At 35.8% G+C, this 144179-nt stretch overlaps 10 protein-coding genes and 1 pseudogene across 18 annotated transcripts in view; 6 read left to right on the top strand and 5 right to left on the bottom strand.

Annotated features, from left to right (window-relative positions):
- The window catches only part of uex (metal transporter uex), a 13885-nt gene extending 7948 nt beyond the window's left edge, over nt 1-5937 (top strand). The window contains exons 9-14 of one of the 2 annotated variants that reach the window (XM_043419628.1): nt 627-773; nt 917-1057; nt 1147-1416; nt 1772-2001; nt 2233-2457; nt 2604-5937. In XM_043419628.1, the coding sequence (XP_043275563.1) occupies nt 627-773; nt 917-1057; nt 1147-1416; nt 1772-2001; nt 2233-2457; nt 2604-2762 (1172 nt within the window). In that variant the 3' untranslated portion in view covers nt 2763-5937. The remainder of the gene's footprint in view (nt 1-626; nt 774-916; nt 1058-1146; nt 1417-1771; nt 2002-2232; nt 2458-2603) is intronic. The other variant, XM_043419636.1, reaches the window with a different exon arrangement.
- A 2851-nt stretch (nt 5938-8788) lies between these two features.
- On the top strand, nt 8789-52221 carry LOC122415274 (free fatty acid receptor 4-like). Its single transcript, XM_043427289.1, has 6 exons — nt 8789-9920; nt 28543-29524; nt 42350-42577; nt 48046-48228; nt 48354-48551; nt 48777-52221. The coding sequence occupies exons 2-6, from the start codon at nt 29420-29422 to the stop codon at nt 49413-49415; spliced, it is 1353 nt and encodes a 450-aa protein (XP_043283224.1). The 5' UTR covers nt 8789-9920; nt 28543-29419; the 3' UTR covers nt 49416-52221.
- LOC122415188 (uncharacterized) lies at nt 50525-55571 on the bottom strand. The gene is made up of 2 exons (XM_043427196.1): nt 54462-55571; nt 50525-53981 (listed from the first exon to the last, which is right to left on the bottom strand). The coding sequence occupies exons 1-2, from the start codon at nt 55134-55136 to the stop codon at nt 53121-53123; spliced, it is 1536 nt and encodes a 511-aa protein (XP_043283131.1). The 5' UTR covers nt 55137-55571; the 3' UTR covers nt 50525-53120.
- LOC122415052 (uncharacterized) lies at nt 52836-66931 on the top strand. Of its 3 annotated transcripts, none has more exons than XM_043426891.1 (12): nt 52836-52998; nt 62049-62258; nt 62535-62720; nt 62794-62967; nt 63072-63196; nt 63362-63864; nt 63977-64179; nt 64331-64532; nt 64652-64858; nt 64967-65050; nt 65435-65722; nt 65895-66931. In XM_043426891.1, the coding sequence occupies exons 1-12, from the start codon at nt 52861-52863 to the stop codon at nt 66206-66208; spliced, it is 2634 nt and encodes an 877-aa protein (XP_043282826.1). In that variant the 5' UTR covers nt 52836-52860; the 3' UTR covers nt 66209-66931. The 3 variants fall into 3 exon arrangements, with proteins under 3 accessions (XP_043282826.1, XP_043282991.1, XP_043282915.1); XM_043426980.1 differs by lacking the exon at nt 52836-52998 and adding an exon at nt 61409-61930; XM_043427056.1 differs by lacking the exon at nt 64967-65050.
- prel (preli-like) lies at nt 56833-61277 on the bottom strand. 3 transcript variants are annotated; one of them, XM_043427426.1, is made up of 6 exons: nt 61006-61277; nt 59137-59417; nt 58564-58777; nt 58185-58433; nt 58048-58074; nt 56833-57953 (listed from the first exon to the last, which is right to left on the bottom strand). In XM_043427426.1, the coding sequence occupies exons 2-6, from the start codon at nt 59226-59228 to the stop codon at nt 57792-57794; spliced, it is 744 nt and encodes a 247-aa protein (XP_043283361.1). In that variant the 5' UTR covers nt 59229-59417; nt 61006-61277; the 3' UTR covers nt 56833-57791. The 3 variants fall into 3 exon arrangements, with proteins under 3 accessions (XP_043283361.1, XP_043283443.1, XP_043283523.1); XM_043427508.1 differs by lacking the exon at nt 61006-61277 and adding an exon at nt 59967-60901; XM_043427588.1 differs by lacking the exons at nt 58048-58074; nt 61006-61277 and having other exon boundaries at nt 59137-59407.
- A 227-nt stretch (nt 66932-67158) lies between the features above and the next one.
- On the top strand, nt 67159-68716 carry LOC122415539 (V-type proton ATPase subunit e 2-like). Of its 2 annotated transcripts, XM_043427737.1 has the most exons (4): nt 67164-67437; nt 67769-67816; nt 67902-67989; nt 68230-68716. In XM_043427737.1, exons 1-4 carry the CDS (start codon nt 67340-67342, stop codon nt 68248-68250), a joined length of 255 nt encoding a protein of 84 aa, XP_043283672.1. In that variant the 5' UTR covers nt 67164-67339; the 3' UTR covers nt 68251-68716. The 2 variants fall into 2 exon arrangements, with proteins under 2 accessions (XP_043283663.1, XP_043283672.1); XM_043427728.1 differs by lacking the exon at nt 68230-68716 and having other exon boundaries at nt 67159-67437; nt 67902-68028.
- A 5852-nt stretch (nt 68717-74568) lies between these two features.
- On the top strand, nt 74569-78826 carry Sou (required for meiotic nuclear division 5 protein souji). Of its 2 annotated transcripts, none has more exons than XM_043417873.1 (7): nt 74569-74820; nt 75774-76057; nt 76138-76275; nt 76634-76932; nt 77012-77114; nt 77253-77407; nt 77469-78826. In XM_043417873.1, the coding sequence occupies exons 1-7, from the start codon at nt 74685-74687 to the stop codon at nt 77548-77550; spliced, it is 1197 nt and encodes a 398-aa protein (XP_043273808.1). In that variant the 5' UTR covers nt 74569-74684; the 3' UTR covers nt 77551-78826. The 2 variants fall into 2 exon arrangements, with proteins under 2 accessions (XP_043273808.1, XP_043273816.1); XM_043417881.1 differs by having other exon boundaries at nt 74571-74820; nt 77487-78826.
- A 17574-nt stretch (nt 78827-96400) lies between these two features.
- LOC122411728 (uncharacterized) lies at nt 96401-99011 on the bottom strand (annotated as a pseudogene).
- A 22559-nt stretch (nt 99012-121570) lies between these two features.
- On the bottom strand, nt 121571-122914 carry LOC122411810 (uncharacterized protein F54H12.2-like). The gene has a single exon (XM_043420889.1). The coding sequence runs from the start codon at nt 122912-122914 to the stop codon at nt 121571-121573; it is 1344 nt and encodes a 447-aa protein (XP_043276824.1).
- A 5008-nt stretch (nt 122915-127922) lies between these two features.
- Nucleotides 127923-133200, bottom strand: LOC122411886 (uncharacterized). The gene is made up of 3 exons (XM_043421003.1): nt 133069-133200; nt 132281-132836; nt 127923-131939 (listed from the first exon to the last, which is right to left on the bottom strand). The coding sequence occupies exons 1-3, from the start codon at nt 133198-133200 to the stop codon at nt 127972-127974; spliced, it is 4656 nt and encodes a 1551-aa protein (XP_043276938.1). The 3' UTR covers nt 127923-127971.
- On the top strand, nt 132821-135990 carry LOC122415390 (uncharacterized). Of its 2 annotated transcripts, XM_043427494.1 has the most exons (4): nt 132821-135031; nt 135132-135459; nt 135685-135828; nt 135909-135990. In XM_043427494.1, the coding sequence occupies exons 1-4, from the start codon at nt 135028-135030 to the stop codon at nt 135931-135933; spliced, it is 501 nt and encodes a 166-aa protein (XP_043283429.1). In that variant the 5' UTR covers nt 132821-135027; the 3' UTR covers nt 135934-135990. The 2 variants fall into 2 exon arrangements, with proteins under 2 accessions (XP_043283429.1, XP_043283421.1); XM_043427486.1 differs by having other exon boundaries at nt 132821-135459.
- The last annotated feature ends 8189 nt before the right edge of the window (nt 135991-144179 follow it).

Here is a 144179-nt window from a genome sequence, read left to right on the forward strand (position 1 = left end):
ATCTTACGGGGCTTTTAAGAAAGAAAACATAAAAAAAAACTTTAGTTTTTGACGTGTCGAAAGCGGATGTCAGTCATTACGTTGGACAGCTGGTAACGGCTGATTGAACTTTGGGCAAAGTCGAGAATCGTGGGAATTTCGCCAAATTTATTTTTGAGAAAGCTTAAACTTTCTTTCATTGACTGGTCAAGTTGGAGTATAAATTTTATCTTTTATGATATTTGTAAAGCATTTTATTACATTCTTGTGATAAAAATATTCTTAATGTAAGTGTTAATTAATTCAATGAATAATTGAGACTTCAATTTAATCTACATGAAGTAGTTGCTTACTTGACTAGTCATAGAACGGTCAAACTGTGTCAAAGAATTTTGTTTTCGAAAATTTCAAGTGAGGTGAGTCGATCCGTACTCTTAAAATTAAGCTCTATTTCCTCGTCGTATAATAATTTTTTTTGTTCCACAAAATCTATAAATAACAATTTCCAAAACTTGAGCTCCGTTCAAAGTATCGGAGATAAATTTTGAATGAATTAAAAAAAAAATCCTCATTTTTAAATTTTATTATTTTGCATAAAACTTTTAACTCGCTCATTTTTTCACGTGATTTTATCTAACGTTTCTCAGGCCATAAGGGACACATGGCCTTTGTGCAGCGAGTCAACAACGAGGGTGAGGGTGATCCGTTTTACGAAGTTATTGGACTGGTTACCCTCGAAGATGTTATCGAAGAATTGATTCAAGCCGAAATCATGGACGAGACTGATGTCTTCAGTAAGCTTTTTCCTGTAGATTGAAACAGTTGAAATATGCATTGAAAAAAAATAAAAAGAAATTCTATTGAAATATAATTCAAGAAATAGATTCCACTCTACTATACTTGGCAAATAACATTCTGTTTTTTTTTTTCCAAACAGCGGACAATAGGAGCAAACGGAAGAGGTTAGCGCGTCCAAGACCAGTCCAGGATTTCACTGTGTTTGCGGAAAAGAAAGAGAACCAACGTATCCACATATCACCACAATTAACGCTGGCAATGTTCCAATATTTGTCGACGAGTTAGTGTGAAAACTGTTTGAATCATGAATTAATAATTTTGAAAATCGACGTTTTGGCTCTAATGAAAATATTCCGTTTATTCCAACAGTCGATCCTTTCAAACCGAACACGATATCGGAAACTATACTACGCCGCTTATTGAAACAAGACATAATATATCATATCAAAGTAAAGAACCGAGAAAAGGCGCGAAACGATCCTGCTGCTGTCATATACCAACAAGGCAAACCAGTCGATTATTTCGTGCTCATACTCGAGGGAAGGGTCGAAGTTACAGTCGGAAAAGAAAATCTCATGTTCGAAAGTGGTCCGTTCACGTATTTTGGACAACAGGCGCTCAGTACTAACGTAGTAATTGGTAAGATTTCCTTTTTTTTGGCATTATCATTGTTTTTTCCTTCTCAAATGAAAATAACGAAATTAATCTTGGAAATCATTGGATCAATTGGGATTGCCTTGACGTACATCTTCAGTTAAATCTGCTCCGATTTCATTACAGTCACGAGGTATCAATTTTGAATCGATAAAAATCGATTTTTAAATGAACAAAAATGATTTATTTTTCCAAAAAATTGGGATAAAAATGAATGAGTACTGAAAATTAAATGGAAATTTCAAATCGAGCAGATTTACTAGAGGAATTGCTGTGAAGTATTGAAAGAAAGAAAAGTTCGCTTCGTCTCTCTATTTTCAACGTTTACCATTGTTTACAGCGGAGTCTCCAACGAACGCGAATCCTCAAACATTGGGAAGTATCCAATCGGTAAACTTGGATGCAATATTGCGTCACACATTCGTCCCGGATTATACGGTACGAGCGATCACAGAAGTTTTCTACGTTAAAGTCAAAAGATCTTTGTATCTTGCGGCTAAACGTGCCACACTTTTGGACAAGAGCCAGAAAGATTCTAGTCAAGATCAGTTTGACGATGAAGTTGAGAAAGTAAGGGGACAAAAAATGTATATTTTTTCAACGATTATTTCTGCGTGGAAGATTATACAAACGAATTTTTTTAAGAATATCGAAAACGAGGCTAAAAGCGTGATTTGCCTTGTCTCGTTAATTATTGCGTCTAAAAGCCCAGAAAAAATCGTGACTAACGAAAGTCTCGTTTTTCTGTTTTCATCTTCCCTTCGGTGAAACTTTTCTATTTTTTTTTTTTTTTTTTTTTAGCTACTCCATTCTCTGGACGAGGATGATCGCAGTGTCCTCGAGTCTCCAACGTTATCAAGGAAAGATTATAAAGATAAGGATGCCTCCGAAACGCAGAATTCGCCTAGGAAAAGTGTCACAGCGCCAACTTCGCCTGTACCAGTGAGCGCCAGCCCAGTGACGAACTCGAAATTCATATCAACGCGTACCGGGCACAACGGAAAATTGAAAACATCACCGGTAAACGTGCGTTAAAAGAAAACAATTACTCGAGACTCCATTTTATTACGCTTCCAATTACAAGCTTTTTTTTCTCAAGATTTTTTTTTTACAAGATTTTCTTACAAAAATATTATCCAAATAATCAATGAATTTTTTCTTACTTTACAAAGGCTGAGAAAATTCCAAGTCCACCAGGAGAAAACACGAAAAGCAACGAGGATAGCGAAGTAACCAACAGACAAATAGAAGCCTCGAGGTTATCGGGGTCAAACAATCATCAGGAAATCGAGGAAACGACGAATCTACTGCCGAAGCAAGAGCGTTCATAACGCTTGGAGAACGGCCGTAAGTGCGAAAAAGCAAAAACGGCGTCAGATATGACAGCAGCAGCGACAACGAAAGAACGCTACAGCAAGGCTCGAGATGTGCCAGCGTGACACGAACTGCAACGTTAGCACTAGGTACTTAAACAAGTTGATTAGTCACATGACAGAACAAACAAACAAAAATCGTATCCACGGATAGACAAAGTGTTTATGATATTATATATAAAATATTCAATGCACACATGAGTGTACATAAATGGATATATATTATATATATATCGAGCCCCGAAGGGTGTACCCGATCTTACGAAACATTGACGTTGTTAATTTCGCTCAGGGAATTAATGCCAAATGAACGTGGCTCGACGACGGACCGTTTGAGCACTTCCAAAATAATATTTAAAAACAAAATGACAATTTTCCACTCAAATTATTGAAATTAAGAGGATTTAAGAGCCAAATAGTATTTCGAATTGCCAGTTAAAGAGAGCTAATCATTACCGTTTTATAACGGTCTTAAAATATGACAGAGAAAAAGAGAGAGAAAGAGAGAGAGAGAGAGAGAGAGAGAGAGAGAGAGAACAGTTACTACACGAATGTTTGGGTCGAAAAGATACAAAGAAAATTTCATTTTATGAAACTATCACAAAGTATTACTCATAAAAAGGAATCTTCAAAGTTAATGAGACATTATTGTTATAATTGTTCTTTCACAAATATTTATTTATACAAAATAATTATTTGTCATGAAAATCACATGATTTTTTCGTAATTATCAACATGAGGAACAAAGAACTGTTAAACTGTGCAAAGTTCGCTCGTTTCAGTCAGCAACCATTTGTCATCTGTATATATCATTCCAAATCGTCCTTAACATCACACGACTATATACACACACATGCATATTTACCATTTCCCTCGAGTTTTTAATATTTGTAATTTTTTTGGTTTTTCTTTTTTCAAAGAACTTGTACTACTCTCGGATCGTAAGGATGTCAAAAGTCTTTTGACGTCTCGCAATAATAGCATCATTCAAATTCCCCCCCCCCCCCCCCCCCGCAACATCTACGGTTAATGAATCATCGATAGACATTTTTTTATACTATTGTAACGACAGGACCCATCGACTATAGTTCGCGTTGTACCTTTACGAGATTATAAGAAAAAAAAGATTTTAAACATAAATGAAAGATGATTCTCTATCGATTAGAGTTTAAACGTTTGAGATTACGGGTACGCCTTTTTGGGTAATTTGTGTGGACGAGAAAAAAAAACAAATCAATTAGATCGTGATACAAGAATTGATGTAGCGAATCCCATCCGTAATTAATACACGGGTATTATACTGAAAAAAAAGAAAAAATTAAAAGAGAAATGGGATGAACGGATATTTATCGAGATGAGAATTGAGCGTGAATTTTCTATGATGCCGTTAAATAATGTTCGGAATAGTAGTTCACTTAAGCAACCAAAGCCGAAAGGTTGATACAATTCCAATTTAAATATCTCGCGATGCGACTAAAAAAGAAAAAAAAAACAACAACAATAGCGACAAAACATCATTTATTTATCAAATTCCATTTTCTGACTGGAAATTTATGCGCAAAGCATTCTTAATTGTATTGAAAAATTGTAAAAGAGGTTAAGCGTTGTCTTTGATATTTACCATTGTTTTTCGTCTCTCTTTTCTTTTTTTTTTATCATTCGTTTATTTTTTTTGTCTTTTTTTTCTTTCGTTACGTAAAGTGTGAATTTTTAGAGAACCCTCGGGTTTATGTACGAATTTAGGCGACATAGGTCGACTGCCTTTTACTTAATGCCTTAAACGTTGATACTTTATTTTTTTATACGCAAGTTTCGCGAAGAGAAAAACTTAGTGGTAGAACGAAAAAAAAAGAAATTACGAAACGCATGTTATTGTTCGCCCATCGAGGATCGTCGATTTTTTCAACCGCGGAATTTTTCTTTTCTCTTTGTACAATCGGAATAAAACGCTTGAATATTGACCCGAAGTGTGTGAATCGGTAATGGGGAAAATCAAGAAAAATTTGTTCGAGGATGACCTTTTTCACAATTCCGTCAAAAACAATAGTACTTTGAAAATAGCAAAAAAATCTCCTGTTAGAATGATTCTTTTTCTCGTATTCGAAAATCCCTTGGAAAAGCGGCGTGAAAAATTATTTTTATTCGCATAAAAACAAACCTCAAAAATGCAGTTTCGATTCCGATCAATATCGATTTATAATATTTAAGCTGTTACAATGTTTACTGCCATATTATTTAGTACATGTTAAAAATCGTTATAGTTCTGTAATTTTAAATGCATTTCTCGAAGAAACGTCGTCAAAATAAAAACACAATTTTACACTTTTTCGCGATGTTCGACAAAATTATTGACTACGAGTCAAAAACATTAAAAAAAACGCATGAAAAATAGAATCACAAGATCGTACGTCATTGTTATATTTATTCAGTTTACGTGTCGCCGAGTTTCTTTTCGGAACGGAATTTAACAGGCATCCGTTTGCATCGTATACCAGAAAAAAAAACACAAAGAATTATCCTCGATATAAAAATGGGGACGAACGAAGAGGAAAAACTGAAGCCGGTGCTCGAACTCGTATCCCTTTTTGTATTTTTTATTTCATATTTTTTCCGTTCAGTTCCCGTGCAAAACGAAATGGGAATCGTATTATACGTACTTATAATTGTGTAATCATTCAAGTGTAGCGTAAAATTACAATGTTGTTGGTTTTTCTTCACTCTTGTTATTATTATTATTTTTTTTTTAGAAATATTCACGATATCTTTGTATGTCTCTGTACATGAACATCATCTCCGAAAAGATCAGATAACAGTCGTCAAAGAATTGTTGAATTTTCTTCAGACATAGAAAAAACCCAGTGAGACGCGCCGCAAATAAACGATAAACGAAAAAAAGTGAATTTTGCGAATTTGAGAATAAAAAAAGAGAAATAAAAGTTTTATTGGTGCGCTACTTACTACGTTTTTTCGCAGAAAACATCTATTAAAAATACTCTAATGTAAGTCAAATTTGCATTTGTTTAGATACGTCGTATCACGACGACCTGTATACAAACATCCTACGTATCGTTACGACAAAGAGTTAACGATAAACGAAAAATGTATTTACAAAATAAAATTCTCAACACATAAATCCTGACGTGGATCTTTTTCATTCGTAACACAAGTATCTGAAGGACGAAAGTCGATTGTAAATTTCACGTGTGAAAATCGAGCACGACGAAATGTCGCTTTCGTCGTGGGGCAATTGCAGCTACGATCAGATGCTCTCGTATTACCTTATCGAGCTCATTCCAAATTCAATTACAACTAATTCCCTTCGACATCTGCAGAATCCCTCATGGAAAAAATGTACATATTTTCGAATGTTTTTTATAAACGGGTACACGAAACAGGCACTTTGAATGTTTCATGCTGTCACAATATTCGCTGCTGTTTTAGAAAACGCCAAATTATTATTTCTCGTAAATTGTACGACAAAATTACCAAAAATGAATGTTCAATGTTTACAAAATGTACTTGGAACATAGTCGTAGTAATAGCATATTACTTTTAAAAAACACGTTCAATACAACGAAATTGACATTCACAAGAATCTATGAATTGTACATTTGCATATAAAAAGTTTACTGCTGGAAATGTTATTTTTAGTTCTCCGCGATTTCCGAGGCCTTCCGATTTCGTGAAAGAATAAAGTCACCACGGATCTCATGGACCAGTCAAAATGCTACTTCAGTCAAATAAATCACAGTTACGTACAAAATTGGAATAAAATATCTCCGAGAATAAGGGAGCACATATCCGGGGGTGAGAACGCGATCTTTTGATTCTGATTGAATTGATTTTGATTATTCCACTTTAGTGTTTTTATTCATTTCGAATGTATCGCCAAAAAGTTTTTTTCTTCGAAATACGATTAACTGATAAAAATAAATGGGAAAGACTGTGAGCCTAAAAGGGAAGAAAATAAACTCTGCTATTTTTGTCTCATACAACGACCTGAAATTATTACAAGTAACGAGTGGTTTGTGCAAAGGGTGAGATTTCAAGGCGTCACTTATTTTACTCGAACGTAAACTCACATTGTTTTTAACTTCCAAAAATGCAACGGTTTCTCTCGCTCGGTATCTCTCAGGTTCGATGTACAACGGTCGAGAGTTTAGCGACTCCCAATACTCGTGTCACGTACTCAGAATCTACACGTATGGACAAATATCAACAACTTCATGAGCTTGAAGAGCATGCAAGAAGGCCTCAGGACCCCGGTGACCGAGCCAATTATCTGTAAAAGAAAAAAAAAGCGTGGAGCACGTGATTGGATACAGAAGTTCCTCCCACAATTGTACGATCTTCGGCTTTTCCTTTGCAAAGACAGATCCAGACTTAAGGAAGTTGAGGCTGTACAGTCATTTTTTTTACCCAAAAGTGATGGCCTGTACCTTTCAAAAGTTAGGCCAGTTTACAGTTTGGCAATGTTGTGTATACACTTTAAAGAAAAGTTGGAGAAAAAAACTGCAGGGAAAACAGATTATTATTAATATAATCTCAGCAAATCTCCTAATAAATCTGAAAAAAATTGACATTATTCGGCAAGCCTTGCTTATGTTGCCCAAAAAATTTCATATTTTTAGCATCATTTTTAACGGAGATATCACTGAATGTGTCTTGACTTCCATAAGATTACATGCTATTTGGCCCAAATTGTTATTGATTTTTCTCAGCAACGACGCTCCTAAACTGTCTGAAAATTTAACTGATTTTTTTTTACACTTCACTTTATAAAATGCAATCGGTTTAAAGGCGGTGACATCATTTTCATTCTAATGCCTCAACTTCCTTAACGAGTGTAACTGCGTCTGAGGTGGAATCGACATTTACGCTCCGATTGAAACTGAGAGCTCGCGAATACTGCTTTCGAAAACAAATTCCACGTTGATTTATTCGCATGGAATTCAACACGAATATATAAATGATCATTTGCGGTGCTGGTTGGAATAAAATTCCTTAAATTTGAATGAAAAATTAAGGTGAATTATTTTTGGCAACTCTTACGTCCATGTTTCATTTAAAAATGTTATTCTTACGCGAGTGAAATGTCAGTCACGTGGTGGCGTTCATGAAACTATTCATTCTACATTCGCATACGCGCGGATGAACGTTTTTACATAGAAATACACGTTCGTATATGAAATAGTGAAACTACGCCATCGCTGTTTTCCCGACGCGAAAAAATTACGTATGCCCCAGCTCATTTGTCTCCGTTCATATCTCTGTTGTATCCCATCCTCATTTTCGCTTCCCGTTGTATTCAGCGAAACGTTACAGTTCTATTAATCTCGGCTGTCGTGGTTCGTACTCTTTTTTTTTTTCCAGCGTCTCGATCCGTTCTCGAAGCAAATATTTGAACGATTCTTTCCTGGCTTCTCCAAGACCAATTTCATTGAGAAAACCATTCGATTCACAGCTGCTACGGTACGGTTCATTTGGAAGAAAAAACCTTAATTAAAAATGATTTCTGCTATGGTATCCGAGGTACAAACACATTTTAAAGCATCGAGTCCAATATGAAGCAGCTGCAGAAAAGGTTAAAAAGAATAATAATAATTGAAAGAAAAATTGGAAGGGGGAAGGTAAAAAAAACGGAAAAATTGAAGAAGAGAAAATAAAAATGAAGGGAAAAATGTAAAAGCCCTTGAGGGCACGTTGAAAAACAATGAATAACTCTCACCAACCAATTTCCCACCAAACTTTCGAACGAAGATTCATTTAGCCGCTCCCACACGAGGGAATGAATTAATTCATTTGAGAGATAAGATTTTACGATGATTATTATAATTATGAAAATTTGTCATTATTATCACCTCGGATGAATGGGATACTGAGAGGAGTCTATAGTTGGGGGTAGACGCGCGCTCTATCGCTGGCGGGTGGTGGTCCAATGCTTGATGGACGTTAGAGTGCATCAGTCGAGTGTGAGCGTTCAAACCAGACGAGCGTGTCCCCCGAGCTCGCAGCTGTTCCGAGCGCACGTTTCACGCGTATATTTCTCCCCTCGGTCCTTCCCAACGACCGTTACACGCTGGTTCAACCAAAATCGACGATCATTCTTAGTTCAACAGGCGCGGGGGCAATCGATGTAATATAAGTGAAACGAAAACTTGAGTAAGGTTTATGGAAAAATCGTTATTTGAAAGGCGATTAAACCCGAATCCATTCACCCCCAAAAACTGTCAAAATTTCAATTCGCATAATCGGAATCATTAGCTGTGCTAGTGGAATGAGTTTTGTTTCAAAAAAATTCATCAAAACCCTCCCAACATCGAGAGAATCGAAGCAAACTATTGTTGCTGCTTAAATTATACGTAATCGAAAAATAACGGTTAAAGCGATCACAAAAATGACAAACATAACGGATTCTAACAATAGTGAAAACGTTCGATCATGATAAACGAACGTCGTTTGTCAAAAGGTCCAAATGGACCGTGAGAAAATATTTCCTCCCAACGTGCGATGAAATCCCGAAAAAATTTTCGACGCGAACAAACCAATTTTATTCAGACAAAGCAATAAAAAATCTAGCCTGAGCGCGTGGGTGGTAAGCTGCGAGGGTTAAATTCCAATAAAGGCATTTATCAAATCGCTAGAATACCGGAACTTTTTCAACCGCTCAAACGAAGTTAAAAAAACGTCAATAAATAATGTATTAAACTGTTGCGGATGATGGACTACGTCAGAAAAAATGATGGATCTCGACGCGATAAAGAAAAAACGATCGTGTCGACAACAGTAAAAAAAATGTACTTTCAATGCAAAAATTAAACGAAAAGTCAAAATATCTAAATAACTTAAATTAAAAAAAAATGTGAATGAACTTCGAGAGTGAGTGAAAGTTTGAGGAAAGTATTGATAAACAATTTCGATCAGCCAGCACGAAAACTTTATCCATTCGCGTGGCTCTATGTGGGTGTACGCACTTCTGTGCTGCTGGTTCCATCGACTCTGACCCTTTTGTCGGATAACAGAGAACAATATATTTGTAGCAAACTCGAAAATCCAATTACGAAGCTCGACTTGGCGTCTATAACAATTATCTATACGCGCCGGAGGTTGCGGGTCGTAAGTAACCTTGATTATCTTCTCTACACATGCTGTCTACATATCTTATACGATAAAGATTGAACGACAGGATGCTTACTCCGTCTAATGAAATATCCTTGACCTCACCTGACCGGTATTAAGCAAAGTGCCTACTTTCTTTATTCGCACGATCATGTACTTCTTCCCGATCCCTCATTTCATTTATTTAAGTGACTCTACTTTGTTATCGCACGACTAAATCCAACAGGTGCCTCATACGTGTGCGCGAAAACAAGATTTCGGGCCATTGAACCGCTCGTTTGAAATTTTTAAGACTTTATTTAAAGCTTTTTTTAAGATTTTTCATAGAAATTTTTAAGGATTTAAGAAAAATAGTTTATTCACGGAAATATCTACTATTTTTGTAGTGTCAATCGACAGACGGTATTTACGTGATTTTGGTATATCGGAAATGCGCAAGTAAGTGAAAACCCTTTCGATCTTCCGCAGGATATACGGCCCTTTAAATTATTCACAGTAACAATCCTCTTCGTTCTCAGACCTATAAATCTTTTCGTCCTGAAAATAAACTATGTCAGCAGGGGAAAAAAATAGCTGAAGAGTTTTACGGTGCACTCCGAGGTGCACTCGTCCGATTTTCAACGGGGTAATTGGGTAATCTATCAAAAAGTTTCTACCGAGGCCCATCAATTTTTAACTCCATAAAAAAACTCTTTTTTGCTGATGAAAATTTTCGTACGTTCTGAAAGCTTCGTCTCATCATCGTGCAGCAGATTAATTCGCATAACAATTTACTGGCAAATATACAGGTGGGCCCGTTTACCGATCACGCCATCGGGAAAGTATGGATCGATTTTGATCACTGTGCGAACGTTTTATGAACGATTCTTAGGCAAAAAGTCCATTAGATTTTACTATCCATCATACTTTTATTAAAAATTTATAGCTTTAAAGGTAAATCTAACAATTTTTTTATTTTTCATATACGTCAAAAACATCATCCTTCTTATGTCCTTCGTATGTCTGAATACGCACACTTGACGCTCTTGTTGTGTTCATTCGCATGGACAATTGGGTATTACGACAGAAAAGCAAAGTCTCGTGGATTCCTTCATGTAAATTACATATAAACGAAGTTAAATGCTCACCGTGTACCTCACCTCTTTGTGCCTTTGATCTATCATAATATGTACTTTAATGCACAATTGACAAATTTACATATATATTAAACCATCGAAATGCAACGCATTATCGGGTTGCGTTGAAACTCTATTATTCTCAAATAAATATTAAACACGAGCCTAACGCGTTCTCTTGTAGAAAAATATTCGTGGGTTAATGAATAATTAGCGAATTTGATCAATGAAAAAAATGTAAATTGCAGCAAATCAGTCTGAAATTTAAAATAAAGAATGCACTAATTTCTAACGATTAAGGTAGTTCATACACGAAACGATTCTCTTAAGAAAGTCTTGAAATTTACACAGAGTTTGAATGACCAGTCGACTGACACCACATCAAATTTTAAAGGTTTCATCTTATTGGTTATTGAGATAAACGTGCTTAAATATGAAAAAAAATACGCAGGGTTATAGGGACTAGCGTAAAAAATCGTTTATCTTTGAATGAAAAAGTGCACAATCACAATGAAGGTCTGGGAAAAAAATCGAGACGATTGTGTTACTACTAATAAAGATATATTATGTTAAAGATTGAGCGAAATTGGTAATGAGCACTCGTATAACCTCACAATTGCTTACTTCAGCATTTTGTTTTTATCTGGCTTGACCCATTCCTGTCATAGCCTTCTGTTTTTTTATTAATATTTTTTTCTTGACTCTCTTTGCGCTCTCTAATACAATTTTTTACATGAAAAACTATAGTATTTTCATCAGGGACAAATGAAATTTTGGGTTCAGTCAGTGATGGATCCCCGATTAATTAATGGCTTGTAATTTCATTCGCCAAAAGATAAGTTGAAAAAACTTATTTACAATTTTGAATTAAGAATTCTGACATTAATTTATAGTGATTATATCTTTAATTAGGAAGTAAATATCGACCCAATTTAGACGCCCTTGAAATACGATCCTTCGGGCATAATCTACCTTAAATAAAAATCTTCCCACGAAAAAAAGCGGTGTGCACACCGTCGAATTACGAGATTTCGTTTGTTTTCATTCTCGTCTGATAATCAGCCTTCCATGCAGCTATTCTAAACACAATTCCTGATGGCTTACTCAGATGACAGCCAAGTCTGTCACTTGACAGATATGATTGAATAATTCTGAAAACAGTGATACAAGAGCGCACCTGAACTAATTTTCCTATAAATCTGATTTGCTTTCCAATCAGTATAGAATCAAATTTATCGCTGCGCGAGACCACAAAAATATTCAACTAATTACATTGACCATTTTATCATCGTCAAGTTTCTGACAGTTTCCGTCTGCCTCAAGCATTATTATAAAACGAGTAGGAGTTGGTAAACTATCCAGTGTGGAGGATCGCGAGGTCAAGTGTCAAGGTTGTAGGAAGAATAATGGGCGCAGTAGTACCCGAGACGAGTAGCCTCCGGTGCAAAAAGGAAGATGAATAATCATTTTAAAAAATTTTTTGGCTTAATAATGAATCTTTTTTGCTTGCTCCTCGAGATTATACATTGATATAAAAAGTAGACTGTGAATAAAGTTGAGCGTTGAAATCTGCGCGTTAATACAATGTTTTTTTTTTTTCGCAAACGTTCCGCTATATCCCTGTCTTCTCGGGTGAGCGATGAAACGAACCATCAACCCTCACCGCGAGGGAATAATAGAGATTTTGATAATGTCGAAGTGGTTTTCTTCAAGGGACCACAACCTCGTACGCATCATAATCGTCAGTGCGTGGGTCTCGACATGAGCGCGCGCGCGCTCGTCTTGCGAAAAAATCTGTAGATATATTATCCTCTCACGAATCACGAGACATCGTTTCACTTTTCCAACCTCTTTTTCCCCGCCAATGTTCTCCGAGTTTGCTTACTCTCGTTTGTTTTTATATGGCAAACTCGTATTATCTCAAGGAAACGAAAGCAGCTGCCGGTGATATTATCCGCTTTTGTACAGCCGAGACTACATTATTGGATTTCGTGGCTGAAAATACTCGATTAATGAAAAATGCAATTTCTATATTTTTTCTGCAATCATCCATGATGAGCTTCATTTCGTTCTGACATTTCTCATTGCATCACACATTTTCGAACGTCTGCGGTGCTCCATTTTCCAAAATTTCATGGCAAATCGTTCGAAGGAGTAAAAATGCGATTTTTCTGAAATATAAAAATTAAAAAAATGAGTTTACCCGAGTGCTTTGTAACCAGGAGCATGAAAACAAAATTTGAAAAAATTCATCAAAATCGACTTGATCATTTGTCGCGCTGCTCGATGACAGTCATCATCAACCATCGTTGCAGAGAAAATTTGGCTACAGCATTGTACCGTTGAGTCGAAACCACATTGCACAGTTTTGAGACAGCTGACTGAATTCTCTTCACGTACGAACCGTACAGATTTCACCGAAACTTCAATTAAGCGTATCGAAAGCGGTCTCTAAATTTGCAAAAATTTTTAGAATCGCAGTAACGAAAAATATCGATCGAAATGCTTAACGTAAACACCAGCCGAATCGCTAATAACTTTGACCAATCGTCCATTAACGTGAAATATTTATCATGGATCGTTCTCATAATTGAGATATTTTTTTCCTGATGATGAAAAAAGAAATAATAAAAAAAAAATAAATAAAAAAAAAAATAAAAAAAAAAATAACGAGATCAATACGTGATGTGCCGGCGTTTTCAACGGTCGCCCGCACATTGAGAAAGAAAATACGATAATCGTCGGAGGCGATGATGTCGACGATGTGGACCACGAAAACGATAACGACAGAGATCGTCTCCAACAGCTCGTTCGTCAAGTGATTAATTGCCCGACGAGTGTGCGAGAAAAACCGTTCAAGACCTACGCATCGTGACCAGATGTTGGCTATATATGTTCGATTCTTCTTATGACTGAGAGAAGTATTTAGTCGGTAGACGTTTTCCAATTTCGAACTTTCAGATATCCTCGTGGCCGATCACATCAACACTTTACCTTCCAAGTTAATTTTCAACTTCATTTCTGTGGACTTCGACATAAAATTCTTCTTCATTTTAAACTTGGCTGTGGTAACTTTATGTCGTAGTATTTTGTTCGTTTTTAAGAAAATGCATTCGATTAATCGCATTTTAAAAGATAAAGTAGACGTCGATTGAGATTCTTCACCATAATAAATGCACAATGAAATTTTGCATCCTTGAACAATAGGGTGGCCCTTAATATGGGTAAAAAAAAAAAAATTGATCGCGCCGCCCCCCAAAACGGTTCCAAATGATAAAAAAAAAATCTACGCAAAGCCGTAGCTATGTCCGGTAAGAGGAAGACGTGCCTGTGTAAGCATGAATTTGGATTCAAATATCAATTTTTCTGCATGATTTAGTAATTTTTAAAAATGTTGTATTTCAGTGAAAAATGGTCGTATCGAGGTCTAAAAAAACGCATTTTGAAGCTTCAAGTTTCTATTTTCAAGATCTTATGACGAAAAAAATGCAGAGCTACATGTTCTGCGCAATTTTGAGAAAAAGTGCGAGAAAAAAATTTGCAAATTTTTATGCTTTTTTATCAATTCCACAAGCGTAGATTTATTTTTTCCAACTAAGCCATGGTATGGACCGGATAGCTGGTTTATTAAGCTTCAATTTGCTTTTTTAAAAACTTCGGTAGGACCATTTTTTGCTGAGATGTTGAACTTTGAATTGAGAAGAACTCTTTTGTCTTTGATCGACGATATCTCGGCAACCAATGGTCGCACAGGAAATTCAAGGGCAGTTCTGAAAACTAGAATAAATGTCCTACAAGATTCAGTTGCGATCTTGAAGATGAAATTTTTCTTTCATCCTTGTCGTGAATAAAAAAAAATAGAATAAAAAAGTAATTTATGGTTTTTCAGAAAGTCAATAGCCAAATTTCAAATAATCATGAAATGACTGATGTTGAGTATGCCATTTACAGCTGAATGTACCCCCAAAAACCCTGCGAAGTTACATTTCGATCTAACCAATCGTTACTTCGTTGCAACCGATCAAACATTAATCAAATTTGAGGGTCACGTTTTTTACGTTAAACGAGTCATGATCATGACAAAAATGAAAAAAAAAATTTCTAAGTTTTTTCTACATTTTTCCCATAAATAAGGTTGAAATATACAAAAAAAAAATTCCGAAAGTTTTTGATGAAAATTGATTTTTTTTCTTAAGGCTTCCACATTGAGGGCTTCTGAAAAACCATAAATTACCTGTTTTTTTCTATTTTTTTAAATTCACGACAAGGATGGAATGAAAAATTCATCTTCAAGATTGCAACGGAACCTCGTAGGGCATTCATTCCAGTTTTCAGAACTGCCCTTGAATTTTCTGTGCGACCATTGGTTGCCGAGATATCGTCGATCAAAGACAAAAGAGTTCTTCATTCAAAGTTCAACGTTTCAGCAAAAAATGGTCCTATACCCAAGTTTTAAAAAAAGCAAATTAAAGCTTAATAAACCAGTTATCCGGTTCATACCATGGCTTAGTTGAAAAAAATTAATCTTCGCTTATGGAATTGATAAAAAAGCATAAAAATATGCTGTTTTTTTCTCGCACTTTTTCTCAAAATTGCGCAGAACATGTAGTTCTGCATTTTTTTCGTCATAAGATCTTGAAATTAGAAACTTGAAGCTTCAAAATGCGTTTTTTTTAGACCTCGATACGACCATTTTTCACTGAAATACAACATTTAAAAAAATTACTAAATCATGCAGAAAAATTGATATTTAAAATCCAAGTTCATGCTTACAGGCACGTCTTCCTTTTACCGGACATAGCTACGGCTTTGCGTAGATTTTTTTTTTTTATCATTTGGAACCGTTTTGGGGGGCGGCGCGATCAATTTTTTTTCTTACCCATATTAAGGGCCACCCTATTGAACAATTTTTCAACGCCTTGTCAAGTGTATTTGATTCGATGGATCTTTCAAAATAAAACTAGCACACAAAGTTCTCACTGCATAGGTCTCGAATCGTTTATCAATTCGACATGTTTTGTAACTTTGTTCGAGAATGCAGGGAGAAAAGTAAATAAATCATTATTCTGGACGTGCCCAACTCATTGCAGTTTGCTGATGAGCTGGACTTTTGAAACGAGGATAAATGCTTTACAAGGTCGTCGTGACGACGAAATGACAATGTTATCTGGGACGCACGGTGCACCGGTCGCCTCCTCTGCTCCAGAAATTTAAAGACCACCAACTACATAGCAGGCACTATGTATTCATCTTATTTTCCGCGAGTAACATAGCAAGAATACAAATAGAATAAAAAGACAAAATTCAATCGACTGATAATGAAGTGCAATAAATTGTGTGAAGTGACTGCATTCACTACAATGCCTTTTAAGGAAGTTCACGCGAATCTAATGGAAATCGAAAATTCCAACTTTAAGATGATGGATCAGTCGGTAATCACACCTCGAATTTTTGAAATTGAAACTCTTTGACATCGTTCGTCCGATTAAAATAATAAAAATGTTATCGTACGCAGCAAGATCGCAAAAATCCGATGACATTTTTATTTTTTCGATCAGACGAACGATATGTGGAAAAATTTCCTTTTTTCAAAATTTGCAGCTATCTCTCTCGGACTCACGGTTGTGATTACCGACTGATCCATCATCTTAAGAGTTGAAAATCACATTTTTTAAAGGGTTGTACATAGACTCTTGTGGCAGGCACACTTCCTGGGGGACCATTTGGATTTCATGAAATAGGATTCTCCCAACTTTAAAAAGCCAAAAACGAGAATAAGAAAATAAAATGGGGTTTTAGATATCAATGATGTCTCGAGAAAGCCTTGTTACCGCTGAAAATAACTTGGGAATGGAAAAAGAAAAACACTTATTTGAGGATAGCGAGTAATAACGACACAAACGGTGGAAGGTTTGATAACACCATGAGCCAGCTGGTTTAAAATAGAGATATGCATATACGCATATAAATAAAAAATGGCTGTTGTCAACATTTGTTTGACGATTTTAGTACGAAAGTATTTTAACCGTTATCATTATATTAAAAATTGATCAATTTCAACAAATAAGTTACACATAATTTTAATAATTGCGAGAATAGATTTTATTCGTTTCTTTGATCAGCAAAAGAGGAAAAAGTTTAGATGCTTTTTTGAATCACAAGTAACGCATGATCTCCCTTAAGGACGTTGGAAATAAAAAGAAAAATTTTCAATTTTGAACATGTTTTGCAGTGTTGAACCTAAACGAACGCTAAATATTTTATTAGAAGAATATTCGATTGTTTTGTTAGCTAGCAATCCTTCAACTGTCAAAAAAAAAAAAAATAACCGGAGCTGCCCAAGTCTAATTGTTAATACAAATGAAAATGTCCGTTAAACGAGATAAAAAGTGTTCGACTATCTTTTATTCAATTAGAAATTATCCTTTGATGTAAGATCCGTTTTGCCTCTGATCCCAATTGAGCCGGATGAAATATTTTTTAATATTTTTTAAATCCGCATCCTTTGCTGTTAGTTCACCGCAATCGAATCTTCAACAATGAGATTTTTGCTGCTGAGAATCGACGTTAAAGTTTTCCGTATGCATATCTGCAACCTACATAAATAGTGCAAAAGTTTGTTCGTACTTGATGATGATTCAAACTTCCTTCGCAACGTGATTATAATACTCTGTCTCCAGTGAACTGAGGCAATCTCCACGCACAAACGCAAAAATATGGCCGACACGAGCGAAACATATGACGGCCTCGCGGTATCACAGTCCATAAACTTTTCCAGACGAAAAGCTGTGGAACAACTATCCAGACATTTGTTGATGTGTCTTTTATCTCGCTTAAACTTTTTTCCCTTCATTTTCTTCAACTTTTTTCCCAGAGTTTTCGTGAGAATGATTTCTCCTTTATTCAGGTTTCTGAATGTACGCACGATTTTTCATGCCACATTTTGTCATCGTGTAAGTGATTCTCCACAGAGAGAGAAAGAAAAAATCGCTTCGATGTTTGAATGAATCGAGATTTTTTGGAATTTGGCTTTTTCGTTATTGAAAAAACAAAAGTCGAAGGAAACAGCAGTGCGATGGGTGGGCGATAAGAACGAATGTTTCGGTGATTGTTTGGCCTTTGTGTTCGAACTCCGTCTTTTACGAAGCGACTGAGAGATTTCCTAGGACTAATCCGTATAAGAGCCGGATTATACGAGGACTGAAATGCTGCGTGGGCGGAGCACATAATTTCAGCTCAGAACACTCTTACTGCTCATGAAACACTTGTAGCCATTATTCATTCAATTATATTGATACACCACCTAATATGAATGCTTATTGAACGTTTTGAGATCACTTCAATACTGATCGGAAGTATAAAACAAATGATTCAATATCGAATTATGGAATATTATTTATTAATTTTCCATGCATCAGCACTTTCTCGCTAGATGTTTCCACCTCCATGTTCCCAAGAGACTCCGAAGAGTCTTTTAGACCGTCACTTTTTCCTAATCCACTACACAGCATACCAGTAAAGGCTCTTTTTATTATTTGAATCAATTTTTTATTTTACGTACTTCGCTTTCCACGAAATTTCCAATTAAATAACAATAATGAGAATAAAAATAATTATATTTATGATCTGTCAAGGACGAGGAAGCTGATTCATCTTTTTTTTCAATCTCCGTAATGATTTAGTTCAAATTTGGTTCAATTTCGAGTGAATTTCGATAAATTAAATCCTAATTATCGAATATCGCAATGAGAATAAAAACAATTATTATCAAGAACGAAGAAGCTGATTCATTTTCTTTTTTTTTTTTTAATCTCCATAATTTAGAAATGCAAATGAGATTTTTTCCAGCTTGAATAATATCAGAAACCTTAAAAATTCCAGTAATTTTTGTTCAATTTCGAGTGAATTTCGATAAATTGAATCCTAATTATCGAATATCACAATGAAGTCCGATTTTGGAACTCCGAAGTATGGGAATGTCCTGAGGTACATCCGAGGACATGCTGATATGAACTCATGTATAATTTTCGATTGATATTCCGAGAGTTTGCATTCGGCAAACAGAACTGTGAATCAGTAAAGAAACTTTGTACTACTATCCGTCAGTGTTGACGAATCACGTAGAACATAGTATTCGTATGTACAATTTCCGGGATAGTTAGCAGAGACTTGCGGTGACCTGGAAGTTTATGACGATCATAAAAATGTTCACGAATAAATAGCCTGTCAGAATACGGTATTCGCATATCCAGTCTTCCGTTCGATCTTCCCGAGTTATTTAGTTTTCTACGTGAATTGTGTAGTCTACGAAAATGAGCATTGACAGAGCAGTCTGAAAACATTTTTATCACCAGTTTTTTTTTCAACCCTGACGCGATGGGAAGCTATTTTTTTCAAAAGAGTTTCCGACCTGTGAAAGCCTGCAGACTCCATTAAGAATTCATTTTCATCAATTTTCAATTCTTACTCAAAACCGACAACGTTTTTTAATAGCTTTAGCGACTCTACGATCGGTATATCGATTATAAACGGCTAAAAATCATGAGGGGACTCTCAAGGATGAAAACGCTTTTTCAATTGTGAAAAAGTGGAACCTTTTATTTGGGATAAAAATACTCTAGTCCACTTACGAATGCGTGGGTGGTGTCCAGAAAAAACCGGAGAGAGAGAGAGAGAGAGAGAGAGAGAGAATCATCCATTTGGAATATTAACGCCAGGGGACTTTCTATCAGCCATTTAAAATTGTTTGGTCATTCATTAATTAGTTCTACAGCAATAATTTTTCACAAAGTTTCGCGAAATTTCTCCCCATCCTCTCTTGAAAGTCAAGAAAGAACATGAACGAGATGGAGGATTAATTAAATAATAAGTTGGCTAATGAACAGGATGCAGAATAACCTTTAATCATTCGTTGAAGGTATACACTAATTGATAAATCTGTTCGAGTTATTATTAATCAATCGTTACATAATTATTTCCATTCAAAATCTCATTCGAATCTATCGAAGTTTCAGAGCCATGTTCAATTCGTACTGATGTCGAAATGATGGAATTTTCATTTATCGTGATTAAGGTAGTTCATGCACGAAACGATTCTCTTAAGAAAGTCTTGAAATTTACACAGAGTTTAAATGGCCAGTCGACTGACACCATATCAAATTTTAAAGGGTTCATCTTATTGGTTATTGAGATAAACGTGCTTAAATATGAAAAAAAATACACAGGGTTATAGGGACTAGCGTAAAAAATCGTTTATCTTTGAATGAAAAAGTGTACAATTACAATATGAAGGTCTGGGAAAAAAATCGAGACGATTGTGTTACTACTAATAAAGATATATTATGTTAAAGATTGAACGAAATTGGTAATGAGCACTCGTGTAACCTCACAATTGCTTATTTCAGCATTTTGTGTTTTTCTGGCTTGGCCAATTCCTGTCATAGCCTTCTGTTTTTTTATTAATATTTTTTTCTTGACTCTCTTTGCGCTCTCCAATACAATTTTTTATATGAAAAACTATAGTATTTTCATCAGGGACAAATGAAATTTTGGGTTCAGTCAGTGATGGATCCCCGATTAATTAATAGCTTGTAATTTCATTCGCCAAAAGATAAGTTGAAAAAATTTATTTACAATTTTGAATTAAGAATTCTGACATTAATTTATAGTGGTTATATCTTTAATTAGGAAGTAAAAATCGACCTAATTTAGACACCTATAAAATACATTCCTTTCGGCATAATCTACCTTAAATACTGTTTTCTTCAAAACTCTCATGATCTCATAACTGCGAACTCGAAATATCCCTAGAAAGATATATTTCGCATAAAACGCAAATTAAGGTATTATAGTGCTGGTTTGCACAGCAGTTAAGAGGCAGGCAATGCTTATCCGGAAGGAAAAAAGTACGGTTGAGTTGAGACCGTTGTATTTACAAAACATGAAGAGATTTAAATGCACGCGAGAGTCTCGCGGATCTCTATTCTTGAATTGGGTTGTACACACAATATGACAAAAATTTCTTCTCTTCTTACGTTACGCGAGCGTGACAGCCGAGCAGCGGATGACAACCTTTTGGAACAAGAGGATGAGAAAAATACCGAGGGAAATGCGATGCTCCCACGTTATGTATACATAAATATAAAGGAATTCTTTTATATTGTAGTTAAAGTATGAAACAATTACGCACTCACAAATTGTATGCTCAATATTATGTAAAATGATTTCCTTAAGTTTGAAAACTACAGGAAACCCTTAAATACGACCATTGTATATTTCAGTGTTTTATACGATCTCAAAAGTGAACTGCTTCATCATTTTTTCATGTATTTTCGAGGCAGATCGCCCTAAACGTTTTCAATTGTCCAGGAAAAATTAATCCTTAATTGTCAACTCGAAAACATTTCTGAAAACGGAGCAGCAATTTCCACCGTGCCACAGAAGTAATCGTAATCATGAAAATTTTACTGTTTTTTTCAGGCAGGGTTATTGATCGAGGAAAATTTGACTCTATTATAGAGAGAGTTTTTATCAAAAAATATTAAAAATTCCTTTTCCGACTGAGAAAGAGTCCATTTTAAATGATGTTTTTTGTCTCTTCAAAAATGTTGAGCTTTCAAATACGTAACACACGAGCGGAAGTAAAAGTTTCTTGGCCGAAAGATCACCTCTTCAACCCGACGAGTATAACATGCTCGCGACCCAAAGTCTCGTTAAACATTGAAACGGCCTTTTCGGAGGGTGAATAGATCGAGGCAGGGGCGACAGTTTTATATACGTATACAAGAAAACGAGAGCATTGGCCTAACTGCACATTCTGAACTTCAGGTGTGTGGTGTGTCGTACGCTACTGATCCCCTTGAGATTGTTCGCCCATGCTCCGCGTCGTCAACAGAAACCCTTAAGCCTGACTGCTTGCGTGTCTGTTGTTACTTTACGTGATAAAACATTTAAAAAAAAAAATAAATAAAAAAAACCAAGAGAGGTGACGCCTTTCAGCTCCTTTTTTTATTCTTGATTTTCCTCGAACGACGTAAATCACTTATTTTCTTAGCGATGAAAAACATTAACAATATTTGCTGTGGAATTCAAGTTTCAGGCAGAGCCCAACTAATTTTCGAATCGGTAGCTTAAGGAAGTTGAGGCATTAGAATGAAAATGATGTCATCGCTTTTAAACCGATTGCATTTTATAAAGTGAAAAGAAATGAGTTAAATTTTCAGACAGTTTAGGAGCGGCGTTGCTGAGAAAAATCAATAACAATTTGGGCCAAATAACGTGTAACCTTATAGAAGTCAAGACAGATTCAGTGATATCTCCGTTAAAAATGATGCTAAAAATTTTTGGGCAACATGAGCAAGGCTTGCTGAGTAATGTCAATTTTTTCAGATTTATTAGGAGATTTGCTGAGATTATATTAATAATAATCTCTTTCCCGTGCAGTTATTTGAGGCCAGAATCGTCACCGTCCGTGTTTTCGACTGAGCTTTCACCAGTTTTTCGTCTTTTTTTCCCAACTCTTCTTTAAAGTGTATTGCCAAATTGTAAACTGGCCTAACTTTTGAAAGGTACAGGTCATAACTTTTGGGTAAAAAAAATGACTGTACGGCCTCATCTTTCTTAATTCCGGGCGGTTCATTCAGCGATGTTAAGAGAATGGATCAGTCGCTACACCCAACCGCGAGGCCGAGAGAGATAGCTGCAAATTTCGAAATCGAAATTCTCTGACACAGTTTGACCAATGAAAAAAAGGCTCTGTCAGCCTTCGCAGGACGATGGCAAAAATTGGCTGACAGAGCCTTTTTTTCATCGGTCGAACAGTCTCAAAGAATTTCGATTTCGAAAATTCCAAGCGAGGTTAGTCGCTGATCCATATTCTTAAGTCGATTGTTCGTGCCTCTGCACATTAAAAAAAAATGTTCATTGAGTTAAGCACTAATATCGTGGATCAAACTAATTTTTTTTTTTCGAAAAGGCCACTGATTTAGTTTACCCAAAAAAAAGAATAGTCGAATACTACATTTTCGTCCGACTGAATGAATTTTGTTCGATCAAAAAAGTTTTTTTTCTCAATGTAACGCCATTCTGCTAACATCACTCGACGCCCTTTTTCTCACACAGACAGACGCAGGTATAAAACATTGATTTTCTGTCAATCCTCGCACAAAAATGAGGTCTTCCTGTTATTTTTTTTATTAACCCCTACATGCATCGATATCTAGCTTGCATGACAATGATTCTACTCGAGGGATCGTTGCTCCTTCAACTTTGAGAAGTCGGGGTAGAGAAGGGCATCATGCTCCAATGGCAATAGTAATTATCATTCGCGAAACTCCACATAGAACCGCGTGTGTACCAGAAGACGTATTGTTACACTGCTGCTCGTTTATCCCTCCGTATTTACTCAAACGTGTATTTATATACGAACAATATGTAGGTATATCCACGAGCTGAGCTTGAGTGGACGACAAAGGATCTTGAATACATACTCCCATTAATTAAATATTGCATGATCAAAGCGCTGTTCGAGCCACTGGATCATTCCAATCAAAGCAAGAGTATAAAAACCAATTGTAGCGAAACAGGTGAAATTTCGAAGCGAATCATAATACATGAAATTGAGATTTCAATAAACAGAATTGAGTACGTTGTTTGGAGCGTTTAATTCGAACGCATATTCATGAACCTAAAAAAACGGGATATTTTCCATCAAAATGTTTCAAAGACTATGTTTTTTATAACAATCATCAAATTATGTGTGGTGATGGGAACGGAAAATCGTCGCTCAATCGTAAATAAACCGTTTAAACGAAAATAGCGTATTCGAATCTCTAATAAATTGTTGAAAAAGGCCCAATTTGGTATTATCTTTTAAACCTTTAAGATAAAAAGGTCGATTTCAACGTAAAAATCCCCGTCCTCAAGGTGGAACGGTACGATATATCAAAAGGAGAGATTTTGATGCAAATTGGTAGATACGTTCGAAAGTGTATAAACTATTTGCTCTCGAAATTTTAACGGGTTCGACCATACCGTTTCTGAGAAAATTGAATTAGTTTTTTACATTGGATCTTATGGAAAAGCGTAAAAACAATGAGAATAAACATTGAAAAACTATTGTTTAAAAAGCCACTTTTTGATGAAACGAGCACTAATATATAAATCAACTGTCAAGTTAACTCTCGCGAAATTTGCAGTGATTTTACCGTACCGTTTATCTGCAATGTGCAAAAGAAAATTGAAAACGAAACTTGTCTCTCTCTTCTGGCGGACATAGCTTCAATCGCGGCAACGTCGCATCGATCAACCCACTCTCGTATAGCTATATATAAACAGTGCCCTCTCGTGCTTGAGCAGAGCAGCCAACAGTCAAAAACTGAAACCACAACCCTGCATTGCTGCTGTCAAAGCAAATGTTTGGTATTTTGAAATATAAAACAAGAAGCTTTTCTTCGCCAAAATAAGGAACAGTATGGTTGGAATAGTCATTTTTTCGTCTAAAAGTACACTATTATCATTTTTTCATGTAAATTGAAAAGCAGAAACTAAAATCACGTGCAGTTGGTAAGAAGAGAGGCTTTCCACGTTAAAGCATAGGACTCACCGCCTGCCCTGCAAAAGAGTTACCATTCTACCTTAAAGACTGCTTCGTTGATTTTTATCGAGAAAATATCTCTCACATCCCCAGCTAAAGTTTTTTATATCTCGAAAAAACTTCTTTCCGAATTCATTTCTCGAATACTTTTCAAAGAACTGGAGAAGTCGATCGTCACGTCTTATAATTTTGGCACGATTTTAAATTGACGCAAAAAATTGAAAAAAAGCGAGAAATTCAAACGATTTTGATGCAGGGAATAATTGATTCGAGAGACTGAAAAAAATGGAATTTTCTACAAATGTTATTGGTTGTAATGAATCAGCAATTCCCATAACGTTGAACACGAGAAAAGTTCCAATGCATCCTGAAAACTATAGAACAACTGTAAGAACAAATGACAGTAATTTTGCTGAGAGAATCGTTGCAAATCATAGAACATGTAATTTAGCTGCCATTGTGAATGAACCAGAATATACTAAATTTCATTCCTCTGCAAATCCCCTTCAAACGTAACTTCATGCACGTGTGCGAGTGGCTCTGTGAGCGAGAAGGGCTCGTAAAAATTCAAACGACGTGACTAACGTTAACCACCCACAATCCGTGTGTAATCACTCGAATCGAGATGTAGGGATCTAAGAACGTAAACGTTCATGAGCGTTCCATCGAAGAAAATTGTATGTTGCTTTCATACATACAGATATGTAAGGATAAAGTTAAATGACCTTATACATATGGTTTCATAATGGGACACGAGAAGAATTGAGCCATTACGCGAAGTAATCGGAGTAGCGACGCAAGTGCGAACAAGCCACTGAGAAGTAACGAACTACAATTTGTCTCTTCGTCGTACCGTGAAACTTGACGTACAGAAGAATTGCGCCACCATATCAAATACAAAGACATTCCTTACCACGAATCGTACATATATTTTTATCTCAATTCGACAGATAATATATGATCATTCGTCAAAGTAGAAAATATCGTAAATTATTATAAAATCAAAATAAAAGCTGAACTCTCGTGTAAAAGTCAGAACAATTTTTTATTTTTAAAAATTACTTTTTCACGATTTTCCAAGGTTTCTCAGCGATTTATGCTGCGATACGCCAAAAAATCGTCGTTTTCGAAATTATTTGATGAACAAATTTTAAAAAATTTCTAAGTTATGAGCGTTCGAGTTATGACTGGGACAATTAACCAATGAAGTGTGTTCAGTTTCTTTATATTCTGGTTGATGTTGGTGATGAACTAGTTGGGCGATTGTAGAAAGGAACTCACAGAGACCCGTTTTTTGGATGAATTCAGCACGGAAACCATGGTAAATTCGTATTGAAAAAGTTCGAAGACAAGATAATTGGGGTTTCTCATTGATATGCATCCCCCTGCTATCTCTTTTTCTTTAGTTCATAATTGATCCGATGACAAATTCATGACTAATTTAAACTTTGGGAAACTCAGTTTCCATACCAGATTTGAATTCGTTATCTCATTTTTCAACTCAATCGTGCTCGAGAAATAGATCCTGCTCTTATGAATCGTGCAGATAAGCCTTCAAGTATTTTTTCGAGTGTAAAGCAGAATGGGTCGGAATTTTATCAAGCATTTTTCATATTTTCTACTGCTATGAATATTTTTTAGCTGAAACTTTAAAAACTCGCGTTCCCTTCCTGAAAACTTTTTTCCCCATTGCGAAGAGAGAATAAACTGGAGGAATTAAATTTGTTTTTTTTTTTTTTTCATTTTTCAATGACAAGAGGCTTTTGAAAAATATCGATATATTGCTTTTAACGAAAATGTAGAAGCGAAGTTTGGGTATTCTATTCAATTATTTAACTTAATAATTCATGAGTTATCAAAAAGAAAAGGAATCACCAATTCAAGGACAATTCGCAAGCGAAGAAAATGAACGTTGGCTGTGGACCCATAGGAAATAAAGTTACAACAATTTTCCCGGAATGATGAAAAAGTTGAAAAAAATGTTGGCCACTCTCTTGAGTATTCCATTGAAAGAATAATTGGGAATTTTATTTGTAATGGGAAAAAGGTTCGCAACGAGTGAAGCCCGAAGGCAAAGCTAATTATATAAAATAGTGGAAATTCACTGCTATTATTTTTTGAACACAATGAACTTTTCAACAGTTCATGTTCACGTGTAACCTAAATTATTCAAGCGCAAAAAAATAAAAAGTAATGACGTCAATTCGTCAGGATCGTTGGCCGTTCAAACGAAATTTTTCACCCACAAAAATCAAGCCAAAGTCCTGTTTGCAAGAAGGGAACTCAAGAATTCCGATACTTGGAGAAGAAACTTTCTCAAATGAGGAGACCCCGCTATCAGCCAAAGCACAGCTAATCCACTTGAGAATCCTCGACAAGAAGGGTAGAGTAGAGAAGCAAAAGGAAGGGAGAAAGAAAGAGAGACCAAGGATCTGAGCTTCGCTACAGGAAATCCAAGGAAGACAGTAACAAAAAGGCATTCAGAATAAAAACTCTGACGTTGGAAAAGTTATTCAGACAAAAGTTAGCGAACTGTTCGTAAATTCATAGTGACAATACTAAGAGGGATTAGAAAATTAGAACACACGTGCGCAGAGAACAAACGATCCTTACACAGGGTGTTTTCATGCAAATGATCAATGCCTTCTCGATCAAGAGGGATAATGAAACCTCGACTATTGTTCCGGTATGGATAATATCGTTCCATGTTGTACACGCGTATTCGTGAGAGGTAAACTGGTTCTATTCATGAAGGATCATGCTGATACACGTTGGCTTAATTTCCGATGCGTATATAGACTGAAGCGAAGTGGAGTGTCTTGAAAGAAACCATCGAGGATTGGCCCATTGAAAAAACGCGTTTTTATCAACATTTTATTTTCAAATTCGAGTCGATAAATACCTGGCACACGCTGAGTAGTTTTGTGATTAAAACAAGGAGTTTCGATGGCTTTTAATATCATTTTTATGGACGTCGAATATCGAGCAAAAACATCGATGAACCATTTTGACCATCTTTAGTTTTCGGCTAGGCATTTGTCTTGGATTTGTCACTTGGCTTCTCTCGTATGATTAGCTGTAATCACGGTGTAATGGGATCATTGACCACCACAGATCTGGCCCCCTGTCCTATGTACATTGTCCTCGATCGGTGGCGAGATGGTTGCTACCGAAATGAAAATTCTCTCTGGAAAAAATCTGGCGAGATTTCGTAGTTGTTTGGCCAGAAAAAGTACGCAATATCATATCAGAAGAGAATTACCAAGTAAATTGAAGTGGAGAAGGTAATAAAACTTGAAGGATGAAAGAAATGAAAGTAAAATTACAATTATAGCTCAATTTAATTAATACATCGAGGATATTCACCTCTTCGAGTTCACGTTGAACATATACACGAAGCCAAAAAAGAGACCTCTGGTTCGTGAACCCTTGTATAATCAGCGAAGTCAACGAAAGCAAAGCAAACAAAAAGTTCCTCCACGTGGGCGTATAACGAGAAAATAACGAGATATGATTCACGTTTTATGAGTTCAGACACAACAAATGTTACTTTTGTACCGGAAAAAAAAAAAAAAAAAAAAAACAGTGGATTGCATTGCAATGGACAATTACTTAATTAATCGAAAATTTAAGGAGTGTCCACACCGAGTTTTTTTTCTCCATAATCCATAGAAATTGGGGGTCGAGTTATTCTTCCATGATCATGAAAATGAGGATCCTCTAAGTAATTAGTATTCTCTGTATGTTCAACGGTTTTTTGGCCTCTCGAACAAGCCTCGGTCAAACAAGGACCGCTGTTGTCCCTGATTATCCTGATTATCATTCCAATATCGTATCTTTTATATATTTTTCCATTTTGGTGTAACATGGAATATGTAAGTCCAATAATATGTGATCATATTTGTTCCAGGATACTTATCCGTTGTATCCTCAAGATTCAAAGCGTGGCATATACAATGAAATTGGGTTCCTCGAGCCGGTATTTCTCATCGGTTGTTTGCTGGTGTCTCTAACATTGTTAACATCGATCTCGGGAGGCGAGGACGTTGTTGAACGTGGTTGAATCGTTTGCTCTTGGCTCTCAACGGGGATGAAACTTTAACGAGGATAACCAGCTGGGGCAGAACTTTGCCACAAGGATACAATTGAAATCGTTATCATCGAGCAACAAGAAATCTTCGAGGCCTGGGTTTCCTCTTGGTTGCAGAAATGCGCGGTGTGGCAACATAGAAAAACTTGCCTCCTTCGATAAAAACCGGTGGACAAGTTCCTCATCCAATTTATTTTTTATTCTATCATCGTATTTTTCTTTTTGCCTTTGCTCTCTGTTTACTCGGTCACATTAATTCGTCAGTAATTACTTCTCCGGTTACTTTATAACGAGTTTGAGAAAAGTTGCCGATTATACGGGAGGTTAAGAAAAAGAAAGTGACCGAGGGAGGCTGTGGAACGAGAAGAACTTACGTGCAAGGCAAATCCTCATCGTACTTGTCAACGTTGGCAAATATTTTCTCTGCAAACGTAGTAAATCTGGTGCATCGTGATAATTTCAAGATGACCTGACCCGATGTAGGAACGCAGATAGCAGCGAGGCGACGATCCCAAGATTCCGAGATCCGAAGGACGAGAAATAGATATTCATCGAAAGAACGATAGACGGAGAAGGGAAGAGATAGAAAAAGGATCGATAACGGCCTACACAGAGATAAAGCAAAAGAGCAGCAGAGAGAGGCGAGTGTGCAAAAGTGGGAGGAGGAGGGAAGGCCATCGAAAGTAATTCCGTCAAAATGAATTCGTCGTATCTTCTTGGCGAGGACGAAGAATGGGGACCTCGTTATTACTTCACTTACTACAGCCAGTTTGGTGATCGAAAAGGAGCTAGCGGGGTCGAGGTAAGCGGTTTTTTTATCGCTTTATACTTCAACCGTACTTTACGATGCTATTTTATTTTTTATCAACTCAACTTCACTAACCCTGGTTGTGATCAACCACGACTATTGAAAGGGGGACAGGGAAAAAATTTAATAATGCAGCTAGAAAATGGAAGAACTAGGAGAGGGAGGGATGAAAATATTTCACGTGCATAGAGAGTCTTCGAAGAGAGAAATTTTTGAATGGTCGACCGTTCATTTCACTGCACCCCAATGCCAGGTTCATAGAATGTATCCCAAGGTTTAAAGAGCTCACGCAAACGCTCATTCGAACTCCCCTGTTATTGCCACGTATCAAAAAGTGTATAGGTATGTATTCACACATACTTAGAGAGAAGCGTCCGATTTTAATTTGTCCACCCATGTGTGCTTCGTAATAATGGCAGTCCAAAAAATTGCTTCAATGTTGAATCGTCTGACGGGAACGTCGAATGTGTCTAAAATGAAAAAATACTTGAACCACCCCACTGGTTCTCTGCCCAACAGAGCATGAATCCCTTCAGCAGCAGGAAGCTTTTCAACTTAGCACTTTAGAGTTTGAGGAACAAAATGAAATTTTACTCCATCCCTTCGTGGTAAAATAATGCAATAAATCGCAAAACTAACAGAACCAAACGAATTTAAAAGCGTTTTCACAATATTGTGAAACACCTTGTGGATTTACTAACAAACGATCTCGGACAAACGCACAATTGTGACAGTACTCGAGGCAACTCATACCAAAAACTAAATTCTAAACAATTTTTATGCTCCATGCTAATTATGAGACGACCAACAAACAGAAAATAATAATATATTCGTCTATGACTGCGTGGTAGTTCTCGTGGTGCACGTCCTTGGCATATGCACAGGTACCGAATTACCACCCCTTCCTAATTACACACAAATGTACAGATAGGGTAAACACCAGAATTGCAGAACCTGTGACAAGAGTCTAGACATTTCGTCCCTAATTGCGCGATTCCGTAACAGTCGAACGCGCAGTCATATGCTCCCTCTCTTGCCCTAAACCCTTAATGACACTGGGTTCATCTGCCCGATGCATATAGAACAAGAGCAAACAGAATATCAGCTCAAATACAGAAGGCCTGCACTCTTCGAATCGTGTTTGTATGTGTGTGGATGTTTGCACCACAGAAAGATCGAACCTAACGTGCCTTTTCCTCGCCAGGCTGCTCCACTCTTTGAACCGTACGTTTTATTGAAAAAAAAAAATACGATATTAGACTATTTATCACTATGCGGCAGTTGTCCAAGTAACGAGTAATGACTGATCACATTTCTTTGCGTTCATGAATATTCTAGAGACCACCGAAGATCTAAAAGCAGTTTCGTAATAAAAAAAAAACTTTTAATTTACTTATGAAATTTAAAATAAGTTAAAATTCGTGTTACACCGTGATTCGGAAGTTGAATTCGAATATTGACTTCACAAAAAGTTCGGAACAAAAATAAAGGGTTTTCAAAACCTAATTTGAACGGGTGGGAATATGAAATTTTAGAATGACTAAATTCTGAACAGCTGAAATCTCGAGTTTAGAAACTTGGAATGATAACATGGAGATGTATAAATTCGACTAGAGCTTTGAATGTCGAAAATAAATAAAGTAGAAACTCCAAAGTTCGAAGCACCTTTTCATGCAAAATGTAATGTAACAATCGCCCATAGAACGAGGACTAAAATATCGATTTTTCGAAAATTCGACTGATATTACAACTTTTAAAATTTCGAAATAACGACCGTTCTACTATTCGGTTATTTGACATATTGAACCTCACCCATTTGAGCTGATGAAAAAGTAGGACTACACTTTTAAACACGGAGAAAACGAGGCCGAAAATGCTAGAGGAAACTACTAAGAATATAGTATCTTCGGGACGGTTTATACGAACTGGATTGCAGCATTAATTTGAAGAGCAGTATTAAGAATTCTTCTATCCACCATAATAAAAATACCAATACCCATACCTTTTATTCAAAAGACTCAAGAGTCTTTTTCTCCTATAAGCATAGTAAAAAATGTTTTCAGTCACTGAAATGTTTAAATTGTAAAGTATGCTTTTGGACAACTCTGACAAAAAACTATATGTATGGTAAAATGTCACACGTATCCGGTGTATATTCGTGTATTTATCATGGAAATTGCTATGCTGACAGTGAGAATTTGTGATTTACAATACATTTCCACTTATCAGTAAGTTTTAGTCTGACACGATGAATAACACTCGAAAACAAAACGAAAATAGTTCTCACGTGCATCACTTTTTGGTATTCACATATAAAGCTGTTTAGAATTGAAGGGACGAAAAAAAGGAAAATTCAAAAAATACTATGCTGTTTGTAATCGGTGGCTAAATATTTTGAAAATTTTTGAAAAATAATATATTCCTCGCTATATACAAAACGAATCCGTTTTCTCTGTGAAAATGGTTGGTCGCTTTGAAAAGATCGAAATTTTATTGCCGGACGATTTTTATTAAAAGCACATTTTCTCATGAGACCAGGAAGATACCGAAGGCGCGTCGATTTTTCAAAAATTTGGTTATACATTCAGCCGTATTCGGCATTCGACTGTCACAGGGCATTCATCGACTTCCGCGAGCGCGAGCTGTATTGATATTGCAGTAAATAGAGTTAGTCACACTTCCACCGATGGCTATGCATTCAGATTCCGGGTCAAACATCGAGGTTAAAATACACGAGTGGAAACACGAGTGCATGGAAGTCTGAAAAATGGATGAGCCGATCGAACAGAGAGTTTCAAATGACATATATTAAAAAAATGAAGGCGCGTTGAAAAAAATGATTTTCCCTCTCGACGGGTATGTACTCTCGTTCATCAAACTCGCAACTGACTTTCCCCCTTCCGGGGAAAATTGATCGGTACGCTCATGCGAGTGATTTATGACGAAATCTTGATGATCCTTTTGACTTATCATTTTCCTCCGAGGAACATCGAGAACCGTTCCATCGAAGGAACGAAGGTGGGGAAATTTAGAATTCGATAAGGGTGACAGTAATCTGGCGGATTCGGTACCGTTTCCTGGAAAACTGAGCACAGAAGCTGCCCAGACCCATGGAGACCATTGAGGATTTTTCAACGGCAATTAAATTTTCGTTAATTGATGTGATTTCGTTGGAAACTGAATCACAAAACAATTTTTAAAAAACTTTGTTTCATTTTTTTTTAATATAAAAATTGAAAAATTTCAAGCGATCTAGTCTAATTAGACGGGCAAAAAAATACTATTTTCACGAATTTTTTGACTTGTATAAATTATAAATATGGATATAAAAAATGTTGGACCTAAAAATACACTCTTAAAACACACAAAAAAAAATTTTATATTTATTTCACTCAGTTTTTGTATAGAAAAATGGGGGAGAAGACAGGTCCAAAAAAAAGATGGGTGCGTGAGCTATTGATAAAATATCTGGAATGGATGGTCGGAGAAAAAAAAATAAAAATCGTTTTAGATTCAATAGGTAAATGGCTATAGAGCATATCATACGATTTTTTATTTTTACAAAAATGACGAAATGCCCCTCATTTTTTCAAACACTACTTAAAAGCTCGTTTGTTCACCATTTTTTGCAAAAAAAAAATAGTTCCTCTCAAAATTTCAAAATTCGCACGATATGCGCTATAGCTATAGTCATAAAAAGAACATGTGGTAAGGATCGGTTCAATAGTTTTGGAGATTTTATCAATGAGCCGTCGAAAAACGTAATTTTGAGAAAAACGCGTTTGAACAAAGGCATGTACGCGGTACCGCGCTGGGCGGTGCGTATCAGCGGGCTCAGACAACCAAGTAAACGTCGTTCAAAAGTACACTTAGACTGCTCAGATCTTTATGCTACTTTCAAATGTGTATAATTTCGAAAAATGCAATTGAAAAAATAAATTTTTCGAAAATTCTACGTAGGGTAGACCCCTTAATTGTAGAAAAAACTCAGAAAAACAAAATTTTTAACACCATTAGTCGAATCTGACTCGACAACGATCCATTTTTTGGAAAATTCATGAGAAATTGAACGTTGAATTGCAAATTTCATTTTCTCCATTTTATCAATCCTAAAATATTAGCTATTTGATCTCAAATAACTTGACGGTGAACTGTCATATTCCACGACAGTTAACCGTCGGAGGAAAATCGAATGTGACAGATATCCGAATTTTCCGCCAGTTGTATCAAGCTTCCGTCTCTATTATATCTCACCGTTTCATTCATGATGTGATTGCTCAGTTGCACTGAGGACGGCAGTGATAACATCGAAATTCAATGCTTACGGACGAGCGTCTTTTCCAAAATATATACATTCATACATATAGAAATATTCTAGTTCAACAAATATCTCGTTTATCAAGTTTCCTCCAGAGCCTTAAATGACAAGATAACGAAACAGAAAGCGCTGTCGACGAATTTTTTTTTTCTCGCAAATAAAAAGAGAAATGAAGAAAATGTAGCCTAGATTCGATGAGAGCGTTGTTCGTCGCGCTACGATATTGTCGATGTACCAAAAACGTTAACCGGTAAAGTAATGTGTTTTATCTACTTCATTTTACTTTTTTTATACTTTTCTTCTACCTACTTTTTACTTCCTTTTCTGTCTCAATTCTTTTCGTCGGATATGTCGCTTAGAATTTCAGAATCGATATGTCTCCCGCACTTCTCGGTTCATCTGGTAGTGCAGATGTTCCTTGAGAGTGTCACGAATACTGTCGAATCAGAAGATAGTGCTGGGGAGAACGACAGGAAAAGGGATTTGTAAGACCATCGCATTTATATATGTCGGCTCTAGTGAAATCCTATCCCACCTCTTATGGTTGCTCTCTAAAGTTGAAAACTTCTATAACGGAAGATCAAGATCTCACATACGCGAAGAAATAAAGATATCTCATCTCATAGAACACTCATCATTGAGTTTTTCAAGCCAAGTGGATGAAATTCTGTTACGATCAATTTCTTTTTTCTCCTGACCACATTTCGTATTTTATCTTTCTCTTTCTCTCGGGATTTTATAATTGGTATTCTCTGCCTCGAGTGTAGATCTGTTTAAGGAGTTTCGCTACAGGCGATACAATGTTGCCATGCTAAACCATACTAAAAACATAAAAAATTTCAAAAAGTTCAGAATTTAATAAAATTTGATCAACATATTCTTTAGTGCCAAATTTGACAATACAAATTTTAAAAGATTTTTCTTCTACATGCACAGTTATCGAGTAATCGATCACTAAAGTTCACGTGTATAAGCATAGTGCATAGCGTTTCCATATATATAGGTATACATTCCGGGCATAAGAAATCTGCTTTAATGCGTAATTACTCGATAACTAGGTAGAAGAAAATTTTGAAAAAATTTGTGTTTTCGCACTTGATGTTGAAGAACATTATCACCAAATTTGATCAATTTCTTAATATTTAGACTTCTGTACCGAAACTCCTTAAATGTAGATTACATAACATTTTATTGGGGGTTGAGAATACCGAACAAGTGACTCACCAATAGCACTGGTAGTTATTTGTTCTATGCATTTCACTATATTTTAAGGAGCAGTTACACTTGGGGGTGTGTTATTACGTTATTATACGTTGCTGGTTCCATGAGCACGGTTGCGGTATCAAGTGTATGGAACATAAACTCGATTTTATTATTACATTTATTATTTTATGATATTATTTAACCCTTATTTGTATTTCGATAGTTGCTAAGAGTTTGGTTGATTTTGTGAGGACTGTATGATTGTACGATTTTCGATTTTGTATGATTTCGTACGACTCATTACCTGCTTCTGTTTCGCTTATTGTATTTCTACTTATGTTGGTTCATTTTCATTTTATGTTACCTTTATTTTCTTATGATTTATGGTATTATTTCTCATTTTTTTAAGTTTACATTGCAAATGGCTTAGTTGCCTAAAAATTGATACTGAGGCAAATACATCTTATCAAATAAAAAATCAAAATCTCTCTCTCTCTTTCTCTCTCTTTTTCTCTTCATAGCCGAGGGGAATTCTTCCTTCTATTCAGCACACTTTCTAGTTTGAGTTTTTCCCCCATTTACTGTTATCCCCATAAGAGTTCAGATCCAAAGTTGCTTTGATTAATTGATTTTCTCATAGCAGCAGCTTGCTCACAACTTTGCAGCGAGCGTCAAAAGATAGCAAAGAAAGTAGATAGTAATAAAAGAAGTTGGCCGCAGCGTTTTTTCAACATATTCCACTTGAGTATCTCGAGTGCAGAGGAATAAAGACGATATTCGTTCTCTCGCGTCCTTCACCCTCCTCCGCTGCTCTGTAGCTTTTGCTGTTCATCTTTATCCGGTTACGTCGAATGCGAATTGTCTGAAGCGACTAACGAGTTTTCACCAAAAGCTTTCTTTCTACTGTCTCGCTCTCTTCCTTTACTCTCCTTACATTATATTAACGAGCTTCATGGAGCTTCTAAGGATGTGCAAGCCTTGAAGACAGTTTCAGCCTCGAGATTGTCCCTTTTTGTACTTTATTAGAGTCACTTATAATTTCACCTAAATTAAGCACTCAGGACGCTTAGTCTCGATTCACGCCAGTGGCTATTTCGAAGGATTTTTAAGCATCGATGTGTCGCTTTCCCAAAAATGGATTTGCGAAATGTCCAATTTCGGAGTTCCCATTCTCAGAATTAATATCTCATTAAAATATGCGAGCTGATCGATTCAAAATGTTCCAATTTCCTTGATATAAAAGAAAAATCCTTTTATCGTCCGGTACTAAAAAAAATTGTTGAAAAGATTCGTTTTTTTTCTTCCGTACACTTACTCGTAGACGTATGTTTAAGTAAGCACGGTGCTCATCTTTGACACGTAAATGATCGAACGACGCATGTAGTATGGTAACTTGTAAGAACGAAAATGTTCTCAAGTTTGCCCCATTGACAAGATGTACGCAATTTATCTTGAGAGGGATGAAAACAAAAAAAAAGCTGCCTCACGCCCACGCAACAAACTCAACGTGAATTCGACCAATATGGATCTTAAGACCTTCCAAACGAAACCTTTTTGTGAAAACAGATCGACACGATTTTGCGAAGGCGTCTCTTCTCATTCGTTCACAGTTTTTTCTCACACAGAGGCTTTGTGGACATCCAAGGGAGAACTAGATTAACGTTGACTCAGCTCTTTCGGCAAAATTTAGCAAGGAATTTTGGTATTGTGTAAACTTACATGGAGTGGCACCAAAATGGCTCACATCGTTGATCCACGCTCTAACAAATTTTTCCTCTTCGAGGTCAAGACAATCTCCCTTCTATCTACTTTCTCTCTCTCTCTTCTTTTTTGGTCACGAATTCGAGAAAGTTTTTTCTGACGTAAAAACATGACAAATAACTTCGACATGGAATCGTTGTGACGAATTAGTGGTAAAACAAACGAAAAGTTTGCTTCCTAACTTCAGTAATTATAATCTCGTATGAATATTAAACTCGCATGTGAAGTACGCAATTATAGACAAAAAAAAACTGTATACCAACCGATTGGAGTTCTGTAAATATTTATAGATTTCAAAGATTTTTTTTTCTATCATAACGAATATAATATTCATTACTTTGTAAGAGAACCAAAGTCTCCAATAGGCAAAAATGAGAGAAACAGTGAAGCAAGCATTAACAAGCACAAATGGGAAGAAAAGTTGTACAACATCGAACGGAATTTAGCTTACGTACGTGACTTGACTCGACGAAGTTATCGACATACCAGACTCGTCGCTTTTTTGTTTCTCTCTCTTTTCCCCTTTATCTTTCACCCTCTCTTTGTTTCTTTCTACTGGCTTTTATGGCCTATAGAAATGGTCGTCTGTACATCTGACAACGACGACCTACCGGAAAGAGCCATATGAAACGAAACGGAAGATCGTATATCCATGGAATGAGATGAATCTCGAGTACCTACGCGTTCGTAATAATGGGAACACAGAAACGACAAACTTTGACTGGTCATATTCGATTCTGCTGTGTACACATACTCCGAGGCACGCTGGAGCAAAAACAAAAGTAGAAAATTCGAGAAGGAAGGAGCAACAGAAATAAACAAGAATTAAAAATTTCATTGAGAAATTAAAAAGAAATCGGAGTGCTTTACGAGAGAAAAAGAACAAATTTTTAGTATTCAGAAAGCTCGTAAGTTTCTCGCAAACATCAATATTCACGAAGATCTTTGGAGAGAGTCGAAAATATGCTTTCTCAATGAGCGAGCACACAACATCTAGATAACTAAATAAAAGCCAACTAAATAAAAATTTTGCACACATTTTCAGCCCAAAGTTTTTCAGCAATAGTATATCAGCACTTAGTCTCAATTATTGTCACTTTTTTTGTATAACAGCCATGGAAGGAGAAAAATGACATGGAAAATATCGATAACCAGATTCAAGCGTGCCACAATTTTGTGAAAGAACGTGTTTTCTGCCTGGTTTCAGGATCGTAGCCCACAACACTGACTAAGATATTAAGAGTGCGTTTAGTTTTAATATTTCGAATGCATAGAATGTTCGGCATACACGACGTCATCATGTTTCATGGATTTTTTGATTTTTTTTTTACCAAAAAAATTCCAATTTTTACCGTAAAAAATGAAAGAAAAAAAAATCTTTCTGTCCTAAAATTCACCTCTGACAACAGCGAGAAGAAGATGGCCTTGAACTCCTTCAAGATTGAATTGCGAATCTTAAATATATATTTCATCGCGATGTCTGTCGCCAGTCATTATTCGGACTGGCAACACTTATTATTTCGATAAAATAATAACGATTGTTGTAGTTATGAAGCGTGAGAAAGTTTCGTGCGATGATAAAGAGAAAAAAGGAAAATGTTCAACTGGCAGAGAATGCTGAAACGCTATTGGACAACCTGTCGAATGATATTTTGCATGAGGAACGTTGAAAAATGGTGAGTTATTTGATACGGAGAGAAGGTAAAGTGAAAAAGAACGAGAAACTTTGACTCTCGTTATTCAATTTAACCGCGTCGTCGAGGACAATCCCTCGAGTTTATTGAAACGAAAGACGAAGCGTAATATCGACGAGGAGAACAACGAGGACAACCGTGAATTCTATTTATAACTCACCGATAGCTATTTGTAGAGAACTGTCGATAGTAGCACTTTGGAGTACCTGTTCGTGAGGATGAGAGACGTACGGGCCTGGGAGAGAGAATCTGTTAAATTTTTTCATGAATCACAAGGTCGCAAGGGATGCTGCTGTGTATCTTGTCAATGAATGGAAAATGGAAATGACGTGCAAGTGGACGCTGCACATAACCATGCGATAAAAAAAAAATCAATATTTTACGAATTTCGAATTTATCCTACTGCGAATATTTTTTCAAGTCTTATTTAAGTCTCGACATCGAGGGAGAAAGTCGAATAGCAGTTCGTACTCATAACAAAATCTGATCGAATAGACACACGCAACAACTCGTTGTAGTTATATTCGGTATTTGATGACGTAAAAGATTGAGAATTGACAAACGACTCATGTGACTTACCAACCAGTCTTACGATCAATTTACTCAACTTTTCTCAATAAAAAAAAAAAAAAAAACCAGCAACGATGACTGAGGATTACGATTTAGTCATTTCGAAGAGTTTCGTGTTTGACTATAAGAAGTCAAATCTTCCTCTCACTGGATGTTCGGCAAGCCTGTCAACATGTTACAAAACGAACGAGGCTTTCGAGAGAATTTGATCTAAAACTCCGAAAAAGCATGTTTGCGGTTCAAATAGTTGCGTATCCAGATACGCAAGGGAATTTACTTCTGTAACAACGGAGAAAAAAAAATTTCGAGATTCTACTGTGCCATTAGCCTCAGCAAATATAACTTGGCCCTACTGATTTTTTTCTCATTGTGTGAAAAAAATCCCCACGGAGCAGGATAAGTGCAAAGTTATATCCGAGTTTTCGAATGAAGTTATACCATTTTGCCTCCGGGTTTACGGTCCCCTGCTCTTAACGAATTGAACTAACTCTATACGGATACTATGAGTTCTGTAGACACAGAAACGCGTTTTGCATGTTGACGAACAGCGTCTACAAGATAACGTGGAACACCAGTAGAGCTATTTCCGATATCTTAGAGTACGAACTACTTTCCAAGTTTGCCTTGTTTGGTAAAATAAGTGGATTTTGGTACGCGTAGAACATACAGGGAACCGGAGATGTTCCTACCTGAGTTTGAATCTTTAAAACATTTACAAAAACATTCAATCACAGGTTGTATTTTGGCTCGATAATTATTCAAATTTTACAATTTTTCAATCCCATTTCTCTTTCGAAAAAAGATCATTGCAACCTCAATTTTTTCGACGATTTAAGGTAGACCGTGCCCGAAGGATCGTACTTTAAGGGCGTCTAAATAGGATCAATTTTTACTCCCTAATTAAAAATATAATCACTTTAAATTAGTGTCAAAGTTATTCATTCGAATTTGTGAATACATTTTTTCAACTTATCTTTTGGCGAATGAAATTACAAGCCATTAATTAATCGAGAATCCATCACTGATCGAACCCAAAATTTTATTCGTCTCTGGCAAAATTACTGTAGTTTTTTATGAAAAAAATCGCATTAGAAAGCGCAAAGAGATAACACAAAGGGAAATGGATCAAGAAAAAAGTATAAATAAAAAGGCAGAAGGCCATGACAGGAATGGGCCAAGCCAAGAAGAAACAAAATACCGAAATAAGCAAATGTACTTAATTTCGTTCGATCTTTAACGTAATATATCTTTATTAATAGTAAAACAATCGTCTCGAATTTTTTCCCTGACCTTCATTATTTACTTCATTGTTATTGTGTACTTTTTCATAAAATTCGTGAGAAGCGCTCATTCGTTACATGAAAAGATAAACGATTTTTTACTCTAGTCCCTATAACCCTGTGTATTTTTCATCATATTTAAACACATTTATCTCAATAACCAATGAAACGAACCCTTTAAAATTTGATACCCGTGTCAGTCGACTACACCTTTAAACTTTCTTCAAATGACTACACAATTTAAACTCTGTTTAAGAAAATTGTTTCGTGCATGAACTACGTTCAAATTGTCAAGATTTCACGAATTAAAAAAAAAAAAAATTGAAAATCGTACACAAAAATACTCTTCGTATGAGTTTGGAAAGCTCCATACTCTCGCTAACAATCGATTAAACAAACTCGTTGAATGTACCCAGAACAGAAATTTGCTGATGCAACGAAATTTTTGTCCGATCAACGAATAGTGAACAGTATAGAAATGGTTAACCGAAACGAAAATTTAGTTTATTCACGCACACTCGACTCGTTGGCTCGAATAATAATTTTTTTCCCGTACGGATACTGAAACATTGTTGTATCAACAGAATTTTTGTTGAACTAACAAATTTCATTTATTTTTATCTATTCGTAGAATTACAGACCAAATTTCTCGTTGAATCAACGAATTTCTTTCGCAGTGTGAATTAATGAACTTCAACTGGAACTCATTGTACTCTAATGATGTCAATTCTATTTTGAGCTCGGTTATAACAGCTCTTGCGAACGTTACGTATGTGATCCTTTCATCTGACATATTGTTGATTAAGTTCGGGGAAGATCGAAGTCTGATAATAATACCTGCTGTTCTCACTTTTAATTATAATTTTCATGACAATCTCTATTTATAGAGCAGGTATATCATCGATAATCCAAACCTCCGCAGTCTAGTTCTACACAACACAGTGTCACAGGAAGGGTATTAGGGTCGAGTGCGAGTAGAGAGGGTAGAAAAGAAGAAGAGAAAAAGAGCAGTTCGACATTTCTCTGGCGAAAGAACCCTCGACGATCCTTCAAACTCTGTCGACCGATTGATTTTAAATTTAATGAAATATAACGCGGATGCCGAACAATAGAATAGTTGATTTGATCAATTTCATCAAACCTCTATCCATATTTAAACAATAAAAATTTTCAAACAAATTCGACTTCAATGCAACTTAAGGTAACTACTGCACTGCATGCTAGTCAAATAAGTACTAAATCTTCAAAACGCTTTTAGACCAAATTTACCGTAGCGATTAAATGTATTGTTAGTGGATTTTTATTAAGATGTAAAAATTTAAAAAACGCTAGTTTTGCAAACCATCAACTGATAAATGCAAATTTCCACGCTGACACATTTTCACTGGTATTTTTCAAAGAATTATCTGCGTTTATTCATCGATTTTATTGCAACAAGTCTCATTTTGTTTGTCAACCGGTCCTCTATGAATCCACCAAGTAGTTGTTTTTTTAACTTGATCGTTTCACTGTTGCAGCTAATTGTTCAGTACGTGAAAAAACTTTTTCATTCATAATTTCTTATTTTCTTTGAAAAATACCTGTAAAAATGTGTCATCGTGGAAATTTGCATCTATCAGTTGATAGTTTTGCAAAACTATCATTTTTAATATTTTTTCACGTTAATAAAATATGCTTGAATACATATCTATTAACAATAAGTTTATAATCGGTACGTTGAACTTGGTCTAAAAACGTTTTGAAAATTTAGCACTCATTTGACTAGCATGCAGTACAGGAGTTACCTTAATTGTTTCGGCACTCGAACTGTGTGCCTACCGAAATGTTTCATAACAATTAGTTCATTGATTGCAAAGTTATACAGTTACAAACAAATATAAAAAATTTCGATTTCACCCATTCTAATATTATAAAAATCGAAATTTCGTTTAAACGAATGAAATATTATGAAAAATTACGAATGGAACTAAAAAACGATTTTACAATTTTTCAGGTCGTTGTCCTAGCTGTGACGTTCGTTGTAGCTGTTGGTACGAATCTTGGTATTGCAGCTTGCGTTTTACGCTACAAGGAAATGAGAACGCCCACGAATCTGTGCTTAGTTAATTTGGCTGCTGCAGATTTGCTCTTTTCGTTTGGTGTACCTGCGGTCGCCTACACCAGGCTGACCCAGTCTTGGCGTCTTGGTGAAACCGTATGCAGATTGCTACCATACTCACAGGTAACGTCTCTCAAATTGTTCGAAACCCTTTTTCTCGGAACATTAAAACTAATTTTGCACCAAGCATATTCAAAATTTTCATTATTTTCAATCTATTGATGTTACAATAGTATAATTGAATCATAAATAAACTCGAATACCACAATTACCAAAATGGACGCAGTTTTCAAAAATGTCACTTGTAAAAAAATCACATTTTTGTTTCGTTTATAAAAATTTTCGTTATAAAAAGCCCCAATATTAATTTAATTCAGGGAATTAGATTTCAGAAAAGCAAGGCGATTCATTCACCGAAGCAGTTTTTGATAAACGAATTAAAAACAACAATTTTTCAAGTATATTTTCTCACCGCGGACACTCTATAAAACCGTGCAAGAAAAAAAGCACAAAAATAATTAAACAAATTGTTTGAACGTAAAGTGCTTTTTACCTTGAAAACTTGAACTCGATTCAAAATTGATTGCCAAGCAAAACGAGAGATTGACATGAACTCGATGAGAGCTCGAAACGGTGCAGTATACTTATAAAGTAATAAGAAACTATCACGTGCTTCTGGCATGCAAGAAATGATGGGAAAATTAACTCAAGAAATTTGACAGTTGTTAACGGAGTTGTAGAGTATTTACAAAGCATATGGAAATCGAAGCAAAGTATTTTGATGAACTATGTTTAAGGGAATTTGTAAAATTCTTATTTGTGTGGAATTGTATTAAAATTTTCATGAGTGTCCTGTTTCTTCGAATTCGCGAATCGATTGAGCGCATCTTCACGACCTAGTCTCGCGGTCCCCGGAGAAAACGGCGACAACTATACTCCATAAATTCATTCTCTCTCCTCTCTTTCACCCTCTTTCTTTGTGTACTCGGTTTTTTGCTCTCTCCCACTTAGCCTGCTCAACTAAAAATATATATTTTTATCCTCGTGTGTTTCCCGGATATGAGAAAAGCGTGGTATTAAAATAAATTCCGTAGGCTCGCACGCGCTCGCACGCTCTCTGGACTCTCGTCAATCCATGCCTCGATTCGTGCATTGTCCACACTCGCATGAACGTTGAGCAGCCGTTAAGCACGAAGTGAGGAGAAAAATCTTGAATGGAGATTACTCCGGATGCTGGACTCTGTAAAGAAACTTTTTTTTTTTTTATTTGTAACAAGAAAAAAATGACGCCAAAAGAGGGAGCATTTCCGGAGGGATGCGAGAAAAACAAAAAACAAAAAACAAAATTTGACTCATCCCAAAGTTATTTATTCCAACGGTGATAAAAAAATCTTTCGGAAAATCACAATTTGCCTCAAGTTTTATTTTCAGTCGCCCAAAATTTATTTCCAATGTTGACATTCAAGCTGGTTCAAGCTTATTTAACTCGGCCCTCGAACGATGATTCGTAAACTATTTTTTGCTCATACAGAATAGAAAATATCGAATGAAAATGTTTTTTCAGTGAAAAACGAGAGATCTCGTGGAAAACAATGTCTACAATCGTATAACGACTGTCGCAGAATATTATCATTTTGAAATTGATATATTCTTCTGAATGGAGAAACGCAAGTAGAACCGAGAGATCGAAGAGTTTTGTCATGTTCGAGAGTTGAAAAAATGCATCGCATTCCCGATGAATCATTCATACGGTTGTTCGAACGTTTAGCCACGTGACGTTAAGAGTTTTTTCCGATATTTCTCGAGTTTTGTGAAAGGGGAAAATCGTATGAACGTGGATGCAACTTTCCTCAAGGGCAAAACTCCACGAGTGCACTCCATGTTTTTTTTTGTCATTCTCAGCGATTCATCATATTCCATAAAAGTCCTCCGAACATATTTCGATTTATAAAAAATATGACAAGCAGCATCGAGCCTCTTTTGCATAACTTTTACGGCTCGATGGAGGCAATTTTGCCATCTTTACGTCAACATGCATACTTGGAAGACGTGATATCGCTATTTTGTGAGCTTTCCTTTGAATCCTGGCGAGCACATTGCCTGCCCGTGAATGCATTCTATTTAACGTTTTTTCAATTCTGTGAAAACGCACGTTTGATGCTCGAGAGAAAAACGATGCACATGAAAGCTTGAGAGCACGACCAGGTGTATTTACCTGAAGAAAAATTGTTCTTTATTCAATCTCATTCGCGTATCTTACCGAAAGTATTATGCTTATTGGTTCAAGAATCCTTCCAAGGCAATATTTTACTTTATTGAATTCTAAACAACCTTAAAAATAATGAGCATAGACATTATAAATGAAACGCAGTAAAATCTGCTCTCTGGAAAAACGATGCTGAGATTATTTTGAAGCCATTGAAATCTCTCGTACAATTCCGCATCGAACAATTGAGTCCATCAATATTTAAGCAATTTCCTGGAGAACATGTAATCCGAGATGATTAACGAGCTTGTGATTTGTAATCCGTATAATGCCTGTTGTCAGATTATTATATTCACTTCGTTGATCCCCAAACCGAGAATTATATTATGACGATCAGAAAATAATTACATGTCGATCAAATAATCCATATTGCTACAAACGAATGAGTCAAGTAAATTCTATCATATTAGAATTGACCGCCGTGAATCAATACGAGAATTATGACCGAAAAATATAAAGTCTATGGGTTCCAACGCAGTTTTACGCAACCAATTTCGCCAATTATACTAATGAGACTGTCATCGCAATAAAGCTCGTTATTACATCATAATACTAGTGATTAACAAGCTCGACGAGCTGTAAATATAAACGAGTAATGACATAAAATGAATTCGATCTTATCAATCCGCCTTCCACGTGACGATCAACTTCGTAAAGTATAAAGAATCCATTGCAAATCAATAATATTGCAGGAACACGTAAGGCATGTGCGAACTGTTTTAAGATTAAAGTGGGAGATGATGTGTAAGAACACACAAAAAATGGATTTATTGGTCAAAGATGCATTGAATATTGCATACGATTTTTTTTTCCTTTCTGTCGATGAATTTTCCGGAAATTAGCAAAAAGAAACGACATACCCGAAATCCCAAAGACCGAAGACTTTACTCATTGAAAGAATACTGTCTACACAGTGAACGAACACTCATATTCAACATCACAGCTTTCACTGATGCCTATTGGTTTTGTTTATTTATTGTTCATTCAATGGAAAGAGTTGGGAAACTTGACCTTACATATGAACACTCGCGAATTTGATGCATTTTTAATTATTACATGATAAAATAGTGGTTAAACTTGAAGATTGAACAATTTTATTCTTATATTAATTGAAACTTTTCTTTAATTTTTTGATTGATAACAAGCCACCTGATCGGAAACACTCGAGACCGGGTCTATTATTGCGATTTACTGAAAAACGAACTCGTTGAATGTTTTATTTTTTTTACGCGCAGTGTCATGTGCACTCTACCAGGGTACAACACAAAGCTGTTGTGACCATTGTAGAAACTTCATAAAAAAATAAATATTGTACTTTAGCTTGCTATTAATTATTCGTTTATAATCATTTTGTTCATTCAATGGCGGGTGTTCTGCAAATGGACGATTCACCCTGTGCTCACACGAGCTTTGTTATTTTTGTCTTTAACCACAATTTTCTATTGTCCGTAATTTTCGAAGCCTGCTATACGAATCCAACTGACTCATCGGTTGATTCGACGATTCGAGTACATTAAACGTCCATAAAAAATGGATTCTGCTAGTATGAATCGTCATTTTTGTTCGCCCACCGAAGCTGCATGGATTTTCTCAGGATATAAATAGATCTGCGGTCATTTTAATTTCGATGCGTAATCAGAAATCAGGATAAGAATGAAGAGCAAAAGTCCATTCATACGTTAGCTCGTTAAATCGATCATTCTGAAATCTAAATGCAATTGGTGACTGGAATATTTTTGTTCTCGTTTATTTCTCGACAGAATGAAGAAGTGTTTTTCCAGGATTAAATTGACCCAAATAGAGTGTTCGTAAGCCAATAAAATCGCCCGGAGTTTTTTCGATCCTAAAATACATCGAAGACATAAAAGTTTGCGAGGAAATTTCACCAAATACAATTTTTCACCCACCCAAGCCGCGCCGTTCAAACAAACTTTCATTATTCGTATGAAACACTATTTCAGGGAAAAGATGAATTAAAACATCGATGAAAATAAATTCATGGAAATTTCAATGCAAATTTATGATTCCGAATAGAGAGAATATATTTCGTAATTATTCTCACTTCCGCGGCACCGCGACTCCCACAATCCCAAACGAATGATCGATCCTATCCGTCACGCGAACCAAATTGATTTCGAATATCCCTCCGCAGTTACTAATATAAAATCGACTCGTCAAGGCGAAGAATAATTAATTACTCAAATTACACCAAAAAAATACGACCTTTGCATCTCCCTGCTAAAGTCTCAAGCTCGTGTATTCCTATATGCATACTCAAATCGAATGGTGAATTACGAGATCAAAGAGATATATACGGTTTGCCATAACTTTTTCTCCTTCTCTTTGAAATATTTCGTTCGTCCACCCTTTGACTTTGAAGTACGCAGGAATCAATTAACCCGATGCTTCATCGAGTTTAATTCCAAATGCTACATATATACACACTTACCCACGTTTGTACATACAAGATCGGAGAGGATTGTTCAATGAATCAGTAGAAGAGTTGCATCTATTTGCATTTGTACTCTTCCCCTGTACAACGGAGTTAGTCAATTTGTACACAAAAGCCCGAATCTCGTAAAGCAGCATTCGTTGCGTTATAATAAATTACGTTGATGCGCCATCGGCCGCGTCTCGAATCCATGAAAAACATGGACCGTTTTTCCGCAATCACAAATCTCCATAAACTCTATTATTTTTGGCTCACAATGACGTATGAAATATTTCTTGCTCTCTCTATTTTCTCTCTTTTGGCCTATCTATCCGCATGCATTCTTAGGTATATCGAACGGTCTACGTCCATCACGAAAGAGAAATGCTGCTGTGAGCTCCATTCCATCTTCATAGTTGCTTTTTGATGTCGGTCAAAATACGAGAACGTAAATGATGGGCGCATATCCGCGCTGCTCGGGCAAAAAACCCTCCCACGAGTACACGCTGCTTTGACTCTCCTTTGTGGATGAACGAAGCATGAAAATATTCGTAGAAAAAAAAAAAATATGAGCCTCTCCTCCACTGTTTTTAATCTTATCCGACAAACGTAATGTTTCAAATTGCATTATATTAATAACGCTATTAATATTAATAACGATAAGCATGCCAGAAAATTACATGAAATTGTCATTGACATGAAATTTCATTCATTTCGAATCATTCCTCATCAACCTTCATATTTTGGATCTCATTCGAGGAGAAGCTGCTCAATCGTTTCATAACTGGATGATATTTAGCCAATGTGAAATTATTGTGTAATTATGGCGTACGAGAATAAATTGTTTAATTATACTGAGTAATGATTATTGATTTTTCTTCAAATTTTGTCTAGTTTGTGTGCGGTTTCGTGCTGCTATGGACACTGACACTGATATCAATGGACAGGCATCGATGTCTTGCAGTCGCTCCTTATAGAAGCGCTTTAACGGGCTCACGTGTACTCGCAGCGAGTTTGCTCACTTGGATCATTGGCAGCTTGATATTTCTACCAGCTGCTTTCTGGTTCAGGCCAAAGGTAAGAGTGATAGAAAAATCGTTGTCGATGGATGAAAATACGAGAATGATCCAGGATAAATATTTTATTTGAAAATATATTTGAAAAAGTAAAGTGTAATTGCGAAAAATTTATTCTCGTTACAGGAAGTTATGGGCGATGTGACGATTTGCACATTGGTTTTTCCGAGGAGCGACGTCGTCAACATATCACTTTGCTTCACAATTCCGATAATCATAGTCGCCTGCCTATTGCCAATGGTTCTTCTTGTTTATCATTATCAGAGAATCTTTCAGCGCATCCTCGACACGAGGAGCCGGTGGGCCGTTTCTTGTGTCACTCAAGTAAGAATTTTTCGGTTCGAGAAATTAAGACTGTCAGAAAAATCGTGAAAATAACGTCAGCGAACTTCTGGAAATTAAAAACTTTTGAGTAACACGAAAAAAATTAAATTCTATCAATCAATTATAAACAGTTTGAGATCTCTTGGTGACAGTAAATAGGGAATTGGTTGAAAGCCTCCGAATTCAAATTTTATTGCACAATTAAAGTTGGAAATTATTTTTTAGGCTCAAGAGTCCGGATCAGGCGGGCGAAGAGATTCCGAGCTTTCGGTGGTAGGTACATTGGTACCGTGGGCCGGAAGAAAATTATCATCGGCTTCGGTGACGGGTCGCCAAGGTAGAGCGGGGAGTTTGTCTCAACACGAAGAAGTTCGGCTGCACAAACACTTGCGAGTCGTTAGAATATTACTATTGAACGTGGTTGCTGTGCTCGTAATGTGGTTACCGATAACAACGGTGATGTTACTGATTTACATAGACGGTCGTAGGCCCAACGAGGATACCGATTTTTTCTTGAAATCTCATCACTTCATTTGGGCCCTGATAACTGCTCAGCTCAACACCGTTATTAATCCGTTGCTTTACGGAGTTTTTTCCGAAAATTTTCGCGCCTGTTTCGCCAAACTTTGGGGCCGCAACATTACGAATGGCGCGACAGGAAGTGGCGAACGAGGAAGTGGCGGCGGTGGAACAGGCGGCGCCACTGGCACGAGAAAAAGCGCGAGATCGTTCGAGGCACTGCAGGACCGATTGGCCGCTTCGAGGAGCGGCGGGAATGTTAAAAATGCATCGAGACCCAGTAAAAAGAGCTCGAGTTGCAGCATCGGTAGTATAATCGAAGTACCAGCCTCGGAAAAACTTTAAACCATCGATGAAACTCAACGTGAATCGAAAGTGTGATTCGAAATATTTTCGAGTTCTAGAAGATACTGAGACTGAGGATCGGAGGTGTGATTCGCAATTTTATTCTCTCTTAACATATGCGTTTCATGTACCAACGATTCGATTTTAGATCGATCGAACTCAAATATAAAGCTTGTGATTAGTGATATTGTATGAGACACGTTCGCAGTGATCGTGAGAACAATTGTTCTATTCAAATGTTTAGTTTCTTTTTCTACATTACGATTGTACATTGTACATGATTTTTCTTAATTTATTTGTAAATTTGAATGCAAAATTGTGCGTGAAATGATGGAAGCATTCGTATCGGATGAAGGATTATAGAAAATGTAAAAATATTCTTGATAATGATGAAACTACGATTGTCTCCATTTTTATCTCGGCAACAATTCAAAAGAATAATTTTTTTCGTTTTAATTATTTCTTCTTCGAGATGTGACTTCAAAATATCGCTGGTTATCGCAAACTGAAAAACTCTACCGAAACATATTTGAAGAAATCATTTACAGAAGTTCCCGTTGGCGAGACGTCAGATAAACAACCAAAAAAAAAAGTTAGTGAACCAATAAACGTAAGAGAGTCGAAAGATACGATCAACTCGTAAATATTGCAGGTAACGAAAATACGAATTATTTCCGAATTAATTGCATTTTAGTTAGTTGAAATACACCGATACATCGTAAAAACTGTTCGTAAAAAAAATACCGAATTTAATACATTCTTGGAAAAGGCACTAAACGCCTCTTTTTCAGCTTTGAGGATGAATTATAGGGGAGACCGAGGCGGGTTGGGTAACTTTTCAAAGTATTGCTTGTAAACAAAGAACTAAAGACGATTTCAAAAACCAAATGGTTTTCTCTAATAGAAACAACCTTCCTCTATCTCTGATAAAAATTTCAATTTTTTAATTTAAAACGAAATGAGTTATTGAATCGCTTTTTTGACGAACCGTTTTTGTGTCAACCGATCCCACGGTCGGGGCAAGTTGATACAAGCATCGGGGCAAGGTGACTATGGTACTATTTTTATCCCATAATCAACTACGTATTAGCGAAATTAATAAAAATGGATAGTTATCAATATTATTTATTTGATGATTCGAACAATGAATACAAAATGTTGACATAAGTGAATGTAAAGATAATTTTTGTCTGTAAGTGTGAGAAAAAGGAATATTGATCCTCATCCTCGTCATCAAAATCAGAATTGCAGTTTTTACACACATAAAATATATTTTTACTGGCACACCTTGAGTGGGCCCATTTAGAGCACTCATGTGTGTCGACACATGTATTAGCCAACACCATACCACTGTTGACCTACTTACCTCATACTGCTTTTTTTAATAACAAAAAGTTCTACCAGCAAATTATAGCGATAATTGAGAAAAATACTATGCACAATTATAGTTCAATATATGAAAATTGATGTAGAGGATTATTCTAATAATTGGAAGAAAAATTAAGGCAGCAAGAGATATATAAAATTGATGTAAAAGTTTGGTTTTGTATCTAGATTTATGAAAATTCTTCCCACAGGAGTGAGAAAGAGGTTACAATGAACAATTATATCAACCAGGCGTATGTTTACATTACGTAGTTTAGATTTTATTGTTTATTAGTTAACTTGCCCCGTTGCTTAACTAGCTCCAGTCTCCTCCACATCTAAATATGCCAATAATTTTATTCTACTAAAATTTCACATCTTAACAGTTGTAGAGAAAAAATTGGAAGAATTCTACTATCTCCGAGACTAAAATGCATGAACGAGATCAATTTTTTTCACAAATAACTGAAACAAAATAACAAATAACTAGATGATCACATTATCTGATGGCATGAAATAAATTTGTCAAATTCATCGAAAAAATTAATATTTTTTTAGACTATCCTTTTTGTGAGCAGCTTTTTCTTACGCCTTAGAAATTTTAAGTTGATAATGCTGCACAATTTTTTGACGAATACCTTAGCAAATCTCGCGATTCGTGTATTCAGACGACCTTAAAAGGAAATGATAGTTTTGAAAAATACAGCTGGACTCAAAAAGAACACAAAAATCATTGTATGCGACGACAACGAAAACAATTGTGTATGAATATGCAAAGAATATTTTCTCCAATATCCTACATTTTTTCTGAGGAAAACTAAACACTCCGATCTACTACTGAAAATTGATATTCGTGAAGTTTCAGACAGTGGCAATTTTTTTCCAGATTTTCCTACAATTCCGGATCGTTGGTATCTTGATCCAATATAAAATTTTTGGCATAATTAATACTATACGCACCCTTAAGAAATACATTGTACAATGTCATATTCAGCTATGAAAAAAATCATACGCGACTTCGTCAGCTCGGCCACGAAAAAAATTAATGAACCATATAATTTCTGTCTGCAAAATATATTGTGGGCGAATATCAAGTTGTACGAAAGAAATATATATTTTTTATATTTTTACGACTTACAAAAAATAAAGTTATTTTTATTTAAAACTTATACAGTATTTATAAAAAATACAAATAATTGATATATAAAAAATATAAATAATATATATTTCATTGTAAAATTTCTTTTTCGCGTATAACTGATTCAAGGTGTGTGAATTTTTTTCGTGAAAACGATCAGATCGATGTCGATTTAAGATTGTGTAAATATAGTATAACATATGCATACTGGATAAACATAAATTCCCATTTTCCCTCTCCCAAAATGTACAATTTTGTAAATTCGAACTATTATACAAGAATAAATGTATTTTCTAGAAACAATTCACGTAGAGTGGTTGAGTATCCCGTGTTATTAACAATGCCATTACGAATTCTGCAAATATTTTGAATATTCATAAAATATTTTTCTTTATTTGCAAGACTTTTATGATATGATTTACAATACTCAATAAAAAAAAAAAATACAAATTTCAGAGACAGTTTATGCAGAGAACCGTGTAGCGAAAAAAGGAATTTCAAATCTGAAATCACAGAATTTGCACTTTGAAAATCACATTCATGTGTTTAGTGAAATTTGACACTCTATTTTTTGGTGTAGCCATGACAATGAATTTTCCTCTCTTAAATTGAGGCACAGATAAACAGGGTCTCCGTTCAATATCAATAGGAAGCTACTAATCCAAAATTAGAATGTGATTTTTGTAGCCACAAGTGACGCAATCCTCGCGTCTGTCTCAAATTGCGCGTAAATACTATTCTTCACGGTTTGTAGCGTTTGAATTGATTAATCATACGATACAATTTAAGACAAAAAATATCTTTTCAAAATATTGTGTACAAAATAATAATACAAAACAGACTTGAATTTTATGTTAGTAAAATTGTCTGTGTCCATTTTTTTATCCATCATTATTAGTCAGTCTTTTTCTTGTCATTGAAGTAGATTCAAAGTTTCTACCAATGATTAAAATAAGAAGTTATACCGTACAATTTTTCAATTTTCCTCAAGTTGTAACAGTTGATTTTTTTTGGCTGGGAAAATTATTCATAACTCAATTCAGTTCCAATGCAGTGATGAACATCGAAATGAAGTGCGAGGTAAGTTTCCATTTAAAGGCTCACATTCAATCTTCAGTTCTGTTTCTCATTAACATGAATATAATTCACTATACCCACTTAAATAATAAGTTAAAAACGAACAAGTGAACTCACGTAACTTTTCAGAAGTGACTGAGCTCTTTGCGAATTGTTTTTTTAAAAGCACAAAGTTTTTTCATTGTGATACCGTTTTTATTAGTCAAATTGCGCAGAGCTGCGAGTTTCGCGTTTATAAATTTAATTTTGTTGTTAGGCACTTGTGCATGGTTGGGAGTTTTTGGACTTTTAATGTAGTCTCTGATTACGTACCAGACTTTCGATTCTTCGACGAGAGTAACAAAATCAATTTGAATCGTTGTACTCTCATCGAATTTTTCATTGTTCAAACTCAAATCAAGAGTAGTTTCTGTGTCTTTAACCAATTTTATGCAATAGATAACTCGTTTGTCAGTGACAAGAGCCACAGCTACGTAACTATTTAAAGGCATTGCAACGTCAAATTTTATTCTGACGAATTCTCGTCCAGCGATTCGTTCGACACGAATATCTGGCAAACACGCGATTTTTTGTTTGTGCGAATAAATATTGATCTTTTTGAGTTTTTCTTGTTCTTGAAGCAACGTCTCGTTCCAATTTTGCAACTCTTTTGCTCTAGCACATATTGCATTCATTATCTCTTCTGTACCTTTCAGCATTTCTGACTTCAGACCAACGAATTCTTCCTGTTCCGCTGCTTTTAATGTGTCCACACTGAATTCCACAAGTTGGCCCGAGACAGTAAGACATATCACCAACTTGCATTTGTAATTTCGGATTGCTACAAATCTCCGGTATTCCATTTTTATCTTGCGGAATGTGTTCTCATTTATCGACTTGAGCCAGTAGTGAATCCCTGTGTCATCTATGTGCACCAGCCATATAGAATTCTCTAAGCCGTTGTTCATTCCGGCACATAAGTCCTGGACGTTGCCTCCTAGATATACCTTTTCGAAAGTTTAAAAATATAATATCTTCTTTTAGGTACTGAATAAGAAAATTTCACTCTATCTTGCTCCGTGAAACAAAAAAAAATATTGTTTCAATGAACCAAAACTTTTTCGTTTTATAATTTTTCTAAATTGGAATATACTTTTCACATTCTAGACTAATGTGAATCTTAACCCTAATCACTCACTTGGGGTCTGAACAACCCCATTTGTCATGAGATTCGACCCTGTTTTCCAGCAAACGACACTGGGGAACACTGTGCAACAGTGTTGTGTGGCAGCTATTATTTTGCTCTTGTTGGAATGCATTATGTAACACAGTGTCGCTCTGTATCGCTTGCTGGAGAGCTCCCCTAGAAAAGTATGAGTGATTAGGGTTAAAAAAATCTTTTATGGTGAGTGCAAGAAATTTTAAATTAAAGATAAAGCTTTGATAAGTTTCAACGATAGGAACTTTAGTACAGATTTTATAAGAACCTTGTCAAACACTAGTTTTCCTCCCTTCACGTAAGCTAAGACAGCAGATTCGTGCATAACGAGTATAAAACCGGCGATGACTTCACATCTGAAAATTCCTACAATTTGAAGAATTTCGTGTTCGCTTTGATGTATGAGTAGTGTTTCACTGCTGGTTACACTGAAGACTCTTTTGTTATTAACAACAATGCTAATATTCTCGATACAATTTTCATCAGAGTAGATAGCTTGCCGAAGACTCAATTCGGAATTTTTAGCATTGAGTATTAGGTCTTGTAAATTATAAGTTCCATTCGGTAGCGGCTGGAGTTTGAACAATTTCCTGTTCATTTTGGTTAATTTGTTAGAGGAAAGTAGCCATTTGTTTTCAGGTACAAAAACCTCATAATAATGTGGACCATGCGATAAGCCATCAGAACTTAACGTGATGAGCTTGAAAATTTTACGGAATTTGTAAATTCCGTAGGGGTTGCAGATCACAAAGACTCTGCCACTGAAACATCTGAAACCTTTAATTTCACGCGGTGCACGATGAGTCGGAAGCGGTGAAGTTGGTAATGGCTTGCCATACGGAAATATTACGAATTCATCCTTCGTCCAAGCGAAACACATTTCCTCGGCATAAAAATCGAGAATCTCAAAATTAGTGGGCACAAACTCTGCAGTAATTGACATTGTTGATTTTCCTTCGAGCAAATTTTTTTGTTGTCAAAGCAAACGTAGCTGTTTACACTACATCATTTTCGAATATTCAGACAGTATATTTCTGTCACAAAATTTCAACGAAGTCGACACGATAACTCGATTGCAAATTGCAAATGATTTAGAATAGAATTCTTAAACTTGGCAAAAAATAGGTTATTGTTTTGAATGTATGAAACGAAGTTCGAATTCACAATCAGAGATCATAAAATCTATGTTCTGTCACACAATTCAGTACTTTTTTACATAACCTTACTTTTTTTTTATTTACTGTTCCCGCGTAAATGTAAGGACCACGTGACCACGTGAAACGTGAAACGGTATACTACTGCTTGTTTCGCCGAGTAATTGAAAAAGAACAAATCACTTGTTGGTTCTGCCATTTTGTAATCGCATCAAGTCGAACATGACGTGAACGCAACAAGCGTCACCGCGTTCACTTCAAATCGAACACGTTTTATGGCTGTTTTCTCCGACGCAGTTCAAATTCAGTTCAATTTTTTTAATATAGTTTCGAGATAGAATGAACCGAGTTTGAACTCGAATTAACGTTGGAGAAAACGGGCATTAGCGTTATTAACGCTATTAACGCTGTCAGCGTCCAAGTAGAATGTACCCCAAAAATAACTCCCGTCTTTATACTCTACGAATTCAAGCAAAAAACAGGCCGGCAGATTTCGGACTTCTGACTTTTTAGCATGAAATTTTTTATATCTAATAAGAAATATTTTTTTAAAGATATATTTTATATGAAGCCGATATTTTTTGGATTGTCAAACAATTCCGTATTCCTGAAACGCTAATTCGTTTACGAAGTTCCTTGTAAAGAAAGCGTTTGCACAAGAATTAGTATAATGGAAAAATCCTGACAAAGAAAACGATTTCACAGAAAATATTTAGATGTTATGTTGCGGAAGAGAGACTTTGATTTCAATACCCACCTTTTGCATGTGTAAAGGGACTAACTCATCATTTCTACCTCGACATATATGGATTTTAATCGAATTGTGAAATCATCCTCAAAACTTTCGTAGGTAAAATTCTAAAACGTTTGGTTGGTTTAGTGGTTTTCTCGAAATATTGTCAAGAGCATAGATTTCTCAATTTGTTTTTTATTTTTGATATTTTAAAATATTTAAGTTTTCATATATATTTACTCGATTTTCGTGAACTTTGGACTCAGTTTTACACTATTTGGAACTCTTTTTTAGAGAAAGTAAATGATCTAATCTTGCTTTTTACGGCATATCTATACTGTTTTTCCATGGCTCATTCAACAACTTTTCGTAATCATTGATACTGATCATTCTACAAGAATTGAATTATCAATTCAATAGTTTTGACTTTTTATTAACCATATAAGAATATTTTTCACAACATTTGAAATTTCAATAAATTATAATGTACTTGCTTTTATTCAATTTTCAAACAAAATTGTGTTCTTGTTTCCGATGAATAAAAATTTCACAAATTTTTTTATCGTAATGTGCTCAGATCAGACGTCTGAAAATATATAATTAAACTGTACAATTGGGAACAAATAGGTTTGACCCCACATAATGAAAAAGTGAAAATGAAAAAAATGATATTTATATATTTTTCCAATGTACGGACATCCGACAATCAAATATTTTTTTCCACTCCATGCATGAAGAATGAAGACAAATCATTGACTTTTTAACAGTCATTTATTATCTAAAGATTTTTACAGTTCATAAAGTTATCATATTTCTATGACTAATAAAAGCTGGTTTCACATTTCGAGATTAAAACCAGGCATCAACTTCACGGGTAGTGTTACTTCAACCTGGTTTACCGATTCAAATTTGAATTGCAGAATCAGGCTTTAAATACAACATGGAACTATATCCATTAAGAACTCGTGTACTATTTTTTTCAATGATGATCTACAGAGTTCCGCACGCGCGTGCATATAAGGTTGTGTGTATGTGCACGCGTGGGCATGTGTAAAATCAACTTCATTAGAGTTATGCATCTTGAACAATATACAATTAGCGCTTGAATTCTCCAACGAAAGCAAAATTTGAGAAAAAAATACGATAATAACTCGAAATTTGCTATCCTCGAATTCGACTACTCAGGATGAATTGAATGAAATTATTCACTTCACGAGAGGAAAAGCAAAAACCATGCTCGTCTAAATTTTTCGACTTTGTTTGATTGACGGAAAGTAAGTGTGGCAGTTGGAAGGAATGCTATTTGAAGAGATCCCTATTTAATCTCTTTTTAAATAGATTGCAAAATATTGAATGTCATAATGCAGTATATGTAAATATGTTCCCTAGAAAAAATCAATTTATACTTTCACACATACACATATTGACGAAAATGAGATTTTTACATAAAAATCTAAATTCAATTGAGAAGTCTCAGACCAAAACTCTTTCATCTAAATATTTCTTGATCCTATTATATCTGCACACGATTTCTTCCCACACTCAACCGATAATCAGGCAACTTGCTTTTCTTCAAATATTTATATTTTACGCCGCAACAATGTTCATTTAAACTTACTTTTTTGTCTCTTCTTTCGTTTCTCACATTCAGTAGGATCATTTAATTGCGCAACTCTCATTCGGAGAGTTTAAAACAGCGCTACAGTACAATTTACGATTGATTCGGCTGACATGCCGCGTACATAGGTCCAGCTTTCTTCTTCGCCAAGTCCGTCGCTTTCTTAGCTGCGTCTTTCATTTTCTCAGCCTTGTCGTGCAACGAATGTTGCAAATCTTCTGCTGCATGACTCAATTTAACCATGGATAGTTCGTCCTGATGGTGAATATGAAAAAAGTATTTTTTTGTTTTATAATTCTTCATGATTTAGGTGGAAATTGTAGGTTTAATCAAATTATTCTCAAGGTACTTGGAGTTTGCCGCTTAATGACGAGTTCTGCCAATTTGAAATAAATTTTAACAATCATTCACACTTCTTTCATGATTATTGTGTCTTGGAAAAAGAATAAATTTCTTTTGTTTCTTTTTTTTGCATTGTTAACTCACCTGATCGAAGAAACCCATTTGTGATAATGTTGGATTCATGTAGGCTGCTGTCGAAGGAAACATATGAGCTAATACATAGTTAAAGCCACCGGTCATCTTTGCACAATTTTTCTTAAACCTATCCAGACCAAAAGCTTGTATCGCTCGGCTAAAACCAAACACTGAACTATCAATCCATGCCGATCTATGTGCTACCGTCCATTCTGAATTTTCCTCGGATACTCGATACACCACTTTCTCAATTACACTCTGTTAAAAAAAATCATTGGTTATTACACAGCATTTTTAAATCACGTTTTCATATCGCACTGAGTTTTGCTCTGACTTCCAGTCTTCTCTTAAGCCAACAAATATTTTCAATAAATTTTATTAGACTTACCATAACTTTGGTGTAGCCAAGATTTCTAGTATAAGACGTCAACATCTTAGCTTTGGGATCAACTACAGTCTCCTCAACGATTTTAACAACGTTTTTGCTTATAAATCTTTCACCCCATTTTGGTACTCTATTAGTTTTTAATAGCAGCCGTTTTGAGTACAGTTTTCCATCTCTCACCTCTCTAGATATCGTGTCCTCCGAAAGAACATGTGAACTGCCAAAAAGTTTGTATTAATGTCTATCAAATTTTCTAATGCAAAAGGTATTAAAAAAATGATGCAGAGACATGAATCTCAGCAAAAATTATAATCATATTGTTTTAAGAATTTGCAATGGAAGAAATTGAAAAAATATAGCTATCTGCGAATCTTTCTAACCAAATTAGCACGGAATTTCTGCCAAATTTCTAAAAAAATTTGATAAATATCGATAACAAAGTCACAAATGTTGGCTATGTTGATTATGTAGACCATAACCTTTATCATGTTATCTAAAATTTTAACATATATTTAAAAAAATTGAAACAATAAACGTTTACGAATAATACTGACTTCTTCTGACTTTTTTACTTACCTGTGCGGATTAGGATATCGCTGCCAAAATCCTTGAGCAACTTGACTCCAATTGAATTGGAATACGGTTGTGTTCTCATAATACTTTACCATATTGACTTTCTATTCTTTGTTGTAAAGTGAAGAGCAAAGATGAAAAGTTGTACAATTAAATTTTGATGAAACCAGCTCAGTTATACTCAAAGTACTTCTTTCGCCAAACTCAAATCAATTTTTAAAGACATTGAATATTTTTTGTGTTGGGCCAAGGAAATCCAGATTTCCTAACCCTATTTTTTGTGTCTGAAATGAGAAGAGAAAAAAAATTATTGATGTAGAAAGGAATATTCATGTGGAATTCGCAGGTATTCAAGGTTATTGGAGAATGTTGTTTTCAAAGAGAAAAATGGTTGGCGGGTCATTGAAAAAATGTACATCGGGAAAACTACGAGATTTATAATTTATGACGACGCTGAAGTTTGCAACGTTGGAGTTCAACGAAATGAACGAAAAAAAGATTTATAATTCATTATTTTTTTATTTCACGAATTATTGATGTGGTTTGAAAAATGATGAATTGGAAATTCGGCAGGGAACAAAATTGGAGATTTACTGGAATTATTTGAGAGTTTTTTTAGACCATTTCGTTGGAAACTTCACTGTCATTAATTTATGGAATTTTACTGTTTAATACGCAGTTTGCCCAAACGGTAATGTAATTTAATTTTCTAAATAATCAAATTCATCGATCTATACGGGAACCATTGGGAAACATTCCAAAAGTCTGAAACAAATTGTAATGGTGATAAACATGTTTCGACAATTTTTAATGACAGCAGGAAGAGAACTTACGAACTCGTACTTTATATGCGTATCGAGTAGATGATTCCATTTTTTCCTCCGTTTAAAACATTATAAAAAATACATACCAGTAAGTGAATTAAAAATTAAATGAAAATCAATTCATACAAGGCTTTACAACAGATTTGCACGCGCGCCCACGTGGGCAAGTTCACAAGCAAGATAAACAAGTTCATGTTACACGCTTCAACGTACGCTCGCGCGGGTCGTGCCATTGATCACGTATACCTTACGTAGTCTACTGCAAAAAAAAACTCCAGTTTTGATTTTATAATTATGAAAGAGTATAAAAAAGGGCATATTTCAATTATCAAACCGATCTTTGCGTATCAACACGAAATATTTTTAGAACGATAGTTGGTCGAATTGAGGAGTGACAAAGGTCAGGTATATTCAAATTAGGTGATCGTATTGGGTAATACGCTTATTATATACGTTGATTCGCTTATTCAATCTCAGAGATGACCACGTTTTATTTGATCGATTCGGGGATCAAGGGTATAGAAAAAAATGATATTTCACTATTTTTATAATTATAATTGGAATTCGATACAGTTTGAAAGAGATAAATAAATTGAAAATGCCTGTTAATGGGAAAAATACGCAATATAATAAAACCCAATCATATAATTACAATTTCGATTAACAATGATGGCGGGGATAACGTTTATCAACAAAATACTTGTTCCATAACAGAACTAGAGGTTTACATACATTCTTCGCTACAATAATAAATAAAAAAATGTGCAAAATAAACGAGAAATGGAGAAATATGGAGAAAAGTTAAAAAAAAATTTATTTCAACAATTTTTATTCAATTGGATCAATAACACTATCCCAAATTCTTCGAGGAAGGATTTTAAAAAATTACATAACCCACAATATCCACAAGATCTGAATTTCGTGCATAATGAGAATATTAAACAAAATCGGAAAAACGGTTTCAATCGACGATACACACCTCGTTAATTCATCATGATATTATAATTACTGGAGGGATCTAGTTTTAATAAGATCGTAACCTACGTACGGGAGAATCGTGATCGTGCGAAACTGCCGACAGTAGTAAAAGTTGCTACGCACTGGCGAAATGCCCAACTAGATGCATGAGCTCCCCGGTATCACAAAGACCGCGAGAATCATACACTTCGACAACTAATCACCTTATCAATAACGATGTTATGACTAGAATGCTTTCGAAGCGTGAACTCTTTTCAATTTTCCTGACTAATTACACCTTGAAACATATTTTGCTCTTTATAAATAATACGCAAACTTGCACGAGTTGAAGGAAAGTCCAGGGAGCTTGTTTTCTTGTCCGATGGCGTGAAACGTTCTCACTAGCGCCCTCTCATTCTCGTTATCTTGTTTTTCTTTTATCTAGATGGCGATTCGGAGTTTTCGAAAAGCCAAGGCTTTTTATTTCTCTATATTGATATCACAATAAGATGAGTTGATTTTTGTTTAATAGTTTTACTTCATTACCACAAAAAAAATGGTGCAGATTTTAAAAAAATCTTTTGCTCGTGAAAAGAACGAGAACTGTAAATAATTTTTTTTCCTAAACAGTTGGAGTGATTCAAAAAAATTAGCTTTTGAAGATTGCATGATATTCTCTTCGCACCCGTGGTAACTGGCTATACTCAGTTTTGACAACACATTTTCTATAAAAAAAAAGATATACTTGTGGAGTAAACAGCTGACTCCATAGACATTATCTTTTATCTCAGTTGCTATTCATTGGAAATCATCTTAAAATTGGATCGACGTTCATCTACACAAATTATCTCGTAACTCCGCATTTTGTTTACAAACGGTCATTTCGAAAAAGTTACGCTCGTCTAGCACGAGGGAAATAATTTTTTACATCCAAAGATAACAAAACCCCATGTAAAAAGAAAATGGGGTTGAAAACGAAGAGTATGAGAAAAATTTTAGAGCCCATCGAAGTTCAAGTAATTATAGACATTTTTCTATTATACCTTAATTCACGTTACCATTTTTCTACAATTTTTACTCATTGGTGTTCATATTTGTCACTGAGCATCGAGTTATTATTTATCCATGTTTTAGATGCACCAGTTGAGATTGTTGTCGACAAATGATTTTATAAAAGCTGCGGACATAACTCAGATCCAATCCATAGTGTTCGAGCAACTCAACAACTTGGCTGAAAAATTTTCTAAACTTCCAAAAGAAGACGCCAGCAATTATCAAGAGATGAAATCAAAGATTACCAGTCTCATTGAGGAATTTTGTTTAATGAAGAACATCAAACAACTGGTTTGTTAAGACCTAAATTTTTGTACATCTGTACCTAAATATTTTTTTTAACTCATCTGCAGGGTTTCCGATTACTGCTGATACTTCACTTTTATGACATTTTCGTTATTCATTCAATTCGATATTCTCATATTTGTAAATAAACTAAAACTTTTTTTATTAGTTTAGTTTATAGTCCAAACTATAAAAATAGTAGATAATTTTATATGCCGTTGGATCAACAATTATTTGAATTTTAGGTCCAATTCTCAAACAGTTAATCATTTTTTCATTCAGGTACCAAGCCCAAAAACTCAAAGTAGCAAAGATGTTATCAGTGTGGTACTGGAAAAATTCAGGAGTTCTCTCGAGACGCTAGAAAGACTAGAGTGTGAACCCCTTAAACAACAGCTGCAAGATTGTTGGGATTATGTCAAAGAAATGGGTGCTGTTGAACAAATTGAAGATTTCCAAAATATTAAAGTAAAGCATGTTTGATAAATGATTAAAATGATTCATCCTATAGCAGAATTTTTATTTTTCATGCTTTTTGCAGGAATTGGGCATGTTTATTATAGAGATTTTTGAGCCACTTCAACGCTACAGAAAAAATTTGATTTCTCCATTATTTAGAGAAAAAATGGCTCTTTATACGGGCCAATTGTGCACAAGCTTTGCCGTATTGGTGGAAGTTATCCAGGAACAACATCAGTTGCGAGCACCCATTTATGTAACATGTTTTTTTGTCTCTGAACCATTTCAACATATCGCAGAAATTACTAGAAAGGTGTCTCTTGAGTTACTAACATTTTTAAAAAATACGTTTTTCATTAGAGCGCCAAGAAGTATGTTTGCGACAGACTTTGCTGGTGTTTCAAGATGATAATAGAGCTCTTGGACGCTTCCAGTCCTACTGAGGAAGAAGAAAATTTTGAGAAAGAAAATCACTTTGTATACAGGTAACTCAAAAATTATGTAAAAATGAAAAATAGAATCTTATTCCCTAAGTGCATTCATTGTAGTTAACAAGAAAAAAATTTACATCGAAAATAAAAAATGAAAGAATCGATCTAGCCTCTGAAACGTGGTAATTCAAATACCTCGCAAATACACATGTTTTTCAGAATGGATCTCGTACTCGATATAATATCAAGCATGCCAGGCAAAACGAACGAGCAACAATTGGAAATATGTAAAGATTTGTGGGCTGGAATTGAGGATGTGTTTTCCCACGCATTGGGGATAGCTCAAGTTTGTCAACCATACAATTTCAAAGCGATCACTGGTGCAAGTCAGTCGATAATGTCTGAATACGAGAATCTAAAGGTTCAACTTGAATCAGACAAATCGGATCCAACCTTGAACAATCTTTTCATGAATACATTGAACGATGCCTTATACCGCCTTGAACGTAAGGTCAACATTTCTGTTCTCACTCTGGTAATGGAAGTTTTTAGTGATCCATTCAGTGCATTGAGAAAACTCGTCAAAAGTTGTGGGAATCCTTTAACCGTTAAAAAACGATCACGAAACGATCTCAGCAAAGGTATCGAGGATTTTGACCAACTAACCGATAAAGCGATGCAAATTGGAATGTTTGCTATTGCTTGCTGTAATGACGTGGACAGTGAGTATCGAAAAATTCATCACAATGAACATTTTTTTTAAGTTTTTTTCTCAATGATTTTTAAATTCAAAGCCATTTTACTCGTCAGGAGGATAATCATCTATTTTCGCAGGAATCACAAAAATTCGTCATTGCATGGCAAGCTTGGAGTCTTTGGAATCAGAATTTGTTCCAGCTACAGTGGCATTTTATCTTCATCCCGATAACAAGGAAATGCGGGCTTGCATCAAAATTTTAATCACCAGGTGGCAAGCCGAAATGAATAAATTGCACAATGTCGTGGATTTGATAATTGATTCAGCAGCTTATTGTCAGGTTTCGATTGTTTCACTAAAAAACATAAGATACATTCTGACGATTGTTGAAAATTGTATCCAAAATCAAACAAATGTCCAAGTATAAATATTTTAGCAAGAAAATAGATTTTATATGATATAGCTATTTTTAAACTATTTTTGGAATTTAGGTGATTCTGGACGATCTGCAGGATCGCATTTCGAAGATGTCAGATTGTCTCGACAACCGTGAAGGAGTAACTCGAATTCACGTCCAGGTAGTTGTCCAACGTGCCATAGCACTTGCGACTCAAGTTACGGCAGCGGTGAACGACATCGGTCGTGAAAAAATCGATCGACAGACGATCATGATGATTCTTGAGTTAAAAATTGGTAAGATTCTGGTAAAATTGGTAAGAAAATTGGTAACAGCCTGCTTCGTTCTGTTTCAAAAAGAATCATACGATTGAACCGAAAAGAAATCGGGTTCAATTTTTTTCAAATGCTTTCAGCTATTTACGAAGCTGATGGAGCCTCGAAAACGTTGCTAGTTGAAAACGCGACGGATTCGCAGCAATTAAGGGTCATAAAACGTTGCGAATTGATACTGAACGTCGTCAAGAGATTGCAGCCTGCACTGGTGACTGTTATGAATAGTACTATAACGACTAGTAGCGGTTATGGGAAAGCTGGAATGGGACAAGGCGATTCTCTTCATGGTAATGGGAGGATTTTATTGAATTTCATCATTCATCAATTTAATTCGATAAATAATGGAATACAAAAAAAACTTTTATCTTTTATTTTAATTGTCGATTTTCTCGCAGCCTCGAGTGCTCATTTTCCATCGTCAATGTCCGGTCCTCTCCATAATGGAAAATTTCTCACGTACATTAGAACTCCTTACACGGGTAATTTTGTCTTTTTCCTTTTGCTCATTAAAAGCTCATGCGTCATCGGAGTAGAAAAAAGTTTTGAGCCATTTCTGCAATTTATTTTGCGTGGGCTTGAACTTTTTAAATCCATTCGGTCGAAGAGCGATAAAAATTTTCTCTTAAAAAAATTGAAAAGTCAATTAGAAAATTTAAAAAAAACAAACAAATTTTTCATTCAATTTTGTTAATTTATAACAAGTCTATCCGAACGACATTAGTTAAATTTCGCATGAGAACAAAATCCTAACGGATCCCAATAACAATGATTTTTTTTTGCAATTTCAGGTACATATAATTTCCTTAAAGAAATAAAACTCGCGACTTTTCGATTTAATGAGTTTTTTTGAATTATCCTTTCAGTACAAAACTATAAACCACCGTTGTCGATACAACCGGCTAACAGTGCGCCAAGAACACCCACGGATTTGTCATCGTTGATACCGTACATACAACGTGGTCGCACAATGCGTACGGATCGTTCAATAATGTACAAAACGCCAAAAAACAGTGAAATTCGTAATGTCACGACTCATGAAAATCGACTTAAAATGCGTAATCTATCTTGCATTAGACAACATTTATTCAGCCGGGATAGTTTTATTTCACAAAATGAGATTGACCTGTCCAATGAGAGTCTCGAATTAACTGGTGAGTTGGAAAGAATAAGATTCATAATTCAATTTATTTCATTCGTTGGATAGTCATTCCAATTTATCTTTCATCAATTTTAGAGGTTTCTTGCTTCACTCATTGTTCATATGGAATGAAAAAAACATGCCTTGCATCTATTTATCTGCTAATGAAAATGGTGAATTTTCAGCGATACTGGACAAACTAACTTGTCTCTCGGACACTCTAAGTTCAATAGCTCAGAGTTCCATGGAACCTGATGAAAAACCACCAAAATCAAAACATTCGAGAGACCCGATCGGTGATTCGATGGAAAATATATCAGTTGCATCGAGCGTTTGTTTGGGTCGTTTGAACGAAAGAAAAAGCGACGAATGTTCTGTTATCGGTGGTGGCGATGCACCGTCGAGTATCGCAACCCCTGAGAAGGTCGAGGACATTCAAAGAATCGACAAAGAAATCGAAATTCTCCAGAAACAGTTTAAGACACTGATCATCAATTGAAATCCGTTTCATTTAATAACATTCCATTCGTATCGGATTACATTATATTAATGATACGGTAGGAAAAACTGTCGAAAGGCTACGATCCGTCCAATTTAGATATGTGCAAAGATGAAAAATGAAGAAGCTGGCCACAATCTAGTGAAGCTCATTCGCATTATCTTTTGTATCCTTTATTTCTTTATAGTTCTCGAGCACCTTTGTTCGTCATTGACTGTCATTTAACTCTTCTGATTATTAGTATTAAATACCGAAGATCTGACTTCACTGGAACAATCAGAGTATAATAAAGCTTGAGTCGTAATATTAAAATTTGATATTTTTGAAATTCTTATCGTAATTCCAAGATTCTGATATTACAATATAGTTATAAGGGAATACAATAACTAACAGTAAATAGTGAAAGTTTCGAAATTTCTTCTTTCCGATGCAGATATATATTATTCTTAATTTGAAATTTATTGCTATATTATTATAAAGCTTATTTATCAAGATTTTGGAAATAGCGAAAGAAATTCCATTTTCTTTTACGTGTAGTAAATAGTAAGAAATTATTTGAAAAATTCTTATTTCAATGGATTCATTGACTACTTTCCAAAAATTGAGCCCAATGCACTTTCAGCTATTGGAAAATTTAATATGATGTTTGCTAAATTATGAATAATTTACGGTTTTGTATTTTTAAACTGATTGAATAAAGTTGAAAATAATGATGTATTGTTATTACGTGAATCATTGAATATTAATCGGTCTTTGCGAACCAAACAATTTCGTAAGTTGATACATTTTTTAAGATTATATTCAGTTGCAGTCGAAGTGCAAAAACAAAGTTCACTGCACTTGAATTGAACGCAATGCTCATTTAAAAATCTGCACGATTTGATTTTCCCGGGTGAAAGGCGCTACTATCGAGCGTTCACGTGACAGCAGACCGTTCCCGAGCGCTCGATCATCTGATTTGTGCTGCCTTCTTGCGCTCTCATGTGACTTTTGGGATTCGACTCGGTTTCTCTGTGAGATTTATCAGAATTTCCTTTCCCGTGTGATAGTGATAAAAAGAGCGCAACAACGAAATCGTGTCGTGAATAACAAGTAGAAAAAAATAGTAGAATAAACAAATTCATAATAAAAATGGGGGCTTCCGCAATTCCAGTCATTATATTCACCCTTCTTTGGGGCGTCGTGGGTATTGTTTTGCCATTTCTACTTCCAAAAGGACCCAATCGAGGGTAAGTTTTGCAATTTCGCACAGCCCATCCCATTATTTGACGTTCCTATTATCAATAGCAAATCTCCCGGGTTTTTATGTCATTCGGGTTAAAACAACATTTGGAACTTTCGTTCAGAATGGAACCTCCACAGGGACGTGGAAAAGTTGGAAACATATTTGACACAAGACAATTATTGATTTGTAATTGTTGATTCTCGTTGCTAGTTCGATTAATGAATTTCAAACGTCGTATTAGTTATTGAATATGATGATCTTTAAAAAAACGTTTCGTTAATTTCAAACTGCCTTTCCCCGAATTTTGTATTTTACACAGATTTATTTGGTTTTAGGATCCTCCAGGTTGTGTTGATACTGACAGCTCTAACCTGTTGGCTCTTGTGAGTATCATATGGAATCTACTATAAAAATCATTACTATTGTGTCGTGGAAAAATATTAATTGAATCTGATTCCCCATTTCAAGTTGGTTATGTTGCTACATGACGCAAATGAATCCCCTTATAGGACCTCAACTAGCCAACTCAACTTTATTAATGATATCTCGAGAATGGGTAAGATTATCTATGAAAAACTGATAATATATTTGCTGATCTGTCATTGTTATTTTTTATATACTAAAGAATTTCGTGATTGGTTACATCTTTTTTGCTCCAAGTTAAAACAGACAATGACTTAAGTATTTCTAATCTCCAGAATTATAATTATATTTGTTTCATATGTTTTGAAAAAGTATACACATATACTGGTAATTGTGTTTTTGAATATGAGTAAAAAATATTCATATTTTTCAGGACGGGAATACCATTCAGTAACAAAATGATAATTCAACGAGCTATGCGTCTGCCTCGCGAAATTTTGTGTAAATATTTTACTCATTGTGAAATTTTATTTGAGCAATGAAAAAATAGAAGAAAACTAATTCCAGATCAGATTGGGTAGAGCATCAAGTATTTCAATATTCAAAAAACCAAGAAATGTGTACTATGAATAAGTTATTGGATGAAAAGCGAACAAAACAAAATATTAGTTTTAGTGCACGTATTTTTTCGTGTCATTGAACACGTACATTGTATATAAGTATATCATAATGGCATAAACAATGAGTTATATAATATAATGAAATAAACAATGAGAACATATGTAAACGATTTGTAGGAATGCGATTACCACAAACATGTTGGTTCAGTCATGTTTCCATATCTTCTAGTAAATTTGATGTTCAATGTTTTGTCTGAAAAAATATGAAAATCTCTAAATAAACACAATGTTACGGTCACATTTATGGGGTCAGTGTCTACTACTTTAATTAAGCGACTATGCCGAAGACTTTTTCTGTTTACACTTGAAGTTAATTCACTTGAAGTTAATAATGTACTAAAAATATCTTTCCACCAATGGCCATACCTGTGCACATAAATTTGAGATCAGGTTCCGAGATGAAATATAGAAAACCTCCATTTACCAAGAAATGAAAAAATTTTTTAAAAATTGATAAGACTAACATTTTTCTTATTTGGTTACAATTGATAAGCTTTTCTGTATGTTGCTATTTGATTTTTATTTTTTTGGACATATTTCTGTAGTGAGCTACGGAATAATAGCTCAATTATTCTGATTTTGTAAGTATTTCAAATTGAATACAAAAAGAGTTGCTCCTATGATTTTTGCTGTATAAAGGAAAAATTGAAAAATGTACTATCCAAGTTACATGCAGTATAAAAATGTATTATATCAATTCGAGGTCAAGTATTTATCAGTTATTCGAAATATAATCTCCGGCGACAAATGAGCGTTGAGAATCCTTGTCGGGCTCACAACGTTTTATCAAAATTACTAAAAAATTAATGGAAATGAAATCATTAAAAATTCACATGAAAGTCATTCGTTACTTCAACAAGGTACACACTTTAAAGAATCAATTCCCCTCCGATTTTCAGGATCCCCTGGTATTATTCACAACATTCAACTTTGATTGGATCGGTACAAAGTTCAAATACGTCTTAAACATACTTGTCCGGCCCATCACTTTTTATTCAAATTGCTCATTCGAAAACAAATCAGGGCTGCTCTAAAATGACAAATATAATAAAATCGATAGAAATAAAAATAATATCTCCAAGTAATTTGAACTTGATTGTTCGCAAGTTCGTATAGTAATATCCACTTCTCATTTTCTTCAGTGAATACATACCATTCGGTAAGAACCAATGAAAATGAGAAATAATCAGGCACATTACAAGAAATTTTCGAACCTACTCAGCCATGGAATGTTTTTTTTTCTATAGTCACGTACACATTTTGATAAATACTACTAGTCGAGTACGACACGTGGATTCCTGGAATTTGGAGAAAAATTATTTTGTTGTGAATTCTGACTTCATATGATATAAATAGATTAATCAACTTTATCTTTCATTTTCGTTTCATTTTGACAAGAGCGATTCGAAGGAAAATTATTTTCTCGGGAATTACTGTTCCTTGATATTAACACATGCATTAACTTTGTTTTTGATTTGTTTTCGAATGAGCAATTTGAATAAAAAGTGATGGGCCGGACAAGTACGTTTAAGACGTATTTGAACATAATTTGTACCGATCCAATCGAAGTTGAATGTTGTGAATAATACCAGGGGATCCTGAAAGTCGGAGGGGAATCGATTCTTTAAAGTCTGTACCTTGTTGAAGTAACGAATGACTTTCATGTGAATTTTTAACGATTTTTATATGGTCTGGTTAAAAAGAAATGGTTTGACATCGTTCTTGTTATTCGAAAGAAAGATTCTGCAATTTTTTATTTCCATTAATTTTTTAGTAATTTTGATAAAACGTTCTGAGCCCGACGAGGATTCTCAACGCTCATTTGTCGCCGGAGATTATATTTCGAATAACTGATAAATACTTGACCTCGAATTGATATAATACATTTTAGTACTCCACGTAACTTCCGTTATGACTTTTTTTTCATTAACTTTTTTCTTGAAAATAATTATCATGAGTTTCAATTAAAGTTTCCGATTTGTTCAATAAATATTTCAAATTATCAATAAAAACTTGGCCTCTAATTGATATCATACATTTTTATACTGCATGTAACTTGGATAGTACATTTTTCAATTTGTTCAATATTTATGAATTTTTTTGAAAATTTTTATTTTTCTTTACAGAATTTTTTTCGATTGTTTTTTATTGTTGAATTTTTTTGAACTTTTCAATTTTTCGTTTATTATTTCTATAGAATTTTTTTCCTGGTTCTGAATCTTTTTTCTATGTCATCCAGAAACAAGGGACCATCAATGTACTTGTCCCAACCTTTTTTTCCCAAGGGGAAGTTTATGGTTTGATATCACGCCTTTTTTCTCAAAAGTTCCTCATTTATGTTATGACGGTTATAGGATTTTAGTTTAAATTTCTATGAATTATTTGCTTAGTACATTTTTATAGATTCCATTCTCATACGAACATTTTTTTATGGGATAATCTTTTTCATGAAATTATCAGCAAATAAGGGACCATCAATATACTTTTCACAACCTTATTTTCCCTAGGTATGATGTTCGGCTTATAAAGTTGGTTTCCACCATAGAAAACCAATTTTTCGTAAAAATTGTAGTGAAAATATTTCGTCACAAGTCTGCCCTTGAACTTTGGCGATTTTTTCTCTTATACTCTAATATGTTATGCCTATTAGGAACTCAACAGCATAGAGGAATCCGGGATGAGGCCCGAGAAATTAATTTCGGTTTATAATGTTGGTTTCCACGTAAAAGACCAATTTTTCTTCAAAATTGTACTGAAAATATTTAGGCACTGGTTTGGTCTTGGACTTTGGTGATTTTTCTCCTTGTCTTCTAATATGTTTTGTCTATTGGGAACCCAAGAGCATGAAGAAATGCGTGTTGTGGGCCGTAATATGATTTTCGGCCTATAACGTTGGTTTCCACGAAAAACAACAAATTTCTCGTCAACATTGTACAGAAAATATTCCGTCACAGGTCTGTCCATGGACTTGGGCTATTTTTTTTCTTCTACTCTAATATGCTATGCTTATTGGGAACCCAAGAGAATGGTAGAAAGCGGGTTGGGGGCCGAGATATGATTTTCGGCTTATAACGTTGGTTTCCACAAAAAAGGACCTATTTTTCGTCAAAATTGTACTGGAAATATTTCGGCACTGGTTTTTTCTTCCACGTTGGTGATTTTCCCCCTTATCTTCTCATATGTTTTGTGTAATAGGAACCCAAAAGAGTGAAGAAATGCGTCTCCGTGGGCTGTAATATGATTTTCGGCTCATAACGTTGGTTTCCGCGACAAAGATCTATTTTTCGTCAAAATTGTACTGGAAATATTTCGTCACCGGTCTGTCCTTGGCCTTTGGCAATTTTTTCCAAGTCTTTGAACGAAGAACGAACTGACGTAAAGATTTCCTTAATAGAACAGATTTTATTTATCCCTTTTCTTCAAAATTCAAATGAAAGAACACGAAAAATCCAACAGATTTGCCCACTTTAAATGTCGCTTTTGCATTCTGAATCTAGAGATTTCATTTCATCCAAAACGTGCCCCCAATGAAATATATTTCCAAAGTTTGTAAGTGGCCGCTGAGGTCTAATTATCCACAGCTTGATAGTTGCTGAAAAAAAGTACCCGAAAACTTCTAACATTTATTATGCCAGAACTCAAAGCAGCAAAAAAACTAAGCGAACTTAATTCAACGGAGCAACAGAATTCAAAGACGTTTAAGGTACCTGCATTGGTTTTGGAGGAAAACCATTTCAGGACAATTCAGAAATGAATTTAGAAATTCAAAAACTCATAATAGAGTAGAAAAAGGAAAATTGAAGTATTTAGGAAAGCGGCAGACTTTTGTGATGAATTTTCTAGATTACATGATACGGTTGGAGTAAATGATTTGAATGATTAGCACACATGCTGCAACACAGAAATATCAAAGTTTGGAAGTATTCGCTGTATATCAGTCATATAAACTTCAATACTATTTGAAAAGGAACACTTAAAAGCTTGCCGAACCAAGTTCCATTATATATTACTATAATCAAAGATAAGGGGTGATCCGTCGCATATATATTTATCCACAAAAATTTCAGAGTTCGCAGGTATCTGCTGTGGTTCAATGTATCTGCGCAATGAGCTTCGAAGACAGCAATTTCAAATCTATCCATAAATGAGCAACTGAAGACTTTTATAATCAATTTTTTAATTAGAATAACTACACACTATACCAAGACCAGATTTTTTTTTGAAAATCTGATTTATAAAATATGCAATTCAAGATCATGGTTAGAAACCTCTCGAATCATGTTACCACAATCATATATCATGAAGGAGTAGAAAATCATAGGACACATATTAGGGAACGAATTAATAATATGAATCGATCCGCTGCAAACTGATGGGGTGAAAACAAGGATCGGAGAGGGCAGAGCCAAACTGAATATCAAGCAAAATATGGGGATGTTTAAAAATAATGACAACACAAGATATAAATTAGAAAACATTTATTCAATTAAAGTTACTAATATCATTCTAACAGTTGCGTGTATTTGAGTTCTATTTATTCGTATATATAACCTTGACATACAACCACGCCACTGACGATATATTCGCACTGGACAATATTTCTCGTACTCTGGTTTAATTGAAGGATTTTATCAGTTAACACTTATTTCCAATATGGAACGAAATAATGAAATCTTGAAAAGTTTCGTTGACATATGCATCGCGCATTTTTTATATTCTTTTTCACACACACATCACAGACTACATTTACGCGGCCGCTTTGATACCGATTTAATATATCACAAATAACAACATAAATAGTAATCTGCACTTCTTAAGATGATGAAAATTATTTTTTTTATTTATCCCGCACGCACTTCGTAATGTCGAAACTCTATTCTTACGATCAAAAACTGACACATGGTTTGTACCCATATATAAATGTATATCGATTGATTTATGACTGCTCTGTTACCAGCTGTGCTGCGCCGTGTGCTACGTTCTGAAGTTGACGTCATATATATTGTACATTCATAGTCAGGACTGAAATGCACATGCTATATATGCTTGCGCATGCCATTTCAAACTTTGATGTATGGCCTAGGATTTTTTTCATTGCTCATTGGTTGGAACAAGAATATTCTCACCGGGGATTGGTGATCATGGGGGCCAAGGAGCCTATGCTTGTAGCGGTCAGAGTACGCGTATACAGATACGTCAAATCCCGAATGCGTTAGTAACTTTAGCATAACTTAAGCCCGTGCAAAGTTTTTTCTCAGCAATTACGACACCGATCATGCTGATTTTGGGCTCATTCGACAGAGAACTTCTTAATTAGCTGAAAGTTCAATTTTCAAAGCCGAACAGAACTCATGAGTTTCGTAATTAAAGAAAATCGCATGCCAATTTTACCCCCACCACGGCGATCGTTTTATTCAGAGAAAATATAGTCTCGGCGAGAGCCTCAGGCCAGCAGACGACAGAGCTGTCAATGTACTTGTCCCGAGACTCTACCGAGTCTCTTGATTTATAGAATATGTCGATAAGGCAATTCGCAAAAATGAAGTAAATCATGGAAAAATTTTGTTTTTCAATTTGCACTTTTATTTTTATGGAAGTAGCATCGTTTTGAATTTCGTATATACTAGACTTTCAAACGTTTCGATCTAAAAATTTGTTCTTGAAAATTAAAATTGAATAGCTTCCAGATGAGCAAATTCGAATTGAACTGCAAGGTTCCGTCTGAAAAAAAGTAAAAGATAAAATTTTGATTGAAATGATTGAAATCAATTGGAATATTGGAAATTTGCATTGATATAAGGTCTGCTACTCACGGTCAATAATATTGCACAATATTATTGAACGTGTAGATGCAGTATTGAAACATTGCGCAATCATTGAACAGAAGTTTGAGCATCTTAAATTTATGGCGCACTACACACCATACAAACTTATTGTGCAATATTACTGTGCAATATTATTGACCGTGTGTAGTGGGCCTAAGTTTGTTCACTCATGGCAAGATTTATCAGCGCCATCGTCCTTTTCGTAAAAACGAAAACGGCAGATGGCGTTGTAAGATGGAAGAGTGTTTTGCATTCGGTTTCTCGGTCTGAGCGTCTGTATCGTCTGTATGGTGATAGGGTGATAGTTGTGAGGGTTGTGAGGTTGTGAGTTGTGACGCGTATACGAGAGAAAAGTTACTTTAAAACAGTGAGAAAAAACAATAATGGAGGCGTGCAATATCGTCGAGCGCGAACTCGACAAAGTTTTATCAAAACTAACGGATATAAATAATCAAGCTAGTATCGTGCTTACGGATTTGATAAATCACATCGAGAATCTCAAAAAAGAATTAGAAGAAGGTAAGAATGACAGTCGGATAAAGTCCCACTCGAGAAAAATTTAAGGGGAACAAAGAGCCTCGCGCATATTTACAAAACATTGGTCCGCTGTTATGACGAGTCATATTTTTTTCGAAGATGTGTTTACTTATGGCTTCATAATTCGAAAATAGAATTTCACTTCTGTCCTATATTGTTTACATACTTTTTTAAATGCCCTCCCCGCTTATCATACGCAGCGAGAAGAATTTTAAGTCAATGTTTTTCATCACTGGGCAAGAAAGTTATATTGAGGACAAATCCAATTGACAATCTCGATTGAATATCTGTTTCAAGTTCATTAATTTCATTGATATATTTGGTTCACAATAATTGATTCCTCCTGTCTGCGATGCATATTTCTTTAATTGTTTAAAATGCATGGTACTTTAACTATACATTTATATTATCGGATTAAAATCTATTATAAATATTTTTCAAAAACGATTAATCCCAAAAGTTATGGAAGTTTTTTTTCCTTTCATGACTGCGTTTAACAATAATGCTAAAGCATCTACAAATTAATTAATACTTCAGCTTTGGTTCTTGTTTTCTGATATGTTGAAATTTATAAATAAATACAAAAAAATTAGACCAAATTACCTGGTTTTCTAATACAGATATATAGTGCGGTTTTCTTGGCCATTTGAAACTTATCTTACTAATACTGGGTGACAAAATCTTAGAGTTTTAGATATACAAAGTAACCACAACGTAACCTCTGCTACTGTGAACATTACACAATGCTTTTGTAATTGCTGAGGTCAAGCTTAATTGCCTTTTAAGGTCATTATTACAAAACATTAATTTTCTACGAAAAGCTGAAACCTCATTACAATCTCAGATTTAGAAAGTTTTTTTATTCGTATATGTGTTCCGATCTTCTTTTCAAAAGTGAGATAAAATCATTGGAGCGATATACTATTTTCTGATAGCGCCCCCGGATCATGAGCTGGCAGCTGCTCAGATACAGGTGTTAGAACATGCGATGATAAAAGTTCGTGATACGGTCCAAAGACTAGCCACAGATCACAGAGAGTCGCACAGCACAGTGTCCAAAGTTGGCAAAGCCATAGACAGAAATTTCATCTCAGATTTTGCTAGCACGAGCCGTGAAGATGTATTTGCTGGTCCGGAGAAAACACAGCTGCTCAATCAAGTTATATTCCAACATTTTTATCGACAAGGAATGCTGGATATTGCTGATGAGTTAGCTGCGGTAAGGAAATATGAGACGACAGTAAATCGTGTCCCTTACCTTGTATTCAAAGTAAAATTGATATGTGACACTGCTTTTAGGAAGTGGGAATGAAGACTGATGAAACGAAAAAAGAGCCCTTCACTGAATTGAATTACATATTAGACTGTCTGAAGCAAAGAAATTTGGAGCCTGCTCTGGAATGGGCAAAAAAGCATAAACCTGCTCTGGAAGAAAGAGTATGACATTGAAATCATTTTAAATCTTCAATCACGCTTTCTCTTATCTTTTCAGTTTTTTTCCTGACAGAGCATGTTATCCAAATCTGGTTTACCATTTTTTTTCTATTTGTTTCATGAACTTTGCGATTCTTTTTGCAAAACAGAACAGAATGTCTTTGACTATGAAAATCGTACATGTTTTCAGTGCTCTTGGCGATGAATATTATTCACAGCCCTTTAGAATTTTGTTCTTATGATTTGGTCAATGATTTATAAGGATATTATGGAATCAAATGCTTTTGTTGTGATTGTCAATGACTTACTATGGTGGGAAATAGCTGTTATTTGAAATATTATCCTAACTGAAATTTCGTAGAACTCGTCGCTGGAATTCAAATTACACAGGTTACATTTCATACGGTTAGTACAACAAGGACCGAGTCGGCAAGCTGAGGCTGTAATGTACGCAAGAAAATACTTGAGACAATATGTCAGACGCAATGAGAAAGAAGTTCGTTCGCTAATGGGGACACTTCTTTACTTGCCAAACGGTATTCAATCCTCACCCTATAGTCATTTGTTGGATCCAACATTGTGGCTCGATATACACGATGTTTTCACCAAAGAAGCCTGTACACTTCTAGGACTGAGTGTTGATAGTCCACTTTCAGTTTGGTGAGACAATTCGTTCGACAATTTCTCATTTCTCATGACGCGTGTGAAAAGGGTATTTGATGTTAATTTTTCAATGTAGCGTCAATGCTGGATGCACAGCGCTGCCTGCTCTCCTCAATATAAAGCACATTATGCAACAGAGACAAGTAACTGGTATCTGGAATGGAAAAGACGAGCTTCCAGTAAGTTTGCAAAGATAAATTTGATCTTTTTTCTAAATAATGCTAGCGAAGTAGATTAAACTATTTTAGCAACGTAAAAGAATTTGAAAAATAAAGTTGAAATTCTGATTGTGGATGAAATTGTTTAAATATTTGCAGATCGAGATTGATTTAGGCAAGCAAAGTCAATACCACTCGGTCTTCGCTTGTCCAATACTTCGTCAACAAAGCACTGAGAATAATCCACCGATGAAATTGGTATGCGGCCACGTTATTTCTCGTGATGCACTCAACAAACTCACAACTGCCAACAAGTACGTTTATCGAATAAAGTATAATTATCTTGGATCGATATCGAAATCACTTTTTCATTAGAAATCAATTTATTTACAGACTCAAATGTCCATACTGTCCGGTCGAGCAAAATCCTGAGGACGCCAGGCTTATTTATTTCTAGAGATTCTATGTGATATATTTTTTTTACTCCCAAACCTCGAAAATGTCAACAAAGTTCATTTCTCTTTCGACTCTTCTTCATGCTTCATCGTATTCTAACGTTTGAGCCATGTTTATATATTTTGTTTATCGAACTTTTCACAGTATCGCAAAATCAATTTTTACGATATATAGAGATATAATCAATTCATTAGATAGCGCTCATTTTCGATTTACATTGAAAATGAATCTTCAGGAATTCGATTGAGTATGAAATGGTTTTGTCTCCTTTTTGTTATTGCGAAAAAATTACAATATTGAATATTGCTTTTCGAGTTAATTATATTTTCAAACAAATCTCGTTTCGCTGCATAAAAAACAATTTCGAGACGAGTGAGGTGATTAAACTTGAAATAAATTCGAAATTCATACATGTCGAGTTTCACGATGATTAAGGTTAATCATAATGATTAAAGGCAAACCACGATGAATTTGATTTTTTTCTTAACTCGCTCAAATTTTTCATGAATTCTGTGTTTTTTTTTCTAATTCTGCAATGAATTTCATGCTAATCAAACCAGAGTTACTCATAATTCTTTTTAACAAAAATGAACATCAAAACTGATATTCTTTTTGGCTGTACATTCATTGACGTTAATATCCGAGTAGATTTTGTATCTAAACTTGTAAATTAACCGATGAAAAAAAATCGAAAAACCTTTGCGCTCATTTGATTCTCTTGTATCGCAAAAGTTTTTTCTGTAATCAAGTTGTTTCCGAATTATTTCCTTTTTTTTTAACTGAACAACCAAGAAGTTTCGGTTGTTCCGTCGTATTCTCCGAGAAACACTATTTTTCCTGCCTCCGCAGTCCCAAAAATGTAATATTCTTCAATTCTCAAATTGAGCCAATGTCGAAATAAAACTGCTTGGAAATATTTGTTTGAACTACCAAGATGACTCGAACTAACAATTGGAAATCATTTTATCGAATGATCCGTAGATTATTAAGAATGAATGTTGTCTTTTGACAAAGAGTACTGCGTAAAAGAGGAAATTTAGTTAGAGGGAATTTTATATAGTTTTTAGAAAAGTGGTAGGTTTAGTAATGGAAAAAAAATCATTTTTATTTATTAACCGAGGGTTCTTGATGCTGTAGGCTCTAAGATTCGTTGTATTCGATAACGCGAAGTCATCGTAAGTAGTACAGTGTTTGATTACAATGATTGAATATTATAGAAAAATGTTTTATATGCAGTGGCAAATGTGTGCTAAAATAAATGTTACTTATAAAAATGATTTGTTTTAAAGAATCTTACGACGAAAATAATTATCGTTCCCCGTTTATTCCTTTTTTCCTCCTAGATTAGACATAGCGATATACGATGTATAATCGCATCAACAGTTTCTGAAACATAAACGAGGCTGTTCGCTTAGATTCGTCGTGCAAATTCACGTTTTGATATTTTATAAAATTTAAAATGAATGAAAAGATCAATAATTTATTAATAATTTTATTTTATATTTATATCCACATTGATCATCGTGTGATTAAAAATTAATTAGTTCACATTAAAATGATGGATAACTGAGGAATATACTTGAGCATGGGCACCATCTCTTCTAATGAAAATCATATATTCTGGCGTTTTTTATATCACGAATATAAAATAGTACATTATAACACTAGGACGAAAAAGCTTTTCGTACGCGTGTTATACGAAATTTTATATTACGAGGTGCGGAAATGGGGGTTTTGTGTACGCGAAGAGTACGCAAAAGCGTCCATTTACGTACCGCGTGATATAAACATTATTTTTGGATTCTTTGAATTTAATATTATTTTGTTCAATATTTTAAATGTAATAATTAATTGAATAACTGAACATTTTCGAATAATGGAAAATTTTAATAAACCAAATTTTTTTGCAGAAAAACTAACTCGCAAAATCATAGTTTTTGAAAAATCTAATGTCGCCGTAGCGACTCGAAGTATATTTATGGAAGCGAGTTCACTGCCAGATACTTTACAGGTTCTGAAAATTTATCGATTCAACAATATTCCCGTAGCTCTGGAAACCGAACCTCTGGAAAAATTCCGATGTTTTTGTTTGCTCAGAGGTTACGTCCATCGGATCTCTAACATTCAAAACTTCTGATTTTTTTTTTTTTTTATTGCTGAAGAAGGAAATACGGAAAAGTACACCGCGTATATATTCTGTAAAAAATATGTAGAATGCAGAGATTGGCAAAAAAAATTTTTCATTTTTCCTTTTTAAATTGATCAAAAATGCACATTGCAAAAATTATTATTATCAATTGATTAAAAATCATTAATTATTACAAATTACATTTTCAATTGATCAACTAATTTCTAATTAATGGAGAAGATATTACCAATTGACGAAAAATTTCCAATTGATTGAGAAGATATTGTCAATTGACCGACCAATTTCCAATTGATGGAGGAGATATTGCCAATTGACGAAAAATTTCCAATTGGTGGAGGAGATATTGCCAATTGAAAATTTTTCAATTGATCCAAAGCGTTCTGTCAATTAACCATATAAAATTGAATTCTAGAAAAATGTTTGGCCAATTGGTGGATCATCCATTGGTGATCCGGGCGATACCAGCGCCTGATTTACGCATACATAGAATGCGATACGGCTGTGAGCATCTTCTTCGACGCTTAGGTCGACGGCTCGATGGTTTTCTATATCTAGGTCGACGGGTCCATGGTTTTCGATGTCTAAGTCGACGGCTCCATGGTTTTCGATGTCTAAGTGGACGACTTCATGGTTTTCGATGTCTAGATCGACGACTCGATGGCTTTCGATGTCTAGGTCGACGACTCCATGGTTTTCGAAGTCTAAGTCGACGGATCCATGGTTTTCGGTGTCTAAGTATATTTCTTCGTGGTTTTCGATGTCTAAGTCGACGACTCCATGGTTTTCGATGTCCAGATTTACGGCGCCATGGTTTTCGATCTCTAGGTCGACGGCTTCATAGTTTTCGAAGTCTAAGTCGACGGCTCCATGGTTTTCGATGTCTAGGTCTACGGCGCCATGGTTTTCGATGTCCAGGTTTACGGCGCCATGGTTTTCGATGTCTAAGTCGACGGCTCCATGGTTTTCGATGTCTAGGTCGACGGCGACATGGTTTTCGATGTCTAAGTCGACGACGCCATGGTTTTCGATGTCGAGGTCGACGACTTCATGGTTTTTGATGTCTAGGTCGACGACTCCATGGTTTTCGATGTCTTGACATAGTTTTCCATGGTTTTCTATAAAAAAGTATACCTAGACATTGAAAACCATGGAGCCGTCAACCGAGACATGTAAAACCATGAATAAATATACCTAGACATCGAGAACCAAGGAGATATATACCGAGACATTAAGAACGATGGAAAAATATACCTAGACATCGAAAACCATAAAGCAATATTACTGGACATCGAAAACCATGGCGCCGTCGCCCTAGACATCCAAAACCATGGAGCCGTCGACCTAGACAACGAAAACCATGGCGCCGTCGACCTAGACATCGAAAACTACGAATAAACACACCTAGACATAAAAAACTATGGATTAACAGACCTAGTGTAACGAAACGCTCTTGCCGACCTGGCCTGAACGCCGCCACGCGTCGGTTCGAGCAACCTTAATAATAACGATTAGGTATGAAGGAAACGCGGACACCGTTAATTTTAGTAAAAAATAAAATAATCAATTTTATTCAATTATTTAACCGAATTCTGATAAAAATAAAAGAAATTTTGCGCTTTGGCTCGCTGATTCTAAAACAATTTAGTGTTTTTTGTTTTAAACTGTCTTGCTTTGTTTAATCGGATCTGGCGAAAAAAGACCCGAAAGACCCGAAAACATTGCAAATTCTCTGTCTGAGATAATTTTTAATTTCTCAATTTTCGGAATTTAATTGTACAAAAAATAGTAATTAAAAAAAAACAATTTTTAAATTTAATGGTCGCGTTTGTTCTAATCTTTCGATACGCCTCAAACTTAAAAACCCTTCGACTCAGTGCTTCGTGCTATAATTCGCGATTTTTCCGATGTCCTGTTATGCTCGTTTTAAAATCAAATAAATCCAAGAGTATTTTTCGTTTTTACAAATTCTTAATCTTATTTCTCGGCTCGATATAAATTCTAGTACTATCTATCGCCTCTTGGATGATTATTTTTGTAAATTGGTTGAGATCTCCCTGCCTGGACCACTTCGGACAATATTTTTCAAATGGGAATTTAATTTTAAATAATTGGATAAATTTTTATCCTCCTCGAACAATAAGAAAGAGAGAAAAAAAATGAAATGGTAGGATGTAGACCGCGGGCTATGGGATCGAAACGTCGCCGAATCTTTCCGAGAGTCCGAGCATTTACAGGGTAGAGGTAACCTCCCGTCCACGTGTTATGGGATCGAGACGTCGCCGAGTCGATCCGAGAGTCCGCGCAACGGGAACCCCAGAAATTTTGAGGATAGGTTTATTATTATTGAGGCTGATGTAGAGGTGCACTGAGAGAGGTCCGAGTTGATCCTTTAGCCAGGGAGAACTGTCTGACAAATGAGTCGCGCAGCGCTTCTTATACCCTGTTCCTCACCATAAAATTCTCGAGCGCCGAGAATCTCCGTTTTCGATCGGTTCTGCGCACCTTTCTGTAACGCCTTCTTTGATTGGCCCGTTGCCATGATTCACGCTCGCCCGTTGGTTGCGCGGGCTAACATACGAAGCACGGACTACCGCTTTTCATGTTTTTCAGCTTATTGCGACTCTTAACAACAAAAACTTCAATTTGATCAATTACACCGGCACACAAAAAAAAAGAGGTAAGTACCTAGAACCGGACCCTTCAATCTCTGAGGTATTTTGGCCCGCCAAATCCGAATCCGGGGTCAGATTGCCCAATATACCTCCAAAATTTTTAGTAAATTCCAAAAAACCGCAAAAATTGCGGAAAATCGCTGTTAAGAGCATAATAAAAGTTCTCTTCGCCTTACGCGGGGGTGTTTCTCATGAAATTTGACGCGCTGAATCTGAATCGAGGGTTAGATTGACTGATACACCCCCAAAATTTTGAGTAAATTCCAAAAAACTGCTAAAATTGCGGAAAATTGCTGTCAAAAGCATGATAAAAGTTGTCTTCGACCTTAATCGGGGGTGTTTTTTTATGTAATTTGATGCGCTGAATCTGAATCTGGAGTTAGATCGGTTGATATACCCGCAAAATTTTGAGTAACTGCAAAAATTTCTAAAAATGGGTCAAAATCGCTAGCATGGGTAGAAGAAGAGTTTTATTGATCTAGATCGAGTACGCTCTTTTTGTATTTTGATGCGCTGAAACCGAAACCGGGCGTCTATTTAACTCGTACGTCTCCAAAATTTTGCTTCCATGGACAAAACCGGCTAAAATTGTTCTTTATGAATTTCGAGCAGCTCAATCCGAATCCAATAGCTAGTAGTCGCAATCATTCATACTTCGGTCGAAGATCGTTAAAAATAACAAAAAATAGCAATAAAAACGTAAAACAATAGTTTTTTGAATGTTTTACAAAAGCATGATTCATCTTCTTAAACTGTACATAAAAAAAAAGATCTGTATATTCTGTATGCAATAAACTAGAAGCTGGGGAAAATTGTATAAAAAACTTGAATATAATACTATCGCAGGCATGATTAAAATTCTTTTATGAGGTTTGCTTCGGTATTAAAATAGTAGACTTGAGTGCGAATTGGATACCACATACAGTTTGTGGTCGGTGTAAGATAATGTTGATACGATGGAATAAGTCCAGAAAGCAAGAGTCCTTGCAATTCACAAAACCTATGATACTATCTGCACTGATAGGTCAAGGGAATTGCTATGTTTGTATGACCGACATCACTGGTTTCACGAAAAATTCCAGAAGTAAAATTGTGTATGCCAATGTTTCATCATTGCAGAAATCAGCAAAAATAGTGGGCGTGGATGAAATCAGAACTACCGAACCGATGGATGTGGAGCTTTCTGATGAAGAGATAGTCATGGATGTTGCCGAGATCTATCAAGCAGAAAGTTCCGAAGATGACAATTACCTCCCAGATGATGAAAGAAAAGCTCCCCAAACCTTCAACCAAGAAGAATTGAATGATCTCATACGGGATTTAGGACTGCCGAAGGACGGAGCTGAATATTTGGCGGCAGCATTGAAAAAGAAAAACTTGGTATCGAAAGTAACATCGGCTTATTTTTATCGTGACAGGGAGAAAGAGTTTCGGCAATTCTTCACAAACGACGAAGAGAATTCATTGGTGTTCTGTGTTCTGTTCAGATGTGAAAGACTTAATGGATAAATTGAAACCTAACATATACAAAAACGTCGAGTGGAGACTCTTCGTTGATTCGTCAAAAAGAAGTCTCAAAGCCGTTCTACTCCACAACGGAAACACATATGCTCCTATTCCAATAGCTCACTCGACCAAGCTGAAAGAAAATTACGAAAATTTACAATTGGTATTGGAGAAAATAAAGTATTCGGAACATGAATTGCAAATTTGTGGTGATCTCAAAATTGCAACACTGCTTTTAGGTCAACAATCGGGGTTCACAAAAATCCCTGCTTTTTATGTTTATGGGACAGTAGAGACAGAAAAAAACACTATGTTCAGAAAGGGTGGTCAACAAGAACAAACTTCGATCTAGTCCGTAACACCATCATAAGAACATCATTGATCGATCCTTCGAAATATCTGCTACCGGCACTCCACATTAAGCTTGGTCTTATAAAGCAGTATGTCAAAGCTGTAGACAAAGATGGCGATTGTTTCCAGTATTTGGGAGAAAAGCTTCCCGCGATGAGTGATGCGAAATTAAAGGAGGGTATATTTGATGGACCACAAATTCGTAGTTTATTTGGCGACGAAAATTTCATTAAAAAAATGAACGATACTGAAAAGGCAGTATGGCAAAGTTTCAAAAACGTTTCTCAGAACTTTTTGGGAAATGAGAAAAAAAATTGAATCCGCTAAATCTTGGTAATGTATGAAAAACATTTGGTTCAAATGAACAAAATGTTAGAGCATTTAGTTTCGACCACTGATCAGTGGGGATGGGTGTGTTCACACCTCGAGAAAGGGGAGAAGAACGAGGCAAATAAGCCTAAGAGGCAGTATGACGAGGGACGAGAATGAAACCGGGTCATCGCCCGACAGTCCCGTCGAATTTTGAAGAAATTAGTACGACCGCGAAATATATTTATTAAAAGCGTGCGGCCAATCTGCATACGATCGGTACCGTCCATCCGTAGCAAAGGAATTGTAAAGCTACAACCGTGCCCCAAACAAAACAATAAAGAAGTTAAGGACAAAACGTGAACAGTCTCCATTTTTCCCTTTCACCTCCACGAGCCCTGTCGTTCGGAAGAATAAAAACCACTAACCTGACAAAAATCTATTTATATTACAACAAAAATGTTGTCAAATAAATGCAAAAGTGACGAGTACATCGGATGACGAATGAAAAAAATTAAAAACATAATGATATGTAAAAAAAAATTACGAAACCAACTGTAAATAATTTCAATACAATTAAGAAAAGCTTTCACAAATCATGAAAAAAACATTATATTTAGAAAAAATACAAATCCGTAATTATATTGTAAAGGAAAAAAAAATTCAAATAGAACGTGAGAAATTCATTCCTACGGGAAGTATCTGGAACTTGAAAAAGTTCTAGTGAATCAAAAAGTTATCAAAAAATCGTATCAAAGGTAAAAGTCATTTGTTACTCTATGGTGGCAGAGACTTAGAAGAAAATGGATTCTTCTCAGACTTTTAGGATCCCTTGGTATTCACAATATTCGACGTCGATTTCGTGTCGGTACAAATTATGTTTAAATATGTGCTAAAAGTACTTGTCCGACCCATCACTTTTCATTCAAATTGCTCATTCAAATAAAAATCAGGGTTCTTTTAGATCTGATGGATCATATGTATGCCTACAGAGGGAATTCCGAAAATTATCTCCAAGAGATTTTAACTTAATTGCATTCATTATAAAAAATCCAAACAAATTTTTCTGTAATATACAATAGATATTATTGTGTGTTGATAATATATGATATATTGTGTGTTAAAATCAACATAAAAACACGAGTGAATTGTTGCGAAGTTGCCGCCGAGCATATACGGGATGATGTCCGAATTCAAGTGGGCGTGTAACGGCAGCGTTAATACTAGTTCCATAAAAATAATACATTAATTAAGGTCTAGTTTGATTTTTATTTGAATGAGCAATTTGAATGAAAAGTGATGGGCCGGACAAGTACTTTTAGCACATATTTAAACATAATTTGTACCGACACGAAATCGACGTCGAATATTGTGAATACCAAGGGATCCTGAAAGTCTGAGAAGAATCAATTTTCTTCTAAGTCTCTGCCACCATAGAGTAACAAATGACTTTTACCTTTGATGCGATTTTTTGATAACTTTTTGATTCACTAGAACTTTTTCAAGTTCCAGATACTTCCCATAGGAATGAATTTCTCACGTTCTATTTGATTTTTTTTTCCTTTACAATATAATTACGGATTTGTATTTTTTCTAAATATAATGTTTTTTTCATGATTTGTGAAAGCTTTTCTTAATTGTGTTGAAATTATTTACAGTTGGTTTCGTAAATTTTTTTTACATATCATTATGTTTTTAATTTTTTTCATTTGTCATCCGATGTACTCGTCACTTTTGCATTTATTTGACAACATTTTGTTCATTTGAACCAAACGTTTTTCATACATTACCAAGATTTAGCAGATTCAATTTTTTTTTATTTATTACGTTTGAAATGGTTTTTTTTATAACCTTTAGTAATGAATTTCTCATTTGAAGCAAGTTTCGAGAGAATAGATCGAACTTCTTATAATAAATCATCGTGCATTTGTGTTTTGAACTACATGAGTATCACATGAGTGTCACATAGGGTTCACTGAGACTACTGTCTAGGTGACAAAACATTGTCTCCAATTTTTCAACAGCATTCGTGCTGTGACTTATGATTTGATTTGACTACTTTTTGTGCATTGTGAACTTGACAAATTTCTACAAGATATGTGAAAATCGAAATCTTCACGTTCAGTAATGGTTATCTCCCACCAGAGTGTACTTGCGAAATGACATTTATTGAAAAAATTTTAAATTAAAATTATTCCCTGCCTCGTCGAAAGAGATATTAAACAAAATTTTTTTTTAATTGTAAAAAAAATTATTTCAAAAAAAAAAATATAGAACAATTCGAAAAAAATTTTACAAATCTTGAAAAAACGTTATATTAAAAAAAACTAATCTGCATCTATTTTTTAAAGTGTCAAAAGAATCAAATAACAAGTAAAAAATAATAAACCGAAAAATCGCCCTTGAAATCATTTTGGAAACCTATGCCTCATTCTTCTTATTTGATTCGAACACCTAAATCAATTGAAAAAAATTCCATCTAATTTACGTGCAACATTAAAATTTATTATATCAATTCGAGGCCAAGTATTTTCTAATGAATTGAAAAAAATTACCATTTGAATTACGTGCAGCACTAAAATTTATGATATCAATCGGTGGACAAGTATTTTATTAGTAACTCCAAATTTTTACATTATTGAATTGTTCTAAGAAGCTTTCAAATCCAAAAGAATCACATGCAAGCTAGTCATTTCTTACTCTATGGTGGCAGAGACTTATAAGAAAATCGATTCTTCTCAGACTTTCAGGATCCTCTGGTATTATTCACAAAATTCGACGTCGATTGGATCCATACAAATTATGTTTAAATATGTGTTAAAAGTACTTGTCCGGCCCATCACTTTCCGTTTAAATTGTTTATCCAAATAAAAGTCAGGGCTTGTCTAGAACTGATGGATCACAAGTATTCATGCAGAGGGAATTGAGAGAATTATCTTCAAGTAATCAAGAGACTCGGCAGAGTCTCGGGACAAGTACATTGACAGCCCTGTCGTCTGCTGGCCCGAGGCTCTCGCCGAGATCAAGAGACTCGGTAGGTCTCGGGACAAGTACATTGACAGCCCTGTCGTCTGCTGGCCCGAGGCTCTCGCCGAGACTATACTTTCTCTGAATCTCTGAATAAAACGATTCGCCGTGGTGGGGGTAAAATTGGCATGTGATTTTATTGAATTACGAAGCTCAGGAGCCATTTAGCAACTTGAAAATTGAAGTTTAAGCCAATTGAGTAATTCTCTTTCGATTCCGCCCTAAATCAGCATGATCGGTGTTGTAATTGATGAGAAAAAACTTTGCACGGGCTCAAGATTATGCAAAAGTTACCAACACATTCAAGAATTTATGCGTCTGTATTTATAAACACAATCAAAGGCACTTTGATGCTCTCGATGAGTTTCTGATTGGTTCGATCTGACGACATCCATTTTTAGACGTTGTTATTGGTTGTTGAAATTGGTTCTTGATGATCGGAAATCTGACGTCAACTTCAGAACGTAGCACACGGCAGCACAGCAGACATTAAAAAAACGTAGCACGGTAACAGCAGTCATAAATTCGATCGATATATATATATATATATATGTACAAACAGTGTGTCAGTTTTTGATCGGATAAACAGAATTTCAACATTACAAAGTGCGTGCGGGATAAATAAAAATAATTTTCGTCATCTAACGAAGTGCATATTACTATTTATTTTGCTAAAATTTGTGATATACTACACCGGTATCAAAACAGCCGCGTAAATGTAGTCTGTGATGTGTGTGAAAAAGAATATAAAAAAATGCGCGATGCATATGTCAACGAAACTTTTCAAGATTTCATTATTTCGTTCGATTGGAAATAAGAGTTAACTGAAATGATCCTTCAATTAAACCAGAGTGCGAGAAATATTGTTCAGTGTAAATATATCGTCGGTTGAGTTGTTATATATCATGTGTAAATATATATATATATATACGAATTAATAATAGAAAAACACACGGAACTGTTAGAATGATGTTAGAGACTTTAATAGAATAAATGTTTTCTAATTTATTTCTTGTGTCTTCATTATTTTTAAACATTCCTATATTTTGCTTGATATTAAGTTTGGCTCTGCCCTCTCCGATCCTTGTTTTCACCCCATCGGTTTGCAGCGGATCGATACATATTATTAATTCGTTGCCTGAGATGTGTCCTCTGATTTTCTACTACTTCTTCATGCTGATTGAGGTAAGATGATTCGAGAGATTCCTAGCCATGATATTTAATTGCACATTTTGTAAATCATATTTTTAAAAAAATTTCTGGTCTTGGTATAAGTATAGTTATTCTTTTTCTACTTGGTCTGTCGAGTGATAAATTTGGAAACTTGTTCCAGAAAGCCTTTGGATACTTTTTTTCTGATGATATGAAAAGTCGTATTTTCGGAATGCAGTGGGTAAACACAAATTTTGACAATAGAACTTATGAAATGACATGTGTGTTGAGTATTCCCACTTTGCAAACTGCAAATGTGGAATTATTAGTGAAAAGATTCATTATGATAAGTCTACAGTTGCTCAGTTTTCGATACGGTCAAATATAATGCCTGCCAACATCCATGGAAATATACAGAATTTCTGAATGCAATGTGCGCTGTCATTTTAATGTGACATCATGAATTTTGACAACTTTTCATTATAATGCTGTAGATTCGGATCATTGAAATACAGCAAAGATCTACAAACTATACAATTTATATACTGTGCCGTTCATTTTACTTTTTGACTCTAACTGTAACATATATATAAAATGAAAAATTCATTACAAAAGTCTTCAGTTGCTCATTTATGGATAGATTTGAAATTGCTGTTTTCAAAATTCATTGCGTAGATACATTGAATCGCAGCAGATCCCTGCGAACTCTGAAATCTCTGTGCATAAATATGTGTGCTAAGTATCACCATATCTTTGATTATGGTAATATGTAATGGATCTTGGTTCAGCAAGATTTAAAGTGTTTCTTTTCAAATAGTATTGAAGTTTGTATTACTGCTATGAAGCGAATACCTTCAAACTTTCATATTTCTGTGTCGCAGCATGTGTGCCAATCATTCAAATTATTTACTCCAACCGTAACATGTAATCTGGAAAATTCACCACAAAAGTCTTCAGATTTTCTAAATTCCTAAATTTTCCTTTTTCTAAATTCTATTCTGAATTTTTACATTTCTGAATTCATTTCTAAATTCTCCTGAAATTGTTTTTCTCTAAAACCGATGAAGTTGCCTTAAACGTTTTTGAATTCGGTTGCTCTGTTGAATTAAGTACGCTCAGTTTTTTTTGCTTCTTTGAGTTCTGACATAATAAATGTTTCCGGGTGCCTTTTTTCGGCCACTTGCAAACTTTGGAAATATATTTCATCGGGGGCACGTTTTGGATGACTCGAAAATGTCTAGATTCAGAATACAAAAGCGACATTCAAAAATGGCCAATTCTGTTGGATTTGTTGTGTCTTGAATTTGATCAATCTTTCCTCTTTTCCTTTCTTTTTTCTAACTTTCTAACGTTATAAGCCGAAAATCATATCTCGGCCCGCAACACGTATTTCGGCATCCTCTTGGGTTGCCAATAAGCATAACATATTAAAGTACAACGAAAAAAATTGCCAAAGTCCAAGGATAGACTTGTGACGAAATATTTCCAGTACAATTTTGACGAAAAATAGGTCTCTTTTCGTGGAAACCGACGTTATAAGCCGAAAATCATATCTCGGACCGCTACCTGCTTTCCACCGTGCTCTTGGCTTCCCAATAAGCATAACACATTAATGTGTTTAATTACTTTAATTAAAGTACGAGGAAAGAAATCGCCAAAGTCCAAGGATAGACCTGTGACGAAATATTTCCAGTACAATTTTGACGAAAAATAGGTCTTTTTTCGTGAAAACCAACGTTATAAGCCGAAAATCATAAATAATTCATAGAAATTTAAACTAAAATCCTATAGTCATCTGAACATAAATAAGGAACTTTTGAGAAAAAAGACGTGATATCAAACAATAAACTTCCCCTAGGAAAAAAAAGGTTGGGACAAGTACATTGAAGGTTCCTCGTTTGCTGATAATTCCATCCATAAAAAAAACTTGGAAAAAATTTTTTTTTTAATTGTAAAAAAAATTATTTAACAAAAAAAATACAGAACAATTCGAAAAAAATTTCTCAAATCTTGAAAAAGCACTATCTTTAAAAATAACTAATCTATATGTATTTTTTTAAGTGTCAAAAGAATCAAATAACAAGTAAAAAATAAAAAACTGAAAAATCGTGCTTGAAATCATTTTGGAAACCGATGCCTCATTCTTATTATTTGATTCGAACAGCTCAATCAATTGAAAAAAATTCCATCTAATTTACGTGCAGCATTAAAATTTATGATATCAATTCTTCTCAGACTTTCAGGATCCTCTGGTATTATTCACAAAATTCGACGTCGATTGGATCGATACAAATTATGTTTAAATATGTGTTAAAAGTACTTGTCCGGCCCATCACTGTCCGTTCAAATTGTTTATCCAAATAAAAATCAGGGCTTGTCTAGAACTGATGAGTCACAAGTATTCATGCAGAGGGAATTGAGAGAATTATCTTCAAGTAATTGTTACTTAATTGCACTAATATAATAAAAAACGGAAACAAATTGTTTCGCAATATCCAAGGGATATTATTGTGCATCGATAAATAAAAAAAATTGTACATAATATATATGTTCTAGCTTCCAAAATAACTCTCCAGTTTATATTCAATAACGGCAATTTTTACTTCCCACTTATTCTTCCAACGAACGAATTCCATTCGGAATAAGAACTGACTTATACTATTATCAAGAACATTAAATTAATAATGAATCGCGCTTCAACAAATTTTTAACCAGATTCTGCTGTACAATTTTGTTTTTTTATGATTGATTTTTTATTAAATGAATAGTGATGGGCCGGACAAGTACTTTTAACACATATTTAAACATAATTTGGATCGATCCAATTGACGTCGAATTTTGTGAATAATACCAGAGGATCCTGAAAGTCTGAGAAGAATCGATTTTCTTATAAGTCTCTGCCACCATAGAGTAACAAATGACTAGCTTTCATGTCATTTTTTTCGATTTAAAAACTTCTTAGAACAATTTAATAATGTCAAAATTTGGAGTTACTAATAAAATACTTGTCCACCGATTGATATCATAAATTTTAATGCTGCACGTAAATTAGATGGAATTTTTTTTAATTGATTGAGCTGTTCGAATCAAATAATAAGAATGAGGCATCGGTTTCCAAAATGATTTCAAGCACGATTTTTCAGTTTTTTATTTTTTACTTGTTACTTAATTGCACTAATTTAATAAAAAACGGAAACAAATTATTCCGCAATATAGAAGAGATATTATTGTGCATCGATAAATGAAAAAAATTGTACATAATGTATATGTTCAAGCTTCCAAAATAACTCTGCAGTTTACATTCGATGACGGCAATTTTTACTTCCCACTTATTCTTCCAGCGAACGAGTTCCATTCGGAATAAGAACTAACATTCGGAATAAGAAAATTAAGAACATTAAATTAATAATGAATCGCATTTCAACAAACTTTTAACGAGATTCTACCGTGCCATTTCGTTTTTTTATGATTGATTCTTTATTGAATGAATAGTGATGGGCCGGACACGTACTTTTAACACATATTTAAACATAATTTGTATCGATCCAATCGACGTTGAATTTTGTGAATAATACCAGAGGATCCTGAAAGTCTGAGAAGAATCGATTTTCTTATAAGTCTCTGCCACCATAGAGTAAGAAATGACTAGCTTGCATGTGATTCTTTTGGATTTGAAAGCTTCTTAGAACAATTCAATAATGTAAAAATTTGGAGTTACTAATAAAATACTTGTCCACCGATTGATATCATAAATTTTAGTGCTGCACGTAATTCAAATGGTAATTTTTTTCAATTCATTAGAAAATACTTGGCCTCGAATTGATATAATAAATTTTAATGTTGCACGTAAATTAGATGGAATTTTTTTCATTTGATTTAGCTGTTCGAATCAAATAAGAAGAATGAGGCATCGGTTTCCAAAATGATTTCAAGGGCGATTTTTCGGTTTATTATTTTTTACTTGTTATTTGATTCTTTTGACACTTTAAAAAATAGATGCAGATTAGTTTTTTTTTAATATAACGTTTTTTCAAGATTTGTAAAATTTTTTTCGCATTGTTCAGTATTTTTTTTATGAAATAATTTTTTTTACAATTAAAAAAAAATTTTGTTTAAAGTTTTTTTTATGGGTGGAATTAACAGCAAACGAGGGACCATCAATGTACTTGTCCCAACCTTTTTTTTCCCTAGGGGAAGCTTATGGTTTGATATCACGTCTTTTTTCTCAAAAGATCCTTATTTATGTTCAGATGACTATAAGATTTTAGTTTAAATTTCTATGAATTGTTTATAATTTTCGGCGTATAACGTTGGTTTTCACGAAAAAAGACCTATTTTTCGTCGAAATTGTACTGAAAATATTTCGATAGAGGTTTATTCTTGGACTTTGATGATTTTTCCCCTTGTGTTCTAATATGTTTCGTCCATTGGGAACTCAAGAGCATGGAGCAATGCGTGTTGCGGGCCGAGATATAATTTTCGGCTGATAACGTTAGGAAAAAGAAAGGAAAAGAGGAAAGATAGATCAAATTCAAGACTCAACAAATCCAACAGAATTGGCCCTTTTTAAATGTTGCTTTTGCATTCTGAATCTAGACATTTTCGTGTCATTCAAAACGTGTCTCCGATGAAATATATTTCCAATGTTTGCAAGTGGCCGCTGAGATCCAATTTTCTACAGTTTGATAGTTGCTGAAAAAAGGCACCCGGAAACATTTATTATGTCAGAACTCAAAGAAGCAAAAAAAACTGAGCGTACTTAATTCACCAGAGCAACGGAATTCAAAGACGTTTAAGGTATCTGCATTGGTTTTGGAGAAAAACAATTTCAGAGGAATTCAGGAATGAATTCAGAAATGTAAAAATTCAGAATAGAATTTAGAAAAAGGAAAATTTAGGAATTTAGAAAAGCTGAAGACGTTTGTGATGAATTTTTGAGATTACATGTTACAGTTGGAGTAAAAAATTTAAATGATTGGCATACATGCTGCGATACAAAAATATGAAAGTTTGGAGGTATTCGCTTCATACCGCAGTAATACAACCTTCAATAGTATTTAAAAAGAAATACTTTAAAATTTACTAAACCAAGTTCTATTACTCATTCTCATAATCAAAGATAGGGGGTGATACTTAACACACATTTTTATGCACAGAAATTTCAGAGTTCGCAGGTATCTGCTGCGATTCAATGTATCTGCGCAATAAATTTTGAAGACAGCAATTTAAAATCTATCCATAAATGAGGAACTGAAGACTTCTGTGATGAGTGTTTACTTCATATATATGTTACAGTTAGTTTTAAAAAGTAAAATGAGTGGCACAGTATATCAATTTTATAATTCGCAGATTTTTGCTGTATTTCAATAATCCAAATCTATAGTATTATAGAGAAAAGTTGGCAAAAGTCATGATGTTACGTTGAAATGACATAGCGAACATTGAATTCAGAAATTCTGTATGTTCCCATGGATGTTAGCAGGCATTATATTTGATCGCATCCAAAACTTAGCAACTGTAGACTTAGCGTAATGAATCTTTTCACTAATAATTCCACATTTGTAGTTTGCAAAGTGAGAATACTCAACATACATGTCATTTCATAAGTATTGTTGTCAAAATTTGTGTTTGCCTACTGCATTCCAAAGATTCGACTTTTCATATGATCAGCAAACAAAGCAACCAAAGACTTTTTGGAATAAGTTTCAAAATTTGTTACTCGACAGACCAGGTGGAAAAAGAATAACTACACTTATATCAAGACCAGAAACTGTTTTGAGAATCTGATGTACAAAATGTGAGATTGATGATCATAACTGGAAACCTCTTGAATCACGTTACCAGAATCAGCATGAAGAAATAGTAGAAAATCATAGGACACATATTAGGCAATTAATTAATGATATGTATCGATCCGCTGCAAACCGATGGAGTGAAAACAAGGATCAGAGAGGGCAAAGCCAAACTGAATATGAAGCAAAATATGGGAAACATGAGAAATAAATTAGAAAACATTTATTCAATTAAAGTTTACAACATCATTCTAACAGTTCTGTGTGTTTTTGTTGTATTTATTCATATATATAATCTGACGCCTTCATATATATAACCTAGCCTACTGACGATATATTTACACTGGACAATATTTCTCGCACTCTGATTTAATTGAAAGATTATTTTAGTTAACACTTATTTCCAGTCGAACAAAATAATGAAATCTTGAAAAGTTTTCGTTGACATATGCATCGCGCATTTTTTATATCCTTTTTCGCACACATATCACAGACTACATTTACGCGGCCGCTTTGATAGTGGTTTAGTATATCACAAAATTTAACGAAATAAATAGTAATATGCACTTCGTTAGATGACGAAAATTATTTTTAGTTATCCCGCACGCACTTCATAACATCATAACCCCAAACGTCAACATGACGTGAAACTTCGGCTGGTGACTTTCGAGCTCTCGGCATGTGACGTCAGTCCGCGACACCGCCGCGAAGTTAGACCACGGTCTGGTATACAGGTCTTGCAACAACGGTAGTGGGGGATGTCAGCTTAATGGTTGCGCTCTGCTTTTCAATTTACGGCCGCGAGAGGCATGACGATCGCGGAGTGTGCATATGTAACGTATGCGCCTAGCTCGTATTGTTTTATTCACACGTGGACTTGTGTTTATTATATACAAGTAGGAACCTCCGTTAACTTGGCCCCCCCATTTAATTATTTTAAACTTTCGTTAATGCAAATCGTTTGAGAGTCGTTAGAGAGAGTATGAGAGAAAAGAAAAATTGTTTGAGAGTAATTATTTTTTTGGCAAAAATGATTTTATTTTTTGGCGTGAAGCTGGCCCCCATTTTTTTTATCTCCTGGAAAAATGGACTTAGACGTTTCATTTTTTTTTTAATCGTTTGAGAGAGATTGAGAGTGAAAGAAAATCGTTCGAGAGTTGATATTTTAATTGATATTAAATGATTTATAATTAGGTGATTTCACCTAGGGTCCCTAGAACTGAGGCACTTCCGGTGTGCGCAGCGGGTATGCGCAGTGCACTTGCGCAAAGCACATGCTGTACATGCATGTGGGATCAGCTGATCAGCAGCTACAGCAGTCGACCTACATTTTATACTAATATATTTTAACGTTTTCCAAGCAAGCTATCGATCAGATAAAATGAACTGCCGGACTGAACGATCAGTACGAAAGATTAAAAGTTTTATCCCTTTTCACCAGCCAAGATGCTATGAGGATTGATTAAAATCAGATATAAGGTAAGTAAGTTTTTTATTTTATTTTCTTTTTGGAACGCAAAAACGGTGAAAAAATTGAAAGAAAGAAAAAAAGAATATTTCTGATTTTTCCGTTCGACGCACTATATATATTCTTGTTTTCAACGTATTTATATATTTTTTTTATGCTACCTTTGAATGCAAAAAAAATGAATAGCTATAAGAGTTTAAAAGATGTTGAATATTAAGAAATATCAGATTATGTACAACGTTGATTTTAGTGTTTACAAAACATTTCAATTACGTTTAAAGTTGTCTAAATTGTTAAACGTCATGTCAAATAAAAAATTTCACAAATCTTTAAAATTGAATTCTTTGATGCCCTACTATGAATGCTTAATTTAAATTGAACGATGAATCGAAACATAATGAGAAGGACAATAAAAGAAAAATAGGTTTATCAGTGTGAACGAGAGGCTTTATTGGCTCGGCGATCAAGAAAATGAACATTATCGAGGATCATGAGTTGACGATTAACTTCAAAAAAACGAAATTAATTAAACTAATTTTGAGGGGATTGAGACAGGGTTGTCCGCTGAAAGGATTTATGGAATCAGCCCAATAACCGACCATCTTTGACTGCGTGCAGATGTCAGATGCTGTCAGAACAACCTGTAATAATTTAAAGAATTTGATATTGAAACCTTTATAAAATTTGCTGGAATAAGTCGATAAAAAAGAGAAAAACATACAAATATAGCCAGCTTCTCAATTTCCATTTCCCTCTGCTCCATGGATGACTTTAATTTTTGACTAATAGTTATAATGGTAAACTGCGGTGAGGCCACTTCGACACAGTCAGGGAACAACTCCAGGAGACCTTTACGCAACAATGTGAGACATTCTTGAGCCACGCAGTGACTGCTCCTTTTGAACCGCTCACTAATTTCCTTTACTGCCAATTCGGTTGGCAACTCATTGTCACCACTGACAGACGGAGAACGACTTTCGACATATGCTGTTGTGGTTGCATCTAATCATCCACGACCTGCACTCCTTATTGGCATATAAAATCTAAATCCTTTTGGTGCTATAAGTTCCCAATTTGGATTGACGCCAGCTCGTGTTATCCAGATCTGCAACAACGTTCAAACTTTTGTATGTAACAAATCAAAACCAAATAGGTGAGCTTCTTTTCATATCCCAGTAGCATTAAACTTTTGTTATTACGTTTTTGAACATTGAAAATACCGACACAGAATAAATCTCATTAACGATTCCCTTTCACAAACAATAGTTTATGGTACGATTTATTTGTTCTTAACTCATCTATTTTACCGAAAATATGGATATGTACTACGAATTATTTTTTTCGGATAATTGAGTTCCGCTTTTCCGAAGAAGATAATAAATAGTCCCCGAAATAAAGAAAGAAAAAATGGTAGAGCACAGCGAAGCTCCAAAGCATAACCTAATTTTCTAATCTGGTTACGAAGATACAATTACGATTTTTGATTCCATCATATATAGGAACACAATTGAATAATATTTTACAAAGTAATAGAATATGATTATCGCAATTCAAAAAGAGAAATATCGTGTAGAGAAGTTCGAATTGATTTGCAAAAGTCAAATATTTACCACGCAGAGGCTCGCGTATCGGATTTGATGAGTTCGTACGAATTGTCAGGTGTTTTCAGCGCTTTGTCGAGAATATTTAGCCTACAATACTAAGCCAAAGAACTCAGACTCATCTCTGACTAAGCTGACAGGAGTGATATGTAATTTCTCTTTAGTATTTTACTGCGATGCATTCAGTAAAATGGAATATCAATTTTTGAGGTTATATTCAACAAGTTTAAGTTTCTCTAAAAAAAAGTTCTGCATGAATTCCTCATCAATGCATTCATTCCTTGATAAAAACAGGGTACGGATTTCACGTTAACGATTGGATAACCAACAACATTCTTCCAACTACTGATTGTTCCCAGAGCTGCCCAGTCTGTACAGAACATCAAATTTTTAAGCATGCCTCTTGGGTCTCAATAAAATTGTGCTCTCAATATCTCAGAAAGTACTGTACAATTCTACTCTTCATTTCGTCACTCCGTATAAATTCACTATCATATATCTCTACTCTAAAATTATTTTCCTACCAACAAAATGAATCGCTTCAGTCCATGCCAACAGCACGGGGGTCCGTATTTATCCAATAATCACAAAAATTGAAAACAATATTAAAAAAAGGTGGTTCAAAAATGTTTAAATTTTTGTTCAACGTACTTGGATCGTGGGGAGAACTTTAAGAATAATTTTTCAGATTATCAATGAGAATTGATCATTGAAAAATGAACAAAGAAGTTCCAGAATAAAATATTCAATTATACCAGCTTGATTTACGATGAAACGTCCTTGTAGAAGGGTAGAGGCTGAACCTCGGATTGTGCATCTTCGTAATTCAATGGTTGGCAGTTACAGCAATCATAAAAACCATAGCACCAGCTTCCAACCTGCGTTCTCCAGTTTCTTGATCGGATGTAACAGCCGCTGTTAAAACCAGCCCCGAACGAACCTCGCCCAGTTGCGTTGCTATAACTCTTGGAACGGTGCGAAACACAGCTGAAATTTCACCAATCACAAGAATATTTATGTAACTGTGTAAAAAAAAAAAAATGCATATAAGAATAGTTTATATTTCAATTGTTCAAAGTTAGTGTTTTTTCAAAATTTCACGATGAATTATTGAAATTTTATCAAAGAAAGACGATAATGAGCAATCTGCAGGAGTTTGGAGAAAACCGCTGGTAAGCTGGTAACAACTGGAAAAACGTACGAATATAGCCAGCTTCTCAGTTTCCATTTCCCTGCTCCACGGGTGACTTTGATCACTTAATTTTTGACTAAGAGTTATAATGGTAAACTGCGGTGAGGCCACTTCGACACAGCCAGGGAACAATTCCAGAAGACCTTTACGCAACAAATTTGGACATTCTTGAGCCACGCAGTGACTGCTTCTTTTGAACCGCTCACTAATTTCCTCTACTCCGAATTCGATTGGGAGTATCATTGTCAATCAACAATGAGTTGTCGACTACCCTATTTAGAAGAAAATTCTTTTTTGAATGATAAGTCCAAAATATAAATGTATTCCAATAATTTTTCGTCTTTACAAAATTAAAAAAAAAAAAAACGAGTAGCCCAGCGAAAAGAAATGAGAATTTTTTTGACTCGAATTCAAATTTTTTAGTTTCTTCTTCAAGTACGACGAAAGATATTAGTAAATGATTGAACGAATATTGCGATAACCAGTTGATGTTGTATTGTTGAATTATCAAATATTTATACTGTTTTTCTTTTTTTTCGCTTAAAATCATGTGAAGCAACGTTGCTTTGGAAGAAAAAAGCTCTCGTGCCCTTACAATTTTGCTTCTCTTACATGCAGGATTTTCTGTCTTTTTCATTTTATTTTGTACTCGAGATTTATATTTCTTTGAAAGTGAAGGCAGAGAAGCGAGAAAATGGCTGATAAAAAATCTCACCGGTTTCACTCGTTCATCATAATGGCAATAAAGCAATTAAATTGTTTCGAGGCTGCGTGAGCGATTCGGAAAAAAATTCCGTCAACTTATCATACAATTCGGCTCGACGGACGTGAAGTTTTCTTGCGTTTTTTCAAATGTTTCGGAATCCTCGGTGCTCGAAGACGACGATAAATCGATGTTTCGGGCTGACTCCTGTTCCCGGAATATGACGGATGCGAGTAGTTGAAACTGTGTTGGAAAAAAAGATACAATTTTGATAAACTCTAAATGTTATAAATAATGAAATTAGTGAATATGAAAATTTGCATTTTCAGTAAAATCGCTTATTTAATAAATAAAAAAACCTCTTTGGTTTGCTCCTCGTCGTCATCGTGATCGATGATATCGGAAACTTCATTTTGAAGATACTAGAGAGCCTCGATGCTGTCCCTCCGAACAAATAGTAAATTTTTCTCACGTATGCTGGCTCGTAATCCTGCATTTTGCTCCAGTATTTTTCGCCTACGTTTTCGTTCCTGTAAATGCACGACCATCGATTTCCTCGAATGCTTTTTCAAAATTTCACGATTGAAATTTTCTCAAAGAAAGACGATAATGAGCAAACTGCAGGAGTTTGGAGAAAACAGCTGGTAAGCTGTTCCAAAAAGAAAATAAAATAAAAAACTTACTTACCTTATATCTGATTTTAATCAATCCTCATAGCATCTTGGCTGGTGAAAAGGGATAAAACTTTTAATCTTTCGTACTGATCGTTCAGTCCGGCAGTTCATTTTATCTGATCGATAGCTTGCTTGGAAAACGTTAAAATATATTAGTATAAAATGTAGGTCGACTGCTGTAGCTGCTGATCAGCTGATCCCACATGCATGTACAGCATGTGCTTTGCGCAAGTGCACTGCGCATACCCGCTGCGCACACCGGAAGTGCCTCAGTTCTAGGGACCCTAGGTGAAATCACCTAATTATAAATCATTTAATATCAATTAAAATATCAACTCTCGAACGATTTTCTTTCACTCTCAATCTCTCTCAAACGATTAAAAAAAAAATGAAACGTCTAAGTCCATTTTTCCAGGAGATAAAAAAAATGGGGGCCAGCTTCACGCCAAAAAATAAAATCATTTTTGCCAAAAAAATAATTACTCTCAAACAATTTTTCTTTTCTCTCATACTCTCTCTAACGACTCTCAAACGATTTGCATTAACGAAAGTTTAAAATAATTAAATGGGGGGGCCAAGTTAACGGAGGTCAAGTACACAAGTTTTTTATAATGGAAATTTATGATTTGTCTTTTATGTTTAAAAATGTAGCTAATTATCATAAAACAAATGAGATAATAGACTAGCCGAACAAACCGGCAAGTCTAATATTTGACCTCAAGCGTGGCAAAATTACTTAAATATTAGAAGACTATTTATACTTTATAAAGATATTGTGGTGAGGTTGGTATAAAGCTTGTTTATTATTTTGAAGGTCTTGAGTTCGATCCTCAGTACGTGTAATTTTTTTTTGCAATGATGCTTTATTTTTGAAAATTCGTGAGAACCTCATCACCCTTCAACAAGTGCAAACTTTAATGCAAACGATAATTGATATCTCGTAAGGAAAACGATAATATTATGCACTACAAATGAATTACTATAATGAAATAGTATATTACACACCTAGGGAGGGAAAATAGACTACTTCAAACCGCGGGCAGAATTGTCACCCGAGCCGAAGGCGAGGGTGATAAGCACGCGGTTTGAGGTGGTCTAATTTCACTCCCGTGGAGTGTATACGATTTTTCTGTCCGACGCAGGCGGAATGCGGCAACTTCGGCCCGCGCAGCGGGCCGAAAGTTGCCACTTTCCGCCCGGAGGGCTGAAAATGAAAATACACAAACTATTTCTTATATCCTGTACATATTTACACTCTTTATGAGCTTTCCACTATGCGTCTTTGTACTTCGTTGAGAATAATAATATCATTTTTAATGTTTCGTTAGTCGCGAGATTTTTCTTTTTTTCGCGCAATCTTTCGGCTTATTTACATTTATTTGTTGAGTATACTGCCTCATCCTTAAACGTATATAATATACGATTGCGTAAGATAAAATGTCAGAAGCGTGCTTTGTAGAAGGGAACGAAAAGGTGCAAGAAGATAAAACTTTTTCCAGTGTAGAGTCGAAAACGTCGCGGTGAGATACCGTATTATTAGCACAAATAAAATTATTAAATAACAACAAAACGGCTATGTACGCTGACAGTTATTTGTGGACGCTTATGGAGCACTGGCATGCGCAATGTACACTGCGCACCACACTCATCGATAGCAACGACATATAGCGGCGTTGACGCGAAAGAAAACTTATGACATTACCGTGACAATCGCTCACCATTGAAATTGGGCTTCGTTGCAAGACCTGTATACAAGACCGTGAGTTAGACCGAGGGACATGAGGCCTTTGATGGTATTATATACAGACATGTCAAATTTCTAAATGTGTTAGTAACTTTTGCATAATCTTGAGCCTGTGCAAAGTTTTTTCTCAGCAATTATGCTACTATGATCGTGTTGGTTTCGGGCTCATTCGAAAGAGATTTTGAAATTTAGTCTCCAAACTAATTTTCGCTTAATAAAACATCTCTTGAGCTCCGCAATTCTAGAAAATGACATGCCAGTTTTACCCCCACCACCGCGAATCGTTTTATCAGAGAAAAGATAGTCTCGGCGAGAGCCTCAGGCCAGCAGACGACAGGGCTGTCAATGTACTTGTCCCGAGACTCTACCGAGTCTCTTGATCGAATAAAAGGGAACAAAAATTTTTAAATCAAATTACAGATAATTTATTTTAAAATTCAAAAAATTGCAACAAATTATAAATTTCAATGTTGAGGTTAAGTCGTTAAATAATGACCGGATTTCAACGACTAAAGCACTCGAATATTTTTTTCAGATAACGTGATATTGATCGATTGGTATAATGGAATCCAACATAAGAGGGTCACCCCGTTTGGCAGCCGGATTTTGTGGGGTTTTTTCGCGATATTTTTGCGGCAAGGAAAAAAATATAGACTTTTGAAATTTGAAGGGTTTATTTAATGGTATTTCAACTCTATGGTAGAATTTTTCAACTATGATATCCCTGATATATTCGGTGTAAAACTACTCCACAGGAACTCATGTTTCTTCATAGTCTTCACGATTCCGGGGGATCGGTTCATCTGAGATCAAAAAACCAAGGAATGTGTTGATTTGTAAAGCAGTGGTTATCACCTGAATCAAAATCATACAGAAATATGAAAAATTGAAAGATTTGTCCGTTTTGAAACACCTGATTTAAATTTTCCAAAATGTTGCATAGCTCAATAATCCTTCAATTTTTAATATTTCTGTATGATTCTGTACGTTCAGGCGATAGCCACTGCTTTACAAATCAAAACGCTCCTTGGTTTTTTGATCGCAGATAAACGGAACCTCCGGAATCGTGGAGACCATGCAGATGGTTTCCTTTGAAGTAGTTTTACACCGAATAAACCCGAAATATCAGAGTTAAAAAATTCTACCATAGAGTTGAATACCATTGAATGAAACCTTCAAATTTCAAAAGTCTATATTTTTTATCCTTGCCGTAAAAAAATCGGGGAAAAACCCCAAAAAATGCGGCTCCCACGGGGGGTGACCCCCTTAAGCCAAATCAGTTTTTTTTTTGAAAATAAAAATCGTTTTATTGAACATGCAAGTTGGTTTAGGTATATTCATGCACACTAGGGTGGTCGTTATTTGGGATCAAAATTTTACCGCTTCCGCCCCCTAAATCGGTTCGAAATACATAAAAAGAATGCTGTAATTTTTTCATATTTTTAAAACAATGCTTAACCCTCGACCATGGGGGTTGAAGTTTTTCGTTTATAATACATGGAATTTTTCTGCGTTTGTGGTCATGATTTTACTGTGGACCTCAATACGTTTGGAAAATCTTGAAATTTTCAGAAATTACTTTACAAGCATATTGCTACACGGAAAAAATTTCCAATACTCCTACCCTCAAAATGTTGTATAGCATCACCATATTAACCCATTAATGCGCAAAATAACAATTTTGGACACTCAATTTCAAGTACACATCAGTTTTAAATGAGGAACAAAAAAAAAATCTTCAAAATTTGGCATAGCAAGTTTCTGAGGGTGCTCTTTCAGAATATGGCATTTATTTTGTAAAATTAAATAAAAATCTTCATTATTTTTGCGTTTTGAATTGAAAAGTCAAGAATTTTTGACGTTTTTTTTTTCCTTTAAATCGATTCCCGTTACTGTTGCTGTACTCAAATAATCATACTATCGCCAGCAAAGGTGTTCTCAATGACTGACCTTTACAGAACACTGGTGATGAACACTTTTTTCTCACTCGATTTTTGCAAAATGGCGGTTTTCGCAAAACAGCATGATGAAAATTGCATGATTTTTTTTCTCGAAAGTCTCAACATAACAAAGTAATGTTCCAGAACAAAGAGTATAGAGAATCATCTAAAGAATACGTGTTATTTTTTTCAAAATTTTTCTAGCTATTTTTTTATTTTTCAATTTCGATGTTTTGTAAAATTTTAAAAGCTCTGAAAAGATTCACACGCATTCTTAGGATGATTCTCAAACAATTTTTGTTATGTAACATTTTTTTAAAAGCTTTAACATTTTAAACAAGCTGAAACTTGTTGAGAACAAAATTATGAACCTATTTATTACGCGATGGAAAATAATTTTTTTTTCAAAAAGTTTCAACTTTACAACAAAATTTGATATAACAAAAATTGTTGAGAATCATCCAAAAAATACGTGTGACTATTTTCAGAATTTTAAAAATTTTTCCAAAAAAATACAAAAATAGCTGGAAAATTTTTGATAAAAATCAGACGTATTCTTTAGATGATGCTCAATACTTTTTGTCCTGTAACATTTCTTTGTTACGTTGAGATTTTCGGGAAAAAAAATCACGCAAATTTTCATCATGCTGTTTTGAAAAAACCGCCATCTTAGTAAGACTGAGCGAGGAAAGAGTATTTATACATACTTTTATAATACTGGTTACAACCAGTGTTCTGGAAAGGTCAGACAATGAATACACTTTTGCTGGCGATGATATGTTTATTTGTGTGCAGCAACAGTAACGAAAATCGATTTGAAGGGAAAAAAAACGTCAAAAATTGTTGACTTTCCAATCCAAAATGCAAATACTGAAGATTTTGATTTCATTTTACAAAATAAATGCCAGATTCTGAAAGATCATCCTCAAAAACCTCCTATATCAGATTTTGGAGAATTTTTCTTTTCTTCCTTAGTTAAAACTTCCTTAGTTACGTGAAATTGTGGGTTCAAAATTATCGTTTTGCGCTTTAATAGGTTAGTATGGTGATGCTATACAACATCTTGAGGGTAGGAGTATTGGACATTTTTTGCGTGTAGCAATATGCTTGTGAAATAATTTCTGAAAATTTCAAGATTTTTTAAACGGATTGAGGCCCACAATAAAATCGTGACCACGAACGCAGAAAAATTCCATGTATTATAAACGAAAAACTTCAACTCCCGTGGTCGAGGATTAAGCATTGATTCAAAAATCTGAAAAAATTACAGCATTACTTTTATGTATTTCGAACCGGTTTAGGGGGCAGCAAGGTCAAAATAAATTTTGACCCCAAATATAATGACCATCCTAATATACACATATACACACACGCGGACATATTTTATTTCGAACTTAAATTTTACTTTGTTGGAATTAAAGTGAAAACTCTCCGTTATGATCAATTTAATATTTAAAAAAAAAATCCACCAATGCAAAACGAAAAAAAATATTGATTACCTCAGTTTCGAATTGCCAATAGAAATTTTGTAATCAAGCACTTTCGAATAATCTGTCATGCGTTTACAGATTATGTGTTTATACTGCCTTTCTATACTTTTTGTAGTCCCTTGCTCTCCTTCGACATTCCTGTTTTGGGTTATTTTATTATATTCTCCAATAATAAACATCGACAAGTTTGATAATACAATCAGAGAGAGAGAGAGAGAGAGAGAGAGATTGATTGATTGATTAGTTTATTAAGCCGCGGAAAATAATCTATAGGGCTAAGTAGTAGAAAAAATAGTGGTGCCACATTATTGTCCGTAGATGTTTCGAGCGAAAAATACAAAATGAAGGCGATATAAAATAAAAATAAACTTAAAATGGAATGAAAAAACAAAATAATCTGAACGAAATAAGATAACATAAAATGAACAAAAAATGGACTTAAACTAAACTTAAACTAAACTTAAACTAGAACTTAAACAATAATACTTAAAATAAACTTAAAATAAAAATAGTATAATACAAGTAAGTAGCAGCAGTGCAAAAAGCGGTAAGGATATAAATTAAACAGTGTGAAATCGGCGATAACTATGATAGCGAAAGGATGCAAGGAGCATCAATGGCGATAGTAAATTCAGCCAAAATGACAGAAGTAGAGTGCCGTATGGGTGCGAATAGAAATGAGAAGTCTGGGAATCAGAGAAATGCATTCTGGAAGCTCATCGAAGCGAGACAATATACGCGAAATAACTATAGGTAATTATAATTAAAGGGGCAGCTAGCATAGGAGAGATATGTTAAGGAGTGAATGCAGCAGACAGCACAGAGAGAGGGACCAGAGTAGAGGCCCAAAGAACCAACATAGTATCCAGATTATTGACCATCGTCGAGGTTAAACAGATGAGTATACAATCATAAAAAAACGAAATGGCACGGCAGAATCTCGTTAAAAGTTTGTTGAAATGCGATTCATTATTAATTTAATGTTCTTAATTTTCTTATTCCGAATGTTAGTTCTTATTCCGAATGGAACTCGTTCGCTGGAAGAATAAGTGGGAAGTAAAAATTGCCGTCATCGAATGTAAACTGCAGAGTTATTTTGGAAGCTTGAACATATACATTATGTACAATTTTTTTCATTTATCGATGCACAATAATATCTCTTCTATATTGCGGAATAATTTGTTTCCGTTTTTTATTAAATTAGTGCAATTAAGTAACAAGAAAAAATAAAAAACTGAAAAATCGTGCTTGAAATCATTTTGGAAACCGATGCCTCATTCTTATTATTTGATTCGAACAGCTCAATCAATTAAAAAAAATTCCATCTAATTTACGTGCAGCATTAAAATTTATGATATCAATCGGTGGACAAGTATTTTATTAGTAACTCCAAATTTTGACATTATTAAATTGTTCTAAGAAGTTTTTAAATCGAAAAAAATGACATGAAAGCTAGTCATTTGTTACTCTATGGTGGCAGAGACTTATAAGAAAATCGATTCTTCTCAGACTTTCAGGATCCTCTGGTATTATTCACAAAATTCGACGTCGATTGGATCGATCCAAATTATGTTTAAATATGTGTTAAAAGTACTTGTCCGGCCCATCACTATTCATTTAATAAAAAATCAATCATAAAAAAACAAAATTGTACAGCAGAATCTGGTTAAAAATTTGTTGAAGCGCGATTCATTATTAATTTAATGTTCTTAATAATAGTATAAGTTAGTTCTTATTCCGAATGAAATTCGTTCGCTGGAAGAATAAGTGGGAAGTAAAAATTGCCGTTATTGAATATAAACTGGAGAGTTATTTTGGAAGCTAGAACATATATATTATGTACAATTTTTTTTATTTATCGATGCACAATAATATCCCTTGGATATTGCGAAACAATTTGTTTCCGTTTTTTATTAAATTAGTGCAATTAAGTAACAATTACTTGAAGATAATTCTCTCAATTCCCTCTGCATGAATACTTGTGACTCATCAGTTCTAGACAAGCCCTGATTTTTATTTGGATAAACAATTTGAACGGAAAGTGATGGGCCGGACAAGTACTTTTAACACATATTTAAACATAATTTGTATCGATCCAATCGACGTCGAATTTTGTGAATAATACCAGAGGATCCTGAAAGTCTGAGAAGAATTGATATCATAAATTTTAATGCTGCACGTAAATTAGATGGAATTTTTTTCAATTGATTGAGCTGTTCGAATCAAATAATAAGAATGAGGCATCGGTTTCCAAAATGATTTCAAGCACGATTTTTCAGTTTTTTATTTTTTACTTGTTATTTGATTCTTTTGACACTTAAAAAAATACATATAGATTAGTTATTTTTAAAGATAGTGCTTTTTCAAGATTTGAGAAATTTTTTTCGAATTGTTCTGTATTTTTTTTGTTAAATAATTTTTTTTACAATTAAAAAAAAAATTTTTTCCAAGTTTTTTTTATGGATGGAATTATCAGCAAACGAGGAACCTTCAATGTACTTGTTCCAACCTTTTTTTTCCTAGGGGAAGTTTATTGTTTGATATCACGTCTTTTTTCTCAAAAGTTCCTTATTTATGTTCAGATGACTATAGGATTTTAGTTTAAATTTCTATGAATTATTTATGATTTTCGGCTTATAACGTTGGTTTTCACGAAAAAAGACCTATTTTTCGTCAAAATTGTACTGGAAATATTTCGTCACAGGTCTATCCTTGGACTTTGGCGATTTCTTTCCTCGTACTTTAATTAAAGTAATTAAACACATTAATGTGTTATGCTTATTGGGAAGCCAAGAGCACGGTGGAAAGCAGGTAGCGGTCCGAGATATGATTTTCGGCTTATAACGTCGGTTTCCACGAAAAGAGACCTATTTTTCGTCAAAATTGTACTGGAAATATTTCGTCACAAGTCTATCCTTGGACTTTGGCAATTTTTTTCGTTGTACTTTAATATGTTATGCTTATTGGCAACCCAAGAGCATGCCGAAATACGTGTTGCGGGCCGAGATATGATTTTCGGCTTATAACGTTAGAAAGTTAGAAAAAAGAAAGGAAAAGAGGAAAGATTGATCAAATTCAAGACACAACAAATCCAACAGAATTGGCCATTTTTGAATGTCGCTTTTGCATTCTGAATCTAGACATTTTCGAGTCATCCAAAACGTGCCCCCGATGAAATATATTTCCAAAGTTTGCAAGTGGCCGAAAAAAGGCACCCGGAAACATTTAAAACCTGCAACACAGCACGAATGCTGTAAAAAAACTAGAGACAAGTACATTTATGCCCTCTGGGAAGTCATCTGTAAAATCATGGAAATCAATGGTCGTAAGACTTTAAATCCAAGAAACAAAACGTTGTTAAATAAATGCAGAAGTTGCCGAGTACATCGCACTACGAACAAAAGAATTACAAAAGAAGAAAAATAGGACACAACAAATTACAACCACAAAGAATACAAAGACAAAACATTACAAAAACAAATTGCGACTAAAATAAATTAAGATCATAAAAATTTTAAATAAATTACCCACGGAAAAAAATTATATACCAAAAAATTGAAACAAAAAAAATTTGGCCGTTGTACTTGGCGTTTTTTTTCTAGCTAATATTATCTAATTTACCTGTATCTTATACTCACAAATTCGAAAGTCGAGTAAAACGCCAAGTACAACGGCCAAATTTTTTTTGTTTCAATTTTTTGGTATATAATTTTTTTCCGTGGGTAATTTATTTAAAATTTTTATGATCTTAATTTATTTTAGTCGCAATTTGTTTTTGTAATGTTTTGTCTTTGTATTCTTTGTGGTTGTAATTTGTTGTGTCCTATTTTTCTTCTTTTGTAATTCTTTTGTTCGTAGTGCGATGTACTCGGCAACTTCTGCATTTATTTAACAACGTTTTGTTTCTTGGATTTAAAGTCTTACGACCATTGATTTCCATGATTTTACAGATGACTTCCCAGAGGGCATAAATGTACTTGTCTCTAGTTTTTTTACAGCATTCGTGCTGTGTTGCAGGTTTATTTGACGACTTTTTGTGTACTCGAAATCTGAAATTTTATGGGATACATTGAAAAATTGAAATAATGATCATAAAATTGAAACATCTGATCACCCAATAAAGCAGTTTATATATTCACCTACACCCATCTCTCTCTATATATTTATTTTGACATGCTGAAGCCGAATTCCAAAATACCGTGAAAATAGGTGAAAATTGCGAAAAATGGTCGTTGAGCAAAATTTTGTTGACCTAAATCTAGAATGTTTCTCGTGTTTTTCGAAAGTTCTGATAAACAAGGTTTCAGACAATATTTCGGATTTTTCGATTCTCACAAGTGACCCATGAATCTCATTGTCAGTATCCACTTATATATTTGAAGCCCCTGGCTCAAGGAATGTCTTGGTATGAATCAGTTGAGATTTCACACAATCTGGACAAGCGATGAGAATTTTTATTATGAGGTCCAAAAGCTTGGAATATTTCCATGAGGCACCCGAGACTTTGTAAAACCATGTTGACCAATTGATTTTGTTCTTCCGAACAGATGTACCAATATTGCGATCGTAGAAAATCACTCCGTATCGGTTTGAAGTTAAAAGTATTATTAGGAAATTGTGCACCCTTTCCACTGCAAAATCTATCGACGTCAAAAAATCGAATTGAAACTTGAATATTACTTCAGAAATCAATTGACTGTAGAATTTTAATTAAAATTGAACATGACGCTAAACGAGTTTATCAGTTGTGCAGTTTATATTCTGTTTTAGGATGTTTTATCAAAAGGTAATGATTAAAAATGATGAATACAACGTTTTTATCACTCCTTCTTTCGGATTAACAAAATGTTTGCCGGTTCGTTTGCCTGTTTTGCTTTTGAACCAGGCAAATTTCCGGGTCCCTTCCTATTATTGTACCGCGAAACAAGACTCTGCAAGACCGGAAACGAAAAAAAAAACACGCATTAGTTTTGCTATGGCTGAATTTTCAAAAACCCAAGATTTCGCGGTGTCGAGGACGAAATGAACGGTGGTGTGAAAATAATATGTCAACTCGAGGAAAATACAAGAAATAATTCCCTGTCCGTCGAGTAAAGCTCGAATGACCGAGGAATGACCTTCCACAAGAAAAGCGAGTATAAAGTGTACGTAACAAGTTCTAATACTTTGGGAATCCATGAGCTTGGTTCGTTACGACAAAGTCTCCAAAACTTCTGTGTGAAATGAAAAATACCACCAAGCGGAACCATCTGACATTGCTCTGACTCGATAGCATACCATGAATAAATGACGAATGAGAAATAGTGAAGCTGCGACAAGCCTCTTCCACATTTATCAGCACTGGGGATCAAGGGACGCGGTAGCGGCTCGTATTGTTACAAGATTCTGCAATCGAAAACATGCAATTACTGTTTTACTTTGGAAAAACGTTTATCAGAAAATCTTTTAATCATAAATGACATTTCAAATGATTTGATTCCATCCAATAGTCGTAAGACTTTTAAAAGTTCTCTTTAAATTCAAGTCAATAATGAACATTTTTCTGCTTACTTGACAACCATAAACTACACGGCAGAACACACAGCACAGGCATTATTAACATTTTTTTATAGAAGTATCCAAAAGTCTGAGAATTTCAAAACCATTGTCACCAGCTTGTACGTATGCAATTACAATCGCAAGATCTCTATCATCATTTTCTTTTCAGACCACCAGAAATTTTCTCAATGCGTCGAGCCCTTGACTAGAATTAAACTTTCTTAGTGTTTTTCCATACAATGGGTTTGCTTCATCGGTAGATATTTTTGTAGTCCTTGATCTTATTCGTCACTCCTATCTTGGGTTATTTTATTTATATTTTTCAATGGAATCTATCCAATTTTTGATAAAATAGCATAATGAAAATGATAATGATCATCTACAAATCTGATAATATTCAATTTTGGAGAGCTGATGAAAATTGTCGCCATGACAAAGATGCAGAGGCATGGATTTATTTATTTATTTAAATCTCCTTTAAAATGTAAAAGGATATTTAAAAACCAATTTCTCGTGAATTATTGAATAAAATGTTTTCCATATGATATAACAAATGAAACGAAAATGGAATGTGTAGGGAATTGAAATCTGAGTATATAATCAAACAAATATCGTAGACGAATATAAATTCTTCATTTGTTATTAAATAAAATGTTTTCCATGAGAATTGAATAAAGAATCAAAAATGTAATGTGTTAAATTGAATTATTGTAAAAATAGATATATTCAACAAATATACCCATCTATAATATTCAATTCAATTTTACACATTTCCGTTTGGATTCAATATTTATATCATACACAATACATTTTATTTGAAAATTTATTCCGAACTAGGGTGCATTCCGTGCGATTAAGCGTGTGAATAGTTTTCTTGTAGCGCTGCAGCGCTACTTTTATTGCAACAGCGTCTTCAAGCCCACCAATCTTGAAGCAGTTCAATAAGAGTAAACAGGAGTACAGGGGGATGGCTCCATAGTTTTCGATGTCCAGGTATATTTCTCAAGAGTTTTTGATGTCTAGGTATATTTCTCTACGGCTTTCGATGGCGAGGTCAACGGCTCCATAGTTTTCGATATTTAGGTCGCTGTAGTTTATGGGGTCGAGAACAATCTCTCAATGATTACCATGTTAACACTGTTATTGTCATTGTTTTTCGATGTTTGAGAGGACGTTTCCATGTTTCATTATCTTTTTCATCTCGTATCATGTTTCATTAGGTTCCAGTATCTAGATTGACAGTTTCATGTTTATCAGTGTCCGGTGATATTTATTCACGATATTCTGGGTTCTTGAAATCTCCCCTGTTATTGAAGACCATGGAGTCTTCGATCAGGATATCGATAACCATGATGAAATATATCCAGACATCGCAAACCATTGAGTCATCGACCTCGACATCGAAAGCTACGGGGAAAATACCTAGACATCAAAAACTGTGGAGCCGTCGACCTGGACATCGAAAACTATAGAGCTATCGACCCAAACTTTGAAAACCATGGATCCATCAACCTAGACATCGCAAACCGTACAGAAACATAGCTAGACATGGAAAATTATGGAACTGTCGACCGGGATAGCGAAAACTATGGAGAACTATACCTGGACATGAAAAACCATGGAGAAATATGCCTAGGCATCGAAAAACATGGAGAAGTATACCTAGACATTAAAAACTATAGCGCCGACGACCTGGATAACGGAAACAGTGGAAAAAAATATACCTAGACATTGAAAACCATGAAGAAATATATCTGGACATCGAAAACTATGGAGGCGCCGACTTAAATCTCGAAAACCTTGCAGTCGTCGACCTAGATATCGAAAACTATGGAGCCGTCGATCTGGACATCAAAAACCATGGAACCGTCGACCTAGACATAAAAAACCATGGAGCCTTCGACCTAGACATCGAAAACCATAGAGCTGTCGACCTAGACATCAAAAGCCGTTAAGAAATATACCTAGGGTCGAAATCTATGAAGCCGTCGATGTGAATGGCAACGACTATCATGAATCATACCTAGACATCGAAAACCATGAAGAAATATACCTAGACATCGAAAACTATGGAGAAATATACGTAGACATCGAAGACTATGGACAAATATACCTGGACATCGAAAACCATGAGGAAATATACCTAGACATCGGAAACTACGGACCCATCGACCTAGACATCGAAATTCTTGGAGCCGTCGACCTAGACATTGAGAATCGTGGAGAAATATACTTAGACATCGAAAACCATGGAGAAATATACCTAGACTTCGAAAATCTGGGAGAAATCTATCTAGACATCGAAAACCATGGAGCTGTCGACCTAGACTTCGAAAACCTGGGAGAAATCTATCTAGACATCGAAAACCATGGAGCCGTCGACCTAGAAATCGAAAACTATCAAGCCACCTACGAGAGATGGATTTTGCTTGTGCCCTTGGTGAAAAGGGGTCGAGATCGTTTCTCTACTGCGTATGCACCGACACATCATTCTAACCTCGTACGATGACGCGCGTAATTATTTTTTTCCTGCAAGTTTTGCTCATACAAAAAATAAAGAATGTACGAATGTACATTTGGCGCATTCTTCACTTAAATTCACTCCAATGCTTATCATCAACGATAAACACGAGTAAAAAAAAGCCCAATCCAACGATTTACTCGATAGCATCATACCTACTAAAAGAACATTAAACGATAGCATCACACCGACTAAAAGAACATTAAAAAAAAGATTCGGCCACAATACGTGACTCAGATTTCTTGGTAAAACGAACATGTGGTATCCTTTAATCTCTGAATGATTCGATAACATTTCGTGAAATTGACAGCTTAAATTTTGAATACAACGGGGAACTGTCACTTTCCAAATTTTTGAAGCATGAACAGATTCATGGAAATATATAGGTATACAATTTGTATTATGACACCAGAAAAAATATATAGATATATAAAATGTATTATGGCACCAGATTTGTCACTAAAGAAAAAACAAATAAACATCAAAAATGTGTGCGAAAAAATGCAACATTTTTTGATGAAATTAAAAAATAAATAATTAATATCTTTTCAATGCGTTAAGCTACAGAGTTCGTAGAGGTCGCGATCGAAAGATAAAAAAAAATAAAAAATACGTCATCTTGCAGGATTCTTTGGAATACTGTAATTATTCAGTTATTAAAGAAATAAATTTTGAGTGTTATCGAAAACAGCTGAAAAACACTCTCGCTCCGGTAAAGACTCTCTGGAAGCGACTCGTCATACATAAATGTACTTGTCTCAGAGTCGCTACCGCGACTCTAGATTATGTCAGAACTCAAAGAAGCAAAAAAAACTGAGCGTACTTAATTCAACAGAGCAACCGAATTCAAAAACGTTTAAGGCAACTTCATCGGTTTTAGAGAAAAACAATTTCAGGAGAATTTAGAAATGAATTCAGAAATGTAAAAATTCAGAATAGAATTTAGAAAAAGGAAAATTTAGGAATTTAGAAAATCTGAAGACTTTTGTGGTGAATTTTCCAGATTACATGTTACGGTTGGAGTAAATAATTTGAATGATTGGCACACATGCTGCGACACAGAAATATGAAAGTTTGAAGGTATTCGCTTCATAGCAGTAATACAAACTTCAATACTATTTGAAAAGAAACACTTTAAATCTTGCTGAACCAAGATCCATTACATATTACCATAATCAAAGATATGGTGATACTTAGCACACATATTTATGCACAGAGATTTCAGAGTTCGCAGGGATCTGCTGCGATTCAATGTATCTACGCAATGAATTTTGAAAACAGCAATTTCAAATCTATCCATAAATGAGCAACTGAAGACTTTTGTAATGAATTTTTCATTTTATATATATGTTACAGTTAGAGTCAAAAAGTAAAATGAACGGCACAGTATATAAATTGTATAGTTTGTAGATCTTTGCTGTATTTCAATGATCCGAATCTACAGCATTATAATGAAAAGTTGTCAAAATTCATGATGTCACATTAAAATGACATAGCGCACATTGCATTCAGAAATTCTGTATATTTCCATGGATGTTGGCAGGCATTATATTTGACCGTATCGAAAACTGAGCAACTGTAGACTTATCATAATGAATCTTTTCACTAATAATTCCACATTTGCAGTTTGCAAAGTGGGAATACTCAACACACATGTCATTTCATAAGTTCTATTGTCAAAATTTGTGTTTACCCACTGCATTCCGAAAATACGACTTTTCATATCATCAGAAAAAAAGTATCCAAAGGCTTTCTGGAACAAGTTTCCAAATTTATCACTCGACAGACCAAGTAGAAAAAGAATAACTATACTTATACCAAGACCAGAAATTTTTTTAAAAATATGATTTACAAAATGTGCAATTAAATATCATGGCTAGGAATCTCTCGAATCATCTTACCTCAATCAGCATGAAGAAGTAGTAGAAAATCAGAGGACACATCTCAGGCAACGAATTAATAATATGTATCGATCCGCTGCAAACCGATGGGGTGAAAACAAGGATCGGAGAGGGCAGAGCCAAACTTAATATCAAGCAAAATATAGGAATGTTTAAAAATAATGAAGACACAAGAAATAAATTAGAAAACATTTATTCAATTAAAGTCTCTAACATCATTCTAACAGTTCCGTGTGTTTTTCTTTTATTAATTCGTATATATATATATTGTAACGGTACTCTTTTGTGTTGGACCACCCCGTTACGCGTAGATCCGAGCTTCTTATAGAGTAAAGGAGCAGGCATGAAAGAAAAGCAAAAGTGAGAGGAAAGATCTGTGAAGAAACAAAAAGTTTATTCAAAAATGTTGTTTTATAAGTAGTGTACAAAAGAGACTTTTGGTTCACGCAAAGGGACTTTTCCTTATTGCTTTCGGTATTTTTCTTTTAAAAACAATATGATCGCACGCTAATGACTTGATTTCGCCTTTAAAGATTGATTTCGCCTTTCAAACAACAATTTTCACAATTACGGATAAATTTCGCAAATACTGAATTTGGTTTTGGAATTAAAGAATAAATTTCGCACATTAAAGAATTAATTTCGCAAATTAAAGAATAAATTTCGCACATTAAAGAATTAATTTCGCAAATTAAAGAATAAATTTCGCCAATTAAAGAAGTGATTTCGCAAATTAAAGAATTGATTTCGCAAACTAAGGAATTGATTTCGTAAATTAAGGAATTATTTTCGCAAATTAAATTTGAATTTCGCACGCAGTTTAGAATCTTATGATTTCATACAAAAGTTAAATAGGTCTTAATTGTTTGCCTTAAACGTTGGCACCTATCAACCGGAATTCAGTCCACCCAGGAATCTTAAGGCAGAACGAACCCGAACTGCCCCCGCCCTCCTGGCATGAAAGGAAGGATTCCCCCAAGAATCTTGTGACCGAACGGAGCCGAACGGTCACCGCCCTCTTGGCAGGAAAAGGATGGGTAATCTGGCAGAAATCTTGGTCCAGAACGAAATCGAACTGTCCCCGCCCTTCTGGTCAGATCGGTGCCCCAGAGTGGAAATTTTGAACCCAAACGGAGCCGAATGGGGCCTGCCCTTCCAAACTGAGTCGGTGGTAGTCTACGTTTTGCAAGGCGGATTATGAGTTACGAAGTCAGAATCGGCTGGAGAAATTGCGTATGCGGATCTGAGTTGCTCAGTCTCAGATCGGCGTGCGTAAGCGAGTCAAGCGTGACGAGGGCAAGACTGGCCTTGAGACTCGCTCTCGATGCCTTTTTATACTCGGCCGATACAACAACGCGAAATAATCATAATAAATTGGCGGGCTCGTGAGATTTCTGATTCGCTCGCTTATTAAGATCTCGAACCTTCGTTTCGTGTTAAAATTCCTAATTGGCTAATTTTATCCTCGGTGTGCTTTGCTATTGGTGTTTTAATTGCGACCAATCGTAAATTTTTGTTTTAATGAACTGCGCTTGTGCGACGACAATTCACAATCGCCAATGGAAACTCCACGATTTTCCCATGAGAAATTTGCCTATTGGCTGATTTCTTTGATTGGCTTTTATGAGCCTGGTCGCAGTGACGCGCGAAACCTATTTAAATTTGAAATAATTGCTTTGAAATGATTTGATAATTTTTGTTATGTTTTCAAATGAATTTGCTCTGAAATTGCCATAGGTTAGTTCGCACGGAAATTCTTTATACATTTCAGTCTTTTGTCATTAAAGAGAACTGAATTATTTAATGAAATTTATTGAAAATTGGTTCTTCTGGTGATCTACGTGGCGCGGGTCGATAAGCGAGCCCGTACGCTGGCGCCTCACGTTGAGTGATACGCGTATCGCTAATTGCCGTCGGTAAGGCCGCATGCTCTATGATCTAGTTCGTCTCAATATATATATTTACACATGATATATAACAACTCAACTGACGATATATTTACACTGAACAATATTTCTCGCACTCTGGTTTAATTGAAGGATCATTTCAGTTAACTCTTATTTCCAATCGAACGAAATAATGAAATCTTGAAAAGTTTCGTTGACATATGCATCGCGCATTTTTTTATATTCTTTTTCACACACATCACAGACTACATTTACGCGGCTGTTTTGATACCGGTGTAGTATATCACAAATTTTAGCAAAATAAATAGTAATATGCACTTCGTTAGATGACGAAAATTATTTTTATTTATCCCGCACGCACTTTGTAATGTTGAAATTCTGTTTATCCGATCAAAAACTGACACACTGTTTGTACATATATATATATATATCGATCGAATTTATGACTGCTGTTACCGTGCTACGTTTTTTTAATGTCTGCTGTGCTGCCGTGTGCTACGTTCTGAAGTTGACGTCAGATTTCCGATCATCAAGAACCAATTTCAACAACCAATCACAACGTCTAAAAATGGATGTCGTCAGATCGAACCAATCAGAAACTCGAGAGCATCAAAGTGCCTTTGATTGTGTTTATAAATACAGACGCATAAATTCTTGAATGTGTTGGTAACTTTTGCATAATCTTGAGCCCGTGCAAAGTTTTTTCTCAGCAATTACAACACCGATCATGCTGATTTAGGGCGGAATCGAAAGAGAATTACTCAATTGGCTTAAACTTCAATTTTCAAGTTGCTAAATGGCTCCTGAGCTTCGTAATTCAATAAAATCACATGCCAATTTTACCCCCACCACGGCGAATCGTTTTATTCAGAGAAAGTATAGTCTCGGCGAGAGCCTTGGGCCAGCAGACGACAGGGCTGTCAATGTACTTGTCCCGAGACTCTACCGAGTCTCTTGATAGGGATTTAAAGGAGGAAAGAGAGGGAGCAGTGGTAATGTGTTGAGGCAGAGAATGCCAGAGATAAATGGAGGCGAGGTGAATAGAGTTGTGGTAAGTAGAGGTGCGGTGAAGAGGAATGGAAAAGGTATCATGGAAACGATTTCGTGGCGATCGAAGTGCTGGGAGCGCGCGAGAAAAAAGTTCGCATAAGTAGGAAGGAGCGTTGCTCCGCAGGATGTTATAGGTGAATATGCCCAGAAAATAAAGTCTCCTTGATCTGACAGAGAGCCAACCCAAGCGTCTACGATAGGGAGTAATGTGAACGTCACGACGCAGATTGAAAATGAAACGTATTGCTGAGTTGATGAGTTTTTGCAGCTTATCATTGAGCTCATTTGTTAGATCGTTATAAACGAGGCAACAATAATCCAAGATGGGAAAGATTAGAGATTTTACTGCGGCGATTTTGTCAGGAGGCAGTAGGGATTTTCTGTGATAACTCAATTTATATAAGGTGAAGTTTACTTTGCGAGAAATTTCTTGTAAATGGCCATGCCAGGACAGGTTTGCTGACATCGTGACACCCAGATTTTTCGCTTCGTTGACATAAGATAGCTTCACAGAGTTAACTTCGATAGGAGGTAGAGAATCGAGATCAAGTTGGTTGATATAGGAGTTACTACCAAGGATAAGGATTTTGCTTTTGGAGAGATTTAATTTGAGGCCATTTTGATCTGCGAAGGTAGCAATGACATTGACGTCATGTGAAACTTTATGAAGAGCATCATGAAGCTCGGAGGGAGAGCAAGACAAGTAGATCTGGGTGTCATCAGCATAGATCATATGTTGGCAGTAGAGTAGTTTATTATGAGAAATGTCATTGATAAAGAGAGTGAATAGCAATGGGCCCAGAACAGACCCTTGAGGGACGCCCGATGTGGTGTGGACAAAAGATGAGCAGTTTTTGTTTTCGTCAATTACAGCCTGAGAGCGACCGGTCAAGTAGGAGAAAATCCATTTTAGGGTTTGAACAGAAAAACCATGTGCACGTAATTTAAGGAGCAGGTTTAAGTGGGGAACAGTATCGAAAGCCTTGCTGAAATCGAATAAGACCAAGACTGTGAGCTTCCTATGATCAACTGCTTTACGGATGTCTGTACAGATGCGTAATAGGGCTGTTTGAGTGGAGAAGCCTTTGTGAAAGCCGGATTGACGGTTATCGAGGATAGATCGTGAGTGTAGGTAAGCTGTTATTTGGTTATGCGCGATCCTTTCAAGCAGTTTCGAGAGTTCACATAAATTCGCTATGGGGCGACAGTCGGACTCAGAGCGAGGGGGGTTGATATATATATATATATATCAGTTGATATATATAAATAAGGGTCGAATAAAAGCTCGCTTCCAACAATTTGGGAAGTGCATCAAGGTGAAGGATGAGTTGAATAGGGAGGCGAGAAGGTGAGAGTGAACGGGGATAATTTTGTGAAGGAAAAATAGAGAAATCCCGTCGGGATCTTCGGTAAGAGTCGTACGAGAAGAGTTGATTAAGGAGTTGATATCGGGTGCAGAGACAGGTGAGAAATTAAATTCTGGAAGTGAGATATGTATGTTGGAAGCATTTTGGACAAATACAGACCAGTCACAGGGCGGGGGGGCATTAGATACGCTGGTAAAGAAATTGTTGAGCTGAGTAGACTACATACAGGTATGGCGCCCCCCACTCCTATCCCCACTCCTTCCCCCACCACAACACCTACCCATTCCAAGCTATTTTTTCCCACTCCACCGGTAAATAGCTTGGCGGACAGGTGTGAGGGGGGGGAAGGAGGGGGATAGTGTGAGAAGTACCATACCTGTATGTTTTTCTACTTTTTTCTTTTTTTCTCTTTGGGAGTAGTGGGTCGAATAACACTGTTGAATACATTTAAATTGTTTTTTTATTTTTCACTCATATTCTAAATACATTAATGGTTTACAAAATATTTGAAAAAACCCATATATTTATTACGATGACAATATTGTTTATGTAGTTGACGCGCTGCATTCTATTATCTACGCGTACAACACCTTTGTGTACAAGCAAATCTACGATCCGTGAAACTACCACCACCACCACTCATCATATCATTTTTACGAACACTGTTATTTATCCGACGGGATGCGAAGGCTTTATAATATTGACGCACTATTTCATCATTTTTTCGGGGATTATCAGAGAAGAGATTGTTGAATTTATCCATACCAAAACCACAAGACATAAGGTGCAAAAAAATAACACAAAATTGGCCACAAACGTCTGAAGAATCACTTTGGAGTTGCTTAACGTTGAAACGGAAGAACTTGCAATTTCTCCGGAGTCGTTCGAGGTGTTGTGGAATGATTGGTGGTAATCCGTAACTATCGAAGTACCATCCGCTTCCATTTCGATCGACGTACATTGCGACCCAGTGCTCGCCAGGTTTTGAGTGTTCATCTGTGTTCACAATTATTCCAGCAGGCCTTGTCCAAGTACGAGGAATTTCATCAGCCGGAAATACTCCAGTAGTCGCAATCGGTAAATAACGTAGAGCGTCTCGAATTTGTTGTGTGTTCATGCTCCGTTAGCAAATTGAAGAATGGTGAAAAGATATACTTTTTCACTTTATATCTGAATTCATAACAGATGCATATCGCAGATAATGCTCATGAATAAGTTTCTATTCCTTCAAATGAGAACTTCGGTTTGAGGAAAATTTATACAGGGGAAGCAACTCATAAATGAATCTTCACTCTTGTCGTCCGTTTCTGGATTTTTTTTCTCCTCCTCTGGGAGTACGGTGACAGGTACTTGATTATTCATCCGTAGGATAAATTTTTTCAACATGAGAGCCTGCGTTAATGCACAACGATTCGTAGGCTTCACAGCACCCAAACTATGTCGTAGACATCTACTGCGTGACGTGGATAATTTTTTGAATCCTGGGCATCCCCATTCCGGTTTTTCGAGATCGTTGATTTCTCGCGTAATTACATGGCTCAATAAATCGGCTTTTTCGTGACCGCGCGTCCAAATAGTTTTTGCATGCCGTGCTATTTCACGCAAATTGGCATAAAGTTGTTTACAGGAGACATCACCCTCGTACCATTCCAATCCATGGTGATGAAGAGTCAAAATTTGATTCTCGTGACGTATTATGCTGGGCAGTTCGTGGAATGCGTATGGAGGAGAAACAATCCAATGCATGGTGAAAGGTTGATTTAGAGCAACGACGGCAACTTCTTTCGGTAAAAAACGATGCTCTCTATCACGCATTCCCTGAATGTCGATGATTATTTCCATTTTTTACGTCCGTACTGAACAGCGGCGCGCAATGAACTGACTTGTTTTCTCTCTAAAATCCAATTCTCCGTCGAAAAGACGAACGACGAATGCAGAGTAATCTGACACCTGCTTTTTCTTGAAGTTCAACCGCTGAAGTCAGCAATTACTTGACGCGAGGCATCGATCTCCAGAACATTATCATATTCTGCATATACTATACAATTTACAGTAGAAGCGAGTGCCTCGGCAAATCGTACCTCGATTCTCACACTTCCATGTTTCACTAAATTCCAATGCGAACTGATATTCGCGGAAAGATCAGGTGTCAAGTCAAATGCGAAGAGACAATAACCCCTTGGATAATTTTCTCGATTGATTGAGTTACCCTCGTTCAAAAAATGTATTCCTGTACCAGAAAATAATGTATGATAGGCATCAATGTAAAGATTATTTTGGGTGAAATCAGGTTGCAGAGGTCGAGAAGGTACTTGCGCCCCATCCACATATAATGAGAGGTAATTGATTTTATAGTTTTGAAAATTGAACGGATTCATTTGAACGTTTCCATTATATGCTCGATTATCGACAAATCCGATTATGATTCGTTTTGGAAGTTGCCCAAGCACGATGTTGTCAATCGTTTCTCCATGCACTCCTCCATGTAGCGAAATGGCTTTAACTTCAACGCGTGTAAGAGGGTATTTTGCTGTTGTTTTTGCCAATGCACGAGCATGAGAGAGTAAAACTCCTGGTGCAATTTTTGTTCGTCTTACTAATAATGTAGCTTCGCTTATATTCAAGCCACATGAAATATCCGGTTGAGAGCTCATTAGACAAAACGAGTCTCTTGCTCTCACAAGTCGCAGACGCATTTCTACACCATTTAAAAGGAAACGTTCTTGATTGAAAATATCACAATGTAAATGTCCAATTAAATCGACTGTTTTTCCAGCTGATAGTAGTTTTGCTCTTTCTCGCAAGCCGATATTATTTTTAAAACTCGTATCATCCATTTTCCCTGGAGTATCATCACTCCATAAAACGGAAGTCAAGTGAGATTTTTTGGCCGCAGGCCCATAATTTAACAATGTTTCTATGTAAGCACGGTATGCATAAGCGTTATTCGGTGGTGAAACGAGTTTTTGATTTAAATACACATCCACTTGATTAAACATGGAGTGTAGTAAATTGTTTACAGGGGCAATTTCTGGTAATTCCTTGGGCGCATCTTTCGATCCTTCAGCTTGCAAAGAGGTAGATGGAGTTTTTATTTGCACACGAAGACTTAACATGGTATGAGCGAGATCGATGTACTCATCACCTTGTCCGGGAACGACGAATTCTATCGGAGAATCATCTGTTAGAGAGGAAATAGGCTTATAGTGCACCCAATTTGATCCCTCGATCGTAGTTTGCGTAGGTGGTAGCGAAAAAAGTTCGAGCTCAGATTTTAAACATTCGCGTGAGTGTGTATGTAAGAAAGCCATGTTCGCTGTATTCCGAACGATCTCTTATGCAAATATATCAGCTACGCTACGATAATTTCTCCTTTTTTTCGTCGTTTTCCTCCGTTTGTTAGTCGGTTTCTTCTTAGTTTTCTTTTTCGTTTTAGCACTTTTCTTCTTTTTCTGAGCGGTTCGTCTCGTTCCACGGTCACTGAGAGAATGACCAGATGACGCTTTTTTCCTCATTTTATAGCCCGCGCCCGTCATTAATTTATCTATTTTTTCCTCAGCTTTCCGTTTTAAATTATTACCAGATTCGCGTAGTCTGGTATGAAATGATTCCTTCAAATTCATATTATTTCTGACGACATCAGATGCGATATTGGCACCTGTGCGAATAGCTTCTTTACCGATCGCAGCAGCTCCTTTTCGTAGAAGCGGTAATACACGACGAAAGAGTCCTCCCAAAAAACTTCCGATTCCGTTTCCTCGTTGGTTTAGGGCACCGACATAGACGTGACTGATTCCACCATAGCCGCGACGCCCATATTCCAGCAGAGCATCCTCGTCGTCGAAGTAATGTTCCATCAGTTATTTATTGTAAGCGCTTAAAATGTAGCGTCACGGTCAACGTCCCCTCCTCGAATGGAATTGGTTGTCCAAATTCGTATCTTATATCGATTTCGATCGTGTGGATTTCATGGCGTATGAGAGGGATGTATCGTGGAGAAGGGAAGTGTACAGTTCTGTTCGCTCCATAAACATATTCATCTTCGACTTCTATGGAAACTTTTGATAATAATGGTGCTTGGACGTCTCCAATTATATAGGATTCGCAAATATCTGAGTATACGAACAGACTATGCGGGATTGCACGAGCTAGAGACGCAGGGCGATAACCTTTATATGGATGTTTAAAACTGATACCTTTTCCCTCCTCAGTAACTTCACCGAATCCTAACATTTTTGCAATTGAAGGAGACATACGAAACCCGTGGTACCTCGGCTCATCACATTTTCGCGAAACTTTAACGTATCCATTATGTTCTTGGGTAAATTCTAAATGTTCCATTATACATGGTAAATTATTTATCGTATCAAGCAAAGTGTTGATAGTACGATACACGCCGCTCGGAATAATATCCGTTTCTTCTAAACGTTTACTATGATCACTGCGACCAGACTTATCATAATCTCCGTGTTCAAAAGTTACAGTATGCGGTGTTCGCGGAATGTGATAGAAACTCATTGGATAACTTATTTCTTTGACAGCTACTCCCCACACTCCATCTAGGTGAAGATGGCGTGGTAACTTGGTGTTGAATTTTGTAGGGGCATTGTTAGGAAAATATCGTGTACTGCTGTTACTAGGCAGTACGACGAAGAAAAATTCTTTGTCTCTAAAATTCATTTTGCAGAGTCAGCAATTTTAGAATTTCGTTATTCCGAACGAACGCGAGATAATTCTTGCGAGTAAAAGATTCCGTCAATGGGCTCGTTGTTTAAATCGTGTAAAATATATACGACTGGATGACGGTTCCTTGATATTCGCTGTATTTTGAATATCTCTCGAGTCCATCCACTTTCGTAACCTTTCGCGAACGCAGCTTTTGCACTACTGATACGCACCAAGTCTCCTACACTGTATTTAGGCAATTCAATATTTAATTTTTTTCTCGAAGAATTATATCGGCGCGCGAGATTTTCACGAGCTAGGCTAGCATTTTCTAAAGTCACTTCAAAAGGTCGCATTCGTGTGCCAGAGTGACGCGTCTGATTATACGCATGTGCGAATTTTTGCAAAACATCGATATAACGCTTGTTTCGCGTGTATGTAAAGTATCGCCACATTCGGTTTTTAAGTGTGCGATTGAATCGTTCAGCAATCGATGCTTTGATATCGGGATTACGCGCTGTACGGAAATTAATTTTTTTTTGTGCTAAAAAATGTTGGAAAGGAGATCCCGTGAATTCTCGACCGCGATCTGTTTGTAAAAGAAGGGGAAATCTAGGATTTGAGCGTGAAAGTACCCGTGCAAACCCCTGAGACACACTTCCGCATGTTTTATCACGCAGCGGCTCGATCCAGGCAAATTTACTCAACACATCGATTACAACTAAAATATATTTGTAGCCATCGTTGTATGTCGCGATAGAACGGAGGTCCGCCAGATCAGCTTCCCATACATCATCAATATTATTCACATTATATGTACGTCGAGGAAATCGACGTCGGATGAGCCGATGTCTGGTATAAGCGTCTTGAGTCTCTAACCACGGCTCGACTTTATTTTTGTCAATACCTTTTACGTTTTTCAAATTTTCAGCGTTAGAAAAGGATGCAGGGTGGGAGGGATTATAATAGATCGATTTGAATCGTTTCATAGTTTTAACGATCTCCAAATAATTCGTTTTTTACTCGAGCGGCCACGTCCTTGTTGAAACCCAGTTGCGTCCGTCTCCTCGTACTCACTACTACTTGTATCTGAAGTTATATCAGCAATCTCTGGGGAGATGACGCGTTTGCGGGGCGTTGATGCTTCGATGATTGTAGGCTCTTGAAGTACCTCAGGGTTACCAATAAATTCTCGAGGCATCTGTATCTTTCGGAGATGTTCAGCGAAATGAGCACGACCCGTCGGTTTAACTCGTTTTCTAGCACGCATCGCATCATTGATGAGATCAACAATATTGGAATTAGGAATTCTGGTACCACCTATAGATACCACGCCGTTCGCATCCCAACTCATTCTTTTTGAGGGTGAGGTATTTCTATGAAGATTGCGCAATAACATTTTAGCCTTTGGGTGAAATTTTTTTGGAACACTGTCGATAATAAGAGTGTCGTTTAATCGCGATCTCATCTCAGCTGATTGTTCCGATGTATCATGATCTTCATCCGCTTCCATTTCATGTTTTTCCGAAGTTTCATCCGTTTTTGCGGAAGTATTCAATTTATTTTTCTCATCGTACTTTGAATGTGAAGTGAGATTCAGATATCTATGTAAAATCTGTAGATATGCTGTCGATTTATCTCTATCACTAGCATACGATGTAGAATTCAAAATTTCAGCCATTTCGGAGTCCAAACGAGAAAGAGGAGTTCCCCTCGTTTGAACACTGCTCAGAGATGTTGTTAGAGGAGGAGAAAGCGTTTCGTCAGTGGATTTCTGTTGTTTTTCTCCAAGACGATGTAGATTATCATGTGGAATGAGAACCATTTTCCTCGCGTGTTCCATGCTCAAAATATTTCAATACCGGAACAAGGAGAAGCTTGAGAAAGGCAGTACAGCGATTGATGATGAAACGTCTTTTAGTTTTCCAATTTCCTCGTTTTTCAGCTAAGCGGCGAATCAATACTGCATATTTTCGCAGCCGACGTCTTTCACTAGTTTTGAGGTTCACATTACCGAGCAATACATTGAGCGCACATTCACAGATTATTCGGATTAATGCTGGTTCGATTATTCGTAAAATCTGTCGTAGTTGATTTTGTGTAAAGTAGCAAAGTGCTCGTAAAATTATAACATGTTTTTTACCGAGACTTCCTCGCGCTGCCATTACAAACGCATTACTGGAACATCGCGAGATGTGTCGCGCGTTTTTATTTCTTTTTTTGGTAAATAAACGTAATTATATTGGTCATCAGGAAATACGCATGCGCGAAATCGGCAATTATCGGGTGTCGATTGTTTAAGATCCAGTAATAAATAGCCATGAGGGGCAGACGTAGCATCAAAATATACTTCTTGCAAAAAACGAGGATTTTCTGGATAAACCTGCCTGGCAAGATGTTGTATTTGGGCGCGGTCTCGAGGATTTTTAAAAATAACGATATAATTCGTGTTTAAAGAAATATCTCTCTGTCCGCGTCCTTGATGAAATATGTTTTGAGTTATGAAAATGACGCTCAGATTTTTATGATGACTCCCCTTTGTGAATAAATCTACAATGCTATTATTTGAGGCCTCACGCATTAAATCATCGATCACAATAAGTTTAGGACGCTGGTCTGCTGAATAGTCACCAGATTGCGGTAATCCCTCGCGAAATTCGATTTTATTACCATACTCTGAATAACCAGGTTGCCATTCAGAGTAATAAAAAAGTATTCGATCGAAACGAACGTCAGCCATTTCGTGAATGTATTTGAAAAATTTTTTTACGAAAAAAGTTTTGCCACAACCAGTAGGTCCGCAAATTATGGAGGTCCATGGATGTTTCCACCGCGGATCCATAATGAGAAATGATTGTCAAAATCGAATGCTCTATATTTATATTCGTTCACGTTCATAAAAACAAGAATAAAAAATGTTAAACTGAATGACTTTCTTAAAAAGTAACCTGATTTTTTTTTCAATTAACTTTTGGAATAACAATCAGAATTATGTTAATAAACAATAATTATTACTCTTCGTTCATTATTATTTATACTAGCTATTTTTTTTTTAAATCTCATAGTCTTCATTACCTTTTTGGAGTGTGAGAGATCGCCTCTTACCTTTTTCTTCTCAGCATAAAAATAATAAGGAAATAACAGACAACCTTCTGAAGAATTCATTATTCAGACATGCTAAGAAATAATATCCGTCCTTCGGAAGAATTCACGATAACAAGTGTAGCGAAGCCAGGTCTTTAAACCTGAGGTGTAAAATAGCTAGCCGCGAGATAACGTCCAGCCTTCGAAAGAATGCGAAGTGTCAGGTGTAATGGAGTAAGGCCTTTTTACCCACGATGCAAAATGAAGCCCTGTGGATGGTAGAGTAGAACAAGGCCTCTTTACCCTACACGCCAGAGCTAGACGCAAAATAGTATTCATTTTCGAGAGAATATGGAATTCCGTTGTGTCACCGCAAAAACTTTATCTTCTAAGATGGAAAAAAAGGAAGGCGCAATTTATTTCCGTAAACATACATAAAAATAAAGTTCACCATTTTTATTAAACGTTATCGCAGTATTTTTTTCATTACAAAACTGTACATAATTTTTCTTATTATAAAATTAAACAATAAAAATATGATAATACTAATCCCATTTTTTTTTCTTTTTTTTTTTTTTTTTTTACACCCTATATTAATATTTTATTACTCAATTCACATTCATGCCGTTGTTCGAACAAAACCGTAGGGTAGGGTACAATATTCTCTGTCCTGTTGACGTTTTACACTCACTGGGGCGCAAGACTTGGTTTCTTCGCGTGAAATTACATGATGGAACTCGGTACGTCTTATTGCATCGAATTTCAAAACGATTGGTGCACTCCTTTCTCCCGTCACAAATGAGCGAATCGTTTGATAATTTATTTGTTGACTATTTTGAAAGTTCAATGTGATACCTTTAACTTTACATACTTCTATAGTGGTACCATCAGGTTTACGCACAATAAAAGAATAGAATTTTGGTCCACCCGACACAAACGAAGTGATGTATGAACCATCTCCGTACGCACTTAACTCGTCAGTCAGATCTCCGAGAAATTGTCCGACAGGAGGCTGGTATTCATCACTGCGTTCGTGACTTACATAAATGCACGAGTCGGTGTCACAATACAACACGCGACGACCAAGTCCCTCCAAATATTCATACAGTTTGAGTCGTGCCTGTGCCGTCGTATATGCTGCAATTACAACATTTGCTGTAAGCGATGGTCGAATAGCCTCATCAGCGTTTTTGTAATTTACGTACATAATTCTATGATTTACAGGTAAGATTCCTGTAATTTCAATTTCTGGACTTGTTAGTAAATCCATGAGCTCTACACGCGTAGAAATAATCAAAGTATTAGTTTGATTTTCACGCTGTCCAAATTTTCCCCAAAAAGAATTGAGAGCGAGTTTGGCAAGCGAACGAAGACCCGGGTTGAAATCTATAGCATTTGCATCAAGCTCGACTCCTTCTGCATTTTTATAATCGTCGATGTATTGTTGCAACGCTTCAGGATTCCCAACACAATTCGTTGGTGCTCCGCTGGCTTCTTGTTTGATTTTTAGGAAAGTATTTATATAATCTGCAAAAAGACCTCCGCTTCGAGTTAGAGGGTCGTAGCGCGTAATTTCGTACTGCCAAATTTCGTCTACGTGTAATACAGTATAACCTAGTGAGATCGCTTTCCTCAATTCATCGACAACCCATGTACCGTTGAAAGCACGGTCTTCTGGATTTTCATGCTCGCAATTCCCATTTGTATCTAAATTCAGACAGCATGATTTACATAAAGCAAATAACAATTTTCCATGAGCTCGAAACGGTAAAACCGGAAAATACAAATCACGAGGGGGTAAAACGGTACACTTGACCAGGCCCTCAACACGCTCTAAAGAATTATTTTGTCCAATGAGAACGCGACACTCCTCACCGACGTACACTTTAGGATGACCTATTGGAAATTTTCCAGTTTTACATACCCATGGATATAATGAACATACATCGACATATTTTATTTTTTCACTTTCTTTTACTTCGTACATATTTACAAAATTTTCCGTTCTTCCTCCAAAAAATGCTTCACGCGGCTCAAGCGGTTCTGAAATCACCATAGGGTGATTTTTCACAAATTCAGCCATTTCATCATTATTTTTCAACATAGCATCATATTCGCATTCCCATATTTCTGTTAGTAAAAATCCCTGCTCTTTAATTCGTGCTGATATCGTAACAGTACGCTCGTATCGCTGATCCATTGTATCATCACAACGCATTCGTTTGTCTCTATTTATACGAAAGCAACGTTTACATCCATGCCAATAACAACCATGGAATTGCAAGACGTGACGAATATTGTTCTCCTCGTAATATCCGTCTACCGGAGGTAAGCCCAGGGGTAAACGCTGCTCTCGTGTGCGACCAGCGTGTGTGATAATAATACCATTTTCTCGCTCGAGCCATACGAGCCACGAAACAGCTTTACGAGATTGTTTATCAGCCCATCGATAACCTCCAGGGGGTAATAGTGCAATTTTATCCGCTGGTAGGAAGTTTTTGCGATATACTAATGAACATGCTGATGCTATTGTACAACTTTCAGCAAACGGGCAAACTTTACCGCATTGGATAAATAATTTACGAAAAGCTAAGCATGCTCGACGTAGCACTGATACATCATCGCGACAATATCGCAAAAATTCCTCAGCAAAATTAAAAATATATCCAGAGTCACTCGTTTCTTGGTACCATGCCATGAACCGCTTACGTTCCGCAGTAAACATTTTGTCAGGAGAATAAAAGTGCAGAGCTGGTAACGATCCGATATAATTTTGATTTTCTGGAGTGTTGAACAGATGAGGAAATGTACCTTTTGTCACAATATCATCAAATCCGAATGCTTTCGGTAGCGCACTGAGAGACATTGGCAAATAATTCAAACTATCGAGAAAACAGATTTTTCCTACTCTCATGGAAATTATTTTTGTTCCTCTCATTATCAGTGTAGGCATTTGAGTTTTTTGATCTTCAATGAGATAACGGAGTATGAATTGACCGTCAAATCCTCGAGCGTTATGAGCTATGCAAATTATTTTCTCAAATTTTGAATTAATAGCCAATTTTACAAGATTTCCTACTGGGTCGTCGGGAAATACAAATTCTCTCTGGCCACAAACTTCGCATTCATTTTCTATGATTTCATCGCTTAAACACGAGAGGCAAACACGTTGAGCTACACAGAGATTTGGTTCATGAACACGAGAAGAATTATCTCCTCGTAAACGTGTATGCTGCTGCGTTTCGAAATCATAGAAAATAAATTGCAACACTAAATTTTTTCGTTCCGTTGATTTTTTCCGATCAAATGATTTAATTTTCAACGGAGCAATATAACAATTATGCGATGTGGGGCGTACGCGTTTGCATGTTTTACAAAACGACACTCCACATTCGTGAGGTGTTTTGCACCAGCTTTTAATATGTCTAGAACAAGAGCGACAAATTTTCAACATTTCGCAAACGCTAGATTCTTGCTTATTTTTACATCCTCGGACTTTACGAGCTCTAGCTTTTTTATGCAACTCGAAACACTGTACTCCAAAAAATGAACGATTGCAGTCATTACACGGGGTGAGTGGCTCGCCATTACCCCTACATTCTACTGATTTACAGCGTGAGCATTCTTTGGAGCACCGATGTTCGATCGCGCGAGTATATCCAGTGTTGCACAATGAACAAAATCCTCGACTTCCGAGAGCTCCGACTAGATTTAAAATCGGTTGGAAATGACGGGAACGCTCGTAATAAATTATAAACAAAGTATGCTTTATTCGACCGAACTCTGAAATAACATTTTCTCTTCCATCAAACAACGCGGGGGTACGTTTTCCGAACGAAAGAAATTCGTAGACTACGATGGCAACACCCTCACGAATAAAATATTTTTGAAATAATTTTATTTCGCGTAGCCCGCATCCACGAGATGGAATTTGGATGTTAGCCTTTTGCACTAGTTTTATTGCCTCTGAGCGTTGATATTCTCGTCGAGAATCGCGTATTTTTTGCCAATTTTTATGCAATTCTCCTGTACGCAATTCTCCTCGGTCAGCGTAAGCATAGGCGGTGACAAGTGATCGAGGTAAACATAAATTATCGCGATTATCTATATGTAGAATTGAGCGTTTAGCTACCTCTTCGTGAGAGAGAGTAGTGCCCCCACGACCACCGCCCTGAACGCCGCGAACGATACACATTTTTATTTCTAAGGAATCATCAACTATTCTAAACTCACGGGCGCTTTGTGAAATTTCGTTGATCAATTTCCAAATATCATCGAGCGAGAAGTCACGTACAGGTCGAAAAGATAGCCACGCTGCTCCTTGAGAAAATCCTGGAGAATTGATTTCCAGTCCAGCGTAATCGTGAGGCTCGCATGATTCCGTGAGATGAGTCATAACGTCTCGCATCGCTCCCTGAATCCAAGAAAACTGGTCCGCGTTTTCTGGAGGTTTCCTCAGTTTTAATACAATTTCCCGTCCTCGTGTTTTGAAACGGCGAAAGTAGCGCGCCCTTTCGCTTAAAATCTGGAAGCGTTGGCCTGGTGGCAGAATATCACCCCATTCTTCTCCTCCGCCGGTTTGGTGAACTAAAAATGAAAAAAAAGATAAGTACTCTAATCATGAGTAATCAGATAAATAGTAAAAACATAAGAAAAACATAGGTGATTACTAACAAAAAATTTTTTTTGTTGATCAATCTCTACTCCCCCTCATTATCATCGGATGTTTCCAATAGCTCTAGAACCCTCTCAGCGTTGTAAATTCGCCTATCAGCCTCACGTATAAAAGGATCGATGTCAAAAAAATCATTCTCCGCGGAAAAATACCCTGTATTTTTTCAATTTCCGTTATATACATAAGATTATGAAAAAGAGCCCGGAGTTGATGATTTATTTGAATTTTACGAAAGAGCGTTTTTGTTTCTTACCTGAATCGGCTTCAGAGGTTTCAGAGGCATCAGAAAATTGTTCCTCGTCATCCTCCCACTCGATCCTTTCCAGCTCATCATCAGCCTCATTATCATGATCTACATTGTGATCAGATTCATCTCTCTCCTCTTCACTGATCTCTTCTTCACTACTGCTACTGCTGCTGCTTTCACTGCTGGAATCGCTGATTTCAAAATTCAAACGACGTACTCCCGATGTTCTAGCGATCCCTGAAGGTCCTGCAACCGCCTGGTCCCCTATTTCCTCGTCGATTCGATACGATGGACCCGTTATCTTGATTTCCCAGGGCTTTATCACTACCGGGGCTCGCGTATCGATCCAGCAATCGGTTTTTGGATGACCTTCGGCTTTAGGAGTATCATCTATGTCGTGATCGTCGGAATCTGTGCGTCCTTCTTCATTGAAATCGTAACGCTCCTCTTCGTTACACAATTCTTGGTATCGTCGCACTGTACACACAATGATTTTATGAGAATTTGAGTGAGAATTTAAATCACATACACTCTCACTCACTTTCACACTCTCACTTACTCGCTTACTTCACACTTGTACTCGCTTACTCACACCTGCATTCATAAACTGTTTGACACTTACCCCGTTCGTCAAATATCCCTGCTAACTCAGGATCATCACTCCATCCTCGGCGACGTATCACCCTGACAAGTGAATCAATCAGAGGAGTAGAGTGAAAATATCCCGTCCTCCTGCCGTAGATAATATCACGTTTCGATAAATCTAATAAAGCACCACGAATTTTTCGAAGCACTACACCTGAAGGTAAATGATACATCATTTCCTTCTGTTTAGCATCCGTCCATCTTGAAGCTAAACGCGGAACACGACGCACCAAAAACTTGAATAATTCACCCAATAAATATCGCGGAATAACTCGAGACATTTTAACCGAACGAACTCTTTGAATGTCAGAAATCAAATGAAAGATTTTCAAAAGAGTTCTTCGATATTTGAATAGATTGAAAAATTCCACTCGTTGCATCTCGAAATGATACCAACGAGGTATAGGAAAAAGAGGGGGTAGAATAAAAAATAATTCACAGGGATTCATATTCACCGAAGAACGTTACATGGATATGAGGATAAAATGCTGATCGAGTTCCGTTCACACGGATCGAAGTTAAATCGAAATACAAAAAGTAGAATTATTTTCCTTCACACTCCCACATTCTATCGAGTCTAATGCTGAGTAGAACGGATGTGAAGGATCAAGTTCGGTTATCAAGGTTGTCCGTTCTGATCGGAGATTCTGCATATTTCACCAAAAAACGTGGCGAACTGTTAACCAGATATTTTTACTTTCATTTTTTTCTCTCTCGAGGAAAATAACGTCGACGCTGCATTTTTGCACGTGTGCTCGAAAACTTCAGGAGACTTCTGTCTCCAGATGCGAGCATGTGAGTAGGTGTCAATATATGCATATGTGAATATATGTATGTATTGCCGCAAAAACGGAGGCGGCGTTTGACTTCGAAAAATAATGAAAAATATCATTTTTTTATCCAATCACGTTGTGATTGAGACGGTGAGAGGTGGGGGAAAATATATAAATCGGAATTTTTTTCCGATCTGCTATCATTATTTCAAGTGTCTACAAACCTGAAGCATCAAAGAAATGGAGTATACCGGAACAATGACGGAGGTGCAACGAGTTTCATCATCGTCATCTCAGCTCGTGATGGGAGTTGTTTACGGGATGAATAATTCGTTCGGGAAAATAATTGCATCAGGTTTTGAGCTTTCTCCTAAAACCGGAATTCTTACACCAATCATCAAATTGTTGACAAATTCTTTCATCGGAGTAACTCTCAATATCGAGGGATGGCAAAGTTTTAAATCGGACTACGATCGAATTTCGCATTATTTTGGAGGGCCACGCTGGGACGCTGAAAGAATGCTTGGAACAAAAATCGTTCATGGATCGCATTGCACCGTTTTTACCTCCTGCTTTCAACAATCAGCAGTCTGCTTCAGCAACACTAGTATACCAGCAATTGGAGAGGTTCCCACCGGAGTTCGACAGTGCAATATTATCCTACAGGGATCGACCTTCAAGAAGTTGAAAGAAGTCAGCAAGTGCATCGACGCTCATGTGCAAAAACTTGAGCGTGAGAGTGCAGCAGTAAATATGTGTGTGACCATCATAATCTCCACCACCCATGATCTCCACATTGCAAGCGGCGGGCAGCAGGATGTAATGCGAATCCTTGAGACAGAAGACTACTTGGGAAAAATAATGGAAGAAACTCGGCAAAAAATGGGTGAACAATACCCTGATTTCGTTCGAAATTCGATGGAAGCAGTGATTTCTGAAATCACTACACTGTTCCGATTTGAAATTTGTCAACTCGTAACAGTCTACGAGGGAAAATCACATTAATTTTTGGAAAATAATTTGTAGTAGTAAGGTTTAATCAATAAGTGCTTAATAATAATTTCTATTATAACTATAAACATGAAAATCTTCAAAACCATTATACGAACGAATAAATTCCTTCAAATAAAAAACTCAAGTGAAAAAAGAAAAAAGACAGCGCTGCGGACTCGAGTTCAGATATCTTCGTGGGAATAAGCCTAAGACATCAAATTGCGAATTCAGCAGCTGTATGGGGTGGGGGAGCAAGGTGTCCAACTCGTTCATTTAGATGATCTTCACCTCATTAGCAGTCCAGTATTTGAAGTGTTCGAATCGAGTTAAAAAAGTGAAACAATGCGTAAGTGAAAAGTTGAAAAAAAAATTTCGGGAATTTGTGCAGTGTTTGTGCGTGAGTGTGCGAAATAAGTGGCATAATTTTAAACAGAGTTTTTTTCCAGAGCTCCGTTACGAAGATTACGTTTCTCCATCTGACCCATGGATAAAACCAGATATTTGGGTGGAGGTAACAGATGGGGAAAGACGGGTGTACCTGATCTACGACGACATCACTCCGGAACTTCAGGCTGCTCCGAAGATAAACGTATGGAGTTATCGGAGAGCAGCCAATGATGTTGAAGCTCATCAAAACGCAGTCCGTTCACGGGCATTATGGAAACGAAGAAATACGAAAAAAGAAATCTTCAGCGGGAAAAGGAAGTCTGAGTCTCCTTCATGGGCCGATGTCGTTTTCAAAAAACGCAGAGTTATTCAAGAGATAGAAAAACAGTAAGTTCATATTTCTGGCTTTCCATGTAGAATAAAATCTTTGGATTTTTTAATTGAAAAAATTTTAGCCTAATGAAAAGTAAAAAAATGATTTGTTATTAACATGTTTTAAATGTTTGACGTAGTGCAATCATTCCAAATTCCTAAATTTTTATTTCCAACGTTCACAAATTTGATATTGTTTATAAATTCAACTAATGAATCAATACATTTCACTTATTTCAGGAAGAAAGAAGAAGAAGAAATAAATAAATGGAAGCTGATTCCGATAGATTTCGACTCGCCCCGACCCCCGAATGTACAAAAGCTGAGCGTCAGTTTGAAGAGAGTGGTACTTTCCGAGAACGAGGAGGAAGAAATAAAAGATCCGTAAGTAATCAATTTTTCCAAACTTTGTTAAAAAACAAATAATAGAATTTAAAAATTTCTTTTTAATTCTTCTGTTCCAGGAGAAAGAAGAAAAAGCGAAACTGAATGCCATTACATTAATATTGTCAAATTTTTCAAAATGAACTAAAAAAATAAAAAAAATAAAAATACGAATGTGTTTCGAAAATAATTATTCACATAATTCCGACTACCATCACTGTTATCAACATCATCGTCATCGTCATCGTCGTCATCATCATCATCAACATCAGCATCATTATCGTCGTCATCATCATCATCGACATCATCATTATCATCATCTTAATATATGAAGTAAAAACGTAAAAAAAGAAAAAGTAGAAAAACATACAGGTATGGTACTTCTCACACTATCCCCCTCCTTCCCCCCTCACACCTGTCCGCCAAGCTATTTACCTGTGGAGTGGGAAAAAATAGCTTGGAGTGGGTAGGTGTTGTGGTGGGGGAAGGAGTGGGGATAGGAGTGGGGGGCGCCATACCTGTATGTAGTCTACTGAGCTGATTCAGAGAGTAATAAGAGAAGGGAGTGGAAGGAGAGGATCTGGCGAGTCCCAAATCGGAAAGTTCCCTCCAGAGATCTGTTGGATTAGAGGCTGTCGAAAATCTTTGAAGATAATACTGGTTTTTGGCTACCTTCAGATCGGCGGAGAGGTCGTCTCTGTACTGTCTATAGACTGCTAGTGCGAGGATAGAACCGGACCGCTTGGCGCGTTTGTATAAAACAGATCGATGCTTAATTCTAGTTTTTAAAGCGGGGGAAATCCAAGGGGTAGGATGCTTGCGAATAAGGAAAAATCCTTATGGAGCATGAGAATTCAGAGAGGAAGTGAGGGCTAGTTGAAACGTCGAAATAGATTGCTCGAGTTCGGAGGGAGAAACAGGGTCTAACAACACAGGCATTTTCGACGTAATGAGTGACGACAGTGTGGTACAAAAGAGATCATCATTGAAAAATTTGATGGACCTCCGGGAAATTTGGCGAGACAGTATCTGCGAAGCAGGAAATTTGTAGTTTATAGAGAGGAGATCGTGTCCCGCAATGAATGGGGTATCAGATTTGGAGAAATTGATAAGTTTGTTCAGATCATCAATTATAAAAACGTCGAGGATTGAATCAGAGGTGGCTGTATGATAGGTAGGTCCGGTATCGACTAGATTTAAGGAGAGGGAGTTGACAAAGCCTCTTAAGAAATACGCTTCGAAACTCGAGCTACGCAAGTTACAGTTTAGGTCGCCGCAAATGATAAAATTTTCGTAGGAGAAAGAGAATCGAGAGAATACATTTCCGAAGTTTGTAAAAAGTTTGCCTTACGGGCGCCTATAGATACAGGTAAATAATAAAGAGTCTCCAGCGGGTGTTCGCAGATCAAGTATGAGGAATTCGGGTGAATTAATGTCCGTCCCATCAGACTTGGCAAGAATACTGACTCTGAGTGAGTTGTGAATATAACAGGCGACACCACCGCCCCTCTTCAAAGACCTGTCGTTTCTGAAAATTGAATAGTTATCCAGCTTCACGAGATCATCAGAAATTAGTGGATGTAGCCAAGATTCACAGACTGCAATTACGTGCCAAGGCGAATTCGTGAAGTGGGATCGTATCTCATCGATATGGCCTAGGAGAGAGTTAGCGTTAAAACTAGCGATTTGAATGGAGGAGAACGAGGGGGTGTCGCCTGCTGGCAAGATTGTATTTAAAGGGGGGGGGGGTGCTTCACTGAGCTCAATGGTAGTCAATTTAGCTTTGACAAATCCGATTCAGAAGATAATTTAATGACGGGAGCTTCATTTGATTTGCGAACATATACACAGTTTGAAGAAGTCCAGACGGCCTGGAGATTAAGTTCGGTGGGCTTAGATTTTACAAGACGCAGAAGCTTATAAATATCAGGGGAGAGACACGCAGCAATAAACAGATTGCCGTCCTGAGCGATGCCAAAGATATCACTAATAGTTACATTTTTAAATTCTTGTCTTTTCGTGATAACGTGATTCCGTATGAGTTGTGACTTGAAGGTCAAAACAAAGGAGAGGCGAGCAGGAGACGCTTGAGTTTGGGAACCAGCGGGTTCTCCGATAGTTTGCTGTGATTTCTTAACAAGTTTGCGTATTTTGAAGACGTCAGACATAAGTTCTGGGATGTTGAGCGCTTGAAACACTTTGAGGACAATGTCACGGGGACGATCAGAGAGCAAAGAAGGTATTCCCGATATAATAACTTCTGAGAGAAATTTTTTGCTTGAGCCATCAGCGGAGTTTGCAGCTTGCTGCTGTTGGAGAGCATAATTTTGTTCCCGTAAGAGAGCACACTCAGCTTTCACTGCAGCTAGATCGCCTTCGAGAGTGGTAACTTTACCTACAAGACTTTCGTGGGAGGCGGAAAGATTGTTTACGTCGCTTCTGAGCTCCGTGACATTGTCGCCAACGGTAGAGAGGGTAGACTGAAGCGAGTCAAGGCGAGCGTTCGTGGAGGTACAATAACTTTGCATCTGAGCTGTAGTGGACGAGTTGAGTAATTGAATTTGATACTGTAACGGTTCGTTTGTGCTTGTGCACACCGTCACGCCAGGATTCGAGCAATTCGATAATAAAGAAGAGCGGGCATAAAGGAAAAACAAAAGTAAAATGAAATTAGATTGAAATGACAAATGTTTTATTCAATTTTTAATTGTTTTAAACCAAATTTACAAAAATAAAGGCTTTTTATTTGAAATCGAGTTTTTCCGCTTTATTTTAATCGCATGTAAAATTTTATTTCCGGTATTTTTCTCCACACAAAAAGAAAATAATTTTCGCAGAATTAATTATGATGAATTTCTCAATGAATTTAAGCTCGCTTTTATTTGAATAATGATAGTTTCGCTGGCAATAATAATTTTTCAATAATTCTCGCCAACGCTGGTCTTGATAAATTTTTAATTGATTTTGTTTGATAATTCGATCATTTGATAATTTGATAATTGAGCTATAATTCTTAGAAACTCACTTTTTGACTCTATACAATACAAATTGATTGTTCGAGTGGATTTTTGTGGTTGATCTCACTCTTTTGACTCGATATAATTCAAATTATGATTTTTTTTTAGTGAGATATTTCGCTTTTTGGAATAATTTAATTGGCTCAAAATAATAAATGACTCGCAATTGTCTCGTTATAAGAATAAAGAAACTTGGTCGGTTTTAATAATTTTTAATGAATTTAATTAATTGAACTGCCACTCAGAAAACAATGATTCGTTGGTAAAGAATCCACCCAGAGATCTTGAGACAGAACGAAGCCGAACTGTCCCGGCCCCTCTGGCGTGGAAAGGTAGGAGTCCTACCCAAGAATCTCGTGACCGAACGAAATCGAACGGCCACGGCCCTCTTGGATAGAAAAAGGATTAGAAATCTACCAGGAATCTTGAGACAGAACGGAATCGAACTGTCCCGGCCCTCCTGGATAGATCGGAAACTCTCACCTAAGAATCTTGAGTTCAAACGAAATCGAATGAACCCGGCCCTCTTAGCGTGAGAAAGGAAAGGTGTTAATCTATTTGAATTCTGAGTGGGATATCAGCGATGTTATTTGGCTCTTTGTTTTTATGAGCGATTTTGAAAATAAGCGAAAATTGTATGTTTCTTTATTCTTGAAATTTGGGCGAGTTCACGCGGCGAGATCCGGAGGCACGACTGGCTTTTGGTTATGGCATGCGAGTCGAGCTCTCAGGGATTCGAGACGTGACTGGCTCCTAGCGTGGCGAGATATGAGACGAGACTAGCTGCTGGAGCTTCTGCGCTCGGGTTTTTATACCCGTTGAAACAAAGGAAATAATGATCATAATACTTTTGGACTTTGTCCCTCTCTCTGATTCGCTGCGCGACTTAATCTCGAACCAGGGACTCCCACTCTAAATTCTCTGATTGGTGCGCTAACTCCCCCGCGTGGGTCCCAATTGGCTGAGTCGAGCCGTAGTCACACTGCGCATGTGCAAGAATTCAATATAATTCAATAAAACAGTTTTTTGATCAATTTTAATTCATTTTATAACTTTCCCCATTATTTTGTTTCATTCTCTATTAATTTTCTGAACAATAACATTTTTCTTTTATTTTAATTGATTGTTTGCTCTGGACTACGTTTATTTCACGTGCCTGTTGAAAGTAGGTCATCGCGCATGCGCACTGTGCACGCTCGATCTTTCAAAGAAAAGTTTACTTAAAAATTTAAATAATTTTATCCTGAAATCTTCACCCATTTGTTCCAAATACGTTTCTTTAACAATCCGCTTCATTATTCTCAATAAGAAAGAGTTTGTTTAATTGAAATTGAATAAAATCAAGAATTTTGAGAATCTAGGGAATTTTGTGAAAACGAAATTGGGTTGTCAGCGCTGAGCGCCTCGCTTCCCGAGCGCCGCTTCGCGAAGTGACAGTTTTTCAACATGGCCGCCGGTGTAAACACTCGTGCATGCCATGTCGTTGAAATAAAGTTCTCGAGTCGGTGTTTCGCTTCAATACATGATATCATTTAGAGAGACTATCGGTAGTTGCTGAGATTGAGGCGGGCAGTTTTCTTGCATGGTTACATCCGGTGTGCTTTGGAGCGAAATTGCGGTGGCAACAGAGTTTTGAGGGGAACACGATGAGCAGAGAAGCTTTTCGCCGTTCTTGATGTTATGAAGAGGTTTATTAAATTTTAAAGCAGCACATTGTGCGTGAAAAAATTGACGGTAGTTTCCAGAGCATGGAACTGAGTCTGTGGTGGAGAGAAATTTGTTACAGGATGCGCAGCGGTTTGTCATTTTGTCGTATCAAGGACTAAGTTTTGAAGAGGAGACGGAAAATGGGAGTGAGTGAGAAAGGTAGAGAAGGAGTGAGAGCAGTAGTTTGTATTGGTGTGAGGCAAATAATGTATAAAATCTCTCTCAACTCGAATGTAAGGAAGTAGCTGTAGTGAGCCAGAATAGAAGACACGTAGATCATGGATGAGTCAGACACGAAGGTAATGTTTATGTTTTGATATGGTTTTTACGTCACCCAGTCCGCAGAATATTGACAGCCGAATAAGCCAGGCAGTAGGATAACTAGCATGGTGAGTGGGGAGCTCAGTGACAGTGCCGGCATGAGAGACGCAGATGATCCAGCGACGCAACGTATCAATATCAATACAGCGTATATCAGAGTGCGCTGAACAGACGCTACCATTGAAAGATAGGCCGAAGAGTCAGACCGTGTGGTGCGCGCGCAGACAAAGACAGCAGGAACAGCAGATTAGGACATGAGTGGTCGAAGACCAGTCGAGAATGACGTTGTGGTAGTGCGTGCTGTGACAGTGAAGATCGTCTGTGTTGGTGATAAGCGCGGGCTGGCGCATGCGCCGAGGAAAGTCGGTGATCTCTCGTGCGGCGTATGAGCGATGAATTTGGAGAAAACTTGCGTAGAAAAATGCAAATAACTGCATCAAGGTATCAAAATTTGGAGAAAACCAACTGATGCAAAGCAGTAGGGAGCTTGCTTCGTGTCTGAAACAAAACGCCCGAAGGCAGAATACAGCAGTATCAAGTCAAACTTGCAGGAGCCGATATAAAAGACGTCTGGAGCTACTTACAGAGAGAGAGAGAGAGAGAGAGAGAGAGAGAGAGAGAGAGAGAGAGAGAGAGAGAGAGAGAGATTGATTGATTGATATGGTTTATTTAGCTCATCAGCTACTACTGCTTATAGCAGGGCCAATATAAATACAATAGGTAGTATAATTTGATATTTACAGTTTCGTTTTTACATATTCTCACATTTATGCTAACATTACATTACCTTAACGTTCTATTTTCCATTATTAACTCCTTTAGTTTCCATTTGAATCTTTCTAAATTTTCTATATCTCGAACATATTTCGGTAATTCATTATATAATTCAAAACCTTTGATTATAAGAGATTTTTTTGCTGTAATAGTCTTTGTGCTTTTTATCAATAATTTATCCTTATTTCTCGTATTGTACCCATGGGTTTCCTCCACAGTTCGTATGTGTTCGTTCAAATATTGAGGTGTCAGACCATTTTTCATTTTATACACAATTACTCGGACGTTGTATTCTATTCTTTCTCTAATACTCATTAGATCAAGTACGTATAGCATCCCTCTCACCGGCATAAACATGTTCACCATTAAGATCGCACGCATTGCCCTATTTTGTGTCTTCTGCAATATATTTAAATTTTCTTCACTGCAGTTGAGCATTAGTGAACTACAATATTCATAATGTGGTGCAATAATCGTTTTGTATATTGTAACTCTTGTCGGTATACTAAGAAATCGCTTCACTCTGTTCAAAAATCCCACTTTTTTCCAACTTTTTTTGCAATATACCACGTATGACTCCCCATTAATAGGTGTTCGTCAATTACAACACCAAGATATTTGGTTTCGCGAACTTCATCAATTTTTTCTTCCCCTATTTTTATCATACATTTATTTTTTATATTCATTTTCCTTGGGTCATGTATTGTCATAAAAACAGTTTTTTTTACATTTATTTTCAGAGAGTTTTCGTTCAGCCACTTATGTAGTATCTTTAGTCCCTCATTTAATTCGTTCTGTATATATTCTAAATTATTATTGGACACATACAACATCATGTCATCTGCGAATAATTTGCATTTACAATCACATTTTTTTAGTGCATCGACAACGTCATTAATGTATAATATGAATAAAATTGGTCCAAGTTTTGAGCCTTGTGGAACACCAAAATTAACTTCCAATTCATCCGATAGTTGATTGTTATACTGTACTCTTTGCTTTCTGTTGTATAAATATGATCTGAACCACTCCAACACATTCCCTCCTATTCCATATTTTTTTAATTTACATAACATTATTTCTCTATTTATTGTCTCAAAGGCTCTCTTAAAATCTATAAATACAACTCCCACAACTTGACTTCCATCCATCTTCATTCTCCACTCTATTAGAGTATCTTGAATCGCAGTTTCACATGAGTGGCCTTTTCGAAAGCCTGACTGTTCTCTATTTATTATACTATTTTCATTAATATATGATATTAATTGCTCTTTAACCAATTCCTCTAGTACTTTCTCAAGTATAGGGAGTGTGTTTATCGGCCTATGCTCTTCAGCTTTTTTACTACCTTTCACTTTTGGTATAGGGTGAATATTGGACGTTTTCCATAACTCCGGGACCTTCCCTTCCTCCATAGATCTATGGAACAATTCCATAATAATCACCGAGTTCCTTTCCCACACAAATTTGATCATTTCTACCGTAATTTCTTCTTTGGAAGCTTTCCTGATATCTAGCTTCTTTATAATTTTATTTAGACTTTCACGCGTGACTTTTTCAAACCTCATCCACTTAATATTGATTTGTACATTTTGTTCATCATTTACTACATTATCCACTATCGTTATACTATCGACTATATCCTTCACACTATTCAGGAAAAAATGGTTTAATTTATTCGAGATTATCCTTGGATCACTACACATTATCCCATCAAATTCTATTCCTTCTGATACTTGATTATCTTTTTTATTTCCAATTATTTGTTTCAGTACTCTCCACATTTTCCTTGGATTATGTCTTTGCTCATCTATGTTTTGTTCATAAAATTTTTTCTTATTTCGTCTTATCACGTCCACTATTTGATTCCTTTTCATTTTAAACTCTTCCCATATATCCTGATTCTTTGTACTTCTTGCATTTTTATATAGGGTGTCCCTATCCTTACACATTTTTCTTACTTCTACATTAATCCACGGTTTGTCTTCCCACTTCATTAAGCCAACCTTTTTCTTCCATGGTGCCAATTCATTCATCGATTGTATCATACTCTTTTTCACAATGTCAGCATATTCCGATACCGTCAATGTGTTTCTATTATACTTCTCCATTATAGATATAACTTTCTCATTATAATCAATTTCATTAAAATTAGTATAATCTCTTTTATAGAATATAGATCTTTTATCGTCAGTCGTGTTTTTTCTATGTATACCTATTTTTACAATATTATGGTCCGTAATCTTAGGGGTTGAGATCACTTCCACATCCACAAAAAAGTTTGAGAAAACAAGGTCAATTATTGTCTCTGAGTTGTGTGTTATTCTTGTCGGTTTATCCACGTACTGTTTGAGTCCCAATGACGATAAATTCTTGAGAAGCCGATTAGCGTACTGATTCCCACCATTTTTATAAATGTCCAGGTTAAAATCACCCATCATAATTAATTGCCCTAGGTCAATTACACTTTCACACTCTGCTATTATCATTTCAATGAACTTTCCATGGCTCGCGCTTGGAGAGTGGTACACG

This window comes from Venturia canescens, chromosome 1 (assembly GCF_019457755.1).
Source record: "Venturia canescens isolate UGA chromosome 1, ASM1945775v1, whole genome shotgun sequence".
NCBI classification, from domain to species: Eukaryota; Metazoa; Arthropoda; class Insecta; order Hymenoptera; family Ichneumonidae; genus Venturia; species Venturia canescens.

Coding starts and splice junctions, on each gene's coding strand:
- LOC122415052 (XM_043426891.1), top strand. CDS start 52,861: ATGATTAAAATAAGAAGTTATACCGTACAATTTTTCAATTTTCCTCAA. Junction 52,999..62,048: donor ACATCGAAATGAAGTGCGAG/GTAAGTTTCCAT, acceptor TCCATGTTTTAG/ATGCACCAGTTGAGATTGTT. Junction 65,051..65,434: donor CATTAGAACTCCTTACACGG/GTAATTTTGTCT, acceptor TTATCCTTTCAG/TACAAAACTATAAACCACCG.
- Sou (XM_043417873.1), top strand. CDS start 74,685: ATGGAGGCGTGCAATATCGTCGAGCGCGAACTCGACAAAGTTTTATCA. Junction 76,276..76,633: donor AACCTGCTCTGGAAGAAAGA/GTATGACATTGA, acceptor GAAATTTCGTAG/AACTCGTCGCTGGAATTCAA. Junction 76,933..77,011: donor GATAGTCCACTTTCAGTTTG/GTGAGACAATTC, acceptor TTTTCAATGTAG/CGTCAATGCTGGATGCACAG.
- LOC122415390 (XM_043427486.1), top strand. CDS start 134,963: ATGATCTTCACCTCATTAGCAGTCCAGTATTTGAAGTGTTCGAATCGA. Junction 135,460..135,684: donor ATTCAAGAGATAGAAAAACA/GTAAGTTCATAT, acceptor CACTTATTTCAG/GAAGAAAGAAGAAGAAGAAA. Junction 135,829..135,908: donor GAGGAAGAAATAAAAGATCC/GTAAGTAATCAA, acceptor CTTCTGTTCCAG/GAGAAAGAAGAAAAAGCGAA.
- LOC122411886 (XM_043421003.1), bottom strand. CDS start 133,200: ATGTCTCGAGTTATTCCGCGATATTTATTGGGTGAATTATTCAAGTTT. Junction 132,837..133,068: donor ATCATTTACCTTCAGGTGTA/GTGCTTCGAAAA, acceptor GTGTGAAGTAAG/CGAGTAAGTGAGAGTGTGAA. Junction 131,940..132,280: donor AACCTCTGAAGCCGATTCAG/GTAAGAAACAAA, acceptor TTTCATTTTTAG/TTCACCAAACCGGCGGAGGA.
- LOC122415539 (XM_043427728.1), top strand. CDS start 67,340: ATGGGGGCTTCCGCAATTCCAGTCATTATATTCACCCTTCTTTGGGGC. Junction 67,438..67,768: donor CCAAAAGGACCCAATCGAGG/GTAAGTTTTGCA, acceptor ATTTGGTTTTAG/GATCCTCCAGGTTGTGTTGA. Junction 67,817..67,901: donor GCTCTAACCTGTTGGCTCTT/GTGAGTATCATA, acceptor CCCCATTTCAAG/TTGGTTATGTTGCTACATGA.
- LOC122411810 (XM_043420889.1), bottom strand. CDS start 122,914: ATGGCTTTCTTACATACACACTCACGCGAATGTTTAAAATCTGAGCTC.
- prel (XM_043427426.1), bottom strand. CDS start 59,228: ATGGTAAAGTATTATGAGAACACAACCGTATTCCAATTCAATTGGAGT. Junction 58,778..59,136: donor CGATATCCTAATCCGCACAG/GTAAGTAAAAAA, acceptor ACTTTTTGGCAG/TTCACATGTTCTTTCGGAGG. Junction 57,954..58,047: donor CATTAAGCGGCAAACTCCAA/GTACCTTGAGAA, acceptor ATTCACCATCAG/GACGAACTATCCATGGTTAA.
- LOC122415188 (XM_043427196.1), bottom strand. CDS start 55,136: ATGTCAATTACTGCAGAGTTTGTGCCCACTAATTTTGAGATTCTCGAT. Junction 53,982..54,461: donor GAAAACTAGTGTTTGACAAG/GTTCTTATAAAA, acceptor ACTTTCGAAAAG/GTATATCTAGGAGGCAACGT.
- LOC122415274 (XM_043427289.1), top strand. CDS start 29,420: ATGAATTCGTCGTATCTTCTTGGCGAGGACGAAGAATGGGGACCTCGT. Junction 42,578..48,045: donor GATTGCTACCATACTCACAG/GTAACGTCTCTC, acceptor AATTTTGTCTAG/TTTGTGTGCGGTTTCGTGCT. Junction 48,229..48,353: donor CTTTCTGGTTCAGGCCAAAG/GTAAGAGTGATA, acceptor TTCTCGTTACAG/GAAGTTATGGGCGATGTGAC.